This window comes from Mangifera indica, chromosome 6 (genome assembly GCF_011075055.1).
Source record: "Mangifera indica cultivar Alphonso chromosome 6, CATAS_Mindica_2.1, whole genome shotgun sequence".
NCBI lineage: Eukaryota > Viridiplantae > Streptophyta > Magnoliopsida > Sapindales > Anacardiaceae > Mangifera > Mangifera indica.
In genome coordinates, this window is record NC_058142.1 from 7,361,785 (window position 1) to 7,504,745 (window position 142,961).

Consider the following 142,961-nt stretch of genomic DNA (forward strand, 5'->3'; position numbering starts at 1 on the left):
GTCCTTTGTTGTCACACAAATTATCAATATTTCTTCTGAATTTATCACATAAAACTATATAACAATTCCCAGGAAAAAATTCAAAAAATAAAAAAATATAACTTCTAAATATTAATTATGGAAACATATAAAATATAAAATAAGAAACTAATTATCATTACAAATTAAAAAAAAAAAGAAATTTAAGACTAAAAATAGAATTTGATCGAAATAAATATATTACCAAATGACTGTAAATTTAATTTGAAGATGTTTATTTTTTCTTCACTCTTCATGGATATTAAATATGGGTTTGATTCATAGTATATAAAGATTATTCTGGTAATCTCTCTTTGTTTAGTTTATCAATGATAAAGATTTCGTAAATCTTTTATTACTAATAATAATATAACAAATAATATAAAAAATAATTTATTATCAGTTTTACCTAAAATATTTAAATATTACTAAAATAATTTTAATTTTGTTATTACTCATTAATTTTTTTAGAACAAAAGTATTCTCATTAACAGTTAATCTAACAAGTAACATGAAAAATATTTTATAATAATTATATTTAAGAATATTTAACTAAAATAATATATTAATATTCTTTTAGTACCTCTAATCTAATACAATAATTATTTATATTTATTTATTTTTATTAAAATTTATAAAATATAGTAATAATTTATACACAATAATCTTCTAAGTAATTCATCTTTTAGATAATCTTTTAATTTTAATAATAAAATGCTACTTAAATTAAACACACCCTAATATTTTTTTAAACTGTCCCTTCAACGTAAATTATGTAAAACAATTTATGATATTTTGACCTGAATCATGTAATGCTATGTGATGCATTTAAAAGAATGGCTTATGGGATTATATGTTGACTAAAAGTCTAAAACAACAATAAAAAGAAACAGTTGTGAGTTTTCTTATTCTTTTATAGTTTTCCTCTTGGATCATTTATCAACAACGCCAGCGGTTTCCTTCCAGAAATTAGGGCTAATTGACTCCAATTTTAGCTTCAATCGGTGGATACTTGCCTGCTTGATGACGGCTTTTCTTAATTTAATTAACCTATTCACTTCTTACAACATTTTTTTTTTGTTGGAAGTTACAATCACATTTTACCGAAATTTTGACCCTTTCTAAAAATTTCAAGTATGATACAGGCTGTAAGTATGACAAAAACTTTAAAAATTTTGTTTATAATTATGAAAGTATATATCATAATTATATTGACTAAAATCCCTCTAACTTTTTTTTTTAATATTTATATATTGTAAGGTTCTATATTTGCTTTGTGTAGTTTGTCATCATATGAACTTGTTTTTGCGTAAAAAAAAAAAAAAGAGTCCCAAACTGGCCTTATTAATTTAGTCTTGTGGAATTGACAAATTCAAAATGATATATTTGTGGTCAATTAATATTTCTTCAACCGGCTTGCTTGTTGCCATTAAAACATATACTTTTGGGATTACTGCAAATTCCATGCACTTGGCGATTCCGGGTACATCCTTGTTCATTTTTTTGTCCTCATTTTGATGTCAATTTTTCTGCTACATTATCTAATTAGCGAGGAAACAAAATTCATGAACAAAACAATGAAAGAGAACCCTAACTAATCGAAATCAAAGTTTTGAAATTGTTAGCATGAATTTGGTAAACTAAAAATTGTATCAAATTTAATGATAAAAGTATATAATAATATTTTTCATAATAGAAATCTGGATACAACTTCATTCTGTTGGTCCAATCATTTTTCTTGGTCTTTCATGGTAGGTTGCATACCCTAATATTCCATATTAATAATTAATCGAACAGGACGCTAGCTTGTTCTTACATATAGAGACATTTTTCTCCTTTTCTCAGCATATGTCACTCTTTGGCTTTAAAGATAAACAATATCTTTAATGGTCCTAATTAATTTAACTAGTGAACCACCATGGTCCAATGCTACTTAGTTACATACTATTTTCAGATATATATATTTATTTATTTATACTGATATCATGCATATCTGAAAATTTTAGATTATGGCTATGAATGCTAGATATAGTTGAACAACTTCGATCCATGCAACTAACACATGCAATTGTATAAACTTATGTATTTGAAAACTATAATTTATAAAGTTTAATTAATAGATAATTCACATTAGGGAAGAAGGAATTAATAAAAGTAGTATACGACAACCCAACATATTTCATATTTTAATTAATATGCACCCTAAAAAAAAATCCTACCCTTTCAAATCTTATCCCATTTCCGCTAGTTGACTTAACAGTGACCTTTCCTGCCGCCATTTAGAGGTTTCTCTTCTAAGAAAGAGAAAATTTTAAAAATATTGATATATTGAAAAAAGAAAGCGTAAATATATCGGAGCAACTTGCATATATATGGTCAGTAGGTCTTCAAAGGTTTTCTAAATACTTATTATTGGTAATATTCGAAAATTGCATAGTGTACCATTGAAAAAATAAGAGTTGAAAAAAGATATAGTCATAATATATAAAAGAAATTGTTTTGGTTACCCCATAGAGACAATTTTTTCCGCTTCATAAATCAATCAATCTTTAATTGAAGAGCGTTATAATATCATTTTTTGGTTTGTTTGATTTTTTTCAATAACGAGAAAACCCATTTAAATTAGACTATCCTTTTCAAACTGAATCAATCATACTAAATATGTCAAATCCCAAATCAAATTATTAATTTTATAACTGTTGAATCAGATAAATCAAAATTTTTTTCTTAGTATACTGTTGAGAAACTTAAACTTAAACCTAAACTTTCTTCTCCACCTTGGAAGCTCACATCCTTATCATCCAAACTATCTCTTAAGGACGATTTTTTATAATTTTATTAGAATAATTTTTATTATAGTAACTAGTTTTTTTTTCTTTATTATAAAAAATATATGATCTCATATTATGCTAGTTGCAATGCATTACTGACTCTTGGAAATCTTTAGAATAATGTATTAATTGTAAGTTTTAAGTTCTAAGTTGAATGATATAGTGAAATGATTTTAGGATTTTAATTGACTGCCAATTCAGCTTTATATGAGAAAATACTCTTGAATTACATAAACGTGAAGGAATTTTTGTGCTTTTCCCAAAACTGTAACATGAAATTTGGTATTTTGTGAGATGAAAATTGGATTGTTCATGGTGATAAGTTGACTTCAAAAAAACTCTTTCATATCATCAACAACAGACTAAATGAAAAACAATAACCATTTATAGCTAAAAAGCTTAGTTAATACCCCATTTTAAAACTATTTGCATTTTTATTTTTAAAATATTATACAAATTTGTAATATAATTTTATTGGGATTGAAAATTTTGAGATGCTTAAGAGTAGAAGAATATAATTTAATGGTACAAAGCTTCCAAAAATTAAGAACATTTAATCATAATCCTCAAATAAGAATGTTCATGTTTTCAAAACAAATATTCACCTGAATATAAGTCAAAGACTATTTTTCATAATAGTTTTACTCCTAACTGTAACTAAGATTTTTAATAAAATTTAGGTTATGTGTAAGTGTTTGAGTTTTTAAAATCCTATAAATATATATATGTCTTTGTATTAAAACTTAAGTGGGAAATAGACCTCTGGCCTCTAAATAAATAAATATATATATATATATATATATATATATATATATAAATATCCTATGAATATTTACATATTGAAAACATAAATACATCCAGGTGCCTAAATTTTTATAGGTAAATTTCAGTCTAGGATTATCTTTTAAAGTAATTAATCATTTACTATTGTGAACTAAGGAGATCTGCCTTTCAAGACTGCCTCAACCCAATAAGAAGATGCACGTAACCATCCAGTATATAGAGTTAGGGGCAAATGAGACTTTCCCAGTTCACGAGGTTCAAAATACACTTGACATACTTGTGCAACTTCACCAAATACCACGTGTCAATTTTTTTAACTCCGCAAAATGAAAAAAAAGCAGAAAAGTCAGAAAATAGCGGCCTCTATTAAATTCCTGTCTATCATATTTGAACGCCCTTTCTCAATAATATTATTCTTTTTAATCAATTAGTTTCCCTCATTTGCGTGGAAACTGGCATATATAAATACAGCTAAAGCTTGACGAATGAAACTTGCAATTCTCTCTTCTCTCTCACTTTCTCTCTTCAAGGAAAAAAAAAGAAACTAGAGAGAGAGAGACTTTTTCAGAGATTGTTGGAGAGCAAAGTTACAGTCAGAAGATTGAATCACAACTCCACCAAACCCTCTATACCTTTCTCTCTATCTCTTTCGCATAAAGCTAGAGAGAGTCAAGAGCTTCAATATTTCTGTATTTTTCTTTATTATTGAACAAATTATAAAGTAAGTGCTTAACTTCTTGTAATCATCTCTTCGATTTTTTTTTTTTCACTATTTTCGTCTTTTTTTTTTCTCTTTGGTTTTTAATCATGTTTGGTTTTGCTTGAAAGCAGAAACCAGGTCATCCGAAAATGGATCAAAACCTGAGAAATTCACGGCGAGCGAGCTCGGTGACGAGAAGCTTAAGCAGGAGTAGCTGGGCCATGGAGGACGTATTTGCAGCCGGTAGACATTCGAGAAGAAGTAGCCGATTTGATGAAGATGAAGAAGCTCTCAAATGGGCGGCCATCGAAAAGCTTCCAACTTATGACAGATTGAGAACAAGTATTATGCAGACATTTCTTGAGAATGAAAATCCAGGACAGAAACTGGGTCACAAAGAAGTTGATGTCACAAAACTTGACACCAATGATCGCCAAAAATTCATCGATAAACTTTTCAGAGTTGCCGAAGAAGACAATGAAAAGTTCTTCACCAAGTTCAGAAATAGAATTGAAAAGTAAGTAATAAATTTATTATTCAATACGTTATTGCCGAATCCCACAAACTCCTGGGAGGCAAACAAACTACATATTTAACCTTTCAAAGAAAAAATATATATAATATATATAAAGGTTTATTGGAAAAAAAAATTTTATTGTTCCATAAGGCAAATATTTTTAAACCAGACTAGATTTCAACCCAATGGAGGAAGTAATTTGATCCAAACAATAATCTAACCATTTGACCGATAATCGGATTAGTTAACTAATTTACAAATAATATGCAAAATAAATTTTTATAATTTATTATTAAATATATAATTTGAGTTATTTTATCATTAAAATAAAGTTAATTCGATGATAGATAATATATATGTTCAAATTTTATAGATGAATTCTAAGATTAAAATTTCATCAAATCTGATTTTTTATTTTTTTATAACCATTCAAACCGTTTAGCTTGATTCAGTTTTTAAAATGATGAACGAAAGGTTTTACTACTATATATTATTTGATTGGTATGTTGAATTGTTCACTGTGGTATAGCTTAGTTTTGTGGTTGCTGGCAAGTCTCTGTCAATTTCGGACGAGGGACAAACGAAACAAATCAAAGGAAGAAATTTTCGCAAGGGCAAATTTATTTCACTAGGAATCAAGATTGACCTGTTTTTGTCTTGTTCTGGGCCATTAATTTCTTCCCAGAAATTAATGCTCGTTAATGAAACATCATTTATTGATTAAATCATCATTAATTCTGTGAAAATTTTCAGGGTGGGGATCAAACTTCCAACCGTTGAAGTTAGGTTTGAACACTTAACAATTGAAGCCAACTGCTATGTTGGTAACAGAGCTCTTCCCACTCTCCCAAATGCTGCCAGAAACATTGCAGAATCAGTTCTTGGCATTTGTGGAATCAATTTGGCCAAGAGAACAAAACTCACAATCCTTAAAGATGCCTCAGGGATCATAAAACCATCAAGGTGCATAATATAATCAAATCATTCTTAGTGGCAAATAATGCTATATTTACAAACAAATTTACATAATTTGGTCTGGTAATATTTTATTAAATATTTTTAAAATAAGAAAAAAAGTATACATTTATATTATCTACTCACAGATTATTATTTTAATTTGTTATGATTCATGTTCGAAAGATGTAGAGGTCCTTATTTAATTTTTTTAATTAATGTAAAAAATTTTGTATATAAATATTATAACACTCAAGGTTTGAATTTTACAGAATGACCCTTTTACTGGGTCCACCCTCATCAGGGAAAACGACCCTTTTGCTTGCATTAGCTGGAAAGTTGGACCCAAGTTTGAAGGTCGGTGACAACACTTGGCCAAAATGTTGCAGCATGAAGAAATAGTTTACTCTAATTTATGGCAGCTCTTTGATTAAATTTGTTTTTAAATTTTTTACATGAAATTTCAGGTTAGGGGAGAAATTACATATAATGGGTACAGAATGAATGAGTTTGTGCCACAAAAGACCTCTGCATATATCAGTCAAAATGATGTTCATGTTGGAGAAATGACTGTAAAAGAAACTCTTGATTTCTCTGCTAGATGCCAAGGAGTTGGAACTAGATATGGTAATTCATTTCATAAAACATTAGGAAAATAAATAAAAAAACCCGGTTAAAAAATTACATCATTGTACAATTTTTCATTTGAAAATTTGTGTTGTAGAGCTCCTAGCTGAGCTAGCAAGAAGAGAAAAAGATTCTGGCATTTTCCCAGAAGCTGAAGTGGATCTCTTCATGAAGGCAACTGCAATGAAAGGAGTTGAGAGCAGTCTCATTACAGATTACACTCTCAAGGTAATTAATTTTAGTATAATTTTCTTGTTAAATGAATGCCCAAGATAGAAATATGCGAAGACTTTTGAACAGATTAGATTTTAACAACTCAAGTTAAGTATCATTTTAGGTCGACCAATTTTAAGACTTTTGTGTGTCAACATTTTCACTTACCTACTTTCTGTTGACTGCTGTCCTACTTTACATTTTTGTTCTTGGTGGATAATGAGGGCCTAATTTTTGTTTCTTTTTGTATAATTTTCTTTACCAACTTTTTAACATCATGAACTTGTCAATTCTTAGCCCTCCAATTTCATTAACTTTTATAATAAATAACATGGGAATCCATTCATGTTTTGGATATTACAGATTCTGGGACTTGATATTTGTAAGGACACCATTGTTGGAGATGAAATGCAAAGAGGCATTTCTGGTGGACAGAAAAAGAGAGTAACAACAGGTTTTTTTTTAATATTTTCTTTAATATTCTGATACATAAGCAAATTTTTGTCTAGACATAAAAAGCAATTCCCACTTTTGGTAATTTCGATCTTTGAAGCTAATTTCAAAGTCTCACCAACTCCAAATCTCCAATTCAACATTTGGAATCAGAAGTTGGAGGGCTTGTGTTTCTCCATAGCTCAAATGCCACTTTCATTTCACATAACTTTTGTCTTCTTCTTGGTTTCACATTGACAATTTCAGCCAAAATAATAACACTGTTAATGGTATTTTTCATATGGGTTCTGAGCATAAATAAAAGAAAAGGCACCAGAGATAATATATGTGGCTAAAAATTTTGTGCTCTGACATTCCTTCCTCCAATTTTTGCCACCATTAAAGTACTTCTAAATGAAAACATATTTTCCAGTTCAAAAACATTTCCAATTCTATTAAAAACACTTTTCCCACATTCACATTGGACTACATAACGGTTTCATATTTGTTCTCACAAATGTGTGACTTCATAATATTGTCAGATTAGTATTATAGATGTGTTACTAAAACTATTAAATTGGTGTGACTATTGATACAGGGGAGATGATTGTTGGACCCACAAAAACGTTGTTCATGGATGAGATATCAACCGGTCTAGATAGCTCCACAACATATCAAATAGTGAAGTGTTTGCAGCAGATTGTGCACCTCACTGAGGCCACAATCTTGATGTCCCTTCTGCAGCCTGCTCCTGAGACGTTTGATCTTTTTGATGATGTGATTCTCTTATCTGAAGGTCAGATTGTTTACCAGGGCCCACGAGAGAACATTCTTGAATTCTTTCTGAGTTGTGGGTTCAAATGCCCTGAGAGAAAAGGAACTGCTGATTTCTTGCAAGAGGTACAAAAATCACGTGATGGTATCACTTTAATATTGTAGCTTGCGTCATAACATTACGAAAACCCCAAATCACATAACAACTCGATAATGTTACCGGTTCAGAAATGTAACAATTTCATTCAAGTAAATTGCATTGTTGGGACAAATAGCTGAATTGGTGGAATTGTAACAGGTTACTTCCAGGAAGGACCAGGAGCAATATTGGGCAGACAGAAGCAGACCATACAGATACATTTCAGTTACTGAGTTTGCAAACAGGTTCAAGAGATTCCATATAGGAATGCATCTTGAGAATGAGCTATCTGTGCCATATGACAAGTCGAGGGGCCACAAGGCAGCTCTAGTTTTTGATAAATATTCTGTCCCGAAAATGGAACTGCTCAAGACTTGCTGGGACAAAGAGTGGTTATTGATAAAGAGGAATGCATTTTTCTATGTGTTCAAGACGGTGCAGATTATTATTGTCGCAGTCATTGGAGCAACAGTGTTCATAAGGTCTAAAATGCACACCAGAAATGAAGAAGATGGAGCATTATACATTGGCGCATTGTTATTTTCCCTGATTATTAATATGTTCAATGGCTTTGCTGAGCTCTCACTCATGATTTCAAGACTGCCAGTGTTTTACAAGCAGAGAGACCTCAAGTTTCATCCTGCTTGGACTTTCACAGTCCCAACTTTCCTTCTCAGGATCCCGATATCAGTTTTTGAGTCCCTTGTTTGGATTGCCTTGACATATTACACGATGGGATTTGCACCAGAAGCAAGCAGGTAACTTATTATTAAAAATTTATTACTAAAATGAGCAGAGAAAATGAGTACTAATATATCCACATATCACATACACAATTTCAGGTTTTTCAAGCATCTGCTGGCGGTGTTTCTGATTCAACAAATGGCTGCTGGGATCTTCAGGCTCACTGCTGCAGTGTGCAGGACTATGATCATTGCCAATACTGGCGGCGCTCTCACTCTCCTCCTTGTGTTTTTACTGGGAGGTTTCATTCTTCCTAAAGGTCAATGCAACAACCTGAGCTTTTAATAAAATAACACATAAAATAGAGTAGATAGCAAGTAATTATGAATTAACATGAGAGTTGCTTCATTCATAACAGATCAAATTCCAAAATGGTGGAGTTGGGGCTACTGGGTTTCTCCTTTGACATATGGTTTCAATGCCTTTGCTGTGAATGAAATGTATGCTCCTAGATGGATGGACAAAAAGGTATGTTATTTCATTATCTTATTGCATCACATTACTCATCTCAAGTGGCCGAAAAATTAATAATGTACTTGTTGAACTTCAGGCCTCGGACAGTGACACCAGATTGGGAGTGGCAATTCTCAGATCATTTGATATCCCCACTGACAAAAACTGGTTCTGGATTGGCGTGGCAGCTCTTTTTGGGTTCACAGTTCTGTTCAATGTTCTTTTTACGTTTGCGCTTATGTACCTAAATCGTGAGTCTTTACATTATGTTCAAGGTGTTTTTTCCCAGTAAAAATTTTATTCTCTTCATATGGTGACTGATTTTTGTACTCTGTATTAGCTCTTGGAAAGCCTCAAGCAATACTGTCTGAAGAAACAGCAGCAGAGATTGAAGCTGAACAGGAGGAACCAAGATTAGTAAGGCCAAAATCAAAGAAAGATTCTTTCCCTCGATCACTATCATCTATTGACACAAATTCAAGTAAGAAATGGCATGATGTTGTGTTTATGAATTCTTTCCAAACTCAGTATCAAGTTCCTAAATGGACTTTAAAAACTGTAGGGGAAATGATAATCCGGAGAATGAGCAGCAGGTCCAATCCCAACGGACTAAGTAGAAATGGCGATGCTTCTCTTGAGGCAGCCAATGGGGTAGCTCCCAAAAGAGGAATGGTTTTGCCTTTCACTCCTCTTGCAATGTCGTTCGACACAGTAAATTACTATGTGGACATGCCTCCTGTAAGAATTTCTCTTCCTCTTTCAGTTTACTATAAGAAATAAGAATTATATCAAGAGCCCTTGTGGATTCCAAATATCGATGTTACTAATAAATTTGGTTGTTGTATCAGGAAATGAAAGAGCAAGGCGTAGTAGAGGACAAGCTCCAACTCCTTAGGGGTGTAACAGGTGCATTCAGGCCTGGGGTCTTGACAGCTCTAATGGGTGTCAGTGGAGCTGGAAAAACAACTTTGATGGATGTTTTGGCTGGAAGAAAGACTGGCGGTTACATTGAAGGTGATGTTAGAATCTCAGGGTTCCCTAAGAAACAAGAAACCTTTGCGAGAATTTCAGGGTACTGTGAACAAACCGATATCCACTCGCCCCAAGTCACAGTAAGAGAATCCTTGATTTACTCAGCTTTCCTTAGGCTCCCTAAAGAAGTCAGCAAAGAGGAAAAGATGGTAAGAACAATGAGCAGTATAACTAACTTCAACACATAGTGTTCGGAAAATTTGAAGTATCTAAGAAAGATTATGTTGGTTTATTTCTTGTCAGGTTTTTGTGGATGAAGTGATGGAATTGGTTGAGCTAGTTGGTCTCAGGGATGCTATAGTGGGGTTGCCAGGAGTTACAGGGTTGTCAACTGAGCAGAGAAAGAGGTTGACAATAGCAGTGGAGCTTGTTGCTAATCCTTCAATCATTTTCATGGATGAACCAACATCTGGGCTTGATGCAAGGGCAGCTGCCATTGTTATGAGAACTGTGAGAAACACTGTGGATACTGGTAGAACTGTTGTCTGCACCATTCATCAACCTAGCATCGATATCTTCGAAGCCTTTGATGAGTTGCTACTGATGAAGAGAGGAGGACAAGTGATCTATGCAGGACCACTGGGGAAAAATTCGCACAAGATCGTTGAATATTTTGAGGTAAATTCCCTTCTTGAAATGCTCTTCATCTAATCATTTTCTGAGAAAGTTGAATTATCTAATTCTTCTCACATCAACTCATAGGCTATTCCTGGAGTCCCTAAAATTAAAGAAAAATACAATCCAGCAACATGGATGCTAGAAGTGAGCTCAGTAGCAGCCGAAGTTCGACTGAACATGGACTTTGCTGAATATTACAAATCATCAGCCTTGTACCAGTGAGTGATTTCAGAATAAAGTAATTTTTCATGAGATACCATATATGTTTCTTTTTTACTAAACCACATTTGTGTATCAATAGGCGGAACAAGGCATTGGTTAAGGAGTTAAGCACACCACCACCAGGAGCAAAAGACCTCTACTTTCCTACTCAATATTCTCAATCTTCATGGGGACAATTCAAATATTGTATTTGGAAGCAGTGGTGGACTTATTGGAGAAGCCCCGACTATAATCTTGTTAGATACTTTTTCACCTTGGTTGCTGCTCTCATGGTTGGAACAATCTTCTGGAGAGTCGGCACTAAAAGGTTAGTAGATTTCTCAATCACCAAATTCAAGTCCTCATTCACTTGTAGTAACCGCAATATCCTGCAAAAAGTTCGCAAAAAGTAGTCACATTTCTCAATGTTCTGCATGTTTCAGGGAGGATACAAGTGATCTTACCACAATCATAGGTGCCATGTATGCTGCTGTGTTGTTTGTTGGTATAAATAACTGTGCCACGGTACAGCCAATAGTTGCAATTGAAAGAACAGTATTTTATCGCGAAAGAGCTGCTGGAATGTATTCTGCATTACCTTACGCCCTTGCACAGGTGAGTCTAAGGAACTGATGAAATTAGTTGTCAATGCTCACAAACTCTCTTTGTGTCCATATTCAGCAAACTTAAGTCAATTGCAATTATATGTCACACAGGTGGTTTCTGAGATACCATATGTCTTGATTGAAACCATTTATTATACGCTCATTGTGTATTCCATGGTGAGCTTTGAATGGAGGGCAGCCAAATTCTTTTGGTTCTTCTTTGTCACATTCTTCTCCTTCTTATACTGGACATACTACGGAATGATGACCGTTTCCATCACACCAAACCACCAAGTAGCAGCCATTTTTGCAGCAGCATTCTACGCACTCTTCAATCTCTTCTCTGGCTTCTTCATCCCAAGACCGGTATGTTAATCGCTTACTTGACTCTCAAGCAACTAAATATGCAACCGAACCATACGCATTCTAACACATATACTTGTTGAAATTTCAGAAAATTCCCAAGTGGTGGGTATGGTACTACTGGATTTGCCCAGTAGCGTGGACCGTTTACGGATTGATTGTGTCACAATATGGAGATGTTGAAGACCCGATTCAAGTACCCGGAATGGATACTAGGCCTAGTGTAAAATGGTACATTAAGGACCATTTTGGGTTTGATGCAGACTTCATGGGCGCCGTGGCCGGAGTTTTGGTTGGATTTGCAGTGTTCTTTGCCTTCATGTTTGCCTACTGCATAAAGACTTTGAACTTCCAAACCAGATAGAAGAGAATTCAGCATAGCCAATTCTTGTTGAAGCATAAGTCAAATTGATGAGTGTAAATATAGATATATTGTTGATTAAAAATCAATTAGTTTATGATTCCAATTTCAAGTGTATGAAATTTGGATGGTTATTGTAACCATCTAGATAATGACGAACATGAATTAGTTTACAAGTTTTGGAGTTGGAATATGCAAATGTAGAAAGGTTACAATCTCAGCTTCCATTAATCAAAACATGGTGTTTAATGCTGTTGACATTTTGGATTATTATAACTAAATTTTATTTATCTTTACAGGAGTAAATTCATTTTTTTAACATATATATGTATAAAGAAAATCTGTTTGAATCGGTGAAACTCTTTATATTGAAAGTGTATGTATTATGCGGGAATCAATTGTTCGTATGGTTCTTTTAGAGAAATGAAATCACAAAAAGGGGTTTGTTGCTTCCATTTTTCAGAAGATTAAAGATCACCCAAATAATGTATAAACTCAATGATTCAAGGCAAAGATAAAGGATTCCTGAAAATAAATGGCGTCTCAATTATCTAAAAGATAAAATCAAAATTGAGACTCCAAAAATGGATTTGAAAGGAGACAAACAACAATGAAGTTAAAAATGGCTCAAAAAATGAAATAAATATTTAAAGATGTATGTTATTTGAAAGCTATCCAACTTAAGTTACAAGAATATAAGTGATTTTTTTTTCTTCTTTTTTGGAAAAGAAGAAAAAAATAAAGACTTAAATCTCTAGAAATTGATTTGATGGATTATATATCTATCTATTTGATATTTGATATTCTAATTTGGTATATAATAATTTCGAATAATTTTTTCTTGAAATGTATGAGGAGAAAACTTTTTATATACTTTGAAGTGATAACGTTTATCTATATCTATCCTAAGAAGTTGTTTATCAAATCATTGTAATTATTGTTCTTAAACAAAAAGAAAATATATTCAAAAAGTGAATTTTTATGATATGATAAATAATCAAACTCATTTAAACATTTCTAGTATTCTATATTTCCTTAACAACCGTACTCTCAACCTACAAAAATTGTTCGCGATATTTCAAAGAAAGCAAGGATTTTTCCGCAACTTAATCTTAATCAAACAAAATTCTATTGAGTAACAAAACCAAAAAAGAGGGTGTAGAAGATTCTTATGTAGTTTTTTCCTTTTACTCTTCCTCTCTTTCTTGGTTTCATTTTATGTGGTTTCTTGAACAAACAAGAGGTTACCAAAGAACCATGCATAGTAATAGTCATTCAAATGGGTGCATAAGAATATTATGCTCAACCTGGAATACAATCATGAAGTTGAAAGCACCAGAAATTCCTAGCGGCATGCAATCCAAAAAACTGCCTTGACCACTTGGGTAGATCAAGAACATAGCAATAGTCGATGCAATAGGAGTTGAATATGCAACAACAATCCAAGGGCACATACCCAGACGGAAACCAAGTCCCACTCACGACCCATATAACAAGCTACACCATCGAAGAAATGTGGAACAATTAGTTCAAAAGGACTGTCACTATATAACCATTCATTAAGGGATGTCACTTCCCTTGTTAGGTAAATGTGCAAACCTATAATTGCAGGATTAGGAATAATGACACCAAAATAACATCGGTTGCATAAAGTAGAGATCCAAAAATAGGTTCACGAATACCACTACTGGAGGGGAAGCAATGAAGACAATAATAAATGAAGAAGTTGCAATCAATAAGCTATAGATCATCAATACACCAAAACATCTAATATAAAGTCGATTTTTGGTGCTTGTTAATTAAAAGTATACTTACTAAATTTGTTCTAACGTATTGATTAGATAAACCTTAGACTCTTGCCCTTGAGAAATGAATACAATAATAATATATGTATAACTTTGTGGATAAACAATGATATATCACCATGTGATTAGATATTGTTTTATCTTAAATTTTTAACTATTCAATTATATGATGATATCTTATTGTTTGAATATAAAATTATACATATATAAAAACTTTCTACTTGAGCTCCATCATATATTATTTATTTTACAACCCAACAAAAAAGCGAGAGTTGTAATAAAACCGATCAAAGGGTGTTTAGCCAAAAGCCAAAAGCCAAAATCAGATAAAAACTATCGATTTTCATTTAAAATGAAGACTTGTTATTTAAAATAATGATTTTATTGTTAATTTTAATAAAATTATAAGTATTTGAACTTTTAAAATTTGATTGATGGAAGTTTAAGAATAAATCAAACTTTGGGTGAAGTAAATTTTTCAGTCTATATTATAGTACCAACTAGAGGTGTCAATGGGACAGGCCAAGTTGGGTTGGCTCTGGCTCGGCCTATTAGGCTAATGGGCCGGGTGGAGCTTAAGACTCATACAGTAATGGGCCTTTAGGGCAAGTCAACCCATTGATATGTGAAGGTCCAAAGCCCAACCCATATAATAATGGGTCTTAATTGGGTTGGGCTAGCCCGGCCCATTTAAACAATTTTTTTAAAAATTTTTAATTAAAAATTTTAAAAACAAATTATTTTTCAATTATTAAAACCGAGCACAATACCTTAATCATTTTATTTATAATCTCTCATTTGTGACGGAGAAATATTGTGGTTATATGATGAAAAATATTATAAATGTATAATATAATATAAATTAATTAATTTATATACTGTATAAATTACAAACATAAATAAAAAATATACATACTATACTATTTATCTACTCATTTTTAATATCTAAATCTTTGAATTCTTTTGACATTGAATTTATTTATGAAATTAAAATGAAATTATAAATACAAATAATTATTATTTGTGAATTCAAATAATTTTTGAAAAAAAGTTGATGAGAGAAAATGAGATTAAAAATATAATGAAAGAATTGAGATTAAGAGAAATTGAAATTGAAGAAGAGGTAGATTGGTTTATATAGAAAAATACAAAAATAAATAAATTAAAAAAATAAATAAAGTTAAAAGGCTTACGCCTTTGCGGTAGAAGCCAAATTATGCTATAAAGGCAAAAGTCGCTGTCCTCTGATTTTTTGTTTTATTTTCATTTTTTTAAATAGTAACAAATCAAGCTGGATGAATTTATGGGTTTAATATTAAAGTTCTTAATTTGATCCGAAAAGCTTATATGTTACACTTGACATACTACAGTATCAGACTATACCTTATCAGATTAGACTTTAAACTTGTGTTTTGGGTCAGGCCTGGCCCAATTGACATGTCAGCAACTACCCCTGGAGACAAAACTTCTTGTTGGGCTGAAGCCTTTTGTGTTGAGGTGGGCTTGTGGGAGTAAATGTACATTGTATCAAAGCATGAGTTAGCAGCGGCAGCAACCCAACGTCCAATCACAATCAGACAAAGCTTTCTTGCGGGACTAAAGTTGCCGCACTTAAAAAATAAAAAAAAAAATGTGACGCCATCACTGTCCATAGTGTCCTCACGTCCTTTGGAGAAATGTGTTACATAATTAACATAAAAAATAATATATATCATAAATTTTTATAAATTCTAAGTATTGAAGTTCCCTGAATAATCGGTTGTTGTATTAGGAAATGAAAAAGAAAGGTGTAGTAGAAGACAAGCTCCAGCCACTTAGAGGTGTAACAAGAGCATTCAGGCTTCGGGTCTTGACAGCTCTAATGGGAGTCAGTGGAGCTGGAAAGACAACTTTGATGGATGTTTTGACTGGAAGAAAAACTAATGGTCATATTGAAGGTGATGTTAGAATCTCAGGATTCCCTATGAAACAAGAAATCTTCCTGATAATTTCAGGCACTGTAAAAAAACTGATACTCACTCACCCCAAGTCACAGTAAAAGAATCCTTGATTTACTCAGCTCTCCTCAGGCTTACTAAAGAAATCAGCAAAGAGGAAAAGATGGTAAGAACAATGTGCAGTACAACTAACGAGTGTTCGACAAAATTGAAGTATCTAAGAAACATTACGTCGGTTTTTTTCTTGTCAGGTTTTTGTGGATGAAGTGATGGAATTGGTTGAGCTAGTTGATCTTAGGGATGCTATAATGGGGTTGCCAGGAGTTAACAGCGTTGTCAACCGAGCAGAGAAAGAGGTTGACAATAGCAGTGGAGCTTGTTGCTAATCCCTCAATCGTTTTCATGGATGAACCAACATCCGGGCTTGATGCAAGGGCAACTACCATTGTTATGAGAACTGTGAGAAACACTGTAGATACGGGTAGGACTGTTGTCTGCACCATTCATCAACCTAGCATCAACATCTTTGAAGCCTTTGCTGAGTTGCTATGAATGAAGAGAGAAGGACAAGTGATCTATGCACGACCACTGGGAAAAAATTCTCACAAGACCATTGAATATTTTGATGTACTTTCCCTTCTTGAAATGCTCTGCATCCAACCATTTTCAAGGAAGGTTGAATTATCTAATTCGTCTCACATAAACTTATAGGCTATTCCTGGAATTCCTAAAATTAAAGAAAAATACAATCCAGCAACTTGGATGTTAGAAGTGAGCTCAGTAGCAGCTGAAGTTCGACTGAAAATGGATTTTGTTGAATATTACAAATCATCAACTTGATTATGGTAGAAGGATGAATATTTAAATTTTTGAATATACAATTTTTTGATAGACTAAAACTTGGGTGGGATATAGTTTTTGGCCTTACTTGTTGCTGGGCTGAAGCCTTTTGTATTGAGGTGGGCTTGCAGCTTGCAGGTACAAATGTGGAAAGCATCACAGCATAAGTCAGCAGAGGCAGCATCTCTCGACGTACATTCAGAATCAGACAAAGCTTCCATGCGTGACGTAAGTTACCACTTACCACGCTTAAAAAACATAAAAATAAAAAAACAAGGTGACGCCATCATTGTTCATTCATCCACTGTCGTGTCCTCGCGTCTTTTGAGTGTGGACAAATGCGTCACATAATGAAAAGAAAATTTTATAGAATATTTTGAGACAGTTTCTAGATGGATGAAAATTTATATATTTAAAAATATATATCATATGTATCCTTAAAAATAGGCCAACCACCATTTCTCACCCAAGGTTTGAGACAGGACAATTTCTATTTTTTAAATTTCAAAAAGTTAAAGTTTTACCTCTTATCCACTTCTGTTATTAAATCTATTAATTTTTTCTTTTATTGACATTACAAATCAAATTACCAATATATTATTACAAATTTTAAAATTTATCATTAAGACTTATAAAATACATCAAAACTCTAAACAACTTTAAAATATTATATTTTAGTATATTTTTTGAGGGTGTAATTGTTATTTATTAAATTATTGAGAAGCATAAGATAATTTTAAAAATTTTACAAAAACCCTAAACTTTTTTAAATTTTCAAAACCCCCTAAATTTTCATATGCCTCTAATATTTTTAAATTTGTAATTTAACTCATAAACTTTTGAAAATGAAAACTTAAAAAATGAGGGAAAAAGAAAAACAAAATGATTTAAAAACTAAAAAAATAAGTGAAAATAAAAAAAAAAAATTATACAAAATAATTTTCTTATCCTTTCACTAACGAAAATATATGATAAAAAGATATTTAATTTTTTCAATACTTAAAGATAAAAATTTATCATCTCATCATACCTTAGTTGAAGAATAATCTTTTAGCCTAAAATACATGACAATCGAATTTCTAGTATCTTCGTTTTCAAATACAAGACTTTTTAATTTTCATTATTGTATTCATAATTACAAATATAATATTTATAATTTTATATAGAATAATAAACTCTCATTTTTTTTATAAATATTCTCTCTGCTCATTTCAATATCAAGCCTAAACGAATATAAAATCCAATTATTTGTGAAAATCCAAACCCTATAAATTAAATTTCGAACTGCTTCAATTAAATATAGAAATAAATAAATGAATGGACATAATAAGTTAATTAGGGACCTCATATATACGGGGGTGGAAATGACAACTCTCAAACTTTACTCCAAATATAGAAATGAATAATAAATGGATGGACATAATAAGAGGCTTTAACATGCCGGCTTAATTTAAACCGATTATGATTTCTTTTTATTGATCTTCTTCTCTTTATTTATATATTCCCTATTATGATTTTTTTAATTAAAAATAAAAATGATGAGATTTTATAAGATAAGATAAATATATCGGTAACTCTGGAGGTTTGGAGGTTTAAAGTTAGAGTGTGCAAGGGTATTTTGGAGGTTTAAAGCGTGGATCACACCCACATGCTTCATGGTCGAAGGTAAAAAAATGAAGTGGGTCCGGCAGAATGTGACCATGATCTGACGGTTGATTTTTACACATGATTTGGACCCCACTAAAGATCTCAATAAAAGGAAATGAACTAGTAGAGTCAGTTACAATTTCCCACCCAAAGTTTACGTTGAAAACCCTTTTTTACCTATAGTTCACTTAAATAACATTTTCTGTTTAAAATCAAATATAAATAACTTTTTTTCACACAAAATTAAAAATTATTAATGAAATAATATTATTAAAAAGTAAAATTATTATTTTATTCCTACTATTTTATTTTTCAAAATTATCATATAACTCTAAATTAATAAAAATTTAAAACAACCTTTTAAATATTCAAATCATAAAAGAGGTCTCTTATTTCTCTTTCTTTTTTTTTTTTGACCCATCACTCTTTCTTCCCATCTTTCTATAGATAAATGTGTTTTTGTTATATAATCATATATTAGAAGATAAACTATTAATTTTAAAAAAATATTGGGTCTTTTTGAACATTTTTAGGGGGTTATTGGAATTTCAAAAAATCATTTTGAAATATTATCTATTCCTCAATAGTTTCAAAAATAATAGTAACACCCCTACAGAATTGAATAAAATACAGCAAATTATAAATATAAATGTTACATTACAACTATTGAAACCAAATACTAATTTCAAAGTATTTGGATTTTAGAATAATTTCAAATATTGATTTGTCAGTTTTTAAACATTTTTTATGGCTAAATTGTTATGTTTAAGTATAACAAAGAGTTATTGTTTTATTTTTTAAAAAAATTAATAGTGATAAAATTACTATTTTACCCTTATATCATTAATATTTTTAAATAAAATCTAACATTAAGCAAAAAAAAAAAGTATTATATATACCAAGTAAGAGTAAAAAAAATATTTCTAACATTTACTCTAACTAACTAATATTAAGGCATATAATTTGGGCCTGCCCTAATTCACCCTACTTTAGAAGGCAAATTCCCAATCCTGCCTTTAGGTTTTAGAAATGAGCAATTATAACTTTTTTCAATTTTAAAGTAACAACCATTCTAACTTCTAAGAATCCTCCTTGGATTTTACTTTCATATACAGGTAAATTTGAAAATTTACTAATGAAATTTTAATTTTGGTATATAATTTATACAATAAAATAGTCTTATAGGATTTAAAATTGTGGGTTTAAAGTTTAATATATACATATTTTTAGTATATAATTAGACATATAAATAATATTTTATTATATAATCAGATATAAATTTATAATTGATTCAAAATTATTTAATTATATGATATATTATCTACCTATTCAATGGTGTATAATTTAATTGAAAACAAAATAAACAATAAATGAAATGGTAGAGATTCAAGGGATATTTGGAAAGGGTGACAAGATGGAGTACCAATAAGAGATTGTAGAGATTTAAGGGATGTTTTGGTGACGTGACAAGATGGAGTACCAATGTTATTTTCCAGAGAAAGGAAAAAGGAGCAGACACGTTTTCAGCTTACTTGGCTGCCATGTTTACGATTCTGTGTGCGTGCGAATGAGTTTGTAAAAGCCAATGCCACGACGATGAAGAAGAAAGAAGAGGAAAGGGAGACTCAACCCACAAGGAGGGACAGATAGCAACAGTAAACCTCTGTCTATATATAACATCCTTAAGACTCTTTCTTCTCTTCTCTTTTCTCTGCTTAATTTTCTAGCCCTTTCTATTTTTGTTTGGTGTCAATAAACTTGTTGTAGCGCAAGACTCTCTCTTCCCATCCCACATTTTCTCTCACCTCTGCCTCGCCATGTTTTCGTTGAACGGAAGCACTTTTCTGGTAGTATAAATCTAACCCCATTTATCTTTTTTATTATTACTTCAAGATCATTCCCTTTTGTAATTGATACTAATCAAATATAGTCCTAAATTCAGTCATCAAAATTGGTTTTTTTCGCATCAGAAATACTCCTTTCGTTTATTATCATTTCTGGGTATTCTGGCTTTACCTCATTTCATTTTTATTTTCGGTGCTGTTTATCTTATTGGAGTCACCTGATTTCATTTTTTTTATTCGTGATTTTTAGCTGAATTTTTCTTAACTGTTGTAGGTTCGAAAGCATATAAAATTTTCTATTTTTGGATTCAAAATCATCGACCTATGTGGATTTGATCTTATAAGCTCTTTAATCCCAGCAGATTTTCAACTTTTTGCAGAATTTGATTGATTTTCCATTCTGGGTCCGCTTTTTTAAGCACGAAAATTGATTAATTAAACAAAAAAAAAAAATAAGTTTAAACGATGCCACATCTGCGTTCTGTTGCTGGAGCTCATTCTCATTATTAATATCACAATTTGTTTAAACTGTTGATCCTGTTAATGCTTAAAATTTGTTTCTTTGTTGTTCTTGAACAGAATAACAAAGGCTTACCAAGCCCTTTGTGTACTACTGATCAAAGAAGCGGAAGATTGCCAGCGACAGTGGTGGCTTTTGGCGTTTCTAAGAGGGAGACCGGTAGCCTTGTTATGGAGACCCCCAAGTCCGACGTGAGCGGTGGCGTTCATGATGTCTACGGTGAGGATACCGCCACTCTGGACCAGCCTGTCACCCCTTGGTCTGTCTCTGTTGCCAGGTACTTAGCAAATCATATAGGATTTTTTTTATTATTAAAACGAATTGCAGCAAGCCGAATTGCAAATGACTAAAATATGAGTAATTATTGTGTTTAAGTGATAATAATAAAAGAATGCCGCGATATTATTTTACTTAAATAAATGAATGAGTGTAAATTAATAATTTGTTTATTACACTGATGTGTCTTATGCAAAAGTATTTATTTTGTGTATTTTGTAAAAGTTCTCCAAATTAATAATATAATAGGATTTTTTTATTTTTTAAATTATAAAATTAATTAATTGAATTAATTTTTTTAAATTGTCATCTTACTGCTAATATATTTGTTTCTAAAATATTATCTATCTTACTTGTTATTTTAATCTAAAACACGGGTATTTTTGTCCTAAAATTTTGATAAGAATATAAATTTATTGATATTATCTTAGTAATTTTTTCAAAAACTATGATAGAGATAATAATCATATTTTTTTATATTACTTGTTACACCACTTTTTTAATATAAATAATGTCAGTAGCCCCTTGGAGGCTACTTGAGTGGCAAGAGAGAAGTTTCCTGTATAGGAGAGCATAAGTTCAAGTTTCCATTGACGATATATTAAGATCACACTCTTGACTTACCTGATTTAGTGGTTGTAGGGTCGATCATTAGACCTGACCAGACAATTCTACTCAAGTGGGGTTCCTTGTTACCCATAAAAAAAAGAAATAATGCTATTACTAAAAAGGTGAATTGCTCAATTTGATTACCTGAACCAAACACACCATATATTAATATCACTTTTAATTTATGTTTATTATTTAGAAAGATAGAATAAAAAAATTCTATTTGTTTTCTAATTTTGGATGGAAAGTTTTTGTATCAGTAATGACCATGTAGGTTGTCACGTCATGTATTTTCAGTTTGTATATCTAGACTGTAGTTTGTCATTGTTTCTCTTGTTTTAATGCATTTGAGTTGATTGAAATGGGGGTTAATTTTATTATGATTCTTTTAGAAAATGTCTTTTGAGTCCTAGACAATTGTGCATGTGACCGCACGTAGGCGTGTGGCATAAGCCATCTCCCTGACTTTTGTATACGGATGTATTGTAGCATCAAGGGTTATATAAGTTTTTTTAGACTCTTAATTCATTTTACATTTTGCTTAGATTAATCCTGTGCAATCTCTATTTTCATGATTGTTCTTTTTGTAGGGATTTCTTTGTGTGCTATCTATCATGAGTTAGACATTCTTGGTTTAAAACCACTGGACTACTTTTCCTTGGCATTGTTTGTTATGAATTCAACTGTTGAATTGAATACATTTCTAATACCTATAATAATTCATGAAAACAGTTTGATGCGTATTGACTGGAAAATGAAATTTATTTTTGGTTTGTGAAACAAATTACACCTAATGCAGACTTTTCTGAGTTCACACCCCAAGGTGTATAAACTTGGATATTCATGGTTCACCACTAGTCCTTTCTTTTTCTTTTGGTGACCATTGAGATTACTGTTTCTAACATCTGTGTACTTCATTGCATTTGGATACACAGATTCATGAGAATATGGTTTGTTTCTTTTGCTAATAAAGAATGGTTTATAATTTTGTCACCCCTTTATATTTGATTCATTTTTTGTGCTTCAGTGGGTATTCTTTGTTGAGAGATCCTCATCACAACAAAGGGCTTGCCTTCACCTACAAAGAGAGAGATTCACATTACTTGCGAGGTCTTCTTCCCCCTACAGTTGTTTCACAAGACCTCCAGGTTATCTACCCAGCATTTACACCCTTTCGAGTTTTCCTTCTCTTTTGGTTGCTTTGTCTTTTGTTTTTGGTTGGTTTGCCAGATTTATGAAATATATAACAAACATTTTTGCAAATCAACTCTCCAGTTGAAGAAAATGCTACAGAATATTCGCCAGTACCAAATTCCCCTGCAAAGATACATGGCCATGATGGATCTTCAGGTACCATACCAACAATTTATTCTCATAAAGTGAATATCATATGCTGAACAAAACCAACTATTTCAATTTTTGAGTTAAACAGAGTATCATCACAATATTAGAAGTACTTCTCAATTTTGCTTCTAATGATTGTTTCCTTCTCTAACGTACATTGCTTATATACCTATTGGCTAATGCATTTTTATGTGCAACTGTGAATTCACTTAAATGAGTATTTCTGAAATTCCTTGTGACCCATGCTGTCAGAAGGCAAACCAATTATTTCATTCTGTTTGCTTCCATCTGGTTCACAGGAGAGAAATCAACGTCTATTCTACAAGCTTCTCATTGAAAATGTTGAGGAATTACTTCCAGTTGTCTACACTCCTACTGTTGGTGAAGCATGCCAAAAATATGGAAGCATCTTGAGGCGTCCTCAGGGTCTTTTTATCAGTTTGAATGAAAAGTAAGTTTTTGGTTCCTTGTGTTACTGAAGGATGAATTTTTTAATGGAATATCTGTTTACTGTTTATGTTTATATTGATGAGTACTTTATTTGTAGAGGGAAGGTTCTTGAAGTGTTGAGGAACTGGCCCGAGAAGGATATTCAAGTCATTGTTGTCACTGACGGAGAGCGGATTCTGGGGCTAGGAGATCTTGGCTGTCAGGTATGCTCTACCTGAAATTGCTTGTTAGGACTATTGCTGATGATATTTATTTATATTTTCCATTGAAGTGTGAGATCTGATCACCATATGGATCTTTAACACGTGCACTGTCTTTTTTTTCTCTCTGAGTACTCTCTTTAACTTATGACCATGTATTTTCTCAGGGGATGGGAATACCAGTGGGCAAACTTTCTTTATATACAGCTCTTGGAGGAGTTCGTCCTTCTGCTGTAAGTGAAAATGATATCAATATTATTAGCATTTTGCTAAGATTAACTCTTCTACTGTGATTGTTCTTCATTTAGCAATATCTTTTACTGCTCCACTGAAATGTCTTTATCAAACATTATGGGGTGCTGTTATCATTCTTGTATGATAAGCTAAAGGTGTTTCAGTAATCCAATAGTTTACTTCAAATTTTCTTTAATGTTATAACTAAATCAGTTATTGTGAATTTTCCAGTGCTTACCTATAACCATTGATGTCGGGACTAACAATGAGACATTGTTGAATGACGAGTTCTACATTGGGCTCAGACAAAAGAGAGCTACTGGAGAGGTTCTTGATTTGTCTGGCACTGCCCTTCTATTATGCATTTGAGTTCATTTAGGAAGCTGTCTGATAATATTATGCTTAACTGGCTTTCTTTTCCTTGCTGTAGGAATACGCCGAACTTCTACATGAATTCATGATGGCAGTCAAGCAGAACTATGGGGAGAAAATCCTAATTCAGGTGGTTGGCGATGACTAAGGCCTCGATGAAGTAGTCTGGATTGCAGGTTTTATGATTATATTGGTAGTCTCAATGTTCTCTAAACCTGTTTACTGGATTTGCAGTTTGAAGACTTTGCAAACCACAATGCTTTCGATCTTCTTGAAAAATATGGCACAACTCATCTTGTATTCAATGATGATATTCAGGTAATTTTTGTTGGGACGTTGTGATACCTTTTATTATTGATAAGCTTACTGCTGAAATTTGGTTGATTACCATATTACAGGGGACAGCATCTGTGGTCCTTTCAGGACTTATTTCAGCAATGAAATTTTCTGGAGGAAGCTTAACTGACCACACGTTTTTGTTTCTTGGTGCGGGGGAGGTCAGTTCACAACCTTTTGTTTTGGAAGTCCACATTCTGCTTTCTGAAAAGTTTTTCAATGCACAATAAAGGATTAAATGTAAATTAATTTCACAGTTTGCTGTCATTTAACACTTTTTATGTATTTTAATCATTATACCTCCTGTGCTGCTTATATCACCAATGTCTATATCTCTCTCTCCCTCTCCTTATTGTACATACAACTTTCACTTATTTTCACATTTCATTTTTTGAAAAACAGGCTGGCACCGGAATTGCAGAGCTCATTGCCCTTGAGATATCAAAACAGGTTATTATTGTCTATTAGCAGAAATCTGCATACTTCATTTTGTAGATGTCCTGTGGACGAGCAGATGTAGAAAAGACTATTTAAAATAATTGATTCTTTTTGCAGACAGATATGCCGGTTGAAGAGGCTCGCAAGAAAGTTTGGCTTGTCGATTCAAAGGTAGATTTCATTGCTTTGTGAAGTATTATTGCTCCTTGTATCTGTTTTCTTTTCTTTTCTGCATTAAAATTTGCATGCAATTTATTTTGGTTGCAGGGGTTGATTGTCAGTTCTCGCCTAGAATCTCTCCAACAGTTCAAAAAGCCCTGGGCACATGAACATGAGCCTGTTGACAACCTTTTAGACTCGATCAATGTGTGCAATCTCATTTTATGACTGCACATATAGCATCTGCCCTTGTGTTAATGTTTCTAAGTCTGCATTTTCTCTTGTATTTGTCAGCAAATCAAGCCAACAATTCTGGTTGGAACTTCAGGACGAGGGCAAACATTTACCAAAGAAGTGGTTGAGGCTATGGCCTCCCTGAATGAAGTATCTTGTCTATCATTGTACTCTTGTTAATTAAAACAGACGTCTTCCAGATGAAGAAACTAACCCATTTTCTTGTGTATAACTACTTGCAGAAACCCATTATTCTTGCTCTTTCCAATCCAACTTCACAATCTGAATGTACCGCAGAAGAAGCTTACACGTGGAGTCAGGTAATGCAAAATTATTAGCTCTTCTCCCACTGATAAATAATTTGCATATTGCTTGTGATTTCATAACATGTTAGTGTAAAACTTCTCTTTTTCTTGGCTCTGTTTTCTGCAGGGCCGTGCAATATTTGCAAGTGGAAGCCCATTTAGCCCTGTTGAATATGAGGGCAAGGTTTTCACACCTGGCCAGGTCTGAACTCTTTGGATTTAATGAAGTGTCTTATATAGATTAATATGAAACCAAAGTTGATTTTGTTTGTTCTTCGTTTGCCATTCAGGCAAATAATGCATACATTTTCCCTGGATTTGGTCTGGGTCTAATAATGTCTGGTGCCATCCGTGTTCACGATGACATGCTTCTGGCAGCTGGTAAGTGCATATACAAGCAAGTTTTTGCTGAGTCACCAAGTGAAATGAGACCAGAGAACAGAGTTGAGTATGTTATCATATTTTTCACATTGTTATATTTCTTGGCTTGGTACAGCGGAAGCTCTGTCATCTCAAGTAACTCAGGAGCACTTTGACAAGGGACTCATATATCCACCATTTAAAAGCATCCGAAGTATTTCAGCACATATCGCTGCCGATGTAGCTGCGAAAGCTTATGAGCTTGGTGAGCTGCATTATCATACATAACTTGTAAACTACATAATCTCAATGTCAAAACACATTTATCACAGCCATACTTATCATACTACCGTCTGTTTACAGGATTGGCGACTCGACTCCCTCAACCAAAGGATCTGGTGAAGTATGCTGAAAGCTGCATGTACAGCCCCTCCTATCGAACTTACCGGTGAAGCAACAAATATATCTAGTAATATTTGGGGGTTAACATTACTGATTAATTACTAGTTGTCTGTTCTTTTATTTATTTTAAGTTAACTTGCTCCTCCTTCTCATGTGAAGAAGTGTAAGTTAAGTGGTGGCTGGATAGTGGTAGTTGGATGAATCAAATCAAATTATAGCATGAAATTGTTGTTCCTGTGGACTTTGATTCTTTACATATAGAGCACAGTGTTGCTGGTAATATTTTCTTAGTACTTTTTTAACAGTTCTTTTTCTTCCCCTTTTCTAGTGGCTCTTTTTTCTGTTTCCATCGATTTATTCACCATTTGAACTGGTTCAAACTTAACATTCCAAATTCGAACAGAGTTCGAGTTGATCCTTGTTTGGATTCATCTTGAATTTAACAAATCTTTATTTCAATTCCATTCTCTTCACAAACTCAACAGCAGCAACACCACCGACAATTTCCTATTATTCAACAAACTCAAATCTCATCTTATATGGGGTCAAAAAAAATATATTATACATAAGAGTTAAGAAAATTACTTCTAAATGTTAAGTTGTATTTCTCAACTGAAATATTTTTTGAATTTTCCCTTTTCGCTGGTTTCCTTATTAGTTTGTTATCATATTTATTTATTAAATTTGAATTTGGTGAGGAAATGCTTAAAATGAAATGAACGGATGTCTGGGCTGAAGAAGAATATTGAATGGACTGATAAAAGTGGCCTTCAATATGATGTCGAGTAGGAAAGTCTTCGGTGAAAGTCAATGTTTTTGAAGTACATAATTTCCTTAAAACTGATTCCATCTCCAACACTCTGGTGCACAAAGATTTAAATAGGGCAAGGGACTTATTTTTGCTCCAAGCATCCTGTTTTTTTAAGTTTTAACACTTTAATTTTAAAAATTTTATTTACTATATATGAATTATTAAATCTACTAATTTTAAAAATAAAATCATTATTTCATATTTAAATTTAAAATAAAAATAATTTTTTTCTTTTCTTTTTAAATTTTAAAAACTAACTATTTTCTTCATAAGTTAAGTTTTAAAAAATGATTTTCTCCCCTAGAGTTGAGATTTAAAACTTCGGCGCTATTACTAATAACCTCTCCCTCCCAACACTTCCTCTCTTTTCGACGATCTCTCTCCTCTCATTTGGACCTTCGACCAACATGTTTGAAACCGAGAAGACGAATATCTTATCTTCGTCTAATAAGACAATCATCTTTCCAAAAAAAGATGAAAAAGAGGAGATCTTCTTCTTCATCTTCTCATCTTTGAATGAATTAGTTGGAGGTCTAGGTGAAAGAAGAGAGATCATTGAAGGGAGAGGTCGCTGATAATGACTTCATAGTTTGAAAACTAAACCCTAAGTGGGAATATCATTTTTTAAAACTTAGTTTAGGGGTGAAATGGTTAATTTGAAAGGTTTATGGAAAAATAAAATAAAACAGACAAATTCGATTGAATTTTAAAAAAAAAACATAAAAAAAGAAAGCAAAACGTGGTCAACTCTTGACTTTCTAAGTCAACATCATTTCTTTTTCAAAGTGTTTTATATTCACCCCATTTTATTTTTTTTGAATACAATACAGATATAGTCAAAGAAATTGAATATTTTATTTTAAATAGTTGTACTAAAAACTAAAATCATACCAACCAATTTGTTCTTTTCCTTATTATTTTCACCCTCAATCCTTTTCTTGATAAGAAAATATATAATTAAAAACTTTGAATGATCTCATCTCTTATGTCATTGAATGAATTTGTGGTCGTTTACTTGGAAAAAAAATAATAATATATTATTATATAATAGATATTATTTAATTTTTAATTTTTAATTATTTAATTTTTAATTATTATATTATTATTTATTTATAAAATAATATAAAATTATATATGTAATACTAAAAAAAAAAATCTGTCCTAATTTTTCACTAATTTTGAATCAAAGTCAAACCCATTAATAGGTCCGAGAAAATGATTTATTAAATGTTTAAATCCAGTAAAAAAATTCTATTGATTTCAATTTTAGCACATGTAAAATATTTTATTTTTCCGGAATTTATCTATTTATGTCATAATCTTTTAAACTCACCTTATGCTTTTCGCTTAAGTAACCTTTTTATTATTAAAAATAAAAAATTACCATCAATATACATTACTTTAAAGAGAATTAATGTATATAAATTATCATTGTATTGATTAAATTAATATGTTTGAATAATTAATGTATTTTATTGTAATAATTAAAAAATATTATATTACTAAAATATTTTTTAATACTTAAAATCATTAAACATTTTTATCCTCAAATAATTAATACATAAAACTAAAATTGCAACAAAAATAAAATTATTATGAAATTCTTTTGATACATAAAATATATATATATATATATATATATATATATATATATATATATATATATATATATATATATATATATATATATAGTAACCAAATCACTTTTATGCCGTGTTTGTAATAAAAAATTATTGAAATTTTTATTACAATATAAATCAAATAAGATAATATTATATTATAATAAAAGATAGAGTATCATACTATAATTATTTTTTATTACTCTAAACTTAACGTATACCCCGAAAATGAAGTATTACATGATTGCAAAGGTTGACAAAATTAATAGAGTATTAGAACTTTTAACATGAAGATTTGGGTTCGACTCTCTGCTGCGTTTTTTAAACTTTAACTTACCTAATACAATGATTATGGGTTTGGGTATTGTATCCCTAGTTTAATCTTAAACTTTGACTTATCTAATATAGTGATTGTAGATTTAAATATTGTATCTTCAGTTTACTCGTCAAACATATACAGAAGATAATATTCAATCATATTACATTTAAAATATTTGTTTTGTGTATTTTATACAAAAACTAAATTACTTCTCAAGTTACTACTACGCTTTAGGTTTGTGCTTTCCATCTTAACAGAACAAACGTTTCATCCTTCATTTGATTATTTTTGTCCCAAACTTGGCAAGACAGAGTACCATTTGCGGAGCAAATTTGTTCAGCATTAAACGATCTGTGGAATAAACTTTCATTCCTCTTGAACAGACATGCCTTCTCTATGAATGGGGAATGGTGGGTGAACATAAAGTCTTCAATTTGTATGATGAAAAATTAAAATTAAACTAAAAATCAAAACAAAAAATTAAAAATACACACCGATGGATACGGTGAACTGGTTTTTTTATTTCTCAATTTCATTTTGGTTTCTCGGTTTTCCAGTAATTTTCAGCTTTTCTGACCAGCCCCAATTTAGGCTGAGTTTTTGGTAAGCACCTGAAGCAATTGTTGGGTTTATTGACTGACTTTGCATCTAGGGAAGCCTCATGTTTCTGAGAGGCTCAACTTCAAAAAAGACTTGAGTGGTTGAGAATTGGTCAAAATTTTGTTGAAATATAAATAAATAAAATAAAATAAAATTGTAATTCTTAAATCTTAATAAAATTACAATAATATTTATATTGTCGGAGAAGAGACATTTAAAATTTTAATATGTAAGTAGAGATAAAGTGGTTTGGTCAGACTCAGAGATTCCTGGAAGTTGATCTCTTCAGATAGCGTTTGCTTTTCTTCATTGAAATTATAAAAAGGAGGAAAGGCTCAATGAATCTATGATTATGTTATCCAAACGTCTTTACTTTTCTACTTAATTAAACCTTGTTACGTCATTAATTACGACGGCATGAGAAGTGTGCAAATATCTCGTAGACAAAAATCATTTTCCCACCCAAGGTTTGACCTAAGAACCTTTTTCAATTTTTATTGACATAAATAACAATTTTTATTAAAAATTCAACTATTTAAAAAAAATTATTAATGTAAAGATAAAATAATAATTTATTATTTATTAATTTAAAATTTGTTTTTTACCATATCCAAATATTTTAAGTTAGATAATTTAATATTAAAAATATTAAAAAACTCAACCAATTTTAAAGTTTTTTCAAACTTTTATTTTTATATATTTGAAAATCATATAACTATCATTTTTTAAACTATTATACACTGATTTATGTTTCAAAATTTTCAAAAGATCTTAGTTTTTTATTTCAAAATTCTTAAAAATTTAAAAAAAGACACATAATATGTTCAAAATTTTAGCTTACTCCCTGATATATAATTATATGATAAAGACACATTTATTTATACGCTAGAGTGGGTACAAATTAAATTGAATTTGAACATTTTTTTAGCTCGAGTTTAATTCAAGTAAAAAATAGTTCAATTTGAGTTGAACTCAAGTTTGTAAAACCAACATTAAAGGTAGTTCAAGTTTAGTTTAAATAAAAATGATTCGATTTGAGTTCAGTTTATATTTGATTCAAATTAAGAGTTTGAATTTATGACTCAAATATGTGACTTATTAATAAAATGATATTATTTAACAATTATTTAATATAATTTGAATTAAGTTATAAATTAAATTCAAACTAAATTAAACCATCTACTTAGCTAACAAGCCAAACTTTTTTTAATTCAAGTTTGATATGATTTCAAAATAAGTCAAACATCTTAACTTAAACTTAATTTAAATTTAAACTAAACGAGTTTAAACTGAGATAAAGTGACTTTTAAATTTGAATAAAGTCAATTTAAGCCCAATCTTATATATCTATAGAAAGAGAGGAAAAAAAGTGATGGTGAAAGAAAATAAAATAAGAATTATTTTTTATATATTTAGGTATTTAAAATATTATTTTTAATTTTTATTAAATTAACTTTGTATAATAATTTTGAAAAATAAATTATTTATACTCAATTTTAGATAAAAAATGTTATTTATGTCAACTAAAAGTGGAACAGTTTAATCAGAAACCTTGGGTGGGAAAATGTGATTCACTCTATCTTATTATACTTTACAAGTAAACCCATGCCATGCTGTTGAGGCGGCTTTATTTATCCAGTCTTTCCGAAAAACGTGTAGAAAAGTGCCAACGGGATGCCTCAATCGTCCGTACATATTAACTTTTGATCTCCGTCTGTCTTAAGATAAGTTTCTTTATGAAAAGAGAGAGATAATATTTTTAATTAAATATTCAAAAACATTGAATCTGGTCCGTAAATCATTCGACTCACTTTTAATTATATTTTACTTAATTTTAATTATTTTTTATTCAGATAAACATCCAATTAAGAGCCTTCTTCTTAACTTTATATTAATTATTATATTTATATGGATAATTTAGAATAATTGATGGATATCTTCTAAAAAGATAAGATTAACAACACTTTTTTAAAATTATTTTACCATGACATCTACGTTTTCGATAAGTGTAACTTATCCACTCTGAGTATTTTATATATAAACAAATAAATTATGCTAATTAAATTTGAATTTTTTTTATTTTTCTAATTTCCAATCCTTGGATCGGACTTTGTTATTATAAGATAAATTTGAACGTGTGAATTTTAAATTATTTTAAAATTAATTAATTAATTAATATGACATGACAACTTATCAAAAAAAAAATGAAAAACAGCAAAAGATTTTGAAAGGAACACAATAATTAGAAGATTAATTAAATTAGTGCAACTTGTACACGTGTGCGGTCATTCCTTTGACAAAATCCTTTCCTTGAAACCCACATAAAGTATGTAGGCCACATCAGCTCCACGTGGCTCCCTGTGACTGGACAATACATCCACTAACATTCTTCTGATAAAAAAACCTCAATCATGTCAACTTCAATCACATATTTTTTATTTTTTAGATTAATCATACTTTAGTGAGAAAATTTCAATAATTTTTTATATATTAATTAATAATTAATCTAATTATTCAATTAGGCTAAAAAAATAGTTTTATCATTACTTTCCAAATTTAATGCTTTTTTTTAAATAGAATATATAATAGGGAAAGTAATTTTTAAAATCTCTTTTTAAAAATTCTGATAAGAAAAATATAATTTTACGTATTTAACCAAGCTCATAAAAATAATGTATGAAAGGCACAATCCACTTTCAACACGTGATAAAAAGGGCATTTTGGTCAGAAAAGAAAGCATGTACGGGTGAAGTCTTTACATCCACAAACATTTCGGTAGATTTGGATAATATTTTTGTTCGAAATATTATCCTCACCACTTATTTCCATAAATAGAGCCAAATAAAATTGTCACCAATTGGCTCAAAATAATTATTTATTAATTTAAAAATATTTAGATATTTAAATATAAATTATAAAGATAATCTTTAAAATTTTAGGATAAATGTTGGTAGGATTTTTCTCCTTTTTTTTATATTTCTATTTAGTTGATTTAAAATAAATTATAAAGATAAAAAATTTCAAGTAATAAAATATATGATTTTAATTTTATCCTAGGAGAGAAAAAAATTAATTATGAAGATAAATAATAACATTTGCTTTTAATTACTTAAAACCCAAATCAGATATTAATTAATTAAAGTGATGTATATTAATGTTGCTAATCCTCATTAGTCAAATAATTAATTTTAGTTTAACGATTAATTAACGATTATTACAATAAATAAGATTATTCTCTTACTTGTACCTACCACCAAGTCAAGTCATGGACGTTATATTCTTTAAAAATGACAAAACCGTCATTTCACTATCACCCTACGGACGTTCCACCGCAAATCTCTATTTCCTCTTCTCTCACCGACTTTCCATTTTCCTATTTTACCCTTTACTCGTCACTCTTCAATAAATTTCCCTCCTCGTTCCCTATCATTTCTTCGCCATGCAAGCCCCCCTTCTCTCTCTCAGCCATTCTTTCATCTGCTCAACTGATTATTAAAGTATTGATTTTGAGATTGATTGATTGATTTACTGAGTATTACTACAAGATTTTTGTTCAACTCGGCAGTGGGGTGACTCAGTGCATGATTTGAAGATGACGCGGCGGTGCTCGCATTGCAGCAACAACGGACACAACTCACGGACTTGTCCCACGCGCTGTGTGGGAGGAGGAGGAGGCGGCGGCGCGTCGTTGAGCTGCGGCGGTGTGAAGCTGTTCGGCGTGAGGTTGACAGACGGGTCGATCATAAAGAAGAGCGCGAGTATGGGGAACTTATCTGCGTCGCATTACCACGGCTCGTTGTGCACTACTGCTTCACCGAATCCGGGCTCGCCGTTATCGGATCACGCACATGTAAAGGATGGTTACTTGTCCGATGACCTGACCCACGCGTCTTGTTCCGCCAATCGACGTGGAGTGAGAAAGAAAGGTTAGAGTCGTTTTAATTAAAGCAATGGCATTTCTGTAATTAGCCGGTTTGTTTTTGATCATTTTAAGAGTTTTTTGAGTTTATGGATTGAATTTGATGAAATTTTGGTTAACTTTTTACATAATTAAAAATAATTAATGAAATGAAATTTTTTATATTCTAATAGTTTTTTGTATTTTACGTTGTTGATATTGAAATACCTTTTGAAATTAAAAAAAAAAATTTCTCATGTGCTATTGTTGATTCATGTATGATCCAGAATTTTGAACTAATTTGTTCTTTAATCATTTTTTTATAAATACCCCAGAATGGTCCCTTTTTTTAATTCATATATAGCCGTATTTTTTTTTTATACAAATGTAATCACTCTTTTATTTAATTTTATTTTTAAATAGGAAAGATTTTGGAATTTGAGATTCGGGGAATGGGTTGGCTAGACGGTCATGTACTTGGACAACCAATGTGCCTGGCCGGCTAATCAATTACTCGGTCAACCTTTTCACTATCAAAATCACTAGAAAATAGGTTATTTTTATCTTATTTTATCTCATATCTTAACATTAATTGGGTGGGTGGATGAGTTTTATGTTTTGATTAGGTGGGTGTATGTTTAGCTAGCTAAGTGAAAAAAAAAAAAAGCTATTTTAATTAATATTCCCAGACCAAGCAACTTGACAGCAAATTTATATCAATTACCTACACAATGGTGATAAATTTGAAGGTCAACAAAGAAAGGACATGGTTTTTGGAACTCTTGAATGTTGCCTAATCTTGAAGAAATGAAGTCAGTAGAAGAAAAGTCTTGTATGTGACATTTTGAAGCTCCTCATAACTAGGGTTTCTATGCTAGAGCATTGTTTTTACTTTTGACTCTATTAGGGAAACTTTTTCTTTGGGCTGGTTAGCGTTGATGTTTTACTGTTTATATCAGAGCAATGCATGCACTTCCACCATTGTTTGAGTCCACCCTTCCTTTTGAGAGAAGTCACGTTATGCTGTCTTGTTATTAAAGTTTGTGGTTATAGTCCTTTGATTTGATTTGACTTGTTGCTTGTGTTGACATTCAAGAATATGAGCAAGAATGTGTTGATATTAAATTGCTAGAAGTATTGAATTTAGGTCTTTTATAAATACCTTGTTAGGTTTTTGATGGCTATTCATTTACTCTGTTTCTTAACATGTTGTTACCCTCTCTGAGTAATACGTAAATTCTTTTGCTGTTTGATAGGCTCAGAGATTGACTTGTAACATGACTGATCTTTATTAATATTCGTCACATCTTATAGTAATGTGGCTGAGCTTAATTAGTATTCGTCTCATCTTATAGTTATGAATAATCAGGATGTGGTTATGGGTTATTTGTTTTGGTTGTCCAAATTGCTTCATATTTTGCATATGTCGATGCTATCACATGCTTAATCCCTGAATTATCTGCTGTTTGGTCAATAGGCAAATATTACTTCAAGGAAACCATATATGTGCTCTGTATATGGGGCTGATTTTGTCAGACTTCTCTTTGCTTCTTTGCTTTTCATTCACCTGATTTGCACATTCGAGTTAGTATACCATTGGCTTTTCATTCTGTACACACTACCTAGATTGTAGTATGGTTACTAATCTAAGTTCTAGGAACCTACTCTCAATATTTGCTTTCAGATCAAGGAATCTACTTTCCACTAAGCAGCAAACATCATTTAGTTTATTCAGTTTAGCTCACTGCATCGCTACCATGTCCTTTGATCTTCAAAGTTTTATTTGATTTTTTTAAGAGGATTAGATTATCTTGTCTTGTGGATTTTGACAAAGAAATGCGGATCCCTCTTTTTTTCTCAATTTTGATTTTTCCTAGGCATTCCTTTGCTTTTTCAATCTTCTTTTCATTGGTACATAGAAAAAAAATCAATGTTGTAGAGAAAGACACCTGTGGGTGTTGTGTTATTTGCAACTTGACTCTCTTGCAAATTTAGCCCTGTTATGAAGGTGGATTAATATTCTGTATCAGTTACAAAAAAAGATGTTCCTTTATGTGAACTGGATTTGACATGCAGGTTCTCCATGGACAGAAGAGGAACATCGTATGTTCTTAATTGGCCTTCAAAAATTAGGGAAGGGAGACTGGCGTGGTATATCACGAAAATTTGTTGTGTCAAGGACTCCAACCCAGGTAGCAAGTCATGCACAGAAGTATTTCATCCGGCTGACTAATGCCACACGAAGAAAGAGGCGCAGCAGCCTTTTTGACATGGTTGCTGATGATGTGGTTTGTATTGCTTCTTTGTTCTTCTTTTTCATGTTACACATGCTTGGATATAGATGGTTTCTTGTTGCAATTTGATATCTCGCTTTAAGTCTGCCATGTTATCGGTTATAAGATGTGTTGATTCACAGAAGAAATTGTGGTACTTAACTAATCATTGTTTTTTCAGGCCACTGAAACCCCACCGGTGCCAGAAGAGCAAGTGTTACTTCCATCTCCTCTGGCAAGAGAAGCTGATAGACCCACTCTAAATCTTTCCCTCGTCACAGAAATTGAACCCATGGAAACTAAAGAGATAGTAGAAGAACCTGAAGAAACTGTAATTGGATCTGATGGGGTTGGTTCAACGGTTCCTAGTTTCTTACCGGCATATATACCAGCCCCTTACCTGTTCTGGCCACCAAATGCAGCCTTCCTGGAAGAAGATAAGGAAGCAGATAGAATGCATCCTCACGAGATTCTAAAGCCGATTCCAATGCTTCCAAAAGAACCTGTCAATGTAGACGAACTAGTTGGCATGTGTCAGCTCAGTATAGGAGAGACGGGAAGAGGCTTGAGAGAGCCATCGCCACTGTCCTTAAAACTGCTGGGAGAGCCATCAAGGCAGTCTGCTTTTCACGTGAACGCCCCGGTTCGGATTTAAGCAAGGGAAGGACTAGTCCTATACAAGCAGTTTGAATTGGTGGGAATGATAACCCTTCTGGGTAATCCTCTTATTTGTACAATTATATGTTCCCCAAGACACATCTTTATTTTACTTGGATAGTTATGAAAGTTTTGCTGCTCAATTTATAGGTTAAAACATTTTACTTGGTTTGGATATTATTAGAATTCTTTCAATTTAAAATAATTGAATTGGTTGGGCAAGAAATGAATGAAATGCTCCTTGTTAGGTTTTCTTTTGAGGAGTGTTGCAGAACTCTGAAAGTCTATGCATCCCTGTGAACTGTTCATATTACAGGTTCTTCATGTATGGCTGAAGAAATGCATTTTATTCGTGATATTAAGCCAACATATAAAAGAATATGCTCAGTATTTAAATTGAACGATTTAGCAACTCTCAATTTTTTAAACCTGGTCAAAAATAGAATGTTTGGTTGTTTATGTTGATGTTTTCATAATTGAATTTGACATTGACATGATAGAGGGGTGGTTTGATCTAAGCGGTAATCAAACTAATTAATTAGTGATTAGATCAATTAATTATTTAAAAATAATATTTAAAATAATTTTATATAATTTATTATTAAATATAATTAATTTTATATTATATATTTAAAATTAATAAATGAGATATTAGGTTTAAATAATAATGAATTAAAAAAAAGTTATTTTTTATATTGATTGGGTTAAATTTAATTTTTTATTTAGTCTAATCAGATGATTTGAATAATATTATCTAATTTAAAACTATTCAACACAAAAAAATGATTTTCAAATAAATCTGAAATTATTTTTGTTAGTGAGTCTCCGTTTAATCAATTAGACCGACCGATTGATTCGGTTTTCAAAACTATACTTCATATCCATAGAGCTAAGAAGCGATGTGATCATGTGGACCGATTGCCTTGTAGGTTCACATGAAAAGTTAAGAATGAGTTTGACTTCCAAATTTGAGAGTGAAAAACGACAAGTCATTTGTTGCCCATTTAAGGCCAAACCACTCATCCTTAAATCAAGGGTCGGTGCTTTTTAGAACTACTTTCATTTATTAAAAGGGCAAAACAAAAAAGGAGCTTAGCGGAAATTAAACATATAACCAAAATGACCTCTAAAACAATAAAAATAATTAAAAAAAGAAAGACATTTTAGGTATAAAAAACAAATGATGTGATTTATTTCAGTGGATTTGAGCAATGAAAGAGGGTATTTGCATGCAAGCCATTTGTGCTAAGGTTATATAAACAAAGAACAGATGAGTCTGGATTATTCTTTTTTAATCAAATTAATCAGACTAAATAAGATAAATTTTAGATCTAATGAACGATTTTATAATTACTGAACAATCAAACATTTAACTTGATATATTTAATATATCATTAGAGAAAACTTAAATTCATATTTTCTTATACGTAAAATATTTTTTTTTGTCACTCTAATTATCCCTTAGAGTAAGGTTGGATTCGAATCGAATTGAGCCGAGCCGAGCTTAAGCTCAACTCAGTTTATATATAGTTGAGCTCCAGTTCAAATTCGAGCTTGTGAAAGTCAAGCTCAAACTCGATTCGAATTCAGTTCGACTCATTTTTCATTATTAAAATGATGTCATTCTAATATATATTATTCAAAATGACGTCGTTTTGTATTAGAATTTTTTTTTAAAATTTTAACAAATAACTTGAGCTCGAGTTCGTATAGGACTGACTCATTTTAAACTCGTTCAAATTAAATTCAAACTTAAACTCGAACAGACTCGGTTTAAGTCCAGCTCTCCTTTGGAGCTTTCCCAATCCCTTTTGCCAAATGTTATTTTATATAAGAATTAAATGACCTCACTAAATTCACCATAATTAATCTCTCCAACATTAATTTTTCCTTTTCTGTCAACTGAGAGAGAAACTACTTGGACTAATCCTCTAATTAATTACCATTAAAAATCAAAGTATTTTATAGTTGACTTTTATTTAATAAATTATAATTAAACAATACAGACATATCTTTGTGTAAATAATAATTAATTATTAATGAAAAAATTGTAATGATTTATAACACTTCTAATATCTTATTTACATTTTTAGCATATAAATAATATAACATTATATAATTAATTAATTTTAAATTAAAAATAAAATGATATCAAATTATACGAGAATATATTATCTGTATATATAATTATATATTCAAAAATATTTAAAAATAGTATTGCTCATATAAATAATACAACATATACATATTTATTTATATATGATAAATATTATTTTACTTTATAAAATAATTCAATTATAAAATAATATATTGTTTGTATATTTATTTGTGTAAAATATATGCATATTATAAAATAATAATTGTTTATATATTTATATATATATAAAATATATATATATAAATATAAATAATAAAATATATATATATATATATTATATATAATTTAAATATATAAATAATATATTATTATAAAATTAAATAATTTTAAATTAAAATAAAATAATATTTAATTATATAATAATATATAATTTATTTACCTAAACTATATTAAAAAAATGAACACATAATATTACTGACATATAAATAGGGTTATATTCGAATTGAGTTAGCTTGAGCTTGGTTTGAACAAGTTTAAAATGAGTTGGCCCTAGCCGAGCTTGTTCAAGCTTGAGCTACTCGTCAGATTTTCTAATTCAAAATTTTGATACAACTCGTTTTTACCAGTATGTAATAAAACGATGTCGTTTTAATAACGAAAAATGAACAGAACTGAATTCGAGCGTGACTTTCACGAGCTCGACAAATTTGAACTTAAACTCAAGCTTAACTATATATGAATCAAATCAAGCTTAAACTCAAACAAATTTAAACTCAACTCAATTTAATTCGAATCCAACCCTCCATATAAGTAATATATTCTCAACCGAACTTTTATATTATTGTTTTAAAACTGTTGGACTGTCTGTTTGTAATCCAACCCGCCACGTAAGAGAATCCAGTGCTGCCTTCAGCAGTCTCGCCAAATCTCACAACCCCATTGGAAAGTCATCCCTCTCCATCACCATAGTGTCACTCTATTCCCCTACCATGCAACGTCGAGATTGATTGCCAGTTTGCCATCTATAGTTGTCCTCCCATTCCACGCGTAACTGCGAATTCTTCTTCATAAACTCATAAAACTTCTCTCCCACCGTTACCTTCACTCTCTTACTCTCTTGTTTACTTTTGGCTTACTCCCATCAATGGCAAACACTAACGTCTCCGGACAATCCCAGCTCGAAACCATCCCGAAAGCTGCCCTCCCAGAAGCCAAAACCACCCACGAAACTGTCCTCCCAGCCGTTGAAACCACCCCCGATACCCTAATGATCGAGGCTGATGGCGTCACTGCGGCACCAGGTGGTGATGGCGGAAGCAAGGCGAAGGAGCATGAGGCGTGGAAATGGTGCTTGGGGAGGAAAAATAAGGGAGTGTCATGGGGGAAGATTTATGATCAAGGATATAGACAGTCAATGGAGGACAATGTGGCTGTTTATCCCGCCTTCATGAAGCTTACGTGCAATGAATTCGGCGGCTGCACCGCGCCGGCCTGTAAGTACGCCCAGCAGAAGTCGCCTATCCACTTCTTCGGAGTGTTCGACGGCCATGGCGGTCCTCAGGTAACTTAATTATCATATTTAGGTAACTTAATTATTTTTCTACTCTTGCATGCAAAGATGAAGAACAGTTTGATTTTTGTTTTCTAATTATTGTTTCATAAATTGCTTTGATCTTGTTTGTGTAAATTTTTGGGCTTCGAAAACATGCATAGCCATTTTCTTCAGAAAATGATAAACTTACACACTTCAGTCAGTTTCTGATAAAGTTTCAGAGTCCTGCAGTCATAACTGGTCAAATTTTGACTCGTTATTGGCTCATCCCCAGACATAATCTTCCTTGTAATTCGATTTCAACATCAAGTTTTATTTATTTATTTATTTATTTTTTGTTTTCAAAGAATCCAATTCCTGCATGCTGTAAAGCTGCACGTGGAGTCTACAAAATTTTTATTTTTATTATTTAAATAAATAGTATTTCAAAAAAAAAGTAGTATATTTAACTCTAATAATGACGTTAAAAGTGGTCTGTCACACCGATCTGTCAGCTTAGGAATGTGACAGATAAGCGTTGTTATGACAAGTGGATAATCCAATGGGAGAAACTACGCGAACGTTTTCTCTGTTCTGGTGGCTCGGTTCTTTGTTTTCTTCGAAATTGGTCATCTGGGCCCCACTTTGCCACCTTCAAGGTCCACGTGTACGTCCAGACAAGATGGTCGTTGTTGTCTTGGCAAGGCAAAGAGCCCTTGGACGGTGTGGGCTTCACCGTTGGAGGATTTTGTTTCAGTGAATGGAGCCTAGGCCCATTCTATTATAGAAACTCAACTACAACAATCGGCAACCCAAACAAATTCCGACCGTTTTTGTAATTCATAGTAAAACGGCATCGCCGCTTGGCGGGAACGGTGCGTTTCATGAATGACTTCGGTTCTTCCCAAAACGCGGTCGTCTCCGATCTAGTTTGCAACAGCAACACAGCCACTGTCTACCCTAGCATAACATAACAAAGCCTACCATCAATGATAGCAAAACAGCCACCAAAAATCAGTCTGCACTCTTTATAATCATTAATTTTTGAATTGGATTTCTTAGATTTCCATACGATCAACCTATCATCAAAATGAAAACATTTATAACGATCACAAATCAACAAGACTCAATATAAAATTAAAAAAAAGAAGAAAATGTAGTTTGGGGGATGAAGAAAGAAGGGCACGCAGCTTTGAGTCGCGGCAGCGGATGCTAGCTGCTCCGAGGTGCGGTAGCTGTTCGACACCAGGCTGTGATGTGACGGTGAAGTGATTGACTAGTTAGGGGAAGGGGCTGAGACGCCGGGCCAGGCTGTGAGAATAAGGGCCGTTGGGAGGGATTGGAATTTGGACCTGCAGGGGAGGATTCGTGCAGTGGTCGTCCAAGGATTGATAGGTTCATTTACTTGTTTACCCTCAACCTCGTTAAATCTAATGAAAATCTTAACGATAGGTTCATTTACTCCGCGTTTGGTTTCCGAGAAAAAAGAGAGGTTAAAGGAAAGAAAAAGAGACGAGATGCTAAAGAGGACACTCTGAGTCTTTTACCATGAACGTCGGAACAAGTAAGATAGTACATTAATTTAAATGATTGGTGTTGTATCTGATAATTATGAATGCCCCGTTATGCTATGTTTGGATGGAAAACTTAGAATGGAGTTATAGTTAGTTTTATTGTTGAGATTCCGCTGCTGTAATGGATAATTTTTTTTTTTTTTTAAACTTTCTCTAATGAATGCAAAGACTTCTTATAAATGCTTTCGTATTATAAGAGTTTTTGGCAAAAACTCTTCAAACTGCTTTCCCGAAAGCACCTGTGAAGTGTTTTGCAAAATTTCTTCAAGTGTTTTCTCATTTAAATGTATAATTACTTTCCAAGTGTTTTCTGTCTTAAAAGAGTTTTTTCCCATAACAACCTATTGATCGATTGAGCGTTTTCAATTATTTAAGGGCTTTGATTAGTGTCTAAAACACTACCTAATACTACTAATGTAAATTCTTCCATTACCTATTACTTGCTTGAGGATTGGACCTAGTCACTTTGCTATATTCGGACAGTCATATTTCCATTTCTAAAAATTAGCCCTGTTTTATTTCCAATTGAATGCTTTTCTCTCTTTCAACATGCTTGAGTTTTTTTGGAAAATATGTTTGGTCGATTTAGGAGGTTTGAAGCAAAACAATTTAAGATTTTGGGCTTTGATGTAGTCTAATATATTTAATTTAAGTTCTCCACTTGCACTTGTTGTTGATTAAGATTTAGAATCCCCCTTGTTTACGTGATGGTAGTGTTAATTGTTTACCTATGATTTCATTTATTACTTTCTTGATGCTTATGTTAATGAAAGATTATAGTTCCTACATTTGACCAAGTTACTTAATGAATCCCATAGGCGCATATTTACACTTTGAGATGCGCATATATGAGCCAAGATTCATTGCATCAACACAGGTTGATGCAATTTTAGTTATGAGGATAATCAGTGCTTAATTGTGGTGTCCTCAAAGGAACTTCTTGATAGAAATGACTATATATAAGCTTACAAATGGGATATGAAGGGGAATACTTGTTGCTCCACTATCTGTTATTTCTCCTTCATAAATTCATTATTATATTTCAGCTTTAAATTTGTTGATGGAGATATCTTAGTTTCAACTACAAGCCTTATGAAGATGGAGGAGAACATCAGGTCATAAACGTTGTCAAAGTTGTGTCTATTTGTCAGGACCATGTTTGAAGAGAAGCTCTATGTTGTCAACTGTTCAAGTCATGGTTGGGGAAGTTAACCATGCATTACATTTTTGTATAAATGCATGGAGAAGTCATTATTAATGAGACTTGTCATGTAAGCTATAGCATTGTCTTGGATGTCGAGCTTATCATGCTAAGAAAATGAGTGTGCTTAAGTTGAAAGCTTTTGATTATTAATTATGGTATTTTTATGCTCAATTTGGTGAATAATGCTATCATCTCATAATTCTTTATTGATTGTTCAGTATCGTCATTTCCATTCATATATGCTTTTATCTTTGTAGCAAAATGCCATTTTTTCATAAAATATAAGTGTATCATTGTTTGCTTTTGTTAAAGGTTTTCTTTCCATTTAATAAATTATTAAAGATTTTTAATACTTTTTTTGACAAAATAATTAAAAAAGATAAAATACCAAGCTTATCATTTAATTACCATTTGAATAATATACGATGTTGAAGACCAAAGAAATTTTGTAGTGACATTGTAGAGAACACTAGCTAAGTGAACTCTTGAAGTGATCCGTTAGGAGTAAATGAGAAATCACACAATTTAGAGTTTGAATAGGATATATGGAGCTATTTAACTTCCCTAGACTTCGCTTGAAGATTTTAATTTTGATGCCTTTATATGAGTACGAGGAGGGGAATAGCCAAGGATAAGAAATTAATTAATAAATTACACTAAAGTTGTTTGCATCAATGAAGTAAAAAGAACCAAAAGAGTAGGTATAAGAAAAATTCATGGATTTTGGTTCTCTATTCCCAAGTTAAAATTTGTGTAGTGAAATATTGAAATTTGTGTTTGCCCAAGCCATCTTTTTGGACTTACTTAAAGGGGCTTCTTGATAATCCTAAACCTTTTTGAAACAATGACGAGTATGTATTGTTTTTTGAAGAAAAGTGTTGACATGTCAAACTAGCCCTTGCCAAGTGTTTGTCTCGTGGACAATGATAGTGATTGTGAACTGAATATGTTCACTTACTCCATAACAATCTTATTACTCATGACCGAAAGATGTAGTCGTGTTTGGTTCTATATCCCAATGCAAGCTTATTATTCTTGTGATGGAAAGATATTGATTCTCATCATACGATTGCATCATGACCTTGAGTAGTATTTTAGCAAATTCACCAATATAGATAGCATGTTGCCATTACCTATTGTAATGAGATTGCTTATTTTAGCACTTCTATCAAGGATGGTAACATCTTGATGATATATCTGAAAGTCCAATGAAGTGAACATGGATGAAAATGCCCTTGAACGATAGAGTAGGGGAGAGTATATAAGATAAGTGTAGTGCCAATGATGAAAATCAATAAGAATCATTAACTTGAGTTTTATTTATGAAATTGGCAAATGAAGAATTGGGATTAAGGACGAATGCTAATTCTTGATGAAAGTCACATCCTAGCTATAAACAAAAAATGTAGCCTTTTGGTGGCTGAAGTAATTACTATTCAACTATTACAAGGTTGTTAATAATATTTACTTCTTTGAAATGACACCATCTATTAATGATTCAACAAATTGGGATGCATTTTTCTTTAAACATGTTTGAACTATGGGATAAGAAAAGGAAAAACGATCTTTTTGAAGTGTTTGATTGTGGTGAAGCCATTGGAGAAATTGACCACTAATAATGGTATGCATGTTACCTTACAATCCAAAGTGTCCCACATCGGTTAAATTTGGGAGTAGGCTATTTTTTATTATGATTATGAATATTGGGCCAGATTGGCTAGTGGGATCGGTTTGATTGAAATCCATAGGCTAGTTTGATTTAGGTGAGCAGTCTAACTGATTTAGCCATTAGATTGCTTTAAACTGCAGTTTATTTGGGTTAACCATGTCGTTTCGCAATTCAACCATTGATTTCACCGTGATTCAAGGCTATGCCAATGTTAGTATGATTTCATGTTGACGTTAGCACACTTTTTGCAAATGTTTTTGCAAATGCTATGACTCAAACCTGTATTTCAGCATTTGTATAGCATGGACAAAACCAATAGACCGCAAGTTTCATTCATGGTATATTATAAACATTTGCATATTTAAACAATGTTTTATTTCTGGTCTGACCATAAGTCCAACCGATCACACTAGGAAAATTCTGGAAGGAGACCAAGCCTCTAATCGGGTAAGGCTCAGTCTGGTAATTAAAAAATTAGTTTTCATAAAGGTCTTCCGAACCTTTTTTTATATGTCAGTTTACAAAAGTAATTTCTATTTGGTGTTCATAACACGTTGATTATGTTACACGCTTAAATATTAGCTTATATAGAGTGCTTTTGGTTTCATTTTTAATATCTTCGTGATTTCTATTGTGTGTATAGAAAATTTTTTTTGGACACTTTCATTTTATTTCAATGATTTTCGAACCTTCTCATTTGGTTTTTCTATCACCAAGTTGGTTTTTGAGGATGCCTATTAGCCTTGCAACCTCTTAAAGGTTCTTCATTTCCTTTTTAATCATCTTGTCATCTTATTTAATATTAGATTGCTTCATCTATAATTTCTCTTTCTCTCTCCCTCTCCCTTTTGTTTTTATTTTTATTTTTGACACTAGGGTCTAAATTGCATTTTTATCTTTAGATTATGTACTAATTGAGATCTATATGGTATACTTTTCAAAACAATAAAGTGGAAAATAATATCTATGATCTTCTGTTTGCATCTTTCTATTTGAGGAGAAAAAAATTAATAGGATCACATAAAAAAACTACATAGCTTTTACCATTTTATTTTGGCACTGGATATTTTGTTTGAAATATCAAATTCTTCCCGAAATGTTCAAATCCTGTGTTTCAAATCTAATTTTATCTGCGCAAACTACTTCTACGTTCTTGCTTCTAAATTGTGTGACATGGTTATTGTTTTCAAATATTTCAAATTCATCAATAAGTTATTTCCGATGAGTATACTGCCCTACATAACAAATCTTGTCTGTTCCTGTAACCAAAACAGCATTGTCTGAAGCAAATTGTTTTTACTTTGTTGGTGACCATGTAACTGCAAATGCACATCAAATTAAAGTGGGCTTTTTTCATTGTTTGGATGGTGATTTTCAGGTAAGTAACTTTTGTGCAAATGAGCTCCATAAAATGGTAGCAGAGGAGTGGGAGAAAGGAACTGACGAAGATGGTTGGTGTAAGAGATGGGAGGTTGCATTGTGCAAGGCTTATGAAAGGGCAGATGAGGCTTTCAAAGACATGTCATTAGCACCATACTCAGTTGGCTCAACAGCTTTGGTGGTGATTTTGTCACCCTGCCAGATCATTGCTGCAAATGTTGGTGACTCCAGGGTTGTTCTTTGCCGTGGGAAGCAAGCAATCCCATGACAATTGATCACAAGGTCTCTTCACTAATTTTTCACTTGATTTCTTCCCCTTTCTTTTTCTCAACATTAGTGTGAAATTTTAATTTAGCCAATTTCAAGCTTTCCATGACATCATTTTTATGTAGATATGTTCTACATCTAGAAGTGACAGAGACATTATTCTTCTGTGTTTTAGACTTGCATTTGACAGTGCAGTACCATTAATGTTTTAGATGTAAGTATTGAGCAGCTCATGTCAGCAACTGCATGGAATTGTACAAATTTTAGGATGGAATTCTGCATGCTTTTAGGTGTTCAGGGACTACCTGAGGATAATGCTTATTAATATGATATTGAGATATTTTAATCCACTTGCACTAAAATTGACTCTCTGACTGTGTGTACATATATACTACAATATTCACTCATCAGAGATGAGTTTTTGCCTCTTTTGCAGCTTGAAAGAGAAGATGAACTAGCAAGGATTAGGGATAAAGGGGGCAAAATTGTGCTGTGGGGCTGCTTAAGGGTTGAGGGGGTTCTTAATATTTCAAGAGCAATAGGTATTTCTTTTACCCTATATGACTTTTAGTTTTTGCAATGTGAATTATTTTGTTTTTCCACAGGTACTATCATCTTTTCCACGTTATGGATAACCTTGCAGTGCATTTAAATTTTTTTCTCTCATGGGAGAGGATAAATTATGCAGCAACAATACTACATAATTGAAAAGAACTCCTGAGCTTTTAAAAAGAGCATAGAGCTGACCCAGACCGCAACATTAAACTTGCTATAAATGTAGCTTTCTTCTGTGGTTGTGCGTCTATTTTTCTTTAGGGCTGATTCTAACTGCCACCAGCATATATAAGGCCTACTATGTACATGAAGGATTGACATTGTATCCAGTTTGAGATGTTGGTAATATTTCTACTTTGCTAGGATGATAAGTTTTAGTATAGACCTTCATACATTTATGAAAGTTTTCTTGAGGACCTACACTTTGTAATTTCTCAATGTGGCAGGCTTTTGTGGGCAAGCATATACAACAAATGCGGTGCAAAGTTTTTTTTTTTATCTCCTCACACATTTCATTATATCTATCTGTTAATATTTATTCAAAAGCACATTTATATGCTTGTTATAATTATATACTATGCACATTTATTTAAGACATCCCATTTACTTCCAAAGATGGTTTGATCTCTCTCCTTAGGTTTTATTTGGTATGAGCTTCTATTATTTTGCCTATTTAAAGGTCCAGTTTTTCTGTTTCTATTGTGTAAGTTAAGAGACTTTAATTGCCTCTCTCCTAAGATTCTTTCAATTACAATTGTTGTCAGAACCAAATTATTTCTGACTGTTACTTTACAATTGTTTTTTCCCTTTTCTTTCTTCCTTTCTTGAGCTACAATTAGATTGTAGTTCGCTGCATGTTTGACAGAATAATTTTATTAATTCAATTTCAAAGATTGAGGCATTTTAGTTATTTTATTATTAAGATATGTTAAACTGTAGATCTAATAATCCCCATTTGGTATGTCTGAGTTCCAGGTGATCATGATTTGAAACCATGGGTTATTTCAGTGCCAGAAGTTACTTTCAAAACTAGAACTGAAGATGACGAGTTCTTGATTTTGGCAAGTGATGGACTTTGGGATGTCTTGTCTAATGATACTGCTGTAAGGTTGGCTCATGAAGGATTTAGGTACCGACGTAGACAGCCAAGAAAAGATGACCCTTCATCCCTTCCTCCAGCCTTTAATGTTGCTGAAGAACTACTGAAGCAAGCTCTAAAGGCATACACTTGTGACAATGTCTCTGTTGTTGTTGTTGACCTGAAACTTCCTCGGAGAAGGCCTCATCAAAAGCTTCGAAAAAGGTTCTTTCTTCTTTTTCTTGCTCTGCTCCATTCCACTCGTCCAACTGGCTTCTGTTTTAGAAATAATTTATGAACTTCATATATATTGAATTTGAGACATCAAGATGCTTGTCATGAGGTCCACTATATAGCTAATTGACTTATTCTTTTATGTGGTGAAGAGTTTTGAACTTCTGTTGGCAGCTGTGCAACTTTGATGCTTGTATTTTGTTTATCACTTTAATTTATAGTTACTGTGATATTTTATTGCTAACTCTTGGCTCCATCTTTTGTTTAATACTGACTGGACTGGTTAAAATGTCTGAATTACATATCTCTAGACATAAAACACTCATCTCCTTTAAATCGTGAAGATCTCCGAAGTTTTACATTTACATATTAGCACTTTTATTTTCTATTAGTGGAACATATCAAATTCTGTAAATTAATCAGTTGGTTTTTATTTTCCAACAGGGATGAAAAAGAAACCTGGCTTCCACCTTTTCCAGAGGGAAGGAAGAGAAGGAATTGTTCGCTGTTGGCCTAGTCATGTTAATGTGATGGTAAAAGTAGTATGTTACTATAAGCTGTTAATGTGATGGTATAACTAACTCTGGACAAACAAAGTTGTACTTGAACTATTTCCAATAGATGACCTACATATTTGGACCTCCATATCTTATTCTCTATTATTACTCTGTGGAAGAGTCTCAATCTTTTGTTTCATTTAAAGTATTGATCTATTGCTGCATTCTGAATGGAAAAGGTTGCTTTCAATTGCCATTGTCATAAATCATACACAAGTGAGATTCGGATGAATAGGAATATAGAAATATAGAGATGACCAGAATATAAGGTTAGTGATGAAGATTTAGTTGCAAGTGATGTCTCTATTTGTTTTCAATCACTCCTGAATAAGTTATGTAGATGCAAGTTGGGAATATTGTACGTTTTAGGCTAATGATTTTGTCCAACATGAGTGCAAAATGGAGGCTGGCAAGCTAGTGCAATAAGGGTTAAGAATTTTAGAATAGTTAAGTTTAAAATCTGGATAGAGATTTGTTTTAGTTAGGTTCTGTTCCTTGAGTTTCAGTTTACAAATTTTTCATATTCTAAATTTCATTTTCTGGAAGCTAGCTTTTATTAGGCAACATTATCTGGTATATGCAGGTTTACCCTTCGTTTTAGCTGATTTTTTTATGGAAAGCTTGGTGAAAATGGGTTTCACCATTATTTTTGTAGTTTTTTATGATGCATAAGCATCAACATAAAAATTCTACTTGTAGCAGACTTAAATTATTTCCTTCACAGAACTTAACTCTTTAGATTCTAATGGAGACACAAGAGAGTAAGGAAACTATAAGCAGAAAACAGGACCTTTGATGAAAAAATTTGATTTACGAAATAAATTTCGCTGAGTTGATCTATGTTCTTGCTGTTCAGCACCAGGATAATTGTGAAATAGGAGATTAATAGGAATCATGCTGCATGTTTATGCATCTGGATTACCGGATTCTCTGATTGAACACCTAGTTCCCCTTGCTAAACCTCATTTATGAAGGGAAAAAAATCATATTGGAAGGAAAGAAATTTTAGTGTGATAAGGGCCAGATTACTTAGGGAATGGTTAACTTATTTTATTTTGTAAATATAGAAAGAGATACGTAGAATATTTTAAATATATGGATTTAGTAGAGTTTAGTGGTAGGTAAATCTCCTATATAAGTACCCGCTATTTTATTCCTGTTTTTATTATACCAGAGCTAGTTTTCAATTCTGATTGTACATAAGAAACCCTAAAGCCCTTGGTTGTGCTGCTGCTTCTCAAGTATACATGGTTTTTGGGACTTGATCCTTTGATTGACCTTCTACTTCTCAACCTTTAACCTTTTATTTTCACCACCATGTTTGATATTACGTTTGAAGATACTCTTGCTACAGACCCAGAAATTCAAACAAGCCATATTACCCCAACAACAAGCATCCCTCTAATTTACTGCAATTAGACTAAATGGTAGTAATTTTTTAAGCTAGTCCCAGTCCTGTTTGAATGGACATTCAAGGGAGTGGGAACCTAACATGGAGTTTGATGAAGTAAGAGGAAAAATCCAGCCGACAACCTCTTCCATAGATTCGTGATGTTTTTTTTTTTGAAGTTCAGCATGAGGAGAGTTGCAAACATTTGATGATTGGAAGGAAACCTCTTCACAGTTAAATAGAAGGTTTGACCATTAATGTATTTGAGGCTAATGTTTGGTGTGTGTGACTTCTGTAATAGGCTACGTCATACCAATGAAACTTGTTGAAAGATTCACAACAATCCTGCAAATTGGAAGAGCAACAAGCAAGGAGACTTCTACAAATGAATTCGAGGCAACTAGTGCTTTCAATAAGGAGCAGATGGATCAATTTCTTAAGCTGCTGACTGAAATTCCCTTGCTCATACATGTAGTACTTATAGAGCCTTATCTTGTTTATTAAATTCTACTCAATGGGTCATTGATTCAGGAGCATTTGATCACACCTGACATTTACTGAGAGATACCCTTTGACAAAATGATATTACTGAGAGAAAATATAAACATTTACTAGAAATGGCTTGTGCAATTATGTTTTTTTTATGAATTGTTCTAAAACATTTTTGGTGAGATGTCATTCTAACCTTTGTTTATTTAATAAATCAATAAAGTTATATATATCTATTTTATATACAGAAATATGTATATACTTAATATGTGTCATTAAATAATTAAGAGATTATAAATTAAGGATAAAAAAAAAACCAATTACATGATGATATATCATGTGTGTATATATTTGTGTATCAAAAACTAGATACGTATAATATTGTTCTTAATAAATAGAATGCTTATTAGAGTTTTATTGAAAATGGTTTTTTAGGTATTCTAAGTATATCTACTCCTATTGATTTCGTCATTTGATGAATCTTTCGATTATAAAATTTCATTTTTAAATCTCTCCATTGTTATTCGAAAAGGTATTTAAACTTGTACTAACTATTCAATATCAAAATATGTGTCATATCGCAAGTTGTCTACTAAACATAGTCTTTCCCTTTAAAATTTCTCATCCTTCTATCCCAAGGAATATTAAAATTTCTCATCCTTCTATCCCAAGGAATATTTAAGAAGTTATTGATGAATCAAATTAGAGATAATTAGCTGTGATAGAAGAGATGAAGGCACTTAAAAAAATTATCACATGGGAAGTTGTTCATTTCTCGAGGGATAAGAAGACAGTAGGATGTAAGTAGGCTTTCACTATTAAATGCAAGGCTGATGAAAGTACAGAAAGACACAAGAAATGGCCTGTGGAAAAAGATTTTACTCAAGCCTATGGAATTGATTATAAAGAAATCTTCGCTCGAGTTGCATAGATCACTTCTATATGTGTTCAGTTATCTATTGTTGTAAATTTTAATTGGCCTATGTACTACCAGTTAGATGTAAAAAAGACTTTTTAAATAGAGATTTGGAAGAGGATGTCTTTATGAGTCCTCCATTTGATTTCTAACAAAGGATTGGCAAAAGGATGGCTTGTTGGTTGAAGAATTCTTTAAGTAGTCTCCAAAGGCTTGATCCTAGTTAGTAAAAATACCAATTATTTACATTTTTATTTAATTCATATTTTAAATACGATGTTTTAAATTTTTGAACCCAAATTCTATATGTTTCTATTTTAAACACGTATTTTTGTTTTTTTTTTTAAATATTTTCTGTTTTTTTAAATAATTTTTTAAAGTATAAAAATATTCTTTACATTTTCAATTAATTATGACAATGTTATAACTATACAAAACAAAAAACTCAACTTTTTGTTATTCAAATTTCTACTTTCTCTTGATAATTTTTTTTATAATACTGAATTTTAATTATATATTATGTTATATTAGGTTTAATAGTTAATTAAATACTTTATATTTAAATTATTTACTAAAAAATCTATGAAAAGTGTTAAAATTATATTTGGTATTGTCGTATTTTAGAAACGTATTATCGACGGTGTTATATTAAACTCGTATATATATGTTTCATATTTTTTCAATATCCCAATTTTATAACTATCTTTTTATAAATATATTTTTTATCATTTATTATATTATACTTATATCATTTTTTTTTCTGTTCCCATATTTACTAATTAGGGGCTTGATTTGAATGTTTTGAGAAGGTTGTCAAAGGACATGGGTTACCGCCAAAGCCAATTTTACAAGTATTGAAAGGATGAGAAAGTTGCTATTTAAATGTAGATTATATAATTGTAATAGGTAGTGATTAGATAAAGTTGCAACATCTGAAGGAAAATCTAGTTAGAGACTTTGAAATTAAAGATTTGGGTTCACTAAAGTAATTCCTCCATATGGAGTTTGTGAGATTCAAGGTAGGCATATTTTTTAGTGAACAAAAATATTTGATGGAATTATTTGGAGAAACATATTTACTCGGTTGCATGGCTGTTGAAACACCCCTTGAACCAAACTTGAATTTGCAACCTACCTAAGCTTAAAAGTGTTGTGAATATGAAGCAACGTAGGGCTGATTGGTAAATTTAATTTATCTATCACTCCTATGCAGTGTTTTTAAAATTGGACCCGCCATGGAATCGATCGTCTTATTAGTTCACGGTTCAACTGAACAATTACCTGATTTAACCTACTATTAAATTATTGGTTAAATCTAGTACCGTGAAGATGTTAGAAACAAAATGTAGTAGCTAGTTGTATTTCAAAAGTGGAATTAAGAGAATATTAGAAAACTAGAGGGCATTTGATTAGAGGTTTATCAAGATTATTCTACTAATCTATTGTTTATTTTTTATATTATTTTGTTTAATTTATAAATAATAAAATATTTCGATAATTTAATATTTCTGATGGTGATATGATAGGTAATAAAAGAGGTAATTTAATTATCACCTTTATTTTAGGTATTAAAAATTAATAAGCTAATATTGATTTTATTATATCTACATCCTTATTTATTAAGTTTTTTAGAATAAAAATAATCTTATTTTCAATTAATATAACAAATAATATAAAAAAATATTTTAGAATAATTATATCCAATGCTATTTAAATAAAAAATATATATTAATATTCTTTTATTACCTCTAACCAAACACAATAATTATTTATATTTACTAAATTTTATCAAATAGAGTAATAATTTGTACTCAATAATCCTCAAAATAATATTCTAATTTTAATAATAAAATATTACTCAAATCAAATACCCCAAAGGTTTCTGCTTCTCTACCTATGAAAGCTTACTGTGACAATCAAACAGTTTTTTAATCGCTTATACTTTGGCTCTTCAAGATAAAACTAAGCATGTAGAAGTGGGTAAGAGAAACTTATTAGTCGGATGAGTTTTGCATGACCTATATTATATTATTCCATGTAACTGCTTAAGGCAGTTAACAAAGAAGTTAAAAGTGGTCCGAAAGTCTTGTAACTCTTCTTCCATACTAGTTACATTTTTAATGGTAGGATGTTCATATTGAGCTTTTTAAGAGGTCCCAAAGATGAACAAATTTCAACACACACACACCAGTATATTCTGAATTCGTATCACCTGAAAGACATTTCATTCAAAGGACATTTCAGTGAATTATCCTATAGCAAATCATCACTAATAATGGCAGGAGTTTAGTTTTACATTTCGCAAACTGTTGATTTTGTACATAGTAGAAACATAATCTATGCCCAACAAAGTTATCAATGAGTCAACTTGAGGAAGGGTGTTGAAAGGGAAGAAATCCTGGTATGATGAAGACCGCATTATTAGTGAATGGTTAACTGATTTTATTTTGCAAATACAGAACAAAGATAAGATTTAGTAGATAGAACTGATCAGGCAGGTATATTATACAGAAATATAGATCATTTACACACTATTTTATCCCTCTTTTTATTTATTATGATGCACATATAAACATAGGGCACTTAAATGATGTTGGACTATACAATTGTGTCAAATCAATTAGAGTATTGTTGCAAGTTCTATACGATGAAAGTATAAATTTGAAATTTATTGATAATATATTAAAATTAATCTTTTGTCTTATATAATTGTGAATCGATCATTAGGCTAGATTTTAACTTTTCAAGTGCCAACATGTATTTCAGATCTATGGAGAGGGGAAACTAAGTATTTTTTCTGCTGTTAACTTCAAGATCAGCTACCCTTTCATATTGACCGGACTTCCAGAATTTACTGGGTGTTCGACTGTGGCATTAATTTGCTAAGATTCAAATAATCTGTAGCAAGCTGGAAATAGGTCAAAATTTAGTTTCTTCAAAGGCATCAAACTCACATTCAACAGACGACTGAGTTTCATTTTTTATATTAAACCATGCAGTTTGCTGGTAGTCCAGGAAATAAACTGCATAAATATCAAGATCTTCCTCTTGGTAGAGCAAAGACCTCATCTCTCAGCTTCATGCATTTTGAGCACACGATTTCTTGAATCCTAATCCTCTACTTTCTTATAGATAATCTGCTCAGACACATGTATTTAATTTTGTCCTGGTTCTCATTATTTAATATATTTAGAATTATTTGCATGAGGCATGAGCTATCCATTTGCTTATTAAAATCTTAACCACTATGCGCTTGGCACTATCATGGCTCTCTCTCAAAAGTTATTCAGAATTTATTTTCCTTGTTTGGCTGATGTTAAATCATCACTCATATGGTGGCTATAGGATCTTTTGCTTGGTTCTTCCTTTTCCAAATTTGCTACGAGGATCAAGTCTCATTCAGTTTATTTGGATATAATTTTGGCGGATGAAGCAAAAGCTGCCTATAGTGCGATTGAATGGATTCTTATTGAGATGAGCAGAATTGATGCTACAAGGAGAATATCTACATAAAGGTTAGTGACAAAGCAATCGTAAAGCTAACTTGTGTATGATTGCATCAATGCCCACAAGTATGGTTTATTCGCAGAAGCACATTCTTGATAAGTGAAAAGGGATGTTTTTCGAGAGGGTCCGGCAAGCAGCAATTTCTTTTATGTGGCAACATTAGCATGCTTCTTTTCAACCCAAATAGCATTACACAAACTATTGTTCCTTTCTTGTGCTTGAATCCATTTGCCCTTGTTGACATTCAATTCATTTTGCCTGATATATTTGCCAAGAATCAGAACAAAGTGTTTCTCCTGGCTTCTGTTTACTGAAAATGAATTTCCTATAAACGTATAATTCAGCGATACCATCAAATCCCAACCGCGTGCTTATGTCATAGTTACCGGCAAAGTGATTTGGAAGGTTCAAAGTAATTGACAGCCATGACTATGAACTCGACAAGAGTGCCTAAATTTTGAATATATCCCCTTTATATGATTCTTAACTCTACACAAATTAGCGGCACATTGATAGACACATGGAGCAGGATCATTTTCACTAGAAATTGTGTTGATAGCTATCGATATCACAGCTGTTATCGCCGAAATGTGTTGTATTATTTATTCATTATCATTAATATTCTTTTAATTACCATATTCTTCAGCACTGAGCCCTGATGTGCACTTGTTTTGAGTGAAGGACGCTTGGGTGAAGCTCACCCTCGTAGTTTTGTCTCAAAATGAAAAATTTCTACTGGGCTGACAAAAATGGGAAAGCTCGCAACAATAGAAACAAATATGTCATCTCTAATATGCAGATGCAAATTTGTTATATATATTTTTAGGGTTTGATTTAGAAGCAAACTGAAGGAAAAAAAAAAACTAGTAGCAGTTGGTACGTAGTGATGACTTGTGCCTAGGGTGGGATTCTTATCAACATAGGAGACAGTGATAAGAAAAAAGAATCACAATCTGTGCCAGAAATAAACACGAAATCATATTCTGATCCTGCTCCACCCACACCATTTGAGAAAGTAGTACAACAAAACAAAAACAATAAAAACATTTATTTCTGCTTTGTGCTTTCACTTGTGTATATTGTCTGTGCATGGCATTGGCAGAGGAATGAAGTGGGAATCTCTTCTCTTACACTTGTTTCCTTTATAACATCTTGATAAAATTTGCAGGTAAAGTTGTTTTATGCCAATCATTATTTTGATTTTGATTTTTGGGTTTTCCTCTTTCGGGTTTGTAGATTATTCTTTTCCTTTTGGTGTTTTCTGTTCATTTTTATTCTCTCCCCACCATATCTTTGCTAGCTTTCCACTCAATCAAGGATCTTTTTCTTACTTCAATTAAACAATTTCATTCTGAACAAATTTTAATGGGAAAAAAATGGAATTGTTTGATCCACATGGAGAGCTTAAACAAGTATATGCAACTTCTTCTTTATATATTGCCTTTCATATGTCTTCTCTTCATTCATTCAATTATTGCAAAAAAGAAAGATTTATGATATTCCAAAACCCCATTTTGGGCTGATTAAGATATAACCAAAGTTGTTTGAATGAAATATAAATTTGTCTTATTAGTTTTAAATAAGAATAAATATGGATATATTAGTTTTATAATTTTATCTTAAAACTATGTTTATGTATAACAATAAAATAATATACACAAATGATGATATGTCATCATATCATTGGGTATTAATTAATCTTTAATTTAAAATTATTCAATGGAATAATAATATATCATCATTTTCGCATAAATTTGTGTATATAGTGCTACTCATTAGGGTTTTGAATTTAAACAAATTGAATTAAACCCAAATTATTTACTCATATAATTGAACTTACTTGGTTCAAGTCTCTTGTAATTATGTATCAAAATTAAACTTTTAATTTATCTGATCCAATGGTTGTGAGACCGATCATTAGATTTGGGGTTTAACCTGTTTAATATGATTAGTTTGACTCTAAAAAAATAGTCTAATTCTGGTGCAGTTCTTTGTTACAAAAGATAATAAAATTATACGTATTCACTTTAATTATACAAATGAGTATTCACTTTAGTTATGCAAATAAATATTCATTTAATATATATCATTATATGAATGAGTAATTTTAAATTAAAAAATAATATTTAATTATATGATAATATATTTATTTATATATTTAAAATAAATAAGTATAATATTGCTAAAAAAAGAATCCAACCATTCCCAACCCATATATTTCAATTTCTACCCCTAAAAATATCCCTCTTTTCTTATAAAGTCACGTGACCACTGAACAAGAGATCCTTAAAGGCACGTGATCTGAATAAACAAATTGTGAATAGTGAAAACTAGCTGACTTTTGTAAAGCCAAATTTGATTCTCCACATGTATAAAAAAAAAAAAAAAAAATTGATGTGAAAAGTAGTCGTTTTTGCTATCAACACCTTTTGATCATGGGACCCAATGACTAGATGATTCTTTATTTACGGTGAGGAATGTGGCTGTCACCAAGAATTTGTCACAGTATCTGCAACGCAGCATCGCCTTCAAGTAACTGATGATATAAGAACTTAAGAATATGTGCATAATTTTTTTTTTTTTAATTTTGAGAAGTCTTTTTATATTTCATTCCCAATATTATATGTATATTTATAAAAATTTTGATTGATGAAAAAATTTAAAACTAAACCATATCTTAAGAAATTAAAAAATATATCTATCAAGAGATTCGTCACCACATGATTTATTTTGATGTAGAACTTGGAATCAATTTTGAGGAACAAATCCACCAACGGCAATTGTTCATTTATTATAATGCTCTATGCTCCAACCATCAACTAGTATATACTCTTAACTTAAAATTAAAAAAAAAAAGGAAAAGAAAAAGAAAAAGAAAAGGGTGAGATATCGACCCAATTTTGTTTAATTATATTACATACATGATTCTACATTTTTTTTAAATACCATCAAGGAGAGAGAGAAAGTGTTGGCCAAGGGTTAGGATGGGCAGAGAGAGTCGTCGGAGACCAAGAGGGTGGTCAGAGAGGGCAAAAAAGAAAATCTTAGGGATTGGGGGGAAAAAGTCATTTTTCAAATTGAAAAAGTTAAGTCTAGAATGAAATTATTAATTTTCAAAACTGGAAAGAAATGAGATCAAATAATTATGCTTTTTTAATACTACTATTGAATGACATTTTTACCCTTACAAATAACTTAGAAATGTAATAAAAAATAAATGATGAGTAGGTATTTGAGTTTTTGAAAAGTTGAGGGTGAGAGTTTGAGAATGCATCAAACCTCGAGTGGGAACAAGTCCTTGCCAATATTATATGATTCTACATTGCTAAATATCTTTTTTTTTTTTGTTAAAGATTATAATATTAGACCATAGTTGTATTTTTGAACTCCTTATAACCTAAATGCCCATATTAAAGAATAATAGTTATTTTGCATTTCAAGTTGTATTTTTTTTTTTTTTTTTGAGATACTTCAAAGAATTCATGCTAGAAAGGTGGGTTAATTATATGATGTGATGGAAGGATTCTTCTCCAAATTTAGAATAGGATTAGATATAGTCCGGAGTTATCTTTCCTTTTTTAAGTAAAACGGGGGTAAAGTTCGGAAACAAAAAAAACGAGGAGCTAAAGCTTTCCAAAAATCACATTCTAGAATTTTTTTAAACTTAGAAAGAATTTCAAAAAACATAAAGAAAACATTTGAAGAGACGAGACTCTTTTTTGCAATCCAATTTATTAGGAATAAAAAATTATATCGAAGTGTTGCACTTATACATCACATTTAGAGCTTCTAGTTAATGCAAATGAATATTTTCTTTTCGTGTTTGGGGTCAAAACACTTTTAAACGCAAGTTGGATCCAAATTAGAATTATGTTAAAAACACTCACCTGAATAAAACCTATTATATGATCGAGTTGATACAATGTGTATTAATCCATTTAAGAAATAAGTTATATTGAATCAAAATATCATTCGTTTCTACTTATTTGGTATGTTTTGACAACTAACGGCATATTTTGTCAAAATTAAATTACTTAATTGTAATCTCACTACATGCTTTTTTAGTATGTTGCTTATAAAGATCTTAAGTAAGAAAAATCTAGTTCCATTAATTAACAAACATACATAAAATAAATATGCAAACATATAAATACAATAAGGGGAATGAATTAAAAAGCACACCAATTAACATTACATAAAATATAATCAAGTACCTATACGCATGATCCATATTATTAGATTATTAAATTAAATAATTAATTATGACAAATTTAAGATAATTTATATAAATAATTTAATTGTATATTATAATCATATTTTTAGATCATTTAACCAACCACCAAAACGAATTTTTTATTTTTTTAATGTAAAAACTAAAGTAAATCGAACCATTGTAATTATTTAATGATTAATCATAATATAATAATAATAAAAAACTGCACCAAATTTATAAAAAATTAATTATTAAAAAATTAATTATTCTTATAATCATGTTCTACAATTATACTCTGTTAAATATAAGTTGTTTTATATAGATACTTGAAATTAATTATAGTAGAGGCGTCACCGATAAATATATTAATTTGCCAAATTTTTTTAAACATTTGACTTGTGGTTGAGCTGTAGAAGGTTAATCTAAACATGGTTTGATTTGTAGAAGAGTTCACCCAAACGTGTCTCGGGTTAGAATTTATGTAAAAAATAGCTTAATTGAAACCCAATTTTGTATGTATTGTATTATATTAGACTAATGAGTTGTGTTACAAAATTGTTAACTCTAATCACATTGGTGAATCTTGATCGATTTCAAATTTTCAACTAACTGGAGTATTGATGCAACTAAATTTCTTCATTAATTACTATTTTAATCCTGAGTTGAGAATTTTGATTAGAGAGGTTGATTAGCAACTTAAACAAGTATTAACTAATTAGGAAAGGGATGACCGTACATGATTGATCTTTTTGTAGAATCAAACAGCTTTCTCTATTAATTTTTTTCGAAGCCTTTTCAATATGATAACGTTATTCCAAATTTCATAAGTAAATGACCCATCCGTACGAATGTTTCTACATATAGACAATGGTGATTAAATTTGGTAAACAAAAAAGTATTTCATTTAATCAATTATATAATAAACCACATGTAGTTTGACAGCCATTATATTCATGGTAGCTTTGGGTTAAATCATGGGCCGGCCAAAGGACTATTCCCCCCCCCCCCCCCCCCCCCCCCCCCCTCTAAGGATTGCTGTATTTTCAAGTATCTCTCTTTTAACTTTGAAAATCTCAAATACACACCTATGAGCAATTAAATTTAACGAAATCCTAACCTCTTAAAATTTTATCTCTTTTTCCCTCCCTAAATTTTAAAAACTAAAATTTTTCTCTCAATCTAAGTTTAAAAAAATGACAGTTTCCCCCTAGGATTTGGTTTTCAAATCTCTAACGCCAAATTTTGTGTCATTGCCGACTGTTTATCCCTCTCGAAGCTTTCTCTCCCTCCGATGGTCTCTTTCCACCCATTTGGACGGTCGATCAGCGTCAAATGAGACTTGAAAGACAACGGGAGATGAAGAGTTTCGTCGGGGAAGACGAAGCTCTTCGTTTTCCCCGATGAAGCTCTTCGTCTTTCATAAGAAGATCAACGTCGAACGGATGTCCAAATGGGTGGAGAGAGACCACCGGAGGGAGAGGAAGCTTCATGAGGGATAGACGACCATCAATGTTGTCAGATTTAGCGTCAGAGATTTGGAAACCAAACCATGGGGGGAAACTGTCATTTTTTAAAACTTCAGTTGGAGGAAAACTTTTAGTTTTCAAAGTTTAGGAGAGGAAAAAGAGATTATATTTTGGTTTATTTTTAATATTATAGATAAAATAACGATTTTACCTTTAATATCGTTAAATTTAACTGTTCATAGGTGAGTATTTGAAATTTTCAAAGTTAAAAGGGGAATACTTAGAAAAACAACAATCCTTGGGTGGGAAATAGTCCTTTGGCCTAAATCATGTAATATAATAATAAACGGCCAAAGGATTTATTCCCACTCACGAGTTGTTATATTATCAAATTGATACCTATGAAATATCAAAAATCTAAACATTTACCTGTATGTCTTCGTTTGGATATGGCACTGAAAAAGGAGAGGGAGAAAGAAGCCGATTGAAGATGACACCAATAAAGAGAAAAAGAAAAGAAAGAAACTCTAGAAAAAAAAAATATTTCAAAGTTTAATCTTAAGAAAAATTATTAGTTTTTTAAACCTAGGGAGAAAATAAAATTAGTTCTATTAATTTTAATAATTCATATGAGAGTGTTTCAATTTTTAATTTTTAACCGATATTAATTTGAAAATATAACAAACCCAATGTGGGAACAAGTCTTTTGGGCATAATAAATTCCAATATTAGAAGATAGTTTTTGTTGTGAATTATTTATGTCATTGTCAGGCAATCAAAAGAAGCTGTTTCTATTTGACTTAACTCACTAAATTTAAATTAGTACTCATTATGTATAAAAGAATATATTTGATTCAACTTTAAGCTTCCTCCTTTCCATTAATCTCTTCTGATTAGCGATTGATTATTCGAAAACGAGGTTTATTAATTAGAAAAATATATATCATGCTTTCATTCATAATAATTAAGCTAGAATCTTGGGGATTGAGTAAATAAAACGCTATAAAATCAGCTTCTTTCCACATAAATACAACTACAGTCTACATGTCAAGTTCATGAACAAATTTCATCCGATATTATTATTTTAATAACCTATCAGAATGAGAATGCTTATCTCCCAATTCCCACAAAAACAAATTCGATAAATATATTTCTATTAATTTAATTAGATTCTGAAATCTCCCTTCTCTATTCTCTCTACTATATAAACCCTTCTTGGCTTTCATTTTATTGCATTATCTAACTCACTCAAACCTTCTTTCTTTCTCTCTCTCAACTTTTCTTTTCTTTCCTTTCTCCAACATTTCCTTTTGTATCAAATGGAAAGAAACCAGCAACTTCGAAGACAACTTGCAGCCATGAGACAGTCTCTCTTTGATCAGGTTTAGTTATAATATTCCTCTTCTTCTTCTTCTTCTTCACATTTACAATATGCACTTGCAGAAAGTTTCTCTACTTTAGGTAAATTTGCATGTAATTCATTTCAAGCCACATTAATTATAATACATAACTCCAGAGTTTTCTGTAAACAAAATTTTCAACTTTGGATCTTTCTCTTTGATCTACATTTAGTGCTCATGCACAAGTTTTTCTGTTAAATTCGAGTTGAAGATTGAATTTAGCTTGATCTAGTACATGTTATATGTGAGAGGTGGTGTTTATGTATATTTTTTTTAGTTTGAGATTGAAACTGATTTTTGGGGGATTTTCAGGGATACCTTGATGAACAGTTCATCCAGTTGGAGGAGCTTCAAGATGATGCTAACCCTAATTTTGTAGAGGAAGTTGTTACATTGTATTACCGAGATTCAGCCAGGCTAATCACTAATATAGACCAGGCAATGTGAGTTTATAAATACATCAATCTTCTCTATTATTTTAACTAATGATAAATTAAACACTAATTAATGTTGTTAATTATTATTTGCAGGGAGAAGAACCCTCCTGACTTTAACAAGTTAGATGGATATATGCATCAGTTTAAGGGAAGCAGCTCAAGGTAATTAATTACTAATTAACATTGTTGATGATTATTATAATTAAGATATCTAATAAAAATAAATAAAGTGTATATATCAAGTATATTCTGTGTTGGTTTTTATCACAACAACTTTATAAAAACATTCTTTCCTATTGGGTGCAGCATTGGAGCCAAAAAGGTGAAAGCTGAAAGCACACAGTTTAGAGAATATTGCAAGGCAGGAAATGGAGAAGGGTAATAATTGTAATATATATGAACAGTTTGACAATACTAGAAAAATGGTCTTTCTTAACAGTTTTTTAAACTATGTGTTTGCTTTGCGATTGCAGATGCATAAGGACTTTCCAGCAACTGAAGAAGGAATATGCAACACTGAAGAAGAAACTTGAAGCTTATTTTCAGGTGTCTGAGCTGAACTGTTTGTGTTATTACCCATAAAAGTAAATTTAAGTATTTTTACTGATAAAATTTGATGTTTTTCTTTAATGTTATCAGCTAGCGAGACAAGCAGGGCCCACGGAGATTGCTTGCCATCGCAAGTAATTGATCACAAGTGAGTGCAATGAAAATGTGAAATGTTGTTATTGGACTTTGTGCTGTATCGTGTAGGAGCTAAGTGGTGAAAATGGAAGAAATGAAAGGGCTTTTTCGGTTGGATTGATGAGTGATTTTAATCCTTATATATGTATTAGATTTGGTTTCTTGAATGAAACTTTTGCTCTTTATATTTGCCTTCTCACTTTGACAAAAGATACAAAAGCCCTGTAATGTCTTACATGAATTATATGCTCAGCTTTTCAACTTTTTGTAAAATTTTCATCCGTTATGATGCAAGGTTTATATATTTGCGTACTATATCAATGATTAAACACAACTTAAAATATGAGAGAGAATTACGAAGATAATAGAAAATTTTAACATAGTTTATGAACTAAATTGTATATTTATTATAGTGCCAATTCATTTTTTAAAAACTTATGTCTACGATTATGTTATTTACCTTTAGAAAAGTGTTCTATTAGGGTTTCATGAAATAATTATAAAGAATTATATCACATATCTAATACATCAAGTGGAGATTTATGAAAAATTGTGATCTCGTTTAAAACATATAAACAAAAATGGAAGCATCCAAAGACATAATAAAAAGATTACAAAGACGTCCCTTAGGATCAATGGATTGTTATATATGCAATTAAAATGAGTTTAAAACATGATTCGTACATTTGGAGGCTTCACTATGGATGATACATCCCTTAGGATCAAAGGATTGATTTTCACTTTCCTTGTTTGACAATGGAGCCACTAATTGTCCACATGGAGGTGTTACAACACCACAAAAGGCAGGAAGGTGTAAGGAGTGTCTCGTAGATGCTAGCTTGTGCATTTAGTTGAATTAATGAATGTTTTGAGAAGAAAAATTGAGAGAAAACAATTTCTTTTCTCTTCCTTGTGTGAAACAGCTAGTTATCTATGGGTTATGAGAATAGTCTTAATTTATATGAGACATCTCTAACTCTAAGCCTTAATTCACATTATTTTTTTACACCCTTAACTTTTGCATTTTTACACTTTGGCTCCAAACTTTTAATTTTTTTCAATCAAGCCAAACAATGTGTTTTATATTTATCCCTAAATATTAAAATTCATTAATACAGATCTAAATTTACAATATTAAACTTAAGGTGATTCATTGTATATGTTATAAATTCAAAACTTTTAAGTTGTCATAGTAAGTAATATCTTATTGTGTTTAACTTATAGATTATCTATAAAAATGATAATAAATAAAATCATGATTAATCTTAATTATCATTTTTTTATTCATGGACCATAAGCGACCTCTAGCAAGTATCATAGTCACCCAATTAACAAAAAATCAATGTTAAACCAATTATATCTTTCAATAGTATAATTATCATGCACTCAAATCTTTTCATCAATTGATATTTTATCAAGACTAAGACACAAAAATAGTATCCATCTAAATCATCTTTGATATTAATGTTTGGTTATTCAAATAATGATCGAATTAATATTGGATCAGACATCGTCCCATTTCCAGTATAGCCATAAATTTAAGTATATTGTTATAACCAAATTACACAATGAGATACATACTCTTATACCCAAGAGTAATAAATCACATATCAATCTATCATAGTCTTGATATACTTTCAACATAATTAACAACTACTATATCGATAGCTTTTAGACAAAAAGGCTATGTTAGGCTAGCGTTAAATTATGTTAATTGGTGCACATGACGATTTGGTGATTTCAAATCATAGGATCATATGCACCACCTTCTAGTGGAGAATTTATTTCACAGATAATGGTATTACCATATATGTTAAATCCTTTAACAAGTTAGTCCAGTAAACATTCAGTCAACATATACTTATGTGATGTACTATATTAACACAAATAACCTTGAAATATGAGATTTGTTGCTACATTTTGATAGGATAATTCAATACTATAATAGTTTTATTGTATTGTCAATGTCCTTGGTCCAGATAATATCAAGGCTATTGATGTATTTAGATTGACCACCATATGTAATCATAAGGTCTTCATAATCAAGCTGCAATCTAAAGACATTTATCTTCACATACATGTAAACATATGTATTTATAGATTAAGTGTGTTGTTTGAAGTTACATAAATATGACTTAACATGTGTATGTATAGATGAGAAGATTGACTCTAAAACACTAACTCCAACAATTTAGATTTGACTCAAAATGTTAGTTTCCCACTTGAATCTTTTCTTAAATGTCCTACCTTTGTGTTGGTCTTTTATATTTATAAAACAAAAAGATGGAGTTACATACAATAAGTGTATCTAAATATTTCTAATTTGAATATGATTATAGAGATTTATGTTTATTTGAATTACACAAAAAAATAATTACATTGATTGTATGATCTCAATTTGATAGGAGATAATTGTTTTCCCCTATATACACATAATGAAATAAAAAAGAATTTTTGTATATGTTGAGAAGATATATTATCATATAGAGTTGTTCTCATTATCATTAAGTGATAACATCTCAACCCGTACTTTTTTATGATTGGTGGATAAGTGGCATATTTGATTACTGTTTTTGTACTACTTAGTCGTATCCTAAGTATTGTATATGTGATTTTGATCAAAAAGGAATCTTATTGTACAACAACTATCTCTCCCCCTCAGTTTTTTAAGTTCAAGTGGGTCTACAAAAACTTTTCATTCTTTTACATGATAGACAACTTGTGAAAAATCAAAGTAGGTTTACAAAACATCATAATGATGAAAATCATATTGTGTTTGATACATCGTACTAGACACGTCAATTGGGTCAGGGCTAAATAGAGGCCCGACCTGAAGCATAAAAAAAAAGCCCGACACGAGAAGACCCGACCCAACACTATAGTGTGTTGGGCTAGGGCAATGGGCCTATCGGACTGGGTTTAGGGCTTTGATATTAAGCCTATGGGCTGGCCCGATTTGGCCAAATACTGTATATAAAAAATAAAAAAAGTATTTTTTTTTTTAACTTCAACCTTGGAGAAGCAAAGCTTCTGCCAAGGCAGAGGCAGAAATGGTAGAAACCGTTGGCCTCTGCTTAATTTTTTTTATTTTTTTATTTTTTAGATAAATCTATTCTATTTTCCTTTATTTTCACTTTTATTTACAAATGTTTTAATTTCTTAGTCTCAATTATTTCATTATATTTTCAATCTTATTTTCTCTTATTAACTCTCTTTCGAAAAATATCTGAATTCGTAAATAATAATTTTTTATATTTATAATTTTATTTTTATTTTAATTTTATCATTACAAAATATTATAAAATATCTGAATTCACAAATAATAATTTTTTATCTTTGAAGAATTCAGAGATTTATATATAGAATATGAGTAGATAAATGTTATATAGTAGATATATTTTATTTATGCTTTGTAATTTATACAATATATAGATTAATTTATTTATACTATGTTATCAATTTATAATATTTTTCATCATATAATTACGATATTCTTCTGCCACAAGTGATAGATTATAAATAAAATATTTGTGATACTGTTCTCGGTTTTAATAATTGAAAAATAAATTGTATTTAAAAATTTTGATTAAATTTTTTTTAAAAAAAATTGATTAAATAGGTCGGTCCGACCCAACTCAATTAAGATCCATTATTATATGGGTCGGGCCTTAGGTCTTTATATATTAATAGACCAGTCTGGCCCGAAGGCCATTACTATTTGGGCCTCGAGCTCGTCCCGACCCAATAGCCCGATGGGCTGGGCCAGACTGAGCCAAAGCTAGCCCAGCCCGGCTCATTGACACCACTACATTATACATATGCATTATGTTCCAATCATGGTGATTCACCTCATCAAGGAGTCTTGATGAACATGTTTCATGTGCATCACTAGATCGATAACAAATCATATAGGATTAGTTTGAATAGTGAGAAATGTTTCCCATGTGGTCTAGATTTGTTTATAAAAACTTGATGATGATTGCTTTTTCATCTTAGCTTTTCTTAAAAATTTTAGTGCTCTTTGATCTTGTTGGAGCAATTCTGCAAAACCCATTATTGGAGAGTTATATGCATCGATTATTGTAAAGGTGAGCTATCTAACTTCAATAATCTTCATTTCAATGACATATGATTTTTATGGTTTGTGAAGTGAAAACTTGGTATTAGCATTTTTTGGCATTGTTTCAGTAGGGATTGATGCTATAAAAACCTATATACTGATTTTCTTATTTATAATCCTTTGTAAATATAAGGTCACTTGCTAGCCCATTAGTGTTGACTCAACAACAAGCAGGTGAGAAGTGTTTATCAAAAGGTAACAAATGAATAAGGCTAATCGGGCCTCCTTAGAAAAGATTGTAAGTTATTAAATATCTTCATGTTGTCATTAAACATAATATCAGAAAGGGCACTCTTTTATAATTACTTATTCTCTATCAATCTTTAACATACTATTCTTCCCAGATGGCCTACAAAAGATGGAACAAAAGAGCCTTAGATGACCAAACCTTTGGAGAATCCAACTCTAGCCTGGGACCATCCCATCTTGCAAAATTATTTAACCTCTGTAGCTAAGATGTAGCAGTCAAAATTCAGGGTGTTTGCATTGCCAAATTTTGCCATTAATGACTCTACCAATATCACCCAACAAATATGCAACATTGCCTCAACAACGCCCTCATCATTAGGAGAACCCTAATACCCTTTTAAGGATTAATTGTAATGGGAACACTAATTTCTCACACAAACATCGCTCGTTCTTACAAATGATGACAATAGTAAGATGACTCTATATAAGAGATTTTGAATGCCCTCTAATGCATATCACACGTCAAACCTACTAACTCTCACCAAGGTCTCTCCTAGTAGAAATGGCAACAAGGTGCTTTTAAGCATATAATCTAAACTCATATCCAGTAAGTGACACATCTTAGGTTTAAAAATGTCTTACAAGATGCTAACAAATCACATCATAATTTAAGATTAGATGATGATAGGATGAATAAGTTTGGTCATCCAACCCCAAGACCAACTGCTCATGATCACTTGAATATTTATCAAACCTCTTCGAAGAAGGTGGTCAAACATTATAGGTCATGTCTCTCTAACATAGAGCGAGACTCTCATCAAATAGATACTATTTATATATTGCCATCATAATGAGTGAGGTAAATTAAGTTATCGAGCTTGAAGGCCAAAACAACAATTAGCATATACCACCTCTTAACATAGGAGTAACTCTTTCATCAAGAGGATACTATCTACTTAGCATCCCTATATGCTAGTGCTATTACTAACTTCGACAAGCAAAGTGACCTTAGGCATTGACCTTATCATATGGTTCAATTTCTAACTAAACTTTTTGCCTTGTGCCATTAGATTCCCACCTAGTCACCTTAAAAGTGGGTAGATCTAAGTACTCTGTAAAAAATTATATAACTAGAATCGAAATTGACCAATTCCTAAAAATAAGAACAAGAATCTAAAACCTAAAAGGTAAGCTTCTATCTAAAATTGACCTTGTAGGTTTTAAGTAGATTCTAATTCTTATCTAAAACCTATTTTTAAAATTTTTCTTCTTTAATTTTAGTATAAATTTTATGCAAACCTAGCAAAAAGTTTTAAAGAGTATTCAGTTAAGTTAAATGGTGAACAAAATACAAAAAAATATAATTTTTAAGTTTTGCAATTTTAAGAGAATCTGTAATAGCCATTTTTTATTGTCTTCCTTTTGTGCAAATGAATTGGTAGACTCACACTTAATTCTATGTATAGAAAAGCATAACTTAAACATGATCTAGAAATTTTCTTCACTACTCTTGTGATTACTGATATGTTACTATTTTAATTTTTTGCTAAAGTAGTTAGCATAACACAACTTGAAGATGTTCAAAATATAATCAATCAATCAATCAATCAACCACATGCATATACTAACTTATCTTAACACTATAGTTTGCAAAGACCTCAAGCTTCACAAATGCGGTAAGATCTCAACGATTTGTCTGAGGTCTTTTCTAAACAATCTTGTCTTATCCATTCTACCCTTAAGACAAGTTTATAATCAACCATGGCCTTTTGTTCAACATTATGAGCTCAAAAAAGGGAAAGAAGCTCAATAAAAACACATGAACTCCCCACAACTAAGTAAGCTTGTGTCAAGTCACTCACCACATCCATATTAGGAAAGTCATTAAGGTGCAAGATGCTCTTATATGTCTTTATGGAGTGCATACTTTTATCCATCATAATAATAAGGGAATATTTATTCCTTGCCAATTGTCTTAGAAAATCAATAAGATTCTTGTCCACAGAATCATCTCCCTCTAAAGAGGAATCAAATTCTAAACTTCCTTCTTTTGCTATAAATAAATGAACAATGTGAATGTTAGCTTTTATCTACACAAGTAAACATACATTATAAGTTCACAAATAATGAAGAAATTGACCAAGAAAATTGAAATTGTTGACAAATATTTTGTCCATAAAAATGAGTATTAAACTTTGGTTTACAAAATTACCATTTTATCCAATAAAATTATCATTTTGGGATGAAACTGAAATTATCTCAAAAAATTAGTGTTAAGTTATGACATTTTGATACGAATATAAAATCATCCCTAAAATTAAGTGCTAAATTTTGGTGGATAAAATTAAAATTCTATCCTCTAAAATGATCATTCTAGGATGACATAGAAATATATGTAAATATATCATCTTTAAATTGAATATTTGTTAGAGTGACAATAACCGATTTTATAAATATCCCAATACAGTTACTTCTTATAATTGTTAGTGGTTTTTAATATAGATATTATTACAAAAATCCCACTAAATATTTCTATAACGCCAATTATTATAAATATCTTAATATGTTTTTAACTTTTTATTATCCATGACTTTTAGTAGTTTTTAATATGAATACTATAACAAAAATACTACCAAATATTCATAGAACCTCAGTTATAATAAATGACACTATACATTATTAATTTTTTAACTTTTCATAGTTTTTAGTGGTTTTTGACTAAATGTCATCAAAAAATGTATTAAATATTTTTTTTGTTACAATGAGACACTTGTCTATCATCTCATAAACTAAATAAGATATGTCTAATCAGAGTTTATAGAGAAGTAAAACAACATAACCAATACATGACAAAGGGTATGGAATATTAATGTGCCACCTAAAAGAATTTTTATCACAAGATATCATAAAATGATCCCAAATCTCCACGTGACACCCATTTAAATAAAAAACTAGAGAGTTTTCTTTTTTTCTTTTAAGGTTTGCTCGCATTCAGAAAACTACGGCGAAATTGTTATATGTTGAACTCCAACTCATAAAGTAACTTTTCATATAAGCAACTAGCTAAAAAAGTAGCAACTCACACCTTGACTTATGGATAGACATTTTTTTCTCATATAACACAATCTACTAATTGACATTCCTTCTTTATCACTCATCTATGATAGAGAGCAATATTTTTATACCTTAATTAAGATTTGATAGTTTAGGGAAGAGAGTGTAAAGGAAAAAATTGAATAATAAATCAGATATACAACTTCGGTTAATTAACATACAATATTTAGGATTAGACAAACATCATTCTAAGTTAAACGAGATTGCTCTCATAAAAATCTAACTATTCTTTAGAATCTTTCTCCAAAATAAAGTTTCCTTCAAGACATTTTTTTTGTAATATCTATTTATAATCTATCATAGTAAAAATTTTTATTATTACTACCGTAAATTATTTTGTGCAATACTCTAAATTATAGTCATAGTCTCATATGACAATCACTTTAGGTAAAATTTAATCGATAAATTCTATTTGATACAATTATTATTACACATTCAAAGATTTTAAACTAGATTTACATTGTCAAAGTTATCAAGTTATACGAATGACATCATGAGATGTAACTGAAATTACAACTTAAATTTTTTTTTTTTTACATTATTTAGAATTTGTTCATGATAAAGATCTAGATAGTACAATGGTTTTTGTTTTTTGGTTAAGGGAGGAATTTGGTTCAAACTTATAACTGTTGTACTGAATAAGTCAAGATTTCACAAACGTGATAAATGTTTAAACCCAAAATTTTATTTTAAAATTTCTAATACTCTATTAATTTTACTTAACCTTTGGGATCGATACTGCACAAGTATTTTATTTTATTTAATTCTTAATTATTTTTATTTTCTTATTATGGTGATATATCCTCCATTCAGAACAAAAACAATTATTCATTCATACTCATACATTAAGAAAGCATAATTTCTTTTTTGTTATTCTAATTTATATTTTTTTTAAAATAATTTTTATTTGAATTAAAACAAATTAATTAATTGTAATAATTACTAGATTCTCACATATTATAAATTAAATTAAACGCAAATTACATATCGATATTCGTTAGTGATGAACAACGAAGAAAATGAATGGAAAACAAGTTAGCACAAACATATAACCCGAAATATCGCCGAATCTCGTTCCTGAGAACTGCGTTTCGGCCGATATTTCCCGATAAGCCAGAATCTAAACAAAAGCAGAAACAAAAAGTACCTGACCTGTAATATGAATGCAGAATTCACATCACATGTAGTATACTAACCATGTTTTTTCATTTTTTTTGGCTATTCAGTGTTGTTTAGAAAGAAAAATTTTGGGTAAGTTTTGCTTTTAATGGGTTTGTTGGTTTTGTCAATCAACAAGAACTTCAATTCGGTTACTTGATTTTGTTCTTTCCTTTGGGAAGCTTTTGAATTTTATTTGTGGGTTCGGTAAATTTTTTTATTTGTTTATTTTGAGCAGTGTGAGAGAATTTAGTACCTGGTGCGAATTCTGATTGGAATATTGAGAATTCAATCGAGAAGAGTTGAGAAAACCCAGAAGAATATTGAATCACATCGTTTCTCTCCGTTAGGGTTTTTTTTTTTTTCCTAGAATTAAGATTCGTTTAGGTTTCTGAGTGTTTTAATTCTGCTTTCGCTTGTTGAGGTTTCGATGTTGAAAAAATCCAAAATTTTTCAATCTTAATTGTCTGGATTTGAAATTTTGATTATTATGGCATCTTATAGAGCATTTCCACCCCCACCACAATCCTCGTTTCAGCCGCCTCCACCACTGCCGAACCAAAACCCCACGCAACCTCCACCTCCTCCACCACCACTGTCATCGCAACAACAACCACAAAGACCAATTCAGTTTAATCAGAACTGGGGTTATAATGCCCAAATGCCTTCCCAGCAGCAACAACAAAATTATCCTCCTTCAAGACCACCTCCACCACCACACCAACAATACCCTTATGCACAACCACCGCCGCCACCACCACCTGAGTCGTCGTACCCCCCTCCACCCCCACCTCCACCACAACAACAACAACCACAGCAGCCTCCAATGTATTATCCATCTAGCCAGTATACACAGAATTCTATGTATAATCTGCAACTACCAATGCAGCCATTGCAACCACCGCTTCCTCCTCCACCACCTTCCTCTCCTCCTCCTAGCTCATCCGCCCCACCACCACCCCCTCCTAGTTCTCCTCCACCACCACCTCCTCCAAAGGAGATTGATGGTGGAGGTTCTCAATTCAATGATCGTGATAAAACAGTGTCTAAGGAGGTTTCTAGGCATGCTTCTCGTGATAACAAGCATTTGAGGCAGCACAATCTTCCAGTGCCACCACAAATGGTTAAGAAGGTTAGTGGAGGTTCAGGGAGAGTGGAGACAGAGGAGGAGAGGAGGATAAGGAAGAAGAAGGAGTATGAGAAGCAGAGGCAAGAGGAGAAGCATAGGCAACAAATGAAGGAGTCTCAGAATGCAGTAATGCAGAAGGCTCAGATCATGGCTTCTGGGAAAGGAGGCCATGGGTCAATTGTAGGGTCAAGAATGGGGGATAGGAGGGCTGCTCCATTTTTAAGTGGTGAGAGGATTGAGAATAGGTTGAAAAAGCCCACAACATTCTTGTGCAAGTTGAAGTGAGTATCTTTACGTCTGGTATGGATTCTGCTGTTGTGTTATGTTTTGTTTTTGTGTATTTTTTGGAGCGTCAAATTTCACTGCACAAAAATATATATTATAATGGATTTATATTCTGAAAAACAAAACAATCTGCATTTGTTAGGCCCATAGCGTGGTGTGTAGTGCATGGGGCATTCTTTCCTGTTCAATGTTGTACTTGTTATTTGTTATGAAATTCACTATAATTCGTATTATGGAAGCTAGATTAGCAACGTGATATGTTGGGCAAGCATAAGACATGCTGTTTTAACCCCTGAACTTTTGTGTAGATTCCGTAATGAGCTTCCTGACCCAAGTGCACAGCCAAAGCTTATGGCTTTGAAGAAGGACAAAGATCGGTATGCAACATTTCTTAATTATCTTGACATGTTGATCCTGTTCATGTGTGTGTATGAAAGTGTAATTACAACTTTTGGGCGACTTCTACTTAAGTTACAGCAGTTACATTATTTGGTGCTCTGATTGACAAAGTGTTTATCTGACTGGAACATGTTTGGTGTTGAGGAATTTAATTGGACAATTAAAATTACTTTCAATATTTTTATGCTAACAGATCAATTTTCCAAGGGATATTTGAATGGTAGCATGCATCAAATGGACTATGTTAACGGAACATTTGAAACAGCCTTTGTCCTCTTTAAGTTGCAAAGATTGAGGGAAAAAGTTTAGCTGTCTGCATGCATCCAGAATTCATGTTCTGATTATATTGTGTAATAATGCCATGTTAATCTTCTTCTTATTCCATGTTGCAGATTTACAAGATACACAATTACATCTCTGGAGAAAAATTACAAGCCCCAGCTGTATGTTGAACCGGATCTTGGGATACCTCTTGACCTGCTTGACCTTAATGTTTACAAGTATTATTTCTTACCAGTTTAAACTTGTTTAAGAATCTCATAATTTTTTTAATCAAGGCCAACAGTCCTGATTGTTGTATTTTCTGCATGTTTAATTAGTCCTCCCAAGGGTGTCAGAATACCTCTTGCTCCAGAAGATGAAGAGTTGTTGCGTGATGATGATGTGGTTACCCCCGTAAAGAAAGATGGTATAAGGAAAAAAGAACGGCCAACTGATAAAGGTGTTTCTTGGCTGGTTAAGACTCAGTATATTTCTCCTCTTAGCATGGAATCAACAAGACAGGTACTTGATAAGAGAACTATTTATTTCATATTTTTTTGAAAAATACTGGTGAAAGCTTTGCTGTAACAAATACATTGATTTTTGCAGTCTTTGACTGAAAAACAAGCAAAAGAACTGAAAGAGAAGAAGGGAGGCCGTAACATTTTAGAAAACCTTAATGATAGGTTTGTTCTATCCAAACTTGTCTATTTGAACAAGTATAAGACCTTAAAAACATTATGAGGGAACTTTCCTTTTTTCAACTGAGAATGTTGAATATATTTGCAGGGACAGACAGATTAAGGACATTGAAGCATCATTTGAGGCATCAAAGCTGCGTCCCATTCATTCAACCAATAAAGATTTACATCCTGTTAAGATTTGGCCTCTGATACCTGATTCTGAGAGGTGTGAACAATTTTGTGCCTTCAATTTTTTTGGTTTTTTCTTTATAGCAATCATGTTCAAATAGTGATTAGTTTCTCCTTTTATTGGAAGGAAGATATAGAAACCAACTACTGGTGAATTCAAGATTTTCATAGCTTGTGTTGTTTTAAATACAAGGCTGAATGATCTGTTTTCATCAAGTGTTTTCATAAGTGGAATAATGCTCTAATTAACATAGTGTTTGTTGGATGGAAAAGTCATTGTAGATTATATCACATACCATATGTTTGTAATATCTTCGAGCCTTGTGATGCTATTTTGCCAGGTACGATGATCAATTTGTTGTGGCTTTATTTGATGGTGTTCCAACAGCAGATTCAGAAATCTACAGCAAGTTGGACAAGCCTGTCCGTGATGAGCATGAATCACGGGTCAGTTATATTTTAAATGGTTTTGTAGCATAGATGTATAACTGTGACGGTTTGGTAAAAATAACTCATGACAAAGCCTAGTCTTATTTATTTAAGGGTTAAGCTTGATCAACTTAATAATTTTGACTTATTTAAATTGTAATTTTCCAACACTAATTCATTAAAATCCAATGGTTTATGAGTTGCTAAGGTGGCAAAGAAAATAACAACCTCTAACCTCCTCATATCTATTGGATTGCAATGTATCCATTGTCAATAATTTGTGTCCCAGTTCAAGTCAAGATTTTAAGTTAAAACATTTCAATATTTACCTTTTTCTAGTCTCTCCTATATGGCTATGATACTATATTGATGGTCTCATTCCACTTGGTATATTGCAGGCTATTATGAAAAGTTATGTGGCAACAGGCTCTGATCCAGCTAACCCTGATAAATTTCTGGCATACATGGTCCCTTCCTTAGATGAGGTAGATATTGCTTGTGTAAATTTCCACACATTGTCTTGGAACAGTTCATAGAGTAATATACGTCCTGCTAGCATTCAATTTTAATTATTAGTCTTTCTAATGGCAGCTGTCAAAGGACATGTATGACGAGAATGAAGATGTCTTATTTTCTTGGGTTCGTGAATATCACTGGGATGTACGTTCATTGATTTTAAACATTCTGCCTAGCATATTTGCATTTTGTTCGTTTGTGAATTGAATATTTGCGCTCTCAATATCTTCTTTCCAACAGGTGCGGGGTGAAGATGCTGATTATCCAACATCATACCTTGTTTCCTTTGATGATGAAGAAGCTCGCTATGTGGTATACACTTGAATAGGATTTATGTTTCCATTGCACATGTTTTCTGATGGTAGGATCTGTGGTTCTTACTCTTGTCAAAATGATGCAGCCTCTCCCCACAAAACTTAATTTGAGAAAGAAGAGGGCCAGGGAGGGGAGATCTAATGAGGATGTTGAGCATTTTCCTGTACCTTCAAGACTGACTGTAAGGCGGCGACCAAGTGTCGCTGTGATAGAACTGAACGATGCTGGGGTACGGTGGAACTCTATATTTAAGTTAACCTTTCACATCAGATTTTGTTTTGGGATACATTTGACATATTGATGCTTTCAGGCTTATTCAGACTCAAGGGGAACCAGCTCTAAGATGGCAAGGTTAGATGCCGAAGATGGCCTGGAAAGATCACGAAAGCTCTCACAACATCAAGATCTCTATCACTCTAGTGGAGCAGAAGATGACTTGTCTGATTGAGGGTGATCGCTGCTGAGGTATCTTGGAGTAATCAGGGTCTAGTTTTATTTCTTTAGATTTAGAGAGATTAACCAGATTCCTAGACCAGCTGCAAGATATATCTGTGAGTGTTCCTTTCTTCCAAATAGGATACATTTTCTGGATTATACACAAGGCACAAAAATAAGTGTCACTTCAATGAACATAACAGAAATCTTGGTATGGGTTCAGTGTGAGAATGTTCATTTTTTGAAACAGACTAGTATATGTAACAATGAATATAAGCTTGTTCTATGTTCAGTTTTTCACTGTAACTTTTAATTGTTAAATACACAAGCATTTCCATTTTCTAGAGAAATTTAAGAACACTTCGCATATTTGCAACTACGCTAGATCAAATATTTTATGAACATTACTAAAAAAAATTAAAATAAATTTGATTAATCCATATTAAAAACAATCTTCTCCATACTCATTCAGTCTCTCTTAAATCTTCAGAAATGAAGACTTCTTGATGCTAGTAGTGCCCTGTTTGATGATCACCAAAAATAATGGCACTGAGTGACTATAAATTACTTTGAATAGCATCTCTGCATTAGAACCAGTGGATTAAAACTTAAGTAGTCACCATGCTTGCCAGCATCTTACAGCTTCCTGACGAACAGCTCACTTTGGGTCATCTAGGGCCTTTGATATCACTTGTAATACCTAATAAATAAATTTTAAAAGCAAAAATCACTTGAGGAGACAAATGGAATGGTGATTTTCTAGATTAGTAAGTCAGGACTCAGATTTGAGGGCACTGCAATTAGAAAAAGCAACAACAGGACAACAGCATAACATAAAATATTTCTGTAGCAATGCAGATAAAAATGTTCTGCTCTTTACTAACCTGTACTCTCATGGAATAAATCCGTGCTTGAGGCAGTTTAGACATAGCAACAAGACACTGAATTGCCGTCTGTTAAACAAGCTGAAAATTTTGACAAGGTCACAGAGCTATTTCATATGCAATAACACACTTACAGAACAAGTGTACAAAAAGTTAAGTTCGCTTTCAGAGAATCTGTTACCATCATATGGGGGCAGGTAATAAGTTCGATAAGATGATTAATGAAGATATGAGTACACTCTGAGACTGCTTCTTGTCCTGCAGTCATAAGTACATAAATTAAATACTTCGGTAAAGGGCCACCATACCACAAGCCGGTGATGAAGGATGAGAGTTTTTTTAATCCAGTAACAAATATGCATACAAGCAGCCTTACCATTTTTTTCCATCAATATCCCAGAGATGACCAGCAGGAGACTGTACAGAATATCTTCATCCAAAATATCACTACTTAACACAGATAACCCCTCCATCAGTATTGGAATCACATGCAAAATTAAAGTATTATATTTTGATCAAAATTAGAAATTCCTATCTGATATGATCCAAAATACATGAATGGCCAGAAATATAAAACCGCTCATTCTAGGTTATTCAACACTAACCTTCTTGGCTTTATTCAAGATAACAACTAAGGGGGTATCTGAAATAATGTATGCACAGACCCGGCACAGCATTGATCTGAAATCAATTAGTAGCTTCACTATGTGATTGCATAGTTCGGATCAGTTTTTATACCATTCCTCACAACATGGAGAATAAATATTTCTTCAACATGGAAAATCTGGTAATTCAATTGTACATGGCGCACATAAGTAACTTCTGACCAATAATCTAGACCAATTTATAAGGATTTGCACTGTAACAAAGTTTAAAAAGTTCAGAGCAGACACTCATTATGCGAAGAAATTAGTAATCTTTCAGGACAAAATTCTCTTGGCCTTATTTTCAGATTTCACAAATGCTTAGATTTAGGCTGTGATTCTGTTTTTCTTTGATATACATATTAGGCTCTTTCTAGTAGGTTCAACAGTAACAATAATTAGCACAGTTAAAAGAAAAGGTGTTAACAGTCCCAATATTGTGCTTGAATCTTATAGATTAGTGGCATTTCAGCCAGCATTTGTATCATGCTATGATGTAGAACAAGGCCCCATCAAACCTATGACAGACAAACTGACTGGATCAGCCAAATGAACCTGAAACTATGCTTATTGCAGGCTCTTAGTTGAATTTGTTGAGAAAGAATTATCAGCAATCAATCAGATTCAGCTTCAACTATATATTTATCGGTATATATCATTCAAGCAGCAATACATATGCACAAAATGACTGATATGCACAGGTATAAGAACAATCATTCAACCAAAAGCAAGACATATTCTAATCAGTGACAAAGATATTAAAAAATTTGTACATACCTTGAGAATGATGACTCAGATTTCACAATCAAAGATTGTAGAATTGGCATTATGGTTCAATAAAAACGCTGCTTATAAAGTGGCCATATTGTTGCATGGAATTTTTGGCATAAACAATCATCAGAATCACTCATATGAATTTGAAATGCATCTGCAGCACATTTCATCACAGATAGATGCAGAACCACCTCAAAGCTGTCATTGGAGGATCCTGCTCCACTGGCAAAGAACCTTTCTTTTCATTTGACAATAAGCACTCAAAAAGAATCATAGTTATGTCTTTAACTTCTCCATGACCTCGCATAAGCAAACCTTTTCCAATCCATGCTAGCCCAGTAATTGCATCAATTTGAAGAGATTTACTTTTTACTATGCCACAGCATATACTATTAAGACCCATCTCACTGCCATTATTCATCGTACCATCCATCCTTGAAGGAGTATTATCATTGAAACTACATAAACTTGTGTTTAAAATTATATCCATCGCTTCTTCCAAAGTATATGCACTATATACATCTGTTCCATCAGCATTCAGACCAAATTTGTTAACCATGGAACCCAATGCTTGAGCTGCTGGAACATTACCCTTTAGAATGGTTGTCATAAATAGATATAATACCAGCCTCACATTTGGAATGTGCGATTGAGGACGAAGTGCTATAATTACCGATGCAAATAGTGAATAAATCCATTCATCTCTACTGGAACCAATGTCTGTCTCCTAAGTAAGCTGTAATCCTCTCAGTTGGATTGGAATGGCAGCCACTGGGTCCTTAAATGGGAAAGACGTGCTTGATGAGAGTACACTGTAAGCTCTTTGAATTATCATGCTCTGGGTCTCTACTGAACAAATTGCAACAGCCAGCTTCATCGCCTTAATTGCTGCATCAAGAAGCCCCTGCAGTACAATGAATAGATTAGTGGCACATAATCCATAACGGCAGAAAGGTTCTGTGAAAATAGATTCAATGAGACTTACTTTGTTATGAGTCAAACACTGAAAGCTGCACAATTTTCAAGTAGGCCCCAAATATTTAGAGCAAATGTTAGCAAGACTTCCTCAAAGCCTCCAGTTTCATGGATCCTGAGATTAGTCTAACACTGCTTTATATTGTTGGACGAAATCATGTCAGATGGCTGAAAAATGAAAGGAGGAGTATGGAAACATGATTTAAAACTTGTTTTTCTCATAAAAAAAAATTACCAAAAACATAGATGACTATCATCATCCATATAGTAAAGGCTCATGTCATTTATAAGATTATCAACATATCAACTAGTTTCTAAAATGACCACAAAGAGCACAAATCGGTGATGCGGAGTGGTCAAGTTGGCCCATGATAATTTTGACAGAGACACAGACAAGCATGCACATCCATACAGATACGAAGTGTCCAATCTACATTTTAAAAAAGATAATATACACCAAGATTCTGTGATGCCATCCATACACTACATAAGTTTAGTATTCACAAAAAAATTAAAACAAGATAGCTACAATACAGTCAGAACCATGTGAGCTGTGATTAACATGAAGCTTGGGATCACATCTTCCTAACATCTTAAGGTAATAATGCTTTTGGAAACTCATTGCACATATAGTGAGAAGTTGGAAAATATAGCCCGGCATAAGCAGCATAAACCAATATCATTGTTGAACTCATTACATAACCGGCAATAATGGAGATACCTACCAAAATTGTGGAAAATATCAAAATTACAGATCAGGATGTTACCATATTTCATTTCCTATGACGGTTTTATTTACATTAGTGATTAGCATTGATTGTCCGAGAGTCTTCAAGAATTAATTTCCATGTATTAGGATTTAATTTCTTGATTTTGAGTCTAATATAACTTATTTCCATGAAATTCTGTAAAATATATATATATATATATATATACAATAATAAAATCCCAGATTACTTAAAAAGTCTAGATGATATACAAAGTTGCAAGTTCAATTAAGAAATTGATAAATATTTTCCATCATTGTAATGCAATGTTGATCTAGCTACTATAGACAATATGTTGCTGACAAAATAAGATAGCTTCCATCTTGAAGTTAAAGGCACTCATAAATTCTTAGAGTTGAATATTTACTTCATTTTCTAGACCTAAATACAATTTCTGTAGCACAAGTGCTGCTTTATGGGAAACAGCATCAGATACTTTTCCTTTATTTTCATTAGTTTACAGTATTATAACTGATAAACTAATACTATTCACTGTAAAGTATAAGATGAGGGAAAGTAAGACCAAGATTAATACCAGTGAAGCAACAGCATTGGGAAAACATTGTAATAATGCTTCCGAAAGTTCAAAGCAAAGCTGCAAGCATGTTCATTCAAAATGTGAAGACACAATAAAAACTTCAATGAGAACTGCAACAGTAGGCTCCAACAGAATTACTTAGGGTACACAGTTATGGTATGTAAACTGTCTTACCTTCCTGTCATGCTGTGCTAAAGACTGCACCTGTAGGTTTAGTATAAAAGACTGGCCACTGCTTTTGCATCATTTGCAGTAACCACACCACCACTTTTCCTCCTCACTAGTGCCAAACAACCAACAAGTGCACCACATACGGCTTTCCCATCTGCCTGTTCCAAGTATCATATCATCTATCCACTTTTTAAATTACCATGTATATAAACTGATAATAATCAACCTTAGATAAACAAAACGTATAAAATACTAATATTATAAAATGAAAGCATGTAGACCCATGCAAATCAAAGTTAGTAATGTTTGTAAAATAAATACAAGAATAGAAATTCATTTATCCTTGTAAAAGATAAAATTGAAAAAGAGAATGCTAAACTCACCAGTCTATCTGAGAAGAATTCTATCAGGTCATGTACAGTATCATCATCCAATGGTTTTGACACAAAATTTGAAAGGACTTCTCCAAGTAGAAGGATGCCTGAAAAAAGAATTGCATATTCCACAATTTATTCTCAAATTGTTTGGTAGTTCTTGAAAGAAATAACAAACAAAATACAAATAAGCACTAAAGGAATTAAAATTTAGCATCGCTAATCAAAACATTTCTTGGTTGAAAAATTTTGGATGATCTTTTCCTCCTTTTCATAGTCAAAATCGTCAAAGGGACATGATGGTGATCTACTAATCTAATTCAAATACAATCTAGACAACTTAATCATGGTCAACATTTAAAAGTTTACCCCGTGCACCAGTGACACCATCATGGGTAGTCAAGTACAAATCCATCTCTCTAAGCTGCATATTTTTAAAAGTCAGTAAAGTGAAAGACAAAGACCAAGAAACTAAATACACAAAGAAAATTTAAAAAAAAAAAAAAGAGGGAACTCAGCATAAACGAAATGACTGTACGTGAACCATACCAGTTTCTCTATAGTCAACACATTATTCTTCAACAAAGAAACAATTGCACCCAAACTTGCAGCCTGTAATTAACACTCAGTTCAGTTATACACTAGAATTCATCAGAGATATACGGATGCACATGTGTGATTACATAAATGTTAAAAAATTGCATAAACATGAAACACACTGATTAACAAATTAATACATAATATTTCATACAGATGTACAGAAAATTAAAGTTATAATTAAAAAAATTCAAATTTAAGTTCTGTTTTTCTACACAGAGACAGAAATTATTAACTCACAAATTAAACCCAAAAAAGAATAAAATAAAACTCAATTTGCTACAAATATTACTTGAAGTTATGTGTTCTAGGTTCAAGTTTTAATTTATTTTATATAATCTTTCAAGACGATTTCATTTTATGATAAAATCCAAATTTCACAAAGATTAGAAATTGAAAAAGCAATAAATAACAGCAAGAGTTGTCGGTTAAGAACCTGGTGAGGGCGCGAACTAGACGAGCTAACGAATGACTCAATGTGCTGACTCAACTGACTCGGTTGTGCCATTGGATTTGGGGATATAGTGTGAGTTAATGTTTTAGAAGGTGAGTGAGAATGTTTTGTGAGCTCTGAAGAGAACCAAGTTAAACGTTTAAGAGAGTGGAAATGGTGAAAGAGAAGAATATTTTTAATTATAAACTAACCCCAATTGTTCAGTTATTACTTAAATGGCACAAAATGTTTGCGTGTCTCTCCTTCTCTGTCTCTAAGGCTTGATTAAAAATTTTTAGTTATATGGTAACTAGTAAGAGTGCTGATATAGAGAAGCAGGAACCTCTCAGGTTTAAACTTTGAAGGAAATTTGATTTTTGAAATCCTAAAATTAAATGTATTTGTAAGGTGGTACATCTGTGGTAACACTTCAAAAGACAATTTTTGCAAAGCCGGCCACTTGACACTTCAAAACATACAACAGAACTCCACCGTTTACAAAATTATATATATATGCATCGGTAATTGTTATCTGAGACTGTTGATGACTGAACTTTCTTCATCACAAGAGGCCTCTTCCAGCATGTCAAGAAATCCTTTCCTAGCTGTCCTTTGAAATGCAGAGGCATTGTAACGAATCCCAAAACTTGATGCCGCCTCAAACCTCGTCCACAACTCTTTCTTTAGAGTGCTCTCCCCCAGACGCTTGCCGGTTCTCATCGTGCTTTCTGGTTCAATCCAAAGGGGAGTGCTTTCGACTATTGCTGCATTGCCTCGAATCATTTCTGCAATAGTGCAAAACATTTTAATTAAATCAAGTTCAGTATAAACGCTTGCCAGCATCACAACTGCAGTTTCCAAAACCAACGCATTTATATCATAAAGAACAAGCATAAAGAAACCATAAAACAAAAATAATACCCTGGTGGGACAATTTCTTGGTTTGCTGAGAAGTTTTTCCAATACCTTTTACTTTTGATGCCGAGAGATGTCTTTGCGGATTTAAATCGCAAGTCATTCTCATGGTGTGATCATCAGCAACATTTTTCAAAGATTTTTCATCAGGTGGCTCCAACAAAACACAACTTTTAGGAGGGGAGAATGACCAATCTGGTGATGTTTCCAACTCTTTCTTCTGAATTACTGATTTATGAGCCTGTTGTATTCCTAGTAGTTCTGGATACTTAAATGCCAGGTCCTCAGAAGCTTCGCTACCCGAGGATTCAGAAGATTGTGAGGCTTGGCTATTATATATTCCAACTGGAAATGGGGTGGACTTACGTACTTTGTTACAGGGTCGATGAGTTGACTCAGAAATGGGCTCAAGCAACACACAAGATTTAGGAGGGGACATTTTTAAACATGGAGTCATCATAAGCACAGAATGTTCTCTTTTAGAAACCATTGGTGAAGCAACAAATGCGGACTCTAGAGTGTTTGCCTTTCCAACCAACATCGAATCTGAAGGCTTCCTTGGAGTTGGTTTTATTGGCATTCCTTCAAGTAAATCATCGTTTGCACCTCCCGATATAGTTGAAAATGGTGGTAACTCAATAATATGATTGCAAGTAATCCTTTCAAATAGTGAGTTGGAAGTGTCCTGATCCTGATGTTTGGATGACAAAGTTTTTGAAATAGGAAGAGGTGTGAGCAGAAACAGTTGTCTATTTCTTTCAATAGTGCAATTGACTCTCCATGACACAAGGGGAGACGGAGAGATTAAAGTATCCTCCTTGTCTTCTGGACTCTCAAATTCACAAGTTTCATCTTCATCGGCAGCAGAAGTAGTCTCACTTGCTAAAGTCTGTACCATCCGATTCTCAGACTCGACAGAACTGGAGAAAGCCTTCTGAAATCTGGGAACCCATGGCTGTAATAAAATGTTATTTCAAATCAGTTTAGCAACAGAATATATGGAACAAAAACATATTGATCCACCCACCCACAAGGCTGGGAAATTTAGGAAGTAACCTTCAAAGCAGAACTCATATCAAACAGGACTTGCGTGAAAGTTTCAATTTCGTTTTTCCCCTCTTTGCTAATTGTCTTAACTTTAAATGCTTGCACAACCAATTCATCAATCTGCAATTCAATACATTAAATTAATCATTGATTCTTAGAACAGCTCAAGGAACATACTAACAGTAAACCATGTATATTTCAGAACAAAGAAGAAAGAAAATGCACGTTCATTGGATATTATAAAAACATAAACCCAAAGTTTAAGCATTGCAATAAAAGGAACTCCAAATAATATTTCAATTACAAAACAATTAATCAGTGTCTTGGCACAAATGCGCTCAATCTCAAAATTTAAACACTTCCTAAACCAAAAGGTTACCATAAGAAGTGTGACTGAGTGAACATGGATTAATGCCAAGAGGATCCTTACTACTCAGGTTACCGACCAAAAGCATAAGGATAGGTAGGATTTTAAAACTCAATTTTCAATTTAGGGGGATAAAATCCTCCAGCAATAGTAGCCTTGACTAGTAGCTACAATATTGGGAGGGTTTTACCTATGCAAAGCAAACACAAATGTGTGACCTAGAGGTGAATGCTTCATCAATTTTCTAATATTACATATACTACTTCAGTCCTTTGATATGGATGTAGGCATAGACTAAAAACGTAGCAAGACAATGCCACTGTTTTAATGGTATTGCTACTAAAACCATAACAACTATACAATCATACACTTAAAGCAGAGAGTTTCAAGTACTTTGATTCGGATGCATAACATAACATCCACGTCAACCTAAATCGGTTTGCTGCCTTTTCATGTAAATGTGTTTGCACAGCAAGTTGAACTTTCAAGCCACAAATGAACTTTACATGCTGAATCATGCCAATGCAAAATAAAAATTCTGTCATCTTCACCATTTAACCCTTTCTATGATCTATCCTTATATGATCATATAAATAAAGCTGGCACAATCTGTTCACATATAGCTGAAAACACCTGTGTGCGAACACAACACAAAGCCTAAGCATTTTCCCGTAAGATCGGACTAAATTCTAAACCTACAACTATACTCTAAACCTAGATTCAATTCGATTAAGTAACTCATATCAACCGTACCACTCAAAATATGGAATAAACTATAAGTAATGATTATTAAGGTCCGTTATTAAACCTGTTGAAGAAGAGTCGAGAGATCGGACTGAACAAGCAAGAGGCGGTCGAGTGCATTGTCGTCTGACGCTTCTTCGATTCGCTTATAGTCGTCCGTTTTCTTCTTCGCGTTCACAAAATTCGAGAACCTTCCGGCTCCATCGTTGTTCTTGTTGAATTTGTTCGATAAATCTCGCAGTGGTTTTCGGACTGATTTCGGTTTCGTTTCGTTTCTCGGCATCTTAGTCTCTCTGTGTACCGGTAACGGAATCTGTCAACGTACTTGCGTTTAAGTTTCAATTTTGAATTTTTGTTAAATAAGCTACCGAGGCGGGATTTTTTATTTTTTAAATTGAATTTTCTAGAAGAACATGGGGTTTGGTTGTCCGGGTTGTAAATGGTGACCCGGCCCAAGTCCAACTACACAGCTAATGAGAAGAGGGAAATTTGCGTAAATTTGATAGTTTTAGGGTGATTAATAAATTAATCACTTGTAAAGCAATGGATAAAAAATTACCAATAACTCAGGGTTATATGGGTAGCCATGTAACCACCACAATATAGCCGGACGATGGTACCACCATACGAAGTGAAATTTCACTCTATAGATTTCAAAAAGCCCATCTCAAACTTCTCTGTTTTTTGTGTTTTTGTCATCATTTTATAATTGTTTGAAGTGTTTATCACTCTTAAACATGAGATAAAAGGTTAGTTTTACAGTTTTTTGTCTTTGTTATACAAATTTTGTTATTACTATCTTTCTTGGCATGTTTAGTTGTAATAAAGTTTCTGTTTTAGAGTTTCAAAATTAAATAAAACTGGTAAAATATTAAAACTTTCAAAGAGAAAATACAGATTCAAACTTATGTCACACTTGTGTAATCTTAATTTATTTTTATGTGGTGCAGTAACAATGATTATGGATTCAGTTACTATACTTCAGATTTATTTATCCAATTAATATAAGTGAGGTTTCTAATAATCAAAAAAATTCTTCTTTTAGGGTTTATCTTATTTTGTTATTATTGTGTCGATGACTAATATATTCTATGAATGGTAACGAGGAGTGTAGAATCATATTAACACAAGATTAAACTGATTTTAAGACTAACAAGACAACATTGTCAAAAATAACTAAAGTGTAGCATGAAACTAGGGTGACTTATATGATTTATGCATGATGTTGGATTTGTTGTAATTTTATATTGCATGTAACATGCGGTTTATTGAAATATGATTATGGATAATAAGGGTAAGTGAAAATTTAACCCATGCTGCTTGTAATTTTAGTACATGCAATGAGGGGGTTCAGCGCAATGTAATTACGCATAGTGGGGGCATTTGAAGTTCTATATGTGCATGTGAATTTCTATACGCGAATTGGGGGTTCACATTATATCATTACGTAAAGTGGGGGCAAACGAAGATTTTACTGTGCTTATGGGGTTTTCAAAATTTAGACCATGCATATTGGGGTCTTAAAAATTTAGCACATGTACTGGGAGGTTTAGTGAATTTAATTACAAATAATGGGGGCTTATTGATACTTCATTATGCGTACGGGTTATTGACCATGGAATTGGATGTACAGTTGAGGGTAATTGAAATATTTTGTATTCTTATTTCCTAGTTTATTCCATTTTGTTTAATTTTAAGAGTAATGTCGTATATACACATATTTATGTATATAAATATATATATAATATATTATTATATAATTAAGTAATTTTATATTAATTTTGTAGAGCATAGTATTTGGAAAGGATTTCAAAAGGCCAAATAGAGTAAAAACATTAAAATAAGGGGGCCTAAACAATAATCCCAAAATCAAATAGCCAACGATCAATGGGTATGAAAGTTATGCATATTAAAACAAATTTAGAATCATGCCAACGTTTGACTACTTTTACCAATGTATGAACCCAACTTAATTTCTTCAATAAGTCCTCACAAAGATTACAGAACTCTTATTCATCCATACAGAGGTGCCGAAGAACACTCGCAAAGTTGATGAAGTTGTCATGAACACATATGAATGCTAATTCCTGATAAATCTTATGAATCCATGAAGGTTTATGTAGGGAGAATGAGAAATTCAAATTCTTCTCTCATTTTATGAGTATAGATATTTATAATTTGTACGATAAATATTTAACTTATACAAAACACTTAACCCATATCCCCTCACAAATATCACTTCAACACCTCAATTTTTGTGTTATTATATGTGACTCTTAAAAGTTTAAGACTTACTCTTAGGTCCAATAATAAATGTTAAATCCATCTAGCATGGTATTGACTTATATAACTCATTAATAGAGATCAAAATCACCTCAATCAAGAACAACCTACTATGATTCATTCTATCTGTAATATGTCAAAAACTTCTCAATTTTAGCAAATAACTCAAGTGATAAGTTAATAATTAACAAAAGATTTATTTTACCTTTCAATGGTATAGTTATTATATAATCAAATAATTTCATCAATTAATATCTCATCAATAATAAAATATAAAAATAACGTCTACTTTTGATGATACTTAATATTAGTATCTGATATATAAGGCAATGACCAAACTAATATTAGATTAAACACTTACTTGCTTTCAAAATGAAAATTATGAAACAAAAGAAAGACAAGTTTGAAAAGCATGGCTAGGACTAGAGCTAGACTCAAGCCGAGCCAGCTCGAGCTCGAGCTCCGCTCGGCTCAGTTCGAGCCCGAAACGAGCCGAGCTCTGCTCGGCTCGATCGAGCTCGAGCTAGCTCGAGTTAGCTCGGTAGATTTTTTTTAAAAATTTTTTATACAAAACGACGTCGTTTTGATCCATATATATTAAAAACGATATCGTTTTGATATGAAAAACGAGCCGAGTCAAGTTGAGCTCGAGTCGAGCTCGAACCAAACTCGAGCCACCCATTAATAAACCGAGTCGAGCCTGAGCTGACTGCTCAGTTCGAATCCAGCCCTAGCTAGGACAATCAAATGGGGATGACAAAGAGATTTCAAATTTTAGGGCACAAATAAGAAATTAGTGGAGATGAAAAGAGTTTATAAAATGAGTAAAAATACATGCATATGCGACACATCATTATTATACTCAAATTTATATTTGTTATTTGTGCAACTAATTTTATTTTAATATAATTGGAAATAAAGAAATTTTATTATAAAAATTATTAATACTAAAAAGTAACATATGTTTTATTTAATATAATATTTATTTAAATAATCCTAATAAAATTATCATTATAAATTTTTCACTGGAAAATTGCATATCATACAAAATATGTAAAATTTTGGATTTAATTATTAATCTAAAACGTCAAAAATTCAATATTGAAATATTATCGAAAAAGATTTAAATCGTTACTCTTACATTTATAATCATAGTTTTAAAAATTAGATCAGATTGATTGGTTCAATCGATTGAACCGTCAACCACTAACCAAATCAATTACGATTCACCTGAAAATCATTTTTAAAATTAATAGAATTAAACCATTCGAACCATCCAATTGGATTAGGTATAAAACATGGTTTGACTAAATCATTATAAAAAATTAATTTTTTTCAAAATTTCATCATGAAAACTTAAACTCAAGACTTTATTTATCATATTTAAATAAATATATTATCAAATTAAATTATTTTAATATTAATAAGTTAAATTATATAATAAATTTTAAATTATATAAAAAAAATTTAAATAATTAATTAATTTAACCATTAATCAACCAATTTGCTTATCGAGTAAATTAGATCATCCTCGACCAAATTAATATCCAATATTGATTATAAAAACATTATTTAGAATCTTTCTCGTTTCTTACTCAAACCCCCTTAAAAGGATACAAATATTTTCCGTCCCACCTACGGCAGAATATCTGTCACATGCTTGAATAGAGCCCATTTCACTCCCGTCCAAAAGGCCACCATCACCTGAGAACCTAGACGCCTTTGCGATCCGGTGGGACTCCTTTACATTATCCACATGACTCTCCACTTCCCCAACCATCCAACACAAGATTACACGAGTTTCAAATCATTGAATACAGAAATGAATGATCATCGTAGCTCCCATTTCTCAGAAATCCTAATTCCGCAACAAAAAAGCTACATCTCTATTTCTTTTCCTTCGGTTATCTCGCCAAACCCATCAACTATTCCCTTTTCTTTGTCTCTTTTGACTGAAACGATCAAAACCCAGAAAGACTTTCTTGATTCTCTGCTGCATAGAGCCGGAGCTGTGCTTTTTCGAGGATTTGATGTGAAGACGGCAAAGGAATTCAACGACGTCGTTGAGGCTTTTGGGTACGAGGAGCTGCCGTACGTGGGTGGTGCAGCTCCTCGGACCAACGTTGTTGGTCGGGTTTTTACCGCCAATGAGTCTCCGCCTGATCAGAAGATTCCTTTTCACCATGAAATGGCTCAGGTTATTAAAAATTTAAATTTTGAGGATTTTATTTGGCTTTTTTATTGATTGAATTGTTGAACTTGTCGAGGTTTTCGACATGGAAAAGTTTTAGAGTTATGTTTTCTATTCCAGGATTTTGATATTAGAAGAGATTAAATATTTAAACGTACCTTTGTGGTTAACTATTAATGTTTGGCTCAAATAGAAAAATGCAGCTTTTAGATATTTTTCCTTTGAAAAAAAACACTGTAAGATAAGCTAAAATGCTCGACTATATCCTAATCTAGCTGTATTAGGGTTAAGTACCTTGGCCATGTAATTAAATTTTCATAAAAAGGTTGTAAAGTGCTTTTATGGAACCATTTTTATTCATAAATGGTTTTCACAAAATCACTTTTAAATTCACCCTAGCTAGGTTGGTTAAAGCTTTTCAGGTTTGATTTGGTTCCATTTATTGAGTTATGCATGTGGGGTTAATAGTTTGATCCTCTAAAACACTTTATATAATTTAATAGTTTTGTAGCTCTGCATAAAAGTGTTCCAGTTTTTGTTTTGGACTCACTGGATTTATTTAACAGGTTCCTGAGTTTCCATCCAAGCTGTTCTTCTTCTGTGAAGTAGAGCCTGGAAGTGGAGGAGAAACTCCGATAGTCCTGAGCCACATTGTCTATGAAAGGATGAAACACAGGCACCCTGAATTTGTCGAAAAATTAGAGCAGCATGGATTGATTTATACAAGGGTGCTAGGGGAGGAGGATGATCCTTCATCACCTATCGGCCGTGGTTGGAAATCCACGTTCTTGACTGATGACAAGAACCTGGCTGAAGAAAGGTTTGTGATTTTGATCATCTGACTAAAACTTGAGGTGCTACTTTAATTAAATGATTTTGACACTGCATTTGTCTGATGATATAGGCCTATTGTCAGCTTACAGAGGATTTGGTGAAAATCTTTACTGTATTAGATGCTCATATATCCACTCAATCATGGTTATGTATCCTAAGGCATCAATCTCTATTAAAGCGGAAGCACAATAGATTTTTTTGAACAATGGTTAATTGGGCAATTTATGAAATGTTTGTGGGTTCAAACCTTGTTATGTAGTACTTAACCTTCTTCTACTATTCCTTAAGATTAGACTGTCCTGATTAGGTTCTTTCCTCTCATGTTATAATGGAATCATTCTGTAAATATGCAAATTAAAGTGCGTCTTTCCATAGAACTTGAGTTAAAGTGGCTCTTGATTATCTTTCAACAGGGCTGCTAAGCTGGGAATGAAATTGGAATGGACAGAGGATGGTGGAGTGAAAACAATCATGGGTCCGATTCCAGCTATTAAGTATGACGAATCAAGGCAACGCAAAATCTGGTTCAACAGCATGGTAGCTGCATACACAGGGTGGGAAGACAAGCGAAACGATCCAGTTAAGGCAGTGACTTTTGGAGATGGCAACCCATTGCCAGCTGATGTAATTTATGATTGTCTGAAAATCCTGGAAGAGGAATGTGTTGCCATTCCTTGGCAGAAAGGCGATGTTCTGCTGATAGATAACTGGGCTGTGCTTCATGCCAGAAAGTCATTCAATCCACCTCGCCGCATATTAGCTTCACTTTGCAAGTAGTGAAGGTGAAGTATTTTCTTGTGGATAATTTTCTATATGCGAAATATATATTAGATGGTCTAGATTAAAAGTTCTCTGCTTGTACACTATGCCTGTTATTGTAACCTTGTGTAGCCATTTTCAACCAAGTCGAAACTGGAAAAGTTAGAACCTGTAAGTGTTGACATAAAATTGGTGCTTAATGCCATCCAAATGTTGTTGAATCTGATCCATAATTCTTAAATATAATGCTGCTGGTTCATCATCATCTCTGAGAAGCTGCATGGCATATCTAAGTGGATTGATGTTTAGCACTTTTCTTCTTTACCATTATTGTAAACAAGTTCTCAAATTCTACTTACTGTTGTAGCTCTTCACAGGATTGATGGTTACATTATTAGACTAACAATGTTATTAAATCGATAATATTCATTAGATTGAAATCTTGAGCAGTGTCAAGTGTACTTCTCAGCTTTTGTTTGTCACCTCCTACATGTTAATAGTACACAAACAACGAATTTTGAAACCCTTTAACAAGTCTTAATAATGTAGTCCCATATCAAATAATTATTTTTTTTCTACGTTTTTGTGGATTCTGCCAACTCCTGGAATTTATTTAAGCTAAGCAATTCTGTCTTATTCAGCTCGCCTCTCATCTCATGGGCATACTATGATAACGAGGTTCAAAAATGTTATCGAAATGATTTGTTGGTTTAAAACAAGATGGATGATCAGTCTTAATTTTGGAGTGCTGGAATTAGGTACTGGCAATGCTTTTAGCCTAAACATATGATGAATCTTATTATCAAGGTCTACCGAGAAACAGTAAGAATTTATATTCTTTATTGAAGTGTTTATGATCCCGTATGTTTTGAGCGATGCATCAATCTAATTGCTTCTTCTTTTCTTGCAAAATATGAATGGGTGGGTATTGTTTACATCACGGGATAGCCAACACATATTTCATAGTCATTTGGACAGAACCATGAATGTTCTTTATCTATAAAAGGAGTCTCGGGTGTAAATATTCAACAAGTTTTTCTTTTTAATACTTCATAAATTATTTTTCGTTATGGTACTTTGAAAGTTGACTTTGTAATGCTCACCTTTTGTCACATATGATTTCATTTTTTTTTTTTATGACTTTTATTTTTTCCTGCCAATTTATTATTTTACCATTCAATTTATTGATATCTAAAAAATGATAGTTTGCATTGGGAATCCAATTCAAATAAAATGCTTATTATTTTAGGACATTTGATTAAGAGGGATCAAAAATTATAATAAATTATTTTTTATTATTTATATTATTTTGTTTAATTTATAAATAATAAAATATTTTAATAATTTTTTATTATTAATAAAAATATAATAGATAATATAAAAGTTGATTTGATTATCATTTTCATCTTATATATTAAAAGATTATCAAATAAATCTTAATTTTATTATAACTATATCTATATATTTATTTATTAATTTTTTAAAATAAAAATAATCTTATTTTTAATTAATATAACAAATAACATAAAAAAATATTTTAAAATAATTATATTTAATGATATTTTAAATAAAATAATATACTAATATTTTTTATTATTTTTAATCAAACACAATAATTATTTATATTAATTTAATTTTATCAAATTTTATAAAATATAATAATAATTTATATTTAATAATTTTAAAAATAATATATTTCCATAATAAAATATTGTCCAATCGGACGCCCCTTTTTATCTTTTCTTTTGCTCCCAGTAATCTTGCAACGGTAGATTATGACCTTCCTTGTTCACACTCCTGGTCATTATCCACAGTCGTTCATCAACCTCCACCCAAACTCAAGGAGTCCAAACTCCTACCAAAACAGGATGCCATAACACTTCCAAAAGCAAAATGAAAGATGATGATCATGCTCGTACCCTCCCTTTCACTGAACTGCAAATCCCGCATCAAAGAAACTACAACTCCGTTTCTTTCCCGTTAGTTCTCTCTCGAAATCCAACAACTCTTCCCTTTTCTGTATCTCTTTTCACTGAAACCATCACCACCCACAAATACATCCTTCATTCTCTACTGCTTGAATCAGGAGCCGTGCTATTTAGAGGGTTTGACATTAACACAGCCAAGGACTTCAACGACGTCGTTGAAGCCTTTGGCTACGACGTGTTGCCGTATGTGGGTGGTGCAGCTCCTCGAACCCAAATCTTTGGTCGGGTTTTTACGGCCAATGAGTCTCCGCCTCATCAGAAGATTCCGTTTCACCATGAAATGGCTCAGGTTTCTTAAAATTTGAATTTTGAGGATTTTTTTCTTTGGTTTTTTAACGAGGTTGAATTGTTGAACTTGTTATGGTTATTATCACGGAAGACTTTAGAGTTGTATTCACAAACTTGAGAATCTTGATGTTATTAGAAGTGATTAAGTAGTGAAAAGTGTTTTGTGGTTAGTTTTTAATGTTCAGCTTAAATAAAGAAAAGTAGGGATAGATTAGAGCCGACGCTTGTTTGAACTTGAGTTAGAGTTTCAGTTCAAACCAGTTTGGTTCAAGTTAGCGTATGTGAGTTAAATATTTTAGAGTTTGAGTTTAAATTTTAAGGGTGTTCGGTTTATTAAATGCATGAGTCTAACAAATTTTGATACGAATAAATTAAAACAGTATCATTTTAACTAATACACATCAAAATAATATTGTTTTATTCATTTTTTATCAACTACAATATCAAACCGAGTTCAAAGCTTTGCTCAAGCTTAAATTTGAGCCAAATTCCTTTCAAATAAACCAAATTTGAATATCTTTGAGACAAACTCAAACTCAAACTTGATTCAATTCAAATCAAAATAAGCTCGAGTTTGAGTTTGGTTCTACTCAAATCGAGCCAAACTCAAGCTTGAGTTCAATTTGGCTTAAATTAGCCTTACAGACAAACAGCTTCTTCATATATTTTTTCAATCTCAGGAATGCATTTAATAGTTTGATCCTTTAAATTCTTTATTTGTTACATAGTATTGAAGTTTTCCGTTCTCTGTTTCGGACTCACTGGACTTTTCAACAGCTTCCTGAGTTCCCATCCAAGTTGTTTTTCTTCTGTGAAGTAGAGCCTGGAAGTGGCGGAGAAACTCCTCTAGTACTGAGCCATATTGTCTATGAAAGGATGAAACAAAGGTACCCTGAGTTTGTAGAAAATCTAGAGCAGCACGGGTTGATTTACACAAGGGTTCTAGGAGAGGAGGATGATCCTTCATCGCCAATCGGCCGCAGTTGGAAATCCACATTCTCCACTGATGACAAGAACCTGGCTGAAGAAAGGTTTGTGCTTTGATCATCTAAATTAAACTTGATGTGCATCCTGGTTTATCAGGACTCCTACAAACATGAACAAATTGGGAATAATTCACTTTAATCAACTGATTGTGAGGGTGCATTAGTCTGGTGATTAGGCCTATTGTTCACTCCCACTGTTCAATCATGGTTGTGTGCATGTCAAGTTTGTTCTAAGGCAGTACCCCGTATTGGGTTGGATGCACAAGAAGTTTAGAACAATCGTTAATGGAGAAATTTTATCAGCTGAAACTATGTTATATGCAGTATTTAACCATCTTCTGCTATATCCTAGCCAATATCTTGTTTAGATTAGATTCTCTTCTCTCATGTTGCTTCACAAATATGCAAATAAAAGTGCATCTTACTATGGAACTTGAGTTAAAATGGCTCTGATTATTTTTCAACAGGGCTGCTAAGTTGGGAACGAAATTGGAGTGGTTGGAGAATGGTGGAGTGAAAACAATCATGGGTCCAATTCCAGCTATAAAGTATGACAAATTAAGGGACCGCAAAATCTGGTTCAACGGCATGGTACCTGCTTATACTGGGTGGAAAGACAAGCAAATCGATCCTGATAAGGCAGTCACTTTCGGGGATGGAAAACCATTGCCGGCTGATATAATCTATGATTGTCAAAGAATCCTGGAAGAGGAATGTGTTGCCATTCCTTGGCAGAAAGGTGATATTCTGCTGATAGATAACTTAGCTGTGCTTCATGCCAGAAGATCATCAAGTCCTCCACGCCGCATTTTAGCTTCACTTTGCAAGTAGTGAAGGTGAAGTAATGTCTTGTGTATGATTTAGATGCTCTGGAATAAGGAATGCCGAGTTCTCTGCTTGTACACCATGCCTGTTATTGTGCCCTTGTGTAGCCATTTTAGGCGGAATTGACACTGAAAAAGTTGGAATCTGGAAATGCTGACATAAACTTGGAGCCAAATGCCGTCACAGTGCTGTTGAATCTGATCCATAAATCTCAAATATAAACCTTCTGCTTTGCTAATCTTCTGCCTCAGCATAATTATAAACAAGTTCTCGAATTCTACTTATCATTGTTGCTCTTAGTGGGATTGATAATGGTATTAAATCAGTAAGTATCATTACACTGAAATACCAAGTGTATCAATCTAAACACGATCTGGTTTAATTTCAAACCCTGATTTAAACAAAATTTCATATGAAAAAACTCAACTAGATCGCATTTTTTCTATGTTGTGTCGTATTGGACCATTTGAAAATTGTCATCTTTAATTGAAACATAATAACATTAAACAATTAAGGATTGCATGAACTTGCAACAAACTGGCAAAGCAATGAGTACCTTCACTGATCCATAGCAGCCACACTAAAGCCCTTCTCTACGAAGACCTTCAAAGAATTTCCTCAAACCTTTATAAAAGGTTTTACTGGGACCAAGCTTCATCAGTATCCGAATCATTTCCTGATGAACTCCTATAATCTATAATCTTCAACAATTAATATCATTTGTACCCCTTGATGAAGATGAATCACTGCTCCAACTACTAGAGCTGTCACAACTGCTACTTGCATTGTTGTTATGTTATGACTATTATCCTTCTAATCTCCATTGGAGGGAAACTGCTCCATTGCTTTCTGACTGTTCTCTATAAGTGAAAAAATGGATCACCCACGCACCTCTCTCTGCCCTTGCGAAGCTCCAATGAAATCGGAACTCTGCTCCACCGTTGTAATTCATGGCCACGACAAAAACAACTCAACAAACTATCTTCAAAACAACACTTTTTATGGGAGACGATGAATCCCTCCCTCTTCTCAAAATCCTCCCTAAAGACTTCAGTGCCACTCCACTCTAACGGCAAAGACAACAGGATGGAGATTGCAGTACAATCATTGTCAAGATCAAGAGCATGACCGAAACCATAACTACTTGCACTAATAAATAAACCATTTTAGAATTTTAAAAAATCAAATGGCACTGACTATACACTTGAGAAGTGAGAGATACAATAATTTGATAATGGGGAGAGCGACAGCAAGCATGCAAAGGTTTGGAAGTAGTTCTTTGTTTAATGGAGACGAAGCTAAGCATCGAAATAAGGTTTCGTTGAGTTCAATTGCAGAGTAATACGGGAGAAGATTTAAAAAGTTAAGGTTAAATAAAGAAATTACTTTATGCAAAGTGATTTTACCGGATGAACAAGAAAATAGACTGTTTCAAACTTACGTATGACGAATGTTATATCCTCAAAGTTGGGTAAGAAATGGTGATTTGACCAATATTCTATTTCAATCCACCAAACAAATACACTGCATTATGTTGGATCAACAGAACCTGCTACAGAACTTGTCACTTCAAATGTCAAATCTTCAAGCTTCCCAAGGCAGCAAGGCAACAAGCTGGCAACATGATTGACAGATTAAAATGTACAGAGGAAGCCCTCCAATAATTCATCGACCTCAACGTCCTTTCAATAAAGCAAGATTTAAAGCTTAAAGTGCTGAGTCATGGTATAGTAGATAAACATTCTTTTTCTACCCTCTTGAAACCATGAAGAGCACACAGCCTAATGAAATTCTTAAATTTGTACATAAACTATGAAAAATCATCAAAACTTTAATTGTTTTACATTTTAGGAGAAACTTTGAATTACGCCAAAATTTTCCCACACAACTGAAACTGCAAAGAGATGCATCAAACAAACAACAAGAAAAAGAATTTGTAAGAATCTATATACTAGACTAGATGGTAGCTTTAAATAAGTGCCACTATACACATAGCTTAAAGATGAAAAAGGAGCAAGTGGGGTAAAGAAAGAAAGAAAGAAAGAAAAAATGAGGATGCTAAAGTTGGGGAGAGGAAAGACATTGCCTCCATTTCTATCTTCCTTGGACAAGGCCACTAAAAACTTGGCTGTTCCCAGCAAGAGTTGCTTCCCACTCCACAGAGGACAAGAGGATCTGTGACAGAGAAATTACGACTTGCTTCATGTCCGGACGAAGGATAGGATCCTCATCGATGCATTGCTTCGCAAGCATGGCCAACTAGACAAGGAAAGTTTTGAGAAGAAATAACTAGGTGAGTCACTAGACCTAACTTATACATGAAATTTAGCATTAGAAGTGATTCTACATTTCTCAAGTACTCGATAGATCATAAAAACTTATCATATTCAAGTGTTAAAATCATCATGCTTCTATTTCTGTCATCATTTAAAGTACAAGGGCATTCTTTTTTGTGTGGTTTAAGGTTTAAATCTAACTTGCATGCCAGCTTTAATGGTTTTCTACAGACATATTATTTGGTGAGGACTATGAGAGATCGAAAGGTGATTGAATTTACCTTGAATACACAATCATGAGGATACAAATCCATCAAATTCAGGTCGACATAATCTTTCAAGCTTGACATGCTCATTGAGTCAGGTGAGTTCCTAAGCACTGATAACATCTGCAATTTAACAACCGTCAATGGAATTCAGTGAGACAAATAGCATCAATATTGCAGTGTGCTCAGGTAATGACTTGCCATAGAAAAACATAATGAATGAAACACATCCACATAAGACAGTAGTTAACATATCTGATACAATGTATATTTGTCCATAATAATTTGGTTCCATGTTTTTTGAGAATACAACACAAGCTCCCAGTTGGGAAGTGGTTAGACATCATTAAGTGAAGTTAATTGCTTATATTTCAAAGATATAGCAGAAAGTATTGTAGTTTTAAGTAAGTTCCGAATTGTCAGTCACCTGTTGAAATATTGTCATAGTTGCTATCAAGGTAGGGTCTTTTTTATTGACAAGTAATAATACATATACAAATATATCGTGCAAACTTACTTGTACAAATTGAGATGGTAACATCTGATTGGGTGATTTTAAAGTGAGAAAAAAAATAAACAATCACATCCTTCAATCACAAGCTGCCTCCTTAATTTGTACAATTTGTTTATACACATAGTTTTATTATTTACTAACTATCTATAGTGTTTATCTTTTGACATGCTTTCCTTTTTTGAAATTTATTCTTTCATGAAAAACAAAATATGCTTGTATTAAAAGAATTTACATAAAGGAAAAGTGAAAAAGATGTCCATACAGACAATTTTAGCTCTATGTGCAAGGCCAAACTATACAACTTTGTCAAATTGGTCTCCAAGACACCTTTTTCATAAATGATATGTTTATCCACATTTTGGACTAAGTTTTTAGAATATGCAATATCTGAACTTACAACTGATGCTAATGAGCGTCTCTCATGATTTTTGGTCACCGTGCCTTCAGTTCGTATAACGGCCTCCTTCCCCGATATTATCTCAAAAAGAACAACACCAAATGCATATACGTCACTTTTGGCAGTGGCTAGACCATCGCTCAAGTATCTGAAAATACAATAGCAGAACAGTTTAGAAGCTGAAGAACTTGTCAACTCGTGGTAGACAATCAAAAGTACCATGCCTTACTCTGGTGCCAAATAGCCAAATGTACCGACAACTTTGGTTGTGGTGGCTTCTCCATCACTTGTTCTTCCAACAAGTTTTGCCAACCCAAAATCTGAAATCTATGGCAAGGAAATCAAATAACATCAGTGAGATTCAAATATATATACTAGGACTCAAAAAATGAAAAAATCAGTAATACATAATGAGCTAGAACCTTTGCTCTGAAGGCTTCATCAAGTAAGATGTTGCTTGTCTTAATATCTCGATGGACATAATGGGTTTTAGTGTGATCATGGATGTATTCAAGACCTCTAGCAGCATCAAGTGCAATCTGTAATCTCATGGTCCAAGATAATGATGGATGACCTTCAAGTACATGAAACATTTGCACTAGTAAGTATGATGAAACCTGTTATTGCCAGAAACAGTACAAGAGGTGGCCAACCTTAAAAAGGTGGGTTTAATATCCTTCTAGAATACACACACAAACACTGGAAAAAAGATTAGGGTACTTATTTTCTCTCATATTGTGCCTTATATCGATAAAGGGCTAACTCAAATTATATCATGCAAAATCTGACACCAAATCAACCGGATCTAATGCAGGAATATCAGCAGGTAACTTACCTTTGTTCTGAGGGTCATGTAAATGGCTTTTGAGTGAACCCTTTTGGGCATATTCATAAATAAGAAAGAGCTCATCGTCTGTGGCTGCATAGCCAATTAATTCTACCTTGACAAAGTTTAATCATGATAGGGGTCAATGCTTTGAACTTCTGAGAATAACAAACTTTACATTTCATACAAATTGGTTATCATTGAAAGTTGAAAACACAGGGAGCTTTACCAGATTAGTGTGATGAACTTTGCACAAGATTTTCATCTCTGCCATGAATTCTTTAGTTTTTGTAGCAGTCATCCTTTTGATAGCAACTTCCTGAAAGTATCCAAATTTCCACATTACTAATTGTGCAGTGACAAAAATTTGCTTTTCCTAAAAAGAACTGTAATATGAAAGAGAGTGTCAAACACTAAGAACCTGGTTACGAAGGTTGCCATAATACACAGAACCATATGTTCCATGTCCAAGAAGATTTGAATCAGAGAACCCATCAGTTGAGAAAAGAATGTCTTCATATGTGAAAACTACTGGCTTCTCCATGTCAAATACATCAGTCCCAAAAGCTACAAGAAGTGATATAAGAAAACAAAGAAAATGATGCCAAGCTCAAAACTGAAAAGTTATCATCACATTGATTCAAGAAGGAAAAGAGAACCAGTTTTAAGTCCCTGATATTACTGATGTTGCAGAACTTTGTAAATTTATTGCACGAAATTAAATCATCAGATTAAAATAATTAAGCAAAAGAATTTTCCATATGATGTTTGATGGGCACCTAAATCACATACAATAGGGCTGGATTCAAGCCGAGCCGACTCGGCTTGGTTTACATATAGCTGAGCTCGAACTCGTGAAAGTCAAGCTCGAATTCGGCTCAACTCGTTTTTTATTATTAAAACGACGTCGTTTTAATACATATTGGTCAAAATGACGTCGTTTTGTATCAAAATTTTTAATTGAAAAATTTTGCGAGTAGCTCGGGCTCGAGTTTGAGCTCGACCGAGCTCGGCTAGGGCTGACTCGTTTCAGACTCATTCGAACCGAACTCGAGCGGGCTCGGTTCGAGTCTAGCCCTAATATACATCAAACAATCATTTGTATGTTCTGATTTAAAGAACTTAACAGAAAGACCTAAATGAAAAGAAATCTTGAGAAGTCAAAAATAAATGGATATATGTGGAGCAAAATCTGACATAAGAGTAATTGACATTTTGAACTGTGCATACCTTTGGGGATGATAACTGGAAGGTGGCTAGCTTCGGCAGTAGTCTGCTTATTGTCCCCAGACTTGCTGCCATCGTACCTTCCTGAAACACAACAGAAACTACGCTTCTGAAGAATATGAAACTTATGGGAATTCTTGCCACTGGGATCCTTAGTAGAATTTCCACAGGCTTCAGTGAAGCAGTTTGATGACCTTAAGCAGATACAAACAACTATGCTCAATATAATTAGAGCGAGTCCAGACACTAAACCCCCAATAATCCATACATACGGCACATGATCCTTATGATCAACTTCACTTGCTGCAAATAAAAAACCAATGAGTCCATATATGTCTTAAAAAACTCTAAGATAAGTCATACATACTTCATCATAGTGATCTATGTAACATTTTAGCTTAAAACATTCCAAATACATTTAACCACATAGGTAACGTTTCTACTAAACATGTTAGCCCTCATACTCACTTCATCTGTAATAAAACAAAACAATAACTTCTCATTTTGGGTATAGGCAGTATTACATAAAAAATTATTCATCTCTTGCAAAATTGCCCCCTTTCTTCAATTAATATTCCCAATCCATACCTTCAAAATTGTCACCAGATGGCGCAGGAACTGGAGCAGGAGGACTATCATTCTCCACAGGATATGGTTCGCCGGGAACTACAAAACAAAATAAATTGAAATATAAGACACTTCTACGAACAGTGACACATCCCACATTATGCAGCCTGGATATGCTTAATTTAATTTGCAGAGCCCCAATAAGAAGATTGCAAAAAATATACATTATAAACTCGAACCTAGTTTTCAAGCTCTGTTTTTCCCTTCCAGCTTTTCCTTCCACTAGCAAGACAGAAAAATCTCTACTGACTATAGATTCTACCTCAGAGGATTTTCTTGACTTTTCTGATGACATTTTTCAGGACAAAACCAAGATGTGCAAGCTTATTGATGTTTCTCATATTTTGTTTCCTTAGCATACTTGAAGAGTAAAATGTTTCCTTAGCACACTTCTGTTCACAAAGAATGTTTATAGAACTAGTAAACCAAAGTTGATTCAAAAGTGTCTTTTCTGTAGTTTCGCACTTCAGACTTATTAAGGTACAGGTCCAATTTGGTTGCATAATCTCAGTCTCAAAACTTTCTTATAAGCATTCTAATTGTTTTCATTTCTAAATGATTTCCAACTGAATGAAAAATCCAATCACTCACAAAGAGAACCCTGGAGCCATGACCAAGCTCCCAAACAAAACTGAATAGCAGTAAGCTATAAACAAGCTGTATCTTCTAAAATCAGCAATCCAGAAAATCATAAAGTGAGAACATAGACCACTTACTTTGCTTGATTTAGAAAGTATATTATAGTTTAAATCATATAATTTACCAAATTATGCAAATATCATCCTAAATTTTCCAACAGCCACCCTCACTAACCTGAACCTCCATATTCTAATCCAAAATTTAAACTTCTCCTACCACACAAAATCTTAAATCTATATCTCAAAATAAAAAAGAGGGAAATTTTAGCAAAAAGGTTAAGATCAAAGTACTGACCTGTGTTCAATGGAAGGTAGTACACATTACCAACAGTCACATTATTAGGATTATCAATCCCATTCACTTGCTCAATACTATCCATACTAATTCCAAACCTGCTAGACAGAGACTGCAAAGTATCCCCCTCTTTCAACACATAACTCATCAAGTAATTCCACAACCCACTTGAACACCCACAAAATAGCCTCAATGACACCACTGCCCCGACTCTAGCCATCCTAGAAGTACTGTTCAAGAAACCAAGCCCATCATATGCATTCACAACCACATCATACACATACCCTCCATTGGTTTTCACTGTATATGTTGTGTTGGTTACATAATTCTTTGTCGTTGACAAACAAGAACAATTCTTCTTCACAAAAATGTAACCATTACCATTTCCCTCCACAGTCACATCTCCTGGTAACACATCAAACATGCTTTGGATCACCGTCAGAGTCTGGTTTGGCTTCATCTCGTACGCCAAAAAAGATGTGCATAACCTAGTAGCGTCCGTGCAATTCATGGGTTGAGGGTTGTAGGAACACAAACAACACTTAATTTGTAAAGCAAGAACCAGAACAGACAAAGAAACCAAGAAATGAAAACGTTCAAGAATCATTTTTTAACTTTCAGCTATAACAAAAATTCAATCCTTAGATTATACAAACTCAAAAGAAGAAAATTTGTAAAAACTCAGAGCAGGAAAACAAAAACTTTTACTAAGCAAGTAAAGAAAAAAAACTTCCTTAGATAAGTGGGAGAAAAAAAATGGTTTAACTAAAAGGGTAGTAACAAAATCAAGAATTTGACAAAAACATGAGAGAATGGAAGTGGGAAAGTGGAGAAATAGTAAGTCTATGGAGTGAATATGAAGATTAAATATATTAAGGGGGTTTAAAGAACAGAAGAAGAAAGGAATGAAGAAGGGAGTCGTCTGAGAAAAGCAAAAACATGTTACGTTTTCAGTTAATAGATGATATTTTTGTATTGTATTGTTTTGGCTTGGCTTGCGTTGTGCTGTTTTGTTACTCAATCTGGTAAGTGGTGGTGAGCCAGCCTGAGATGAGATGACACTGTAAAAGGAGAAAAAGAGAGAGAGAGAGAGAGAACCACCAATCTGCATATATTGAGATTCCAATTTTTTAACAATAATATTATATACATAAGTTTTATATATAATTTTATATATAAATAATATATTATTATTTATATACAAAATTATATAGGAAAACTGTACACTTAATTTTTCCACTAAAATTTTACTTTTTTCTAAAAATTTTTAGTCCATCATTTCGATTAATAGTTATGAAATTTTAAATTATAATTTTATAAACAATTGGTATCTATCAAAATAATTTTTGAGACGTTTCTCCCGGTTTCTTTTAATAGTCAATCCGAAAATAAATTTAAAATATAAACTAATTTGTTTATTTATTTATTTTCCAAAAATGAAAACAAAAGAGCAAAAATAAGAAGGGTAAAATTGGAAATTGATATCACGAGATGAGTAAAGAAGGGTAGGTTTGGGGAAAGGATGAGCTAAGCACAAGTTGCAAAGAGCTGGACGGACAGTGACACTTGTGTGGCTCCCCACAGTGATCTCTTCAAAATCTTCCTTCATCGCCAATCAATCGGCGACTGTTTTGAATTCTCCGTCAAATGGTAAATCCTCGTCGACTTTGACCCCTTGTTACCGACATGACGAGGTAGTAATCTCCTACTTTAGCATCTCCGACATAGCAAACCATGAGTTGAACTGACTCCGTTGATTAGTGATCATCAAATCATGTAGGTAGTTATCCCCTGCATTGCATCTCTTAGTTACGGTCCCATTAATAATCTAAAACCTAGCTTTGGACAGTAACAATTTATTGTATGAATAAATGAGTTTTTACTTTGATAAGTTAAATCTGATGATTGAAATAATTTGTTAATTATAAAATCAATATACTTGAAAACAAATTTTAAATGTATTGTGTATTAATAATAAGATTAGCATCAACGGGAAGTATAAAATGAAATAATACAAAAAAATTAAGAAATAATTTATTTTAAGCGTAGTTCGTCAAGATAAAATAAGAGTTTACATTACAGTAGTAATATTATCTAGGTAATATAAATAGAAATGAAGTATTACGATGTTAGAATGTTAGTTGTCTTTCTCTTAACATTTATATTGTTTTGAACTTATTTTGGTGAAAACTCGAGTCATATGTAGAATTGTTTGAGTGCGAAGTAATGTGACTTGATGGGCAGCACTGAAATCCCGATATGGTGAGAGAGTGATTGTACATTGATCGTAGTTGTTGAAGTTGTGGAAAGTGATTACAAGATAATAAAAAACTATTAATTGACATTAAAGAAATTACAAGAGTCAGGATAGGTAACATCTTATGTTTGCTTAATATTACTTCTAAAGGAAGTCATGTATTATTCGTGTCTTGTTTGAACATGTGAGTTGGTATGAAATCTATAAGCTAATAATCATTAACTGTCTCTTGGAATATTATATCTATCAGTTTGACTAAAAAGGAGTTTTGACTGCAAAATATCCCTAATTTTTGAAGTACAAGCGAGGTTATAGAAACGCTTCAGTTGTCTACACAAATAACAACATGTGGATGGGTAGGATGTTTATGTCATTAACACAACGACTTGTTTTAGGAATTTAATGCACCACATGTGTGTGTTGTATCTATCAAGCTGATTCAAATGTTCATGATGTCTACTAAATTTTGTTTCGTGCTTATAGGTAGATTGACAATGTGTTGTTATATTATTTTTGGATGGCTTAGATTACTTTCAGCCAATAGTGTCAGATTGTTCTTCACCAATGTAGCTGAGTTGCCATTTGAGGTGAGGAGTTATGATTAGAACTACATTCATTAATGAGATTTGTCATAATTATTGATCTAGTTCTTCTTCCATGAGATGTAATTGTAAAAGGTTGACTATAGCAAAAAAAAAATTATTATTTTAAAACTAGAATATGAAAAGCTTTTTGAAGTGTCTTCCTTCAAACTTTTAATTATTGGTTATAAGATTAACACTAATGAGAAGTACATTAAATTGTTATGAAATTCAATATAAAAAAATCAAGAGATAATCATTTTTTAACATAGTTCGAATGAAAAAAATAAAAATCTACGTTCATAATAGTAATATTATTATGCTAATATAAGAGAGGAGTGATATGACAATGATATAACACTAGTAAGATGCTAGCGATGTCTGCCCTTAACCTTTTCGATGCCTTAAATTTATATTAGTGACAACTAGGGTAATATGTATACTATTTGAGTAAAGTGTGATGTTATGTGATTTAATGAAGTTGTTAAATTTTGATACGATAAAAAAGTAATTACATTTTGATTGTTATTATTAAAGTTGTGAAAAGTGGTTTTAAGACAATAAAAAACTGTTATTTAATTATGAGAAAATTATGAAAATCACGACCAATTTTTAAACTTTCTTATTATTATTTCTAGATAAAATCGTACATTGCTTATATTTTAATTTGATTTACAAGTTAGTATAATATCTATCATTAATCTTTAAATACTCTTTAGATGTCATATATGTGAGTCTGATTAAGGAATTTTGATTGTATAACGATGTGTTCAACCATAATTATTCAACTTATAAATGTGTGTGTGTGTATATATATATATATATATATATATATATATATATATATATGGGTTTAACGAGGGAGAATTCATTTCAGTAATAAAATTTGTGAAATTTTTGTAAATTAAGTTATGAGGGTAGGTAAGAGAGAGAAAATGGTACAAGACACAGGGAAGTGAAGCCCGAGAAATGGCGATTAATTGAAAAGCAGTGTTGGTAGGGCCACAGGTGAAGAGGAAACAACTGGAAAAAAAATATTATTAAATTACTTCAATAAATTTCTTTTTTTTTTATAATTTTATTTTAATATTCTGAAATTCCAGATTAAGGATTTTAAATTTAGGTAGTTGGATATTAATTTCCAAATAATCCTTAGAAATTGTTCCAACAATTACACATGTTCATGCGTCATTTGGTAAATGGAGGCCATTTTCCACATCATATGCCAACTGGAAGATTAATAATGTGGCATAGGATATATAAATCCACGTAGACCAGATTTTGTTTGGATCTTGTTTTTTGTGACAGAGACAGATAAAGACTCTGGCCCGACCCAACATTGCTTTCTTCTGGTTAAGTCATAGATGGGCCAAGAATGAGCCTTACTTTTTTACAGAATCTCTGCCCAAGAAATTGGGTTTTTAGTTCATAATTTGACCTAAGAAAAGAACCCAAGTCTGGGTTGTCACTATTTGCTATTTATGACACCTTCACTTTGTAAAGTTTGTCATCTTCACAAAATTTTATAGGAACTTAAGTTGGCTGTAAGAGTACGGTTTGCAAAATTTAATTTTACCATTAATCAATTTCGATTTTTTTTTTAACTCTAATAATAATATTTTTTTCATCCACAAAGCCGTAAAAGGGTGTGTCATATTGTTATTATATGTCGATAATATAATCATTGTTGGAGATCATGCGTAAGGTATTACAAAATTAAAAATGTTCTAAAATAAAGAATCTCGGCTATGTGAGTTATTTCGTCGGATTAGAAGTCTCTTTTGATCATGTTAGTCGCTTGAGTTATTCCTTTGATTAGAAAAATGTTACTTTTTTGAAAGGCCAAAGGACTATTTCCCACCCAAAGTATATTGTTTTCTCAAATAACAGAACTTTAACCTCTTAAAATTTTATCTTTTTTCCCCTCTAAATTTTATCTCATTTTTTAAAACTTCGGTTGAGAGAAAACTTTTAGTTTTTAAAATTTAGAGGAAGAAAAAAATATTATATTTTAGTTTATTTTTAATATTATAGATAAAATAACGATTTTACCCTTATTATCGTTAATTTTAACTCATTATGGGTGGGTATTTGAGATTTTTAAAGTTAAAGGGGAAAAACTTGAGAAAACAGCATACTTTGGGGAGGACTATGTCTTTTGGCCTTTTGAAAATGATATCAAACATTTTCATATCAACCATATCTAATTGCATACATCGAGAATTATCAAGAAAGTTATAAATAAATAAATAAAATTATCTTATTTGCAAACAAAAACAGAAACAAATAAGAAATCAAAATGGAATTATTCTTTGTATTTGGAATGTATAGTGACAAGTCACTAATGAACAACTATTTTTTGTCCGGCTTATAATGGGTTCACACTCATGCTAGAGATACTCATTTGAAGCACCACATGGGCTTTTAAAGCTTATCAAATAAAGATAGAGATTAGAAAATAAATTAATTTTATCTATAATAATTAAGAAAAGCACTTCTAATTATTTGTGGGGGAAAAAGTTAGCATAATTCCCTTCTACATATGCCACAACTTTTAGACTCATGAGATGTGTATACGATCCTATTCATCGGAATTCATGCATGTAATAATCGGGTTTTTTTTTAATTACACAAATTAAGATAAATTTTGAATCTAATGATTAATCTTAAATATATCATCAAAAAAGTTTAAATTTATATTATTTTATATATAACAATTTTTTTTTATCATTTAAACTATTATCGAAGAGTAAACAGGGTCTTCTTTAATTTTTCCTAGCCAAAGTTTTCTTTCTTTAATGATTTAGAAATTGCTCCTCAAATATTACAACCTTTTTAAAAATACTGACTTTGACCATATTAATGATGAGGGGCGCTGAAAAATAGTTCATCATTGACAATTTTGTTTTCAATTTCAAGATTTGCTAGGGGGATTAACTCAAAATTTCCCAAGTGCAAACCAATAAGATTACACCAAGTGGTTTGCATAAAAATCAAAATGGCTATCTACTTTGCTTCTTGTGAGGGACAAAGAGTCTTCCTTTGCTTTTATTGTAATCTTGACTTAATCAAGAAATCATAATTAACCCATTAAGAGATGTTAAAACATCATTAAGTTCAAGGTTGCAAGACTTTTTATTCCTTAATGATGAGAGGATTCTTCTTGACTAAAATAATCAAAGGATGGCCTCAATAAGATTACAAGAATCTCATGTATGCATTGCATCATGCTCACAAATTATAAATTAAAAGCCCTTCCATAGTCAAATAAAAGAGAATATTTTATTGTGGTTGTTATGAATAATCCTCATGCTTCTAATTATCACAATCACAACCCAAATGGGCTCACCCTACTTTCCAATTCTATACTTTACTAATAAATTAAAAATAATAATAATCAAAAGATTAAAGATAAATTTAAAAAAAGTAGAATAATATAATAAATTGATGAAAATGGTGGGATTTTTTCTTTGCGGTTGTATAAATGAGATGAGAACAAGGGTTTCCAAATTCCGATCCTCAAAAAAGGATTTATATTTAATTTAAAAATAATATTATACATATTTATTTTAAATATATAAATAAATATATATTTATATATATTATTATATAATTAATTATTATTTTATTTTTAATTTAAAATTATTTAACTATATGATAATATATATTAAATATATATATTTATATATTTAAAATAAATATATTGAATTTATTATTAATTTTAAAAATAGCAAAAATAAAAAATACAATCAAAGAGGTGTCTTAAGAGTGATATTGTACTTGATAGAGCCGCGGCGCATGGAATAAAATGTAGGAAATAGTGAAAGAGGAGACAATCAAAAGAACAATGAATGAAATGAAGAAAAAGTACAAAAAGAAAGCCATTTGAAAAGGGCTTTGGGAATTTATGATCAACTTCGTGGATAGTTAAAATTCCACCACTACCGAATAATTATTTAAAATTTTTTAATATTTTAATATTTTATTATTTGTATTATTATTTAATTTTTTCTATTTAGTCTGTTCAGCTTATAAAAAAATAATTAATTTGTAATTTTAAGAAAGAAATAATGATAAAAATTATTTTTAAAACTGTTCAATCAATTTCATGGAAACTTATACTGATGGTATGTTATTGAATGTCTCATGAAATTTTGGCAAACTGCATGAATTGTAAATTTATCTCTTTTTTTTTTTTCTATATAACCTTATATTTATAAGACAAAAAGATGAAATAATATTATAATTATATAAAGGGATACACTTTTTAATATATTTTATTTAGACAATTAAGAAAATTTGATCATTTAAGTTATCCTGTGATAAAGAATATAGTTGAAATGTGATTTCGTAATAATAAGAGATTAAAATGATACGGTGAGAAAATGGTAGAAATGATTGGAATTGCTAAAAGTATTGTCACAAGATGAACGAGTTTCCTAATTATTGATGACATATTAGTCACTTTGACTAGACACCTTTTTGGTACATCTCTTGTACATTTTGTCAAGGATAATTTGATCGTAAAATAATTGTCTTTAGTTTATAAAGTGTGATTAAGACTTAAAAAACTCTTGTTTTTCTATACGAATAAACAACACATGGACAATTGAGATGTTTGTTTTGTAATCCATCACTAAAATGATGTTCCTACTGTGTATTAATATTCTGCACGTCATATATTATTGAAACGATTCAAATCGTCATGATTCCTTAGTAGGAACGATTCATGTAGATCCATAGATTGCTCACATGTGTCACTGGCTTGACTTGAGTGATCAAGATCATTTCTGACTGAACTTTAACTTGTCTCTTAGAAAGCTCTTAAAACGCATTGTTCAACTTATTTACCATAAAAATTTCACTAAGTCCAATGAAGTTTTGGAAACCCTAAAGATTTCATCAAGTGTTACAAACTTTTAGAGTCCTTGAGCCTTGTTAAGAGGCTTTTTTCTCAATTTTTTCAATGAATATGGCTATAATATTTTTAGTATCCAAACAAACACAGTACCAAAGCATTTTCACAATCAAGTTACAAATAAGGTAATCCTTTTAGAATTATCTTATGTATTTCTTTGCACGGCTACCTTTTGAGTGGCTTGGCATGTCTTTTAATGTAATGTATGGATAGACTATAAGGCTTGACAAGAGTGTCTTAGGGTAGAAAAATGTCATCATGCTTTCTATGTTGTAATTCTAGTTAGATTAGGTGCTAGTAAAACTTGTAGGTAGGGCTACTTGTCTCTATGTGAACTTGTAGGTAATCGAATACTGGTTTAACTCTTATATAAATTGATATTTGCCTTTCAATTTTGTTTCTTTATGTCGTCTAAGAGATTAACTAGTGATGAAGTCCAACTTTACTTTCATTGGCTCATAGCCAACAAGTTTAAAGGTCTTATTCATAAGCAACGAGATCCCTTGGTAAGGAGGAGAGTTACTTGATCTTGTGATAATAGATTTGAAAATAACATTTTGAGGTGACGGTGACAATGATTAAAATCATTAAAAGTTATTTTTTTTAGTTATCTCTAAATATAAGGGCTTCTACAGGTATATTAGGTTGACTTATATATAAATGATAAATCTAATCATTCACATACTAATCACTCTGACAAAACACCTCTCTAATGCAATTCTTGTACATTTTGCTAAGGATTATCACATTGCACAAAAAATATCATCAAAGTGAATTGAATTGATCATGATCATAACATTTTTGATGACGATGATACTAAATGAGTGGTGGGCTCTACTAATAATGGATATGCAAGATTTATGGCTCTAGTTATTCGTTTTTGGTTGTTGGTGAGAAATTCCATTGATACTTTTGTTGCTTTAAAAACATGTGCAAAGTGTTAGAGATTGTAGTAAATGGGGTTAATTCTAAAAATGCCTCTTATATTTTCAATAACAATAAAATCATGTGAACATATTTTTAATATCTTATTTGAATATACAGATAATATATTATTATATAATCAAATAATTTTGAATAAAAAGATAAAGAAACACTTAATTATATGATTATATATCATCTGTATATATAAATTATATATCAAAAGTATATCTATATAACACTACTCTTTGTAGAACCTTAAAATCTCTGAGAATCTCTTTCAAAATCTTACAATCCAAACTGTAGTCCTTCCCGAATCCTAAAATCTTTGAGAAATGGTCTTTTTTTTTTTTTTTGGAGAGCACACGCAAAAAGGAAGCACTCAATTTTTTCGGCATGCGAGAGATAATTTGGAGTGTTGATGCAGAAGGCATAATCAAGATGACATGAATAGATGTTTTAATAAGGCCACTTGTGACTTGTGAGTGGGGAAGAAACTATATCTTTCTATATTTGTGGCATTACTCTTAACTTGGAAGATATGCGAAATGTGGTCAATCTTTTTTTTTTTTTTTAATAATGAATCTCATTTGAATTAGACCGTTACATTAAAATTGAATCAATCACATTGAACAAGATAAATATTAAATTCAGTGATCGATCTTATAACTACTGAATTAAGTAAATAAAGAGTTTGATTTTAATATATCATTAGAAAAGATTTAAACTCACACTCTTTTTGTATATAAAATTTTTTATTTTATTAAAACTATTGATCTTATATAAATATTGTTAATTTTTGCTTACTTTAACTTTAATATATCACATTTTTATAATGCATAATTATTTCATTATATTTATTCATTTTCATGTATATTACCATATAAACATAAATTAAAAGTAAAAAATTAAACAACATTTTTACATAAATTCATTAAAATTTTGTCAGTTTAATTAAATAAAATAATAATTTATATTTAATAATTTTTTAAGAGTGTTTAATTATAATAATATTTAAATATTTTTATAATTGATAATTAAATAATTAAAATATTCATTAATTTAAAGAAAAAAACTCTAGTTAAATTGAAAAAAAAAAAAGAACATATAAATAGAAAATCCGCCAAAAAAATAACCGGCCTGGCAAGTGATATTGACTTGAGATGAGAAATCAATGGGCAGGAAACATGATTAATCAGACGGTGGAGATGATTCCATCACTTGACATTCTATGATAAGACGGGCACGTTCAGTGCGCCATGTGTCTGACTTCCACTACTACAAACTTGTCCTGGAGACAACAAACCCTTCATCATTACTCTTTTTGAAATGACATTTACTTCACAAGTTGTCTATTTCTTTTTCCCACTCATCACCACCCTCCAGTTGTGGGATCAACGGCTCTGATGACTTTCGAACAGATCTCTTTGGTGATCGTGGTGTACAGATCACTAAAGATGTCCTCTGTAGCGTGATTTTGACTGGTGGGTTTAATCATATCGGATCATCTTTTTGGTGTGGTACGCGGCGTAGAGGATTTAACCTACCAAAAGGTTTAGTGACATGAAGATTCCAGATTCCCTTTTCACGCGGCAATAGTATGACGTGAGAAAGTGAGCTAATATTGAAAATAAGGTAATCTTATTATATTCATGGAGTCTTTCTAAAAATAAAAATTCAAGTCCACCCCCTTAACGCGCTGAATTTGCGACTAGGTAAAACTCTTTATTAGTATCCGTATGTAATAATAAAGCCGCCGACTAGCTAAGAGGGTAGGGCGTTAAAAGTTGAACATGTTGGGTGGTCGGAGGCCAAAAGCGAATGACCCGCAAAGGGTCCCAGTCACGAGGGCAGTTTGGACCCCACAAAAACATCCAATCACTAGGCACGTGTCTACTGTAGACTGCGTATCCTTAAGGTTTCGTCTCATGGTATCCTAATCCGGACAGAGCTGACACGGAGTCAGGTTCAGAAGGCAGTTGCAGAGGTGAACCCCCCGGGGTCACTTTATTCGAGGCGTACCTAACCATGTAGTCTAGTTAGGTTAATCGTGGTTTGGGTTTAAGGTAGTTTCTCTCGTCACTTCGATTGATTCAAGGTGCACCTAAACTGTTAGACTCAATTTGGATGGTTTAATTGAAATTTATTTAGATTATATTCAAATTATATTTAATTAGGATGAGTGATTTATTATTTTAAATTAAGCCTAATTTAAATTAAAAAGTGTTTAATTTATTTCAATTAACAAGTAAAAGATAATTTAATTTGATTTGATTTATAATTTGATTTATATTACCCTAAATGATTGATTTTTGGTATCTTTTATTTAATTATTTATAAAATAAAATAATTTAAATACTTTTATGATGTATTTGGTTCGAATAATTTTTTTTAATTATTATAAAAATGGATTAATATCATTTTATCTTAATATTTTAAATCTTATTTGGTTTAATTATTCTAAAATATTTTTTATATTATTTGTTATATTAATTAAAAATAATAATATTTTTGTCTTTAAAAAATAATAAATAAATATAGAATTATAATAAAATAAAAAATAACTTAATAATATTTTAATACTTAAAATAAAAATGGTAATCTTACCATCTCTTATATTATATGTTATCTTATCATTAATAATAGAAGAATATCAAAATTTTTTTTATTATATGACAAATCAAATAAGATAATGTCTATAATAAAAAAATATTACTAAAATAATATTATTAGATATTATATTTACCAAATTTATCCCAAACCCTAGTTTACATTTTAAATTAGTATAAAGATTGAAACACCCTTAAAAAGTGATTAATATTACAATTTTAACATTGAATATACACATCAATGTGGAATACTTTTCTCCAAACACATAACACGAAGAGAATATGAATTCAAAAAGACGTGTTAATTTGAATTACTTAAAACTTGACTTTCTAAGTTATTTATGCAACGAAAATAATCCTGAAATCATGTATGAGCATGGTAAACATCCTGTGCAAATACATATAAAAAGTGTTTATATTGCAAATAAAATTAAATACGTAAACATCTATAAATGTTATAAATGTGCATAAAATTCTCTATGTATATAAACAATAACCAGATACATAAAAATTGAATCATCTAATATCAAATCTCTCAAAGTTACGGTTAGTAATAAACCCATAAATAAAAATAAAAGTAATCAAACCTGAATAAAATTAAAATATATAAGAGTTAATTAAAAAATAATAAAAATTTAAAACAGTTAAATATAATTTTAAAAGTTATATTTAAATTTTTTTTAAAATCAGCAGAGATGAATTAAAAATTAAAAGGTCAAATAAAAAGTTAAAAAGTCTATTTAAAATTTTTTTCAAAGTCAAGGTGATTAATTATACCCCCTTGCCCTGGCTGGTCTGCCACTTGTTAGGGTTGATTCATCAATGAAAGATGAGACATATGACACAGAAAATAAGTGAAAGAAAGGGTGCAAAAATGTGATTTATATTATAAAAGGTGTAACAATGTTTTTAGGCCAAATTTTGTGTGAAAAATTGTGAATCACTTTAAGGGGCATTTTGTATTATGAGTGTATAAATAAATAAATAAATATATTTATATTTATATTTATTATTATATGAATAGATAATTTTGAATTAAAAATAAAATAATATATAAATATGTATAAAAAAATATGTATAATATTGTTTTATTTTTTATTACTTGTATTAATTTGTGTGAGGTGTCACATAATAATAGATTTTGATAATTTTATATTATCAAGATAACGTGATAGGTAATATAAAGTATAACTTGATTAATATATCAACCGTAATATTATAAGATTATCAAAACAATATTAATTTTGTGAGAAATTTATTCTTATTCATATTATTTTTAAGACAAAAATATTATATTTTTATTTAAAATAATAAATAACTTAGAAGAATATTTTCCTTAAATATATATAGACATTAACATGGCAACTTGAAAAAATATAATTTAATTAATTATATTTTATAACATGACAACATAAAAAAATCTTGATATATTTTCATATAGAAAATATTTTAAAAATACATATAATAATTTTTTAAAAATATTTAAGTAAAATAATAATTTTATATTCATTTATTTTTATTAATCAAGTATAATAATCACTTATATATATATATATTAATTTTATAAAATATATTAATAATTTATATCTATTAATTTTTTAAATAATTTTTTTTACTTTATTTTAATTTTTTAAATAAAAAATTCTTAAACTAAGTACACACCTAATTAATTTTTTTTTTTCAAACGTTAGGGACAAAAATTCAAGAATAGTAAACTGCTTGCAAAATGGGCAATTGATTTTGGAAGTGTTTCCTAAAAAATTGTTCATTTCCTAAATTAAAAAAAGGTTCACTATTGAATGAATTAATTTTACAATGAAATTATGCATAATTAGTTCAAATATATAAATAAATATATATTTAATATATATCATTATACAATTAAATGATTTTAAATTAAAAATAAAATAATCTTTAATATACAAAAACATATTAAATATGTATTCATATAGTGTCGTTTTTAATATTATAGGTTTATAAAAAATTTGTCTTGGCTTTTGGTAATTTTATGAATATATAAAATAATTTTAAAAACTATATCCAGTAAACAAAAAAAAAAATAATATGTACATATTTTTAATTTATAATTTAGATATAAAAATAATTTATTATTATATGATTAGATGATTTCGAATTAAAAATAAAATAATATTATATTACTTTATTGAATGTTCGATAGTCCATGTACATGTGCAGGGTGCAATTCATATGGGTTCTAGATTACTAGATTTATCTTATTTATAATATATTTAACATATTATAATATATATATAATATTATCCATCAAATAAATTATTGCTAGCATATGGTCCATTTATAAAAATAATCTATCTAAATAATTTATATTTAATTGAAAAATTTTGTCCATTAGTAATAGGACAAAAACGTCATTTTCAAGCTCGATTTATTGATTGTTACGTGAAAGAAAATTGCCCACAGTTTGTTTGAAAAAATGTAAAAAGATAGAGAGTTGTGAAAATTCTTCACGAATCAAACGTCATTGGAATATGTTATTTTACTTGCACACGTGGGGTAAGTAAGATTTGTCTAAAACCAACTTTGAAATTGAAGGAAAATTCCATACTCTACACGATAAACAATCGAATTCCAAATTTTTCATACAATCATTCTTGACATAGTGCAATTTTGTCACATCAAATAGGCCAAAAGGCTTAATCCCACCTAAGATATAGTGTAATTTTAAATTTAAATTTATTAATTTTAAAAAATCTAAAATATTATCCGTAGGTCAATTTCTATTAAAATTTTTAGTTAAAATTAATGATAAAATTATCATTTTAAAAATAATATTAAAAAAAATTAAAAATCTTATTTCATTTTTTTACCCTAATTTTAGAAACAGATAATTTCCCCTCTGATGTCATATATTCCAATTTTAAAAAATGAACTTGCCCCCTAATTCTAAGATTTCATATTTTTCAAGTTTTTCTTGTAGCCGCCCCCAAAACTTTCTAAAACTTTCATTTCACTCCCAAAATCCTATCTCTCTATTGGCCCTTTTCCGACGACCTCCTCTTTTCGTCTCTGGCCAGCTCTTTGCCCGAGATCAAGCTTTTGTTAGCCCATCATCTTTCTCCAATGAAATGGTGATGTGATTCTTCTTTGTCAAGCTCGATTTCTCAATGTTGCTAACAAATAGAGGACGAAACCAATGGTTCAATGTCTCTTGGAGTGAAGATCTCTTTGTTTGGATGTTGACATCGCCTAGAAGATGATAGGTTCTTGCTAGAGAGGTGAAGAGATAACGACAACAACAGTTTAGGGTAAAAAAGGGAGGTCACCAGTGGTCGGAGAGTGGAAAGAAAAAATCTTAGGTTTGAAGGTGAAAATGTGAATTTTTTTAAATTGTAAAACTTTTTTTAGGGGTGAATGTTTTAGTTTTTAAAACATGGGGGGGGGGGATGTAATAAATTATATATTTAATAATATTATTAAAATAACAATTTTTTCTTAATTTTAACAGAAATTAGTTCAAGAGTGAGAATTTTGGTTTTTAAAGGTTAGCGAATATGCGTTTGAAATTACATTATATTTTTAGTGGGAATAAGTCTTTTGGCCTATCAAATAATTATAGGCCGAAGGACTTATTCCCAACCAAAATTTACTTTTTTTTCAAATTTTTATCTATAAATTTTCAAAAACTTAAACATCCAACTATATGTTAATTATAGGTGTTTTTATCATGGGTAAAATCATTATTTCAAAATTTTATTTAAAGAAATAATAATTTATGCCCATTTTTCACCTTAGTTTTAAAAATTAATAATTTTCTCATAACTTAATTATAAAATGTTGCTTTTTTATCTCTACTATCTAGGGTTTTCATATTTTAAGGTTAACGACCACCCCTTTAAAGTTCAAAACATTTTACTTAAACCCCAAAAAATTCACTTCTTTTTTCCAACGACCATTCTTTCTAGCGATTTCCTTTTGCATGTCATCAACCCTACCACCAGTAGCTCTCTTCCTCCCCGATAATTTTTCGATCGATAAACCATTAAAAATCCAGTTAAAATGGTCAGATTATCACATAGATTTGTGTGTCGACTAACACATAGATCTGTGTGACAATTTAGCCACTTCAGTTAGATTTTTTATGTTTTTCACATAGAAAAACCATTAGGGAGAGAGAGAACTTCCTGATTGTGGGGTTAATGATGTATCAGATGGAATCGTTGGGAAAAACGATTATTAGAAAGAGGAAATAAATTTTTGGCAGTGTAAATACAATGTTTTAAATTTTCAAAGGATGATTATTAACCGTAAAATATGGTAACTCTAAGAACCATGGATAGTGGAGGTAGTATTCACATTCTCAAACCAAATCATAAAATAACAAGCATTAATTTGAAAAAACACAAATGTGTGTCCTACAAAGACATTGTGATCTTGAAAGTTGGGCAATAATAAACAAGAATGAGCAATATATTTTTTTCTTTGCGATGAGAAACCCATTCAAGCCAAACTCTTTTATCAGAATTGAACTAATTATATTGAATAGATAAAATCTTGAGTTTAATGATGATTCTCTTAACTATTATATCAAATAAATAAGAATTTGATTTTGATATGACACTATCGAGTCTTGAATTCAAATCTTCTATTTAGTAATTACTGGACTTAACAAACGAATGGGTAAAGTCTGGTGTGGGCTAGGTCACTATGAGTATTGGTAAAATGGGTACTAATAAAAAATCAGTCGATTTGTACAAGTAATGATTTCTAATTTTTGTATCCGATTTTGTAGGTATAAATTTTTCATTATTTCTCTTTTGTTTTTATTATTTAAATGTATTCATTTCTTAAATTTCAATATATTTCTCTTCAAGTATAAAGTATTCCATAGAGGAAATAAAATTTACCTCAAATAATAAAAATATTTTCTATTGATTCGAAGAATTTTAGCATTGAATACGAAATTAATATTAATAATAAAGTATTTAGTGTTCATATTATTTAAATTTATTTTTAATTCAATAATTTTTTTAATTTTAGGACGGATTTAAGTTTATTTCATGTTAAAAAAATGGAAAGATATGAAATTTATATCGGATGTATTGTAAATTTGATGTTTAAAAAGAAAAAAAAATGAAAAGAAAAGAAATATCATATGACTTATGACACACTTAACCTGATCATAAAAATTTATTATTTGTCGGTAGACATTCAAAACAAGTTCGAATCCTAAAATCTAAAAATCATATCTATTTTGTGTACAAATTATCTATAGATCGTATGAGTAATCTATCTATTTTGCCAAATTTAAGGAATCCCTAAGGGTTTACCATGGAAACTGCCTCTCCGGGGCAAGAATGAGTGACTTTGATGTCTACAATTTTTCGTAAAAATGGGTAAAACATTATATATGGATTTATTGTGTGATTGCTTTTTTGCGGAAATATCTTTTTATTAATATCAATTTTTTAATATATTAAATAAATGGTAAGAAAGCAGGATAAGGGTGCCTCCTTTGAGTTTGGGTGGCAGATGTCAATTCAAATGCCAAACAATAAATCCAACGGCTGCGAATCGTTTTGTAAGATCATGTGATGAGAATGTCGTGTTTTTAGAAGGGACAACACGTACATTTAATTTCAGACCAAAAGACTTACCCCCACCCCGGTCTGCTATCTTTTGATAATATAAATATATATTTATTTATTAATTTTGATTATTATTATTAAAGATAAAGTTATTATTTAAAATTTGTGTGTATATAAAAAAAAATTATATGAATATAAATAAATTTTATTAACATAATATATAATTATAAAATGATATGATAATATATAGTTAGGTAATATAATTTTTATTTATTTTTATTTTAAAATTAATTAATCATATCTTAACACATAAAATTAAATAAATAATTTAATAATATTTATCAGTATATAAAATATTATTAAAAAAATATTGACGTGACACAAAAGAAATTATCAAATATTCTAATTAAATTAAAATATACTTTGTGAGCCAATAAGGCAACGCTCTTATAATAAAAGTACTGCAAGTAAATAATTATAAAAGTAGAGTGGAACTAAATTACCTTAATTAACATAACAAACATTAATCCCATCTTACTCTTGTCACTTTCCATCCCATAAACACTCCTCGTTTCTGTCTCTCCAACAGATATACTCTACAAACCCATGATGGATAGATGTTTGGGATAGAGTGATCATCTGTTAATTATATATTAAAAATTTAATTTTTTATATTATATATTAAATATTATATTATATTATATCATATAATATAATTTAAAAAAAATAAAATAATAAATAATTTAATTGATATATTTATTATATCATATTAATTTAATATATTTTATAATATATATTATTTTATATTTATATTATATTAAATTATAAAATATATATTATATATGGTAAAATATTGATTACAGTCGCTTAAGCTAGTCTTGTTTGTGTGTATCGAATGGATTGCATACAACACACAGCATTACATCAAGCGAAGAAAAAGAAAATATTTTTTTTCCTATGTAGAGAGATAGAGAGGTCAGCGACAAACAGCACGCTTTGGCCTTTGCTTCCTGAACTAGCCAACCAACCTAACCTTTTTATTTAGAGACTCTGTCTCACAGTCCTGGTTGCGTGTGTGCTATGCTTCTTCCCCTTCCTCTTAGGCAGCCTCTTCCTGTTCTGTGTTGTTGAGATGAGAGAATATGGAATCTCTATTCTCCTCTTTGTAGCAAACAAAACATATCGAGTTTGTGATTCTAATTGTATATAACTAGCTATAATAATACCCTTTTGCTTTGTGTTGTTCGTTTTATTCTTATTCTTTGTGTTCTCTTTCGTGGGCTGTGTTTGTTTTTCTTGTGTGGTAAAGATCTTGTGTCCGGGTTTAAGTTTAGAAGGTTGAAGATGCGGTTTTTACTGGTTTTGAGCTCTGGTTAAGCATTTTATAAGGTATGCGAACGACAAGTTTTTGACTTTTTGGCATGTTGTTTGTTGTTTTAAATTTCTAACTTTTAGCCTTTTTTTTTTTTTTCATTTTTCGGCAGTTTTCCTGTTAAATTTTTGGTATTGAAAGTGGATAAGAAGGTTGGTTTTAGTGTTCATATGGCGGGTTGTTCAAAGAATGGTGAGGCAAGTCCTCAACTGCTGGATTTGATATCTAAAGAAAGAGAATGGCTTATGATGGGAGATGGAGAGGGAAGCCAAAGGTCTTCAGAGGAGAAGAAGCTTGAATTGAGGCTTGGTCCTCCAGGTGGTGAAGATTGGTCTATGAATTTGAAAGAACCCATGAAAGTGTCAGAAAGAGATCGCCATGAGTCTCTTCTTTCTCTAGGCTACTTTTCTTCTGTCCCTAACCAAAACAATCAAAGCAGCAACAACAACAATGGCTTTTCATTTCTTCAGTTCTCATCCACCCAAACAACATCAACAGTCGCTTCCGCAACCACACAGAGCTTGCCTGTTATGTCAAAGGAATCCTCTAAATCCTGTTGCACTAAAGTTGTAGACTTGCAGTCTGCACCAGAAAAGAAAGCATTTCATTCCTCATCTCCTGCTAAAAATCCAGCTGTGCCCACCAGTTCTCAGAAAAGGTTCTTCAGCCTTTTTTAACCACTCTATCTCTCTCTCTGTAATCCTATTTAACATGTTTTTGACAGCATATTCGCTCAGATGGTCACATTGTAATTTTGTAATCTCGTCTTTGTGGTCCATGCGTATTTTGTTTTCAGTTCTTTTGTATTTTCACTTGGTTGTCCCATTTTAGTGCAAGAGTGTCACAGTTTTTTACCCCTTGTTTTGAATATTCACTTTTCAGTTTATTGCTTTTATTTCTATGCTTGTTTTGTTAATCAAAACTTTAACTCATCTTCCTTCCTTTTTAATGCAAAGTCTCTTATATTTTTAGTCTTCTTGATGGCATCTTAAAAATAGGACTGCTCCTGCTTCAGTGGTTGGTTGGCCTCCAATTCGTTCATTCAGAAAAAATCTTGCAAGTCCAAGTGCTTCTAAACCGGCTGCTGAGTCCCCAAATGCGGTCCCAAACAAGGGGATTAATGAAAAGCCAGTTGAAGTTAGCAGGAAAAGTCTGTTTGTGAAGATAAATATGGATGGTGTTCCTATCGGCAGAAAAGTTGATCTCACTGCCTATGATAGCTATGAAAGACTCTCAACTGCTGTGGATGAACTCTTCAGAGGCCTCCTTGCAGGTGATCTACATAATTTTGATCTTTTCAGTGACAACCAGTGTGGTCAAATTTATAACTTTGTGGTAAAAGAGAGCAATAATGGTTTTATCTAGCTTTGCTAACACTGTCACGTGCGGTGGATTGTTTTGATTTGACAGTAACTCTTTTTATTAAGTTTACTGTATTCACAGAGAACATGCCACCAATATAACCAGTATTGCATGGTTAATAATTCATAAAATCCTATAGAAATTTGATGATGCATATGTCATGGTGAGGTCTTTCCACTTAAATCAATATAATTTATGATTAATCATCTTTGTTAAGGCACAACTAAGGAGGGGTCATTAGGGGCAATATCTTTTCAAATTGCTTATGTCAAGAGCAAAGTTTTGCACTATTAGTTTGTTTGTTTGCTTAATTTAGGCCCTAGATGCATGTTAATAAGACTTTAGAGTAGATAATAGATTGTCTCATTTTGTTTGTTGCTTTCTGTAGCTCAAAGAGATTCCTGTGCTGGTGGAATGGTGAACAAGCAAGAGGAAGAGAAAGCCATTACCGATGTATTGGGTGGAAGTGGGGAATATACTCTTGTTTATGAGGATAATGAAGGGGACAGGATGCTTGTTGGGGATGTCCCATGGCAGTAAGCATCTCTATCACTGTTGATCTATTGCAATTTTAGCATATTTTATTGCATATTATATTCCCACACTTGATGCTTTCGCTTATGTTGATACATTAGAATATTGTTCTTTGTTGTCTAGTTTGCCAGCAAATGCAGCATTAGATTCCTAATCTCGTAAAAACGATTTCCCTCTTTTGAGCTGCATATTTTGTTTTATTATCAATGCCTTCCAGTTATTCAAACGTGTGTATGTTGATTTGCTAGCAAAGTGATTTGAGCTTCTTGATAACTTTTTATTTTTTTTAAATATGTGATTTGCAGCATGTTTGCATCAACTGTCAAGAGGCTAAGAGTGTTGAAGAGCTCTGAGGTCTCGACCTTAAGCTGTGAGTATACCTAATCTCTTCAATAAAAATCCTAATCCTGATTAATTCATATGATTTCTGTCTGTCAATCTGATATTTGTTGTATTGTTTGCAGTTGGAAGCAGAAGCAAGACAAGTTACTAGCTTGACCCTGCATTGAAAAGAAGAGAAAAAAGAGTTCTTTCTGTAAGATTCTCCTCTGAAGTTTGAACAAGAGACCTGATTTGTGTTCTCCTTTTGACATTTCGTTTCCTTGTTTCGTATGAACTTTGTTGTAACCGCAGTAAATATAATATTATATAGAATTAACTAGCTCATGTTATGTGTAATTTTGACATTTTCCATAATACTATCATGTCTTGAGCTTTTGGTGTATGGTTATGTGTTTTTCTTCTTCACTTATCTAAACTTTCCAATTGAAGGCAGCCAGAATTGAAATATGCTTTTGGGTGGCACAAAGCACTATTTTAAAAACATTTCAGTGTAAAATTGACAAAGCCTTTCTCTTCGAAAATAATGGGTTGTAAAGCTTCTGCTCTTTATCTTTTTGGATTCCTTGAAAGCTATTGCTTTTGAGCTGGCAAGTACTCGAGCTATTCAAAGGGTCCTTTCGGCTTTAGGCAGGGAGAAGTTGAAAAGTGATGCCCTTTTGTTCAAAACATCCTCTTAAGCAGTCTCTTGATAGCAATGTCACTAGAGATTAACACCACCTGTAGTTGATTCCGCGCCGTTGATTAATGTAACCTCTGAACAAAAAGGGTAGGTTGAAATTGAATGGCTTGGATTGAGCTGGTTTGGTTGGTGGGGTGCACAATAGAGAGGAGTAGAAGAAAAACTGGGTAAAAGTTGAAATAAAAAACTGTATCTGTTGGGGAGGATTGAAGGGTCATTGTCATGGATATGTGCCTAACTCGGACGAAATATATGACTAGTCCAAGTCCAAAAGAATAGCGTGGTGAATGTGTTCTGTGTGGCAAGAGATGTTTGGTTATTATTCTATGTTTTTTCTCTTTTGTTTGTCTTGGCGGTGGTGGATAGATCATTTACCCTACACACTATCTAGAAGGATTCGACTTCAAGGGATGATTTGAGTATCGAAGAGGTGTGACGTCAAGAATGGGAGTTTAGGTTCAAATTTTCTGACAGCATATCAAGACCTTACCAGTGTTTTGAGGTATAAACTTGCTTCTAGCCTATGAAGTGAACTCAAAATTAAAGAGTCTATCTTAATGACCTTACATCAAACAATAATTTATGTTTCTGTTACAATACAATGCACTTTCCTAAAGTAGTCAGGCCAGCTTTGGCTGCAGCCTTGACATATGCTTAATTTCTGGTAGATGTAAAATCCCTCCCCTTAGTAGGGCGAAGCCGGAGGAAACTCTGGTGAAGTCCCTCAGCAATGTGAAAGTTTGTTCATCTAATTTAGGCATGGAGCCATAGAGGTAAGCAGGCTGATGACGACTATGGAAGCAAAGTTAGTGATGGTAAGAAGGTTGATGATGGTGGATCATTTCATAGCTAGGAAGTTCAGTTACAATCAGATTTCAGTTCAGACGTACCTTTCCTTTCAGTAACCCTTTTTGGAATATTCGAATATTTTTTCGCGATCTCCATCGCTGTAATCAGATCTCGGTGGGTCAGTTTTCATAATCTGTTAGATGAGCGGTGCCTGTCATTGATTTCTTTCCATATGGATAAACCTGCTCGGACTTGGCTCCGCGGGATGCCTTAAAACAAGCAGTTGTCCTCATGGGGTGCGTTTATCACTGCCCTGTTGAACTGCTTTAGGCCATCTGAATATCGAGATTCGCAGAGGGAGCTAACGAAACTGGTTCAAAGCTCAACAGTTTTGGACTACTACAACCGTGCTGATAAATTGGTGGGTGGCGATATAGCGGGTGAATTACAATCCACTGATAACGTAGTTTCAATGGAATGGGGGCACTATCAGTTTCAAGGAACATCAGGTGTCTCCTAGTCAAAAAGTACAACACCACGTGGAAATTTTTTGTTGACTATGGAGGCCTCGACCAAACCAGTGTTCCAAATTGTTTTTCTATTCCAACCGTTGATGTAATGCTACATGAATTGTCTGGTGCAACAATATTTTCAAAGATGGACTTAAAGGTGTTTACCATGAGATCTGGATGGTCCCTCTAGATGTCCACAAGACGACATTTCACACCTTGAAGATAGGGTTGGACTCATATTGAGTCAGTTTGATTTGAATTAGTATTTGGTTTGATAACTCGACTTAAATTCAATTTAAATCTTCCTCTGTTAATACCATTTCTGCCCTATGATAACTTCCCGGCCAAGCCATTCTGTATATTCTTATTTCTGATTCAATGGTGTTTATTAGGGCCCGGAAAGAATAAAAGTTCCATCATCCATCCTGTTAATATATGTTAGGTACCTGAAGGGAGCTTAGTAGCAGTAACGGGCCCTCCTTCAACTCCCGTGGGTAGATGTTCACAGCAGCAGCCTCACAGTCTAAAGGTCCGCAATGGGCGAGCACTATCTCCGGAATTCAGGACTCAAGACAAAATAATAAGAAGAAGTAAGAAGAAGAAATCAGGATAGAGAAAATAGATTCAGAGGAGAGCCATTATCCTCAAATGTGTAATAATGAACGTTGTATGTTTAGTTCAATCAAAATATGAAAGTCTGCTAACATTCCCTAATAAAGATAAACAATCTCTTCTGATTACAGAAATAATTCCTTAATATTACTCTGGAAAACCAAATTACATAAAATAAACTTAACAATAAGTAAATTGCCTGCAGAGCCTACAAAAGGTCTGCTCCCTCCTCAATTCTCCTCCACTCTTCTCATATTTTTCTTCCCCCCTTCTCCCTGACGCTCATTCTCTTTTTATATTCCTTTAACCGTTTCTCCAGCTGTCATCTGTGACCATTCCTTTAACCGTTTCTGCAGCTGCTGTCTGTGACCTGCTGTGCTTTGTTGGTTCTGAAGGCCTTGGAGTCTGCTGGGGTGACACCTGTCCCCATCTGTTGTCACCTTTTGGTTTCCTCTCTTTAGTGTGTTTCTTCCTGTGTGATATGTATACATTAGTCCTAACATTTCCCCTGCCATCCAAAGGCACCTTGTCCTCAAGGTGAAATTGTGGAAAGAGATTTCTGAAAGTGGTGAATAATTCCCAGGAGTTCTCACATTCAGGGAGGCCTTCCCAATTCACCAAGATTTCCAATTCCCCACGCTGAGAGTATCGGTATTGTAATATTTTAGATGGCTGCACCTGTAATTCTCCATTGTCGGTCATGCATGCAGGAAGAGGTTGAGGGGTTACTGTTGGGCCCACTCTTTTCTTCAATTGTGAAACATGGAATACTGAATGAATCTTTGCAGTAGGAGGTAGATTTAAACGATAAGCTACCGATCCAATTTTCTGCAGTATGTCGAAAGGACCGTAGTATCTTGGGCCGAGTTTTTCATTTGCTCGGCTTGCCAGTGATTTGAAGCGATACGGTTGGATTTTTAAAAATACATAATCTCCCACTGAATATTGAACTGCTCTCCTTCTTTTGTCAGCCTGTTTCTTCATTTTTTCTTGAGCTTTACTCAAGTTGTCTTTAAGTTCATCCAACACTGCATTCCTTTCCCCAATTATCTTGTTGACTTCATCTATCTTCGATATCTCTTCGACCCATCTTAGTAATGCCGGTGGTTCTCTACCATACAATGCCCTGAAAGGTGTCATGCCGGCGGATGCATTGTAAGATGTATTGAACCAATACTCCGCCCACGGGAGCCATTTAGGCCATTGCTTAGGCTGACGAAAGCAAAAACACCGCAAGTAGGTTTCCAAACTCCTATTCACTATTTCCGTCTGCCCGTCGGATTGAGGGTGGTACGCCGAACTAAACTTGAGCGTGGTACCAGCAGCTTTAAAGATTTCCGTCCAGAATTGGCTTAAAAAAAGTCGATCACGGTCAGAAACGATTGATCGAGGAAAACCATGCAATTTTACAACTTCTTGAATGAATTTCTTGGCGACTTCAACAGCTGTGAAAGGGTGTTTCAACACCAAAAAATGAGCATATTTCGTCATCCTGTCAACTACCACCAGAATGGTGTCTGCTTGTGCTGTTTTCGGAAGGCCTGTGATGAAGTCAATTGAAATATCATCCCATACTTTGGTAGGGATGGGTAATGGCTGCAATAGTCCAGCCGGAGATGATGCTTCATATTTCATCCGCTGACAAATTTCGCATTCTGATACAAATTTTTTCACAGTAGCTTTCATCCCCTCCCAATAAAGCACGCTGGAAACTCGCTTATAGGTGCGAAAAAATCCAGAGTGTCCACCATACGGAGAGGCGTGGAATTCCATTAGAAAAATAGGAATAAAAGAGGAAGTTTTCGAAAGGACTAACCTGCCTTGATAGAGTAACCTTCCTTTCTGCAACTTGTAACCTTCATGAGAGTCGGAATTCATCAACAAATCCTGCACTATACCCCTGAGCTTCTCATCCTCTGAAATTTCCTTTTCCACCTCCTCCAAGCCTATTATTTGTGTTGTGGAGATTGCCCAAATTTCCCCATCCGCCTCTGACTTCCGAGAGAGGGCATCTGCTGCTCTATTTTCACTTCCAGGCTTGTATAGAATTTCGAAATTATACCCAAGCATTTTCATCACCCATTTCTGTTGGTCAGCTCCAATAACTCGTTGATCTGTCAGAAAGCGGAGGCTCCGTTGGTCTGTCTTTACTTTGAAATGCCTTCCCAACAAGTAATGACGCCATTTTTGAAATGCCATCACAATCGCCATCAGCTCCCTCTCATATACAGATTTGCTCCGGTTCTGAATTGAAAGCGCTTTACTAATATAAGCCACTGGCCTCCTATCTTGCATGAGAACAGCCCCCAATCCCACTCCAGATGCATCAGTTTCTATAACAAATTCTTTTGAAAAGTCAGGCAAGGCTAATACAGGGGCTGTCGACATCACCTGTTTTAATTTCTCAAATGCTCGGGTAGCTTCCTCACTCCAAACAAAGGAATCTTTTTTTAACAATCTCGTGAGTGGTTCAGCGATCTTGCCATATCCCTGAACAAACCTTCGGTAGTATCCTGTTAAGCCCAAGAATCCTCTCAGTTCTCGTAAATCTTTCGGAATAGGCCAAGTCTTCATTGCTTGAATTTTAAGGGGGTCAGCTTCCACCCCTTCTGCCGAAACAATGTGGCCCAAGTAGCTTATTTTCTTCTGTCCAAATGCACATTTTTTGGAATTTAAAACCAGTTGGTGGTCCTTCAATAGCTCCAGCACTATCCTAAGATGCTTTGTATGCTCCCCTGAATCCTGACTATAAATCAGAATGTCGTCAAAAAAAACGAGAACAAATCGTCTTAAATAAGGTCTAAAGATCTCGTTCATCACTGCCTGAAAGGTTGCTGGTGCGTTCGAAAGACCGAAAGGCATTACGAGAAATTCGTAATGTCCATCATGCGTCCGAAAAGCTGTCTTCTCTATGTCTTCTTCTCTGATTCGGATTTGGTGGTAGCCAGATTTCAGATCCAACTTACTGAAAATTGTTGCACCAGCCAATTCGTCGAACAGTTCATCAATGGCGGGAATCGGAAATTTGTCTGGGACAGTAACCTTGTTGAGAGCACGGTAGTCGACACAGAATCTCCAACCTCCATCCTTTTTCTTTACTAATAACACGGGACTAGAGAATGGGCTTACGCTTGGTCTAATTACTCCTGCTGCCAGCATCTCCTGAATAATTCTCTCTATCTCATTTTTCTGGAAATGTGGGTATCTGTATGGGCGTATGTTTGGGGGTGGGGCATTTGGCAAAAGTCTAATAGCATGATCTTGGGTTCTTCTTGGTGGCAGGTTAGTGGGTTCACAGAAAAGATGTTGGTACTCCTCTAACAATTCCTTCAGACCTGGTTCTAAGTGCTGTGAATTAGATTCTTCCTCCGACAAACCCCTGAATTCCACCCAATACCCTTCTCCACCTTCTCTTACAGAGTTGATTACAGCCTTCAGGGAAGATTCAGCTCTGCATAATGAGATGTCTCCCTTTAATTCCACACGTCGTCCCTCCCATTCGAATTTCATTGTCTGTAATTTCCAATTAATTTTCACCTCTCCCAATCTACAAAGCCAATCTATTCCTAAAATTACATCTACACTTCCCAGCTCAAAAGGAAAGAAACTCTGAGTTACCTTAATTCCCTGACATTCGACTTCAACTCCATCACACCTCCCTAATCCTTGGACTCTTCGCTCATCTCCCAAAGTGACTGCAAACTTCGCGGGCGACACTAGTAATGGTAATTCTGCAACCAATTTCTGAGAAATAAAATTGTGGGTTGCCCCACTGTCAAGAAGAATCACAACCTTCCATCCTTTAATCGTCCCTAAAAATTTCATGGTTTTTGGATTACTTATTCCCACTACCGAGCTACTGTTCAAGGACAACTCCAACTCTTTTTCTTCTAACGCGGTCACCTCCTCCTCTCTTATGTGTTCTGCCTCCTCATCCTCTTCTTCTTCTTCTTCCGACGCCACCATGATCCGTAGTTGTTTAAATCTACATCGATGCCCTGGGTAGAACTTCTCATCACAACGAAAACATTGTCTCTTCTCCAACCTTGAGCGGAATTCCTCGTCGGAGAGCCTCCGATATCGACGTTCTTGCGGTGGTTGGTTGGCTGATGCGATGGAGCTAGAAGCTCCTTTGATCGACGAATCTGCCCTAATGTCTGCTGTAGAGGAGACTTTGGAGCTAGACGCAAAATTAGTGTTATTTGGGAGCCGGTTTGGTCCTGTCTGATAATTTGAAATGGGTCGCTCGGTTCTGGTGTTGGGTTGTGATAATGGGCTGGATGTTTGTGCATGGGTTGGTGATTGATGCAGTCTTGGGTTTGGGCTAGTGAGGTAAGAATAAGTTGGGCTGGACGTCCGGGTCTTAAAGTTTGGATGGGTTGTATAGATTCCGGGTCGGGCATCAATTACCCGATTTTTCTCTTCGATCTCCTGCGCTCTCAGCATCGCTTCTTTCAACGTCGTCGGACGAAAGAGTTTCACTTCTGCCCGTATCTCTTTCTTTAATCCGTTCATGAAGGCTGACAGTAAAACTTCCTCGGCGGCGTCCTCTATCGGTGCAGAAATGGCCTCAAACCAACTTCTATACTCCTCCGCAGATCCCGTTTGATGCAACGCCATCAAGTCCTCATATAAGGATCCCTCCTGTGCTGGTCGGAACCTTAACAACATTTCCTTCTTCAGTTCTGTCCAGTTAGCGAACCGTTGTCGGGTTTCATTCCATTGGAGCCATCTTAGAGCTTTGCCATCCATGCAAACACCAGCTGCTATTAATTTCTCCTGTTCTGAGAGTTGATTAACAGAAAAATAATGCTCCGCTCGAAAAACCCATCCCACCGGGTCGTCTCCAACGAACACCGGCAGCTCCAGTCGTCGATGAATTAGTTCGCGTCGAACACCTCCTGTATTATCCCCCACTTCGGTCCTCTGCTCTCTGACTCCTTCGGTTTGTTCTGGTTCTTCTGCCCTCATCATCGGTGGAGGTGTAATCTCCCTCATTGGTGATGTATGCGTAGGAGTTGGCGGAGTCTCCATGGGCGCTTTGCCTCTGTCAGGTGGTCCACTGTCCTTCTCTACCAAGCGTTCTCTCACTTCTCTCAGGTATTCTTTCATTGTCTCCATTATTGTTTCTACCCCCTGCATTCTCCCTTTAATTTCCTCCACATTTTCGCTCACGCTCTCTACTCTTTTATCAAGCCCTTCTAACCTTCCTTTCACGGACGTCAGATCTTCTTCCAATCCATCTACTCTGGCCTCCATCCTAGTCATTTGCTCTGATACCAAGTTTGTTAGGTACCTGAAGGGAGCTTAGTAGCAGTAACGGGCCCTCCTTCAACTCCCGTGGGTAGATGTTCACAGCAGCAGCCTCACAGTCTAAAGGTCCGCAATGGGCGAGCACTATCTCCGGAATTCAGGACTCAAGACAAAATAATAAGAAGAAGTAAGAAGAAGAAATCAGGATAGAGAAAATAGATTCAGAGGAGAGCCATTATCCTCAAATGTGTAATAATGAACGTTGTATGTTTAGTTCAATCAAAATATGAAAGTCTGCTAACATTCCCTAATAAAGATAAACAATCTCTTCTGATTACAGAAATAATTCCTTAATATTACTCTGGAAAACCAAATTACATAAAATAAACTTAACAATAAGTAAATTGCCTGCAGAGCCTACAAAAGGTCTGCTCCCTCCTCAATTCTCCTCCACTCTTCTCATATTTTTCTTCCCCCCTTCTCCCTGACGCTCATTCTCTTTTTATATTCCTTTAACCGTTTCTCCAGCTGTCATCTGTGACCATTCCTTTAACCGTTTCTGCAGCTGCTGTCTGTGACCTGCTGTGCTTTGTTGGTTCTGAAGGCCTTGGAGTCTGCTGGGGTGACACCTGTCCCCATCTGTTGTCACCTTTTGGTTTCCTCTCTTTAGTGTGTTTCTTCCTGTGTGATATGTATACATTAGTCCTAACAATATATTACATTAAATACAGCAATTAAAGACATCAAATTTAATGTTCAGAATACCTTTATCTCCATGAATTTCAGATCTCCAGGGAGATCATTTTGATGGAGAAAGATGATAATTAAGCTGAGGAGGTGCTGCAAGTCTGCAATAATGTTGAATCTTGGAGTCATTAATACTGGAAAGATTGCACAAGTTACAGAGGATAAATGGTGAAAAGACATTCAACTGCAAAGATTTCATTACTCAGGGCCAAACAAAATAATTACAGCAGTAATTCACTTAATTAATCACTCATTAATTGCCACCTTCAATGCTCATTGAACTTACCTTGAGTTTCAAAGTTGCTAAGTGGTGTGGTTAATAGATGGTGAAAGTTGCAGCTGATGACTAGTTTGAAGCTTTCATGAGCAATGCGATGTATACACATTTTTAATATACAATTTGAATACATAGATGATATATCATCATTTGATTAAATGCTTTTTATTTTTAATCCAAAATCATCCAATCGACAAATGAATTTACAAATCATTCTCTTAACTGTAACAGAAAAATCTTTTGTATGAACAAGAATATATGACTGGACTTTCAAAACACAAAAAAGAAGTTTGCAATTTGGGGACATCTGTTGTTAGAATGTACCCAAAAAATTTGATTTTCCATTTTATTAAGTTCTATCACAAGAATAGCAAGCCGCAGTGTATATATATATAAGCATGGCTGCTTCCAGGTCCCGCTTGTAATAGTTCAATCCACATATATATAACGAACTCTGAAAGCTGTAAATCTAAAAAATTCATAGCAACAATCTCGTATACAGATTTCAGAAATGGAAACATGAAAAATAAAAGGCTAAGGTTCAAAATAACTTTGGAAGAAAACTGACAAATTTTGGAAGAACATTAAATGAAAATGCTGACCATTTTTTGGGACTATTCTTCAAGGTACTTGGAGTGTGAGGCAGCAAGAAGGGCAGCCCCGATGCCTGAGCCATCGTTAGAGTGCTTGATGACGATGTTTTTAAATACTTCATCTCCGAGCAATTCTTCTAGGGTAATTTCCAAGCATTTGCTATATTCAGAGTAGTGTTCATACAATCCACCATCCATGGCTATTACAGTCTTCTGTTTACCCCCCTCCTTTAATGTATCTCTTCCAATTTTCTTCAGGACACCCACGATCCCAGCTGCTGAAAGACGAGCCCCACGTGTGGCAATAATGTTGCAGACCTCTACTATAATTTTCCGCACTCTCAAGGAAGTATTGGATACCTGCAACGAAGAGGGAAAGATAAATGCAGCTATATATGCGCAAAGATATTTCAGCGGTTGGTTTTATTTTGCAAAGAGATTAAAATTTCTTAATCTCTATATCACAGAAATAAAATTGAACTATGAAAGCCTCTTGCATTTCATATACTGATTATCAACTGCAAATAAAACAAATAATAGAACTGCCGATACTCCATCAAGGACAAAAACCATACAAATGAAAGATGGGATGAAGAAAACAATATAAAGTAAAATGCAAACACCTGGAAAGGGTTTCAAAGTACCTCTAACACCTCCTTCAATTTGTTTTCAACTACTTTGAGATCAGAAGATGTGTCATGATGCATAGCTGACATAACAGGAGTCCTGCAGATTCAATCGCAATGTAACCATTACATAGATCCTTATTTTTTTTATCATTAAATGAATTCAAGTTCAATGATAAGATCATACAATACAGACAAGAGTAAGTTAGTACAATCCAAAGAACAAAGAATTTATTATTAAAAAAGTGTTCCTGGTAGAGAAAAAGCCATGATTAGAGAGGAACAGAAGAAACTGGGCAAGACAACAAGAAGAAATTTGAAATAAGTTATTTTAAAATTTGGGTAATATCATCTAGAGATATTAAAACCAGCCTTGTACCCTAGGCTTATCCCAGTCAAATTTATATGGCTTCACATTCTTACCCGTCTCCTCAATTGCCACAGTTAAAAAGCTGCAACATATTTTTCACATACAACAAACTAATTATATGAAACAGCCTTTTCTTTTTCCATCTTCACCTAACATCTGAATTTCCCCCTCAAAACCTCTCTTGTAAAACATAGTGGAGAGAGGAACATGAAGATTTGTGGAGTTTGTAAAAGAAATTTCTTTAAAACATATAAACAATGGCCACATGCATTCTTTGCAGCTATTACCTCAATATAAAAGGCTCTTTAAGATTTGGTGGAACAGTGGCACCAAAAATTGCAGCTTCTTCAGCCATCCTCAATAAAACTCTGCGAACAATCTCTCCCAAATACATACCAGAAATCATTTTCTCATAAATCTGCCAAGATCAAGTGAAAAATATAAGAAAATATGTCATATTTGCTAGAGGAACTAGAAATATAAAAAGTTTTGAAGTTTACATGGTCACCAGGGTTCAAACTCTCGGCATCCATTGTGTGATCATAGTCTGTTAGTGGAAGGTGTGACGACCTAAAGTTACCCCACTCCATGTTAATAACCTACAATCAGGCATTGATAGCACCCTCAATTACCATTTTCCTTCTCGTTTGTAGTTTAATGGTTTAAGCTCTAGATGCATTCTTCTCAAAGGAAAAGTATAAGATGATGCAGAGTGTGTGATTTTTAATAGAATAGTAAAATTTAAAAAGTCCAAAAATATTACTGACCATATCTCCAGTTTTAGATAAACCATGCCATTTTGGAATTGCTTGTACACGCTCCACATATGCTGCATTTGAGCCAGTGCCTAAGATGACGGCAGCAACAACATCAGGGTGCTCATATCTTCCTCCGGCTAATGTTCCAACCGTATCATTGACCTAATATCAACAATGAATATCATGACAGTATTTTTAAAAGAAAATTTTGTTAAGCAGTTGCACACACCTGGTATACATTTGAACATCATATACTGGAAAATCCTCATAAATTTGCATATAAGTGCTCAAAGTAAATTTACAGTTTTAACTTACAAGAGCTGACACACGAATATCAAGGCCTACTTTTCGCATAGCTTTGGACAATTCGGCCACCACATCTCGTCCTATCTATGAAATTAAAGTTACAAACATAATCAATTGGAAAATACCGTAAATAGTTCACCCAAATCAAAAGAAAAATCAGTAGAAAGAATATAATGGCATTAGTACCAACCGCATCATCTATAGAGAAGCCTTTTGACCACCTGGCCAGGGTTCCAGAAGTGATTGATGTTGGCACTACAGGGAAAGAGAAGGTAAAACCTAGCTCCCTCTGCCTACCCGGAGGAAGTTGGTATTCTGGACCTTCTTGAGCAACAAATTTTGCAAGTTCTGCTGCAATATACTCAAAAAGAGCCTGTAATCACATTTGTTTTTCAGATTTGAGAAACCTTAGACATAAATCTACTGCTGAAAATTGGTTCAAGGACAGAACACTTACATCTGAAGTTCCAGTCATAAGATTGGAAGGAATTGACACCTCGGCAAATTCTTGGTTAACTAGACCAACACCCTTGCCTCCCAGTTGCACCCTCAACACACGGAAATTGGTTCCCCCAAGGTCCAATGCATAAAATACTCCCTTCTCATTACTGAAAACAGAAAAAATAAAAGAAAAGACTGACTGAACCTAAACCAAGGACCCTTCTATAAAGGGCTTATAAAATTGCAAAATCACTTTCTGTTATCAACAATGTTTTCTCTAAGACACAAACAACAGCAACAGAAAAATGCCATCGAGTCCGTATATACATTCAATTATCAATTTGGATCATATTTGTCATGACCAAAAATTAACCGCCGCATATGGTTAATCAAAATCGCTTCTATTACACTCATGCTTATTTCTCAATAAATTCCGGAAATTTTGAACCACACAAGTGTGGAAGATATATCACACAGTTGGGAGATTTTCCTAAATCAATCAAATCCTAATATGCTATCCAATAATCCATATAAATCATATGTATCATAGCCATCAAATTAACCCACCACTCCCAAAAAGAATCGAATAAGAGAATAGATCAAACAAACACATATAAAAGCACACATACTAACAGATCTATACAAAGATCGACTTTTTCAATATATTCCGAAAATATTTGGACCATACATTTCATAGCCAAAAGTGGATCAAACAAACTTCCATCATTTATATTTCACACTAACACGACAAACACATATATGATTTATAATAAACTATTTGATTATATTAATCCAAACATATATTAACTTAGGTTCGGAAAGTGAGTTAGGGAGATTTATAAATTATAAAAATTAAAAACTATATATATTTGTGAAAAGAAAAATACCCAGTTGGGAGGCAGTCCACATGGCTGATGATCATCTTGAGCTTGCTGCCACCTTCAGAGGCAAGCCCTGCGTGCATCTCCACGGTCATAGCATCTGCCACTTGCTTCAACTTAACCACAGGGGTCCCACATTTCTCTTCAAGCTCCTTCAATATCTCCCTTGCCTTCCCCCACTTCCCTTCCCTCTTCATCCTCCGTCGCACCACAACCGCCGCCGCCAACCCAACAGCTACCGCCGCGGCGCAGGCCACCACCACTGTCACCTTCCCCATTCTTCACCGCCAAAAAAACACAATCTTTCCGACGACCCAGTAACCAAAAACACAAAAAGCAAAGGTCTTTAAATGGAAAAAACAAACTTACTCGTATGCATGAAATGAAATAGGAAATTTTGACGGTTGATTATGAAAAATATTTTAAAATTTATTAATGATAATCCAAAATGGAATGTCATCAAAGACTAATTCAAAGATTTAGAGAATGATACGTGAATATTTAAGGAAAGAAAACAGGATTTGTTGCAAACTTGGCAAGTGTTTTTATGTTTCCGCTTTTAGTTTTTATAGTTTCTTCTCTACTGTGTGCATTACACGTGTCACGTGATATGTCATGTAAATTTTATTGCTTTAATTTTATCGGATAATAATATAACCACTTTTTTATTATTATTATTTTTATAATTTTAATCTCTCTCAATTATATTATCCGAATAATCCTTTTCATAAATATTAATTTTAATTTTGAATGCTCTTGTTGCTTATTATCCATGGTGTCTTGCCATTTACAAACTTACAAAAATTATAGTGTGAATCATGAATTGAAAATTTATTTTTTTATATCATATATCGTGTATCATATAATATTACCGAGTTTTGACATTTTTACAATGTAAACCATTTATATGTTGTATCAATATGTTTCTAATGACACAACTATTTGAGGTATTCCTTGCCATCATTTTGTGAAGAGTCTCGGAAAGAAGACTACCTAAAATTAGTATATTTGCATTCTATTTGTTTTCTATGAAAGATTAAAAGAATGGTATGTTACAGCTTGACTATACATTAGCATTTTCAATGTAAACTCTCTTTCTAGCGCTAAATTATTGTTGCGATATTTTTTTACTAACTGATGTACACAATTTTGAGTCTTATGCAAGATAGACTATGATAATAACAACTAAAATTAGATATATAACTTTGTTATCTATTATAATGAGAATGGTTGAGAGTGTGTGTGTGGATTGTGTATAGGAAAATTATTAACATGGTTCGATCCACTAATCAGGAGTTAACGTCTATGGGTATATTAATGATTACTCTGGGAAAATGTTCTAGTAGAGTGTATATAGTGTTTACAATAGAGATTATTTTGAGAAAAACTTTATTTTAGAAATAGAGCAATGCTATGTGTACCTATTTTTTGTACACAATTCATGTACACAGTGATGTGTCATCCTGTAATTATGTGATTTTAAAACATGTGTCATCATATAATAAAGAAACCTCTAATTATATGATAACACCTCATTTATGTACAAAAAATGGGTACACATAGTTTTATTGTTAGAAATATGCCTAAGTTGTAGTTGAATCTTTTTGAGAAACTTCTTTCTATTTTAATATAATCTAGTATGCATAATTATATCATGTGCATTCCTTTGTATGATTTTTTATACTTATCGGATAGAAAGGAAGTGTTACTATCTTCTCAACGAAAGTGAAGAATACAAACTTACAAAAAAAAAAAAAAAAAAAAAGTGAGGAATATAAGCTTGTAGGCCACTTTCTCTAGGTGAGGAACATTTACTTGCATATCAAGCTATTGGTCATTGTTCCTATAGTTAATTGCTTCCTTGGATGCCACTTTGTGAGTTTATTCAAGAAGAAATTTTGCAAATACTAAGGATTTCTATACCTTCTGGTAGGGGGATTCCAATAAAAAGCAAATGCTACAATTTATATACACATGTACTCACACAATGAGATACATATATATATATATATATTAGAAGTGTGTGAAAATTACCATTATTTTGTTTGGTATTTCAAATATTAAAATATTTCAATAATCTTATATTTTTTTAAGATAATATAATAATTTAATTTGACTATTACATCTATTTTAAATATTAAAATAATTTTAATATTATTATAATTTTATCTTTTTAAAAAAATATATTACCTATAAATTATTGTTTAAAAATAATTAAATTAATTTAATAATTTAACAATATGAAAAAAATCTTATCTTAATATATTATGAAGATAACAAAATATAAGAATTTATATCTAATATTTTTTTAAGAAAATCTATCTTTTCACAAACTAACCAAAAAAAAAATTTTGTTGATAGTAAAATTATTATTTTAACTTTACATCGACAATTTTTTTTTACACATCATTTGAATGTAAATAAAGGGCACAAGAAATAGATGCAGAGAGATCCAATATAACTTTATTACATTACATCACAAAGTATACACATAGTGTGTTGAAAGGTCAAAGGACAATACAATATACCCCCATTTCATTTTTTATCCTAAAACAAGATGGGCTAATCTTAACCACAGAAAACCCACCACCAAGTTAAAAGAGAGACCACACTAAGAGATTGTCACACCCCCACCACCCAAAAGCCAAAAAAACAACAACCTATAAAACTATTTTCACTGTCTTCCAATTCAGTATTCACTCTAGCAACACACTACCAGAGCTTGGAATACCTTACTGCTTGTGGAGAAGAGGATATATTACTAAGTAGATGAAGGATTTAAAAAAACTGTGCAGAAAAGATGGTCAAGCTACACCCCACAACTCGCTTTCAGATCATGCCTTACAGGTCTGCTCGTGAAGATACTGACAAGCATGCCTGAAAAAACAAACCAAATGAAAGCCAGCAATGAAATAGCACTTACCAGAAATGCTGGCTTTTGCCTTTCTGTATACTTTTACCAATAATACAATGTTTCTTTGTAACTTCTGGATCTCTTAGGCTGTTGTTGTCAAACTCAACCTATTATAAAGAAAAGCCAAAACAAAAACCAAAAAAGAGCAGTATATAGAAATGCGCTGTAGGAAGAATACATTAAAAATCTGGTTTTAAATTATAAGAAACATGCCTTATTACTGGTTTCTGCACTGTTTCTGAGTCAATGCCACCCATAGATTGAAGAACTTTTCCAAGCCCAGCACTCGGCTTCACAAAAAGAACAAAGAAACAAAATCAAAGAGATTAGGTAGATTGGTCCTCCAAATAATGTTTGAAAGTATTTCTTAAATATGGTCCTCCAAATAAGGGTGAAATGCCCAAATCATCAACTTCTAAGATGTGAGAAAAATGACCCAGGCATTTGATTTTACAATCTACATGAACAAAGTGATTCTTATAATCTCAAGAGCTAGTAATAGGAAAAGCATAAAATCACAAAAGGAAAGAAATATAGATGTTAAGGAACTTATAGTCAAAACCTCTAACTCTCCCTGCAATCTGTTGCAAAATACTCCATTGGCATCAAGATTCCCATTCTCCAAGAGGGATTCAGAATCTGCATCACAAGAATCGCTTTGAGAAGATCCAAGGTTATTACTCCCTTCAACACTCCCATTGGTGCTTCCGTTATTTCCCTCTGTGCTACCTGCTACAGACTCATTTCCAACATCATCACTCGTCAGGGATGTGATAACGCTGGAGTTCGAGACACTTCCAACCTCCACAATATCCTGTTCCAGTAAGTTTTTATTTGAGTTCATCTGGCCAAAATTTGATTCAGTCCTAGAATTCAAGCTACTGGGTGCCATAAGCTCTGGTGATCTAGAACTCTGCCTCTGAGGGCTAATAGACCATCGTTTTCTTGGAGTATCTTCGTCCACAGCATCTGGATCTTTTTTCCTTTTAAGCAATCTATTACTGGACCCAGTCTGATCTGCATCACCATCTTCACGAGATTGCTTATCGGACTGCAGCTGGGGTGGAAATTTTGGGTGCCGAGATCGTTTATAACCTTCAGGAAAAACATAAGAAGGAATCTGCTTTCGAAGAACATGAGAAACACAAATTTCCATCCCCCGCTTCCAAAACATATACATATTAATTGAATGCTTAAAATTTTCAACCGTCCCACGAATATCAAACTGCTGGCCTTCCTGAACCATCTCTCCTGGTTTTCTTCGTAAACCCATAAAGAATGAACAATTGGTGCATGGCTTGGATAAATCTACATACTCATGAGGATAAGGATGGCACTGCAATTTGTCATTCGTGTCACGCTCAATCTGCATATGTTACAATGGAGGATACAATTAAGGTATAAAAAATAGGAATCTGTTCACACAATTTTGCAAATTTATAGAAAACTTAACAATCTTCCTTCATCAATAACAATCTCAAAGTCGAATACTTTACCATCAGAGTCAGCTGCCTTAGCCGAGATTCCACCCAACCTTTCCAAGCTCGCAAATCGTCAACATCAGCTGCAACTATGTCAACTTGGAGATAGTTCTTGTAGCTATTAAAGAAAAAGTACGGTTCAAACAGAGCACTCCATTGAGCTTTATTTAACTCTATTTCCTGAATTTAGGAAACAAATAGACCAGAGAATCAGTAGTCGACATAGAACATGACAGAAAGAAAAGCTTCACATGAAAAGGAAGAAAATTCTCCAGATTCTCACCTGACAAATCTTGTTACCAAATTGAAACTGATCCACCATAACGCGGTGAGTGCTCGTTGACACATTATAGCTAGAATTCATGCATGGGTAAGCAGGTGTTATGATTGGCATATGATGAGTTTTGTCACGAGGATTTTTACGAGGGTCCCAAACAGAAAACCCAAGCTCAGCCTCCTCAATTGCACAGAGCATAACTGGGTTAGGCCAGCGCCACAATGTGTAAACCCGAAAAAACCGAGCAACAAGCATACTAGGAACAGCATTAGGGTAAAGCTGGCACACACGAGCTGTGAGAAGGGCCCAGTTCACACCACCAAGGAATCCAGTCACCTAAACATGGTACCAAACATGGAGCTGGTAAGAAATCAGGAATGTCATATGATTTGGTCAATAACATTACAAACTTACGTTGGAATAAACACCACGCCTTTTAGCCCAAAACTTTAAACATCTGAGTGTTGTACGAAAATGCTACAGTTCATGGAAAAATTTAGGCTTAGCAATATAAGTAGAAAATAGATTTAAAAAAAAAACGTAAGAAACTAAAGAGGAGATCAAATGAATCCAGTAAAACCAACATATGAATCATCCAATACAAAGAATTTCACCTCAACATTTGGAACAAGCTTAAGAATTTGATCTGCAACCCGACATCCATTGAGACTCCGAACAGTTGGTTCATCAACATCATACAATATAGACATGTCAGAGATGTCCAAATTCTGTCAACAAATAAGAAACCATAAACCAGTTCAGCTGCACCAGTTATTGTGTGGAAAATGACAATAAGCGAAGTTATGCTTCCCCCAAAATCCCATTCAAGAACCACGTGAGTCACATAAAACAAATTTAACTGCAGCATACACCTGCTAAATAAAAGAAAAAACCTTATACTTAGAAACATCAGATCTCATTCCTACCTTATTGTTCCCTCATGGAAATGTAAAAACAGTAGTAGTGTAGTACATGCTTCCAAAAATAGAATAAGACAAAGTAGCATTAACAACATCTAAAAATACTACTACACACTGTAATATCAGCCAATACCATTGCATTCACACTAAATAGCTCATATCTAAGGGGTAATAAACAACAAATATCTGGTAATGATACCAAATTGTAATTTAATATGCATATAAATGCCAAACTGAAACAACAAAGATGTGCATGCATAAGTGAAAAAGCAAGTAACAATCAGCACAGATTTGTAGGTTATCAACTATAAGAGAATGTAATACACACTCACCTCTGGAACAACCAAGTGAGAGATACTTGCATATAGAAGGTCAATTGATATTCCATCAAACTTAAATTTCATCACAGGGACATGAGCATCTGGAACAGGCTGCAGTTCAGTAACTTCTTCCATTTCCGCCAGGATGTTATGTAATATGAAGAAGAAATCTTCCTGAAAAAGGGCCATTGGATGAGATACATAACAATGAAAATAAGTTCTGATAAAAAAAGATATCCTAACTTCAGTATTTACCTCTCGATTAACATAGGATGGTCCAACACATAATGTGTCTATGTCAGCACCAGGACCATGTACCTGACACAGTAACAAGATTAAGCAGGATCTCAAAACAGTGCAGGATAACATGAGAATCAAATGGAAAACATATGAAAAACTGAAGTACAAGTACAAGACGGCCAAGACTCCTCCTTTGTGACCAGAACAAGAAGATGATGATAATACTTACCCCAAAAAAAATAAATAAATAAAAGAAGATGATGATATTGGCAAGAACAGGTGAACTCTTCACCATTATTTTTATAAAAATAAAAAAGAGCTGAACAGCCA

The 142,961-nt window shown here is 32.4% G+C and overlaps 12 protein-coding genes, 1 long non-coding RNA gene and 3 pseudogenes across 21 annotated transcripts in view; 11 read left to right on the forward strand and 5 right to left on the reverse strand.

Moving 5' to 3' along the window:
* Nucleotides 1–4,117: 4,117 nt before the first annotated feature.
* LOC123218021 (ABC transporter G family member 35-like) lies at nt 4,118–12,625 on the forward strand. The gene is made up of 21 exons (XM_044639180.1): nt 4,118–4,353; nt 4,464–4,849; nt 5,603–5,812; nt 6,076–6,160; nt 6,271–6,430; nt 6,528–6,658; nt 7,007–7,097; nt 7,674–7,975; nt 8,148–8,746; nt 8,831–8,991; nt 9,091–9,200; nt 9,283–9,436; nt 9,526–9,666; nt 9,748–9,923; nt 10,034–10,366; nt 10,461–10,835; nt 10,920–11,053; nt 11,137–11,364; nt 11,480–11,651; nt 11,753–12,007; nt 12,096–12,625. The coding sequence occupies exons 2-21, from the start codon at nt 4,482–4,484 to the stop codon at nt 12,366–12,368; spliced, it is 4,458 nt and encodes a 1,485-aa protein (XP_044495115.1). The 5' UTR covers nt 4,118–4,353; nt 4,464–4,481; the 3' UTR covers nt 12,369–12,625.
* Nucleotides 12,626–15,944: 3,319 nt separating this feature from the next.
* LOC123218994 lies at nt 15,945–16,947 on the forward strand (annotated as a pseudogene).
* Nucleotides 16,948–20,127: 3,180 nt separating this feature from the next.
* LOC123217943 (NADP-dependent malic enzyme 4, chloroplastic-like) lies at nt 20,128–26,957 on the forward strand. Of its 3 annotated transcripts, XM_044639043.1 has the most exons (21): nt 20,128–20,249; nt 20,362–20,441; nt 21,018–21,235; nt 22,871–22,991; nt 23,119–23,193; nt 23,487–23,638; nt 23,735–23,840; nt 24,005–24,070; nt 24,303–24,398; nt 24,502–24,573; nt 24,678–24,761; nt 24,842–24,940; nt 25,182–25,229; nt 25,335–25,388; nt 25,485–25,583; nt 25,671–25,760; nt 25,853–25,930; nt 26,043–26,117; nt 26,206–26,296; nt 26,412–26,540; nt 26,639–26,957. In XM_044639043.1, the coding sequence occupies exons 2-21, from the start codon at nt 20,412–20,414 to the stop codon at nt 26,725–26,727; spliced, it is 1,872 nt and encodes a 623-aa protein (XP_044494978.1). In that variant the 5' UTR covers nt 20,128–20,249; nt 20,362–20,411; the 3' UTR covers nt 26,728–26,957. The 3 variants fall into 3 exon arrangements, with proteins under 3 accessions (XP_044494978.1, XP_044494979.1, XP_044494977.1); XM_044639044.1 differs by lacking the exon at nt 20,362–20,441 and having other exon boundaries at nt 20,141–20,249; XM_044639042.1 differs by lacking the exon at nt 20,128–20,249 and having other exon boundaries at nt 20,260–20,441.
* A 6,455-nt stretch (nt 26,958–33,412) lies between these two features.
* Nucleotides 33,413–37,128, forward strand: LOC123219803 (transcription factor MYBS3-like). Its single transcript, XM_044641791.1, has 3 exons — nt 33,413–33,952; nt 36,001–36,212; nt 36,379–37,128. Exons 1-3 carry the CDS (start codon nt 33,619–33,621, stop codon nt 36,850–36,852), a joined length of 1,020 nt encoding a protein of 339 aa, XP_044497726.1. The 5' UTR covers nt 33,413–33,618; the 3' UTR covers nt 36,853–37,128.
* A 2,968-nt stretch (nt 37,129–40,096) lies between these two features.
* On the forward strand, nt 40,097–49,089 carry LOC123218995 (annotated as a pseudogene).
* A 13,133-nt stretch (nt 49,090–62,222) lies between these two features.
* On the forward strand, nt 62,223–63,750 carry LOC123219792 (histidine-containing phosphotransfer protein 4-like). The gene is made up of 6 exons (XM_044641778.1): nt 62,223–62,364; nt 62,695–62,825; nt 62,913–62,981; nt 63,126–63,197; nt 63,293–63,365; nt 63,459–63,750. The coding sequence occupies exons 1-6, from the start codon at nt 62,302–62,304 to the stop codon at nt 63,504–63,506; spliced, it is 456 nt and encodes a 151-aa protein (XP_044497713.1). The 5' UTR covers nt 62,223–62,301; the 3' UTR covers nt 63,507–63,750.
* Nucleotides 63,751–71,919: 8,169 nt separating this feature from the next.
* On the forward strand, nt 71,920–77,031 carry LOC123218942 (protein PAF1 homolog). Its single transcript, XM_044640597.1, has 12 exons — nt 71,920–73,494; nt 73,807–73,875; nt 74,290–74,397; nt 74,497–74,680; nt 74,768–74,844; nt 74,948–75,067; nt 75,372–75,477; nt 75,858–75,944; nt 76,051–76,119; nt 76,216–76,287; nt 76,376–76,519; nt 76,601–77,031. Exons 1-12 carry the CDS (start codon nt 72,575–72,577, stop codon nt 76,736–76,738), a joined length of 2,094 nt encoding a protein of 697 aa, XP_044496532.1. The 5' UTR covers nt 71,920–72,574; the 3' UTR covers nt 76,739–77,031.
* LOC123218996 lies at nt 76,985–83,034 on the reverse strand (annotated as a pseudogene).
* Nucleotides 83,035–83,233: 199 nt separating this feature from the next.
* On the reverse strand, nt 83,234–86,288 carry LOC123218640. 2 transcript variants are annotated; one of them, XM_044640151.1, is made up of 4 exons: nt 86,020–86,288; nt 84,854–84,964; nt 83,849–84,752; nt 83,234–83,667 (listed from the first exon to the last, which is right to left on the reverse strand). In XM_044640151.1, the coding sequence occupies exons 1-4, from the start codon at nt 86,236–86,238 to the stop codon at nt 83,411–83,413; spliced, it is 1,491 nt and encodes a 496-aa protein (XP_044496086.1). In that variant the 5' UTR covers nt 86,239–86,288; the 3' UTR covers nt 83,234–83,410. The 2 variants fall into 2 exon arrangements, with proteins under 2 accessions (XP_044496086.1, XP_044496085.1); XM_044640150.1 differs by having other exon boundaries at nt 83,804–84,752.
* Nucleotides 86,289–89,945: 3,657 nt separating this feature from the next.
* Nucleotides 89,946–92,287, forward strand: LOC123219567 (clavaminate synthase-like protein At3g21360). The gene is made up of 3 exons (XM_044641574.1): nt 89,946–90,435; nt 90,996–91,249; nt 91,677–92,287. Exons 1-3 carry the CDS (start codon nt 89,995–89,997, stop codon nt 92,038–92,040), a joined length of 1,059 nt encoding a protein of 352 aa, XP_044497509.1. The 5' UTR covers nt 89,946–89,994; the 3' UTR covers nt 92,041–92,287.
* Nucleotides 92,288–93,767: 1,480 nt separating this feature from the next.
* On the forward strand, nt 93,768–96,347 carry LOC123219569 (clavaminate synthase-like protein At3g21360). Its single transcript, XM_044641575.1, has 3 exons — nt 93,768–94,299; nt 95,076–95,329; nt 95,752–96,347. The coding sequence occupies exons 1-3, from the start codon at nt 93,916–93,918 to the stop codon at nt 96,113–96,115; spliced, it is 1,002 nt and encodes a 333-aa protein (XP_044497510.1). The 5' UTR covers nt 93,768–93,915; the 3' UTR covers nt 96,116–96,347.
* A 1,544-nt stretch (nt 96,348–97,891) lies between these two features.
* LOC123219566 (lysM domain receptor-like kinase 3) lies at nt 97,892–104,263 on the reverse strand. Its single transcript, XM_044641573.1, has 11 exons — nt 103,176–104,263; nt 102,204–102,281; nt 101,619–101,918; nt 100,810–100,955; nt 100,618–100,707; nt 100,398–100,503; nt 99,985–100,136; nt 99,792–99,889; nt 99,563–99,710; nt 98,667–98,774; nt 97,892–98,368 (listed from the first exon to the last, which is right to left on the reverse strand). The coding sequence occupies exons 1-11, from the start codon at nt 103,780–103,782 to the stop codon at nt 98,204–98,206; spliced, it is 1,998 nt and encodes a 665-aa protein (XP_044497508.1). The 5' UTR covers nt 103,783–104,263; the 3' UTR covers nt 97,892–98,203.
* Nucleotides 98,264–99,073, forward strand: LOC123219570. Its single transcript, XR_006502890.1, has 2 exons — nt 98,264–98,402; nt 98,617–99,073. It is a non-coding gene; the product is annotated as an uncharacterized LOC123219570 (long non-coding RNA).
* Nucleotides 104,264–120,979: 16,716 nt separating the features above from the next.
* On the forward strand, nt 120,980–124,017 carry LOC123219184 (auxin-responsive protein IAA26-like). The gene is made up of 6 exons (XM_044640974.1): nt 120,980–121,414; nt 121,510–122,055; nt 122,396–122,670; nt 123,148–123,295; nt 123,599–123,663; nt 123,758–124,017. The coding sequence occupies exons 2-6, from the start codon at nt 121,568–121,570 to the stop codon at nt 123,784–123,786; spliced, it is 1,005 nt and encodes a 334-aa protein (XP_044496909.1). The 5' UTR covers nt 120,980–121,414; nt 121,510–121,567; the 3' UTR covers nt 123,787–124,017.
* Nucleotides 124,018–131,728: 7,711 nt separating this feature from the next.
* Nucleotides 131,729–136,974, reverse strand: LOC123219183 (hexokinase-1-like). 3 transcript variants are annotated; one of them, XR_006502824.1, is made up of 11 exons: nt 136,486–136,974; nt 135,615–135,765; nt 135,348–135,530; nt 135,167–135,241; nt 134,861–135,013; nt 134,594–134,692; nt 134,381–134,511; nt 133,742–133,823; nt 133,107–133,457; nt 132,246–132,328; nt 131,729–132,161 (listed from the first exon to the last, which is right to left on the reverse strand). XR_006502824.1 is itself a non-coding variant. In XM_044640973.1 (10 exons), exons 1-9 carry the CDS (start codon nt 136,755–136,757, stop codon nt 133,119–133,121), a joined length of 1,485 nt encoding a protein of 494 aa, XP_044496908.1. In that variant the 5' UTR covers nt 136,758–136,974; the 3' UTR covers nt 132,793–132,965; nt 133,107–133,118. The 3 variants fall into 3 exon arrangements, 2 of the variants coding, with proteins under 2 accessions (XP_044496908.1, XP_044496906.1); XM_044640973.1 differs by lacking the exons at nt 131,729–132,161; nt 132,246–132,328 and adding an exon at nt 132,793–132,965; XM_044640971.1 differs by lacking the exons at nt 131,729–132,161; nt 132,246–132,328 and having other exon boundaries at nt 132,967–133,457; nt 136,486–136,973.
* A 1,946-nt stretch (nt 136,975–138,920) lies between these two features.
* LOC123219182 (nuclear poly(A) polymerase 4-like) overlaps nt 138,921–142,961 on the reverse strand; it is a 5,548-nt gene continuing 1,507 nt past the window's right edge. For 2 of the 4 annotated variants that reach the window (XM_044640967.1, XM_044640968.1), the window contains exons 5-14: nt 142,647–142,709; nt 142,404–142,565; nt 141,766–141,879; nt 141,566–141,628; nt 141,158–141,487; nt 140,890–141,054; nt 139,956–140,759; nt 139,615–139,683; nt 139,440–139,500; nt 138,921–139,356 (exon numbers count right to left, since the gene is read on the reverse strand). In XM_044640967.1, the coding sequence (XP_044496902.1) occupies nt 139,289–139,356; nt 139,440–139,500; nt 139,615–139,683; nt 139,956–140,759; nt 140,890–141,054; nt 141,158–141,487; nt 141,566–141,628; nt 141,766–141,879; nt 142,404–142,565; nt 142,647–142,709 (1,899 nt within the window). In that variant the 3' untranslated portion in view covers nt 138,921–139,288. Of the gene's footprint in view, nt 139,501–139,606; nt 139,684–139,955; nt 140,760–140,889; nt 141,055–141,157; nt 141,488–141,565; nt 141,629–141,765; nt 141,880–142,403; nt 142,566–142,646; nt 142,710–142,961 lie in introns of all 4 variants that reach the window. The other 2 variants (XM_044640970.1, XM_044640969.1) reach the window with 2 other exon arrangements.

What these genes read in the sequence shown, in the direction of transcription:
- LOC123218021 (XM_044639180.1), top strand. Translation starts at nt 4,482, where the DNA reads ATGGATCAAAACCTGAGAAATTCACGGCGAGCGAGCTCGGTGACGAGA. An exon ending in CTGCTGATTTCTTGCAAGAG is followed by an intron (nt 7,976 to 8,147) that starts GTACAAAAATCA and finishes GAATTGTAACAG; the next exon opens with GTTACTTCCAGGAAGGACCA. An exon ending in ATCTATTGACACAAATTCAA is followed by an intron (nt 9,667 to 9,747) that starts GTAAGAAATGGC and finishes TAAAAACTGTAG; the next exon opens with GGGAAATGATAATCCGGAGA.
- LOC123217943 (XM_044639043.1), top strand. Translation starts at nt 20,412, where the DNA reads ATGTTTTCGTTGAACGGAAGCACTTTTCTG. An exon ending in AAGCTTACACGTGGAGTCAG is followed by an intron (nt 25,931 to 26,042) that starts GTAATGCAAAAT and finishes TGTTTTCTGCAG; the next exon opens with GGCCGTGCAATATTTGCAAG. An exon ending in AGGTTTTCACACCTGGCCAG is followed by an intron (nt 26,118 to 26,205) that starts GTCTGAACTCTT and finishes TTTGCCATTCAG; the next exon opens with GCAAATAATGCATACATTTT.
- LOC123219803 (XM_044641791.1), top strand. Translation starts at nt 33,619, where the DNA reads ATGACGCGGCGGTGCTCGCATTGCAGCAACAACGGACACAACTCACGG. An exon ending in ACGTGGAGTGAGAAAGAAAG is followed by an intron (nt 33,953 to 36,000) that starts GTTAGAGTCGTT and finishes TTTGACATGCAG; the next exon opens with GTTCTCCATGGACAGAAGAG. An exon ending in ACATGGTTGCTGATGATGTG is followed by an intron (nt 36,213 to 36,378) that starts GTTTGTATTGCT and finishes TTGTTTTTTCAG; the next exon opens with GCCACTGAAACCCCACCGGT.
- LOC123219792 (XM_044641778.1), top strand. Translation starts at nt 62,302, where the DNA reads ATGGAAAGAAACCAGCAACTTCGAAGACAACTTGCAGCCATGAGACAG. An exon ending in GACAGTCTCTCTTTGATCAG is followed by an intron (nt 62,365 to 62,694) that starts GTTTAGTTATAA and finishes GGGGATTTTCAG; the next exon opens with GGATACCTTGATGAACAGTT. An exon ending in ACTAATATAGACCAGGCAAT is followed by an intron (nt 62,826 to 62,912) that starts GTGAGTTTATAA and finishes TATTATTTGCAG; the next exon opens with GGAGAAGAACCCTCCTGACT.
- LOC123218942 (XM_044640597.1), top strand. Translation starts at nt 72,575, where the DNA reads ATGGCATCTTATAGAGCATTTCCACCCCCACCACAATCCTCGTTTCAG. An exon ending in TTGAAGAAGGACAAAGATCG is followed by an intron (nt 73,876 to 74,289) that starts GTATGCAACATT and finishes TCCATGTTGCAG; the next exon opens with ATTTACAAGATACACAATTA. An exon ending in GTGATGAGCATGAATCACGG is followed by an intron (nt 75,478 to 75,857) that starts GTCAGTTATATT and finishes GGTATATTGCAG; the next exon opens with GCTATTATGAAAAGTTATGT.
- LOC123218640 (XM_044640150.1), bottom strand. Translation starts at nt 86,238, where the DNA reads ATGCCGAGAAACGAAACGAAACCGAAATCAGTCCGAAAACCACTGCGA. An exon ending in TCTCGACTCTTCTTCAACAG is followed by an intron (nt 84,965 to 86,019) that starts GTTTAATAACGG and finishes ATTGAATTGCAG; the next exon opens with ATTGATGAATTGGTTGTGCA. An exon ending in ATATGAGTTCTGCTTTGAAG is followed by an intron (nt 84,753 to 84,853) that starts GTTACTTCCTAA and finishes ATTTTATTACAG; the next exon opens with CCATGGGTTCCCAGATTTCA.
- LOC123219567 (XM_044641574.1), top strand. Translation starts at nt 89,995, where the DNA reads ATGACTCTCCACTTCCCCAACCATCCAACACAAGATTACACGAGTTTC. An exon ending in TTCACCATGAAATGGCTCAG is followed by an intron (nt 90,436 to 90,995) that starts GTTATTAAAAAT and finishes TTTATTTAACAG; the next exon opens with GTTCCTGAGTTTCCATCCAA. An exon ending in AAGAACCTGGCTGAAGAAAG is followed by an intron (nt 91,250 to 91,676) that starts GTTTGTGATTTT and finishes ATCTTTCAACAG; the next exon opens with GGCTGCTAAGCTGGGAATGA.
- LOC123219569 (XM_044641575.1), top strand. Translation starts at nt 93,916, where the DNA reads ATGAAAGATGATGATCATGCTCGTACCCTCCCTTTCACTGAACTGCAA. An exon ending in TTCACCATGAAATGGCTCAG is followed by an intron (nt 94,300 to 95,075) that starts GTTTCTTAAAAT and finishes ACTTTTCAACAG; the next exon opens with CTTCCTGAGTTCCCATCCAA. An exon ending in AAGAACCTGGCTGAAGAAAG is followed by an intron (nt 95,330 to 95,751) that starts GTTTGTGCTTTG and finishes ATTTTTCAACAG; the next exon opens with GGCTGCTAAGTTGGGAACGA.
- LOC123219566 (XM_044641573.1), bottom strand. Translation starts at nt 103,782, where the DNA reads ATGATTCTTGAACGTTTTCATTTCTTGGTTTCTTTGTCTGTTCTGGTT. An exon ending in CTACCTTCCATTGAACACAG is followed by an intron (nt 102,282 to 103,175) that starts GTCAGTACTTTG and finishes TTTGTTTTGTAG; the next exon opens with TTCCCGGCGAACCATATCCT. An exon ending in ATGGCAACCTTCGTAACCAG is followed by an intron (nt 100,708 to 100,809) that starts GTTCTTAGTGTT and finishes GGATACTTTCAG; the next exon opens with GAAGTTGCTATCAAAAGGAT.
- LOC123219184 (XM_044640974.1), top strand. Translation starts at nt 121,568, where the DNA reads ATGGCGGGTTGTTCAAAGAATGGTGAGGCAAGTCCTCAACTGCTGGAT. An exon ending in CTTCAGAGGCCTCCTTGCAG is followed by an intron (nt 122,671 to 123,147) that starts GTGATCTACATA and finishes TGCTTTCTGTAG; the next exon opens with CTCAAAGAGATTCCTGTGCT. An exon ending in GTTGGGGATGTCCCATGGCA is followed by an intron (nt 123,296 to 123,598) that starts GTAAGCATCTCT and finishes TGTGATTTGCAG; the next exon opens with CATGTTTGCATCAACTGTCA.
- LOC123219183 (XM_044640973.1), bottom strand. Translation starts at nt 136,757, where the DNA reads ATGGGGAAGGTGACAGTGGTGGTGGCCTGCGCCGCGGCGGTAGCTGTT. An exon ending in TTATGACTGGAACTTCAGAT is followed by an intron (nt 135,531 to 135,614) that starts GTAAGTGTTCTG and finishes ATGTGATTACAG; the next exon opens with GCTCTTTTTGAGTATATTGC. An exon ending in AAAGAGCCTTTTATATTGAG is followed by an intron (nt 133,824 to 134,380) that starts GTAATAGCTGCA and finishes TTGAATCTGCAG; the next exon opens with GACTCCTGTTATGTCAGCTA.